This window comes from Gossypium hirsutum, chromosome A01 (assembly GCF_007990345.1).
Source record: "Gossypium hirsutum isolate 1008001.06 chromosome A01, Gossypium_hirsutum_v2.1, whole genome shotgun sequence".
In the NCBI taxonomy this organism is placed as follows: Eukaryota; Viridiplantae; Streptophyta; class Magnoliopsida; order Malvales; family Malvaceae; genus Gossypium; species Gossypium hirsutum.
In genome coordinates, this window is record NC_053424.1 from 6,664,587 (window position 1) to 6,808,765 (window position 144,179).

Genomic DNA, 144,179 nt, shown 5'->3' on the forward strand with positions numbered 1-144,179 from the left:
TAGGCAAAAAAACATGGGTAAACCCTATAACATGAAAAATTAAAATGGGGATTAAGGAGAAGAAGTCACATGATTTTTTCTTTTAAGCCAATATTGTGTTGATGGGATTGGCTGTCTCATTGGGTTGTTTTTTTTCTTTTTCAAAAGTTGAAACATTAAATAAATCTTGTCTTTGTGAGAACATTTGGTGGCTAATTGTTTTAGTAATGTCATGTGTCAATCTTTGCTAATCAACCAATGAAAATTGTGTTTTTTTGGGGGGTTGATTTTGAAGCAGACGAAGGGAGCAGAAGGATGCAAAAAAAGTAGGAATCTTTCACATGTCAATCAGTGGTTAAATTATTGTGAGGGTTTTAGGGATTGGATAAGCTTAAAAACCCACATGGCAAACACACTCCATTAATAATGAAAGAAAATGAAAGGAAAAAAAGAAAAGAAACATGTTCAAAGTTAGTGATGATGGGTCCATTTTTGTATAATTATATGTTTAAAGACTTGTGCATAAGTAACATCTTAAAATGTCCTTATAGATCACATCTCTTTCATATCCAGATGGATTTTTATTAAATTTATTTATTATTTATGTGTTATTTTATTTGTGATTTGATTTTCAGATGGGTATGTATCGACGGTATGATGTGGTGCGTTTAACTTACTTTTAGTCTTACATTACAGTATCGCTATAATATTTAATTTCACCGTTACCGTTATTTTTACACTAACTACAAATAAATATACTGCTTATCTAAACCCACCCTTAGTTTTATTAGGAACACTTCTTTATTTATAATTAGGGGAAGAAGAAAGAGGTAGAGAAAAAAAAAACCATGCAAGCCAATATCATCAAAATTAGATTCATTCAATTATTTTTTTATATGTAGACAAAGAATTATTAATTTATGATTTAAAGAAATTGTTGATTTTTAGAACAAGGGTCTAAATAGTATTTGATTAGATCATTAATGTATAAATAAATTTAAAATTTTAAATTAAAAGAGTGTTCTATAGTGAGAAAAAAGAGGCATCTTCTAAATACTTTGAACGTATATTGCTACATTTCATAAAATCGAAAACTTGAGTTGTGAATATCTACGTTTGAAATTTACAACTCATAATTATATACGTGGGTTTTCGAGTCTTATTATGTGTTGTTCTCATTAGGGGTGTTCAAACTATCCGTTCGGTTAATACTCGAACCGAATTACCCGAATGTAAAAAAAATTTAACCGTTAATTGAACCGAAGTTTTTTCCAAATACATTAACCGAAGAAATATTTTGGTTAATTCGACCAGTTAACCGAATTAATTGAAATTTATATGTTATTTTGTCTTTTGATTAAAATAAGTATAAAACATATAAAATATGTTAAATGGAGGCGAAAATAACAAATAATACATTAGAAACACTACATAAATCTTGAAAGTTAACAACCAAACAAAAAGTTAACAATTATATATAATATATATTATTTATTTTGGTTAATTACCCAATTTCGAATCAAATTAACCAATAACCGAAATTTTAAAAAATCATTAACTAACTTTAGACCGAACAAAATTCGGCTACCGATCGATTAATCGAATTAGATCGATTTAGTCAGTTAATTTGATTTTAACTGAACTATGAACACCCCTAATTCCCATGTGTGAAATTTTCAGTTAGTCAAATTTAACCTGAACTGTTCCAATTCTTAATCCGTGCTATAATTGTTTGATTTTACAATTTGTTCCAATTCTTACTTTATCTGTCCTATAATTGTTTGATTCTACTCTTTATGGTTGTTCGAACATGTACTTTTATTTGTGCTTTGACTGAGTTTGTAAAATTAGAAAAAAAAACTTTGTATTAGTGAATTATAATTAATTTATAAATTTCCCAGGGTTAAAATATATATTATTTTAAAATTTTTAGAGAAAGCAAACTACAATTTTATATTTCTGGGGACAAAATTATTTTCTTTGATTAATATCTATATTTATATAAGATTCAACATGAAAATTTGATATTTCTCTCTCACCTGGCTTTCAATCCATAATTCAAAAAATGTTGAATCTTGCCTGAAAATTTGCCCATAAAAGCCCAATGCTTAAATTAAAATCCAAACCACAGTCTTTTGGGTGGAAACCATTATAGGATAGCCCACTTCTAAACTAAGTTGGGTTTCTGGCCCAACATGTAATTTCAATATGATATTTATACACTACTTTATTTGATAGCTTATATTTGCATATTAATAATTAGTACATATACTTATATACTTTTTATTATGGAAAAAAATATGCAATTGATTTATTTTATAAATAAATAATGTCAGAAACATTAAGCTCAATTGAGGACTTCAATGAATTTTTATTATTATAGAAAAGTATAGCATAAAGCGAAAACAATAATCAATTAACATTTAATTTGATATTGATATTGACACAATACGATTAATTATCAATAAATTTGAACCACAATCTAAACATCTTTAAATATGTGTAGATTTAAACTTCTTGTTACAACGCATTTAACCATCTGATTAGAAACAAGTTATTGCATTTAGCTTTTGATACCCATTTTTTAAAACAAGATACCATCAATTCATTTATAGGTTACATTCATGTGTTGTATTTTGACAAGTTGAATATGCTTATTATTATTATTATTAAAGTTAGTATTTGATAAATTAATAATATATATTTTTTATTTCACAAGTAATTTTAAAAAATTGTCACTTGTTTTTTTAGAATATATTTTTTAAAGATTTTACTATAACACTATAGGATATTTGTCAACCCTTAACTTTACACATGGAGTCTAAAAACTCCACTAGCACTATACCAAATATATTATTCCTTTTATTTATATTTGCCCATTAAGGTTTTATCTTGATTGGGTCCCTAAGTGTATCAAGTAACCCATCCTCGTCAAGAATTTTCATCTCCATCCTTGCTCTACGACTCGCTACAGGTACAAAACCCAAAATCATCCCCAGCCGCACCACCCATGTGGGCCCCTAGATCCACCTAATCCTCACTATACCCGCCCCGTGACCCACTTTATATAATATATTTATAAGTATTAGTGAAATAAATATAAACTAATTTTTTTATGAAGAACGTATGAAATACTTATCTCTAGACTCCCACCACATATGTGACATTATTCTAACTGTCACCATTTAAAAAAAAAGTTGTCGCGACCCTTTAATTGGTAAATAAAATATAACTTCAACACGAGTTTACAAAGTTCAGAAAATAAAATCCTTACATAATATCTAAATACAAATAATTTCTCAAATACATCATAAATGTCTTCAAATGCAACACAAGTGTAAAAATTCCAAAAATCAATCAATATATGTCACTCCCATTGCTTCTGTATCACATTCATCTTTTAATTCTTCTATCAATTGTGAACATTATATCTCTTTAACTTCACTTGAACTTACATATGAGAAACTGTGTTGAGTACTCTCCTTTTTTTTTTCTAACAGAAAAATAGTGAATGCGAGCTAAGTACGGTTACCAAATTAAATTTTTATAAATATTTATTTTTTAAATAGGCTTATTATATTATGTAGAGCGGGTGGGGATGGGATAGGTACAAGGTAATACCCACGCCTGCCTCATCACTCACGGTAGGTTTAATTTTTGTCTCTATTCTTGCCCCACCACCCGTGAAAACTGCACCTGTCCCTGCCCAATTAGGTATGAAGTGAGGTGAGACCCTGCGAAACCCACCTCACTGATGTCCCTAATTTACCCTATCATCATTTTTTGAAAAGTTAAAATATATTAAAATCTTTATATTCTTTGTACATTTAAAATTTAATCTTTTTATATTTATTTTAAAGAATTTAGTCCATTTACTATTTAGACTTAAAAATACAACTTCAATTATTAATTTCGTAAATTTTTTTCAGTTAAATCTAAATTCATTACAATATCAATATTATTCTTACGTGGCTATGAAATAATAAAATTTATTTTATTTTAAAATATTACACTAGTCAACTGCATTAATAATTAAACATAAACTTTGGAATTTGGAAAATAAAAAACTATACTTCAATCATATTTTAATTTCTGTCAACTCGTAATGGTCGGTTTGACGTAGAATTACGTGTTTTGTGCGTCACAAATCATTTTATGATGCAAATGTGGAAACCAAACAGTTGGTATATGCAAATGCAGAGCCTAAAACAAATAATTATATCAATCGGTCAAAATGTTCGGCTTATTTAAGCTACATCATTTTTTAATTTTTCTTTTCTATTTTTAGGCAAATTTAACCACTATTATTTATATATTTTGTCAAAATTAATGATCATAATTATATTTTTGAGTCTTTTGTCAATTAATTTTTAGTTTTTTTTCTTAAACTTTTTTTCTAACAGACTTGATGAAAGTACTGTTAAAAAATTTTAATAGGGATGATTGTAGAATATTTTTAATGAGATCTAATTTATTACTTAGGTAATTCAATAAGATAATTACATGTAAAAATAATAAAATAAATAAATTATACATGGAATTAAAAAAATAACTCTTAATTTAAAGAAAATAAACGTAATTATCTAAAAAAATATTTTAAAATGAATGCATAGTTTGTTTACTGAGAGGTTTCAAAAAGATAATTAATAAATCAAACCGAAAATATTGAATGTTTGCGTTCATTTTGAAACATTTTTTATATAATTACGTTTAATTTCTTTAAATTAAGAGTTATTACTTCATGAATTATTTATTTATTTATTTTATTATTTTTCACATGTAATTATTTTATAGGGTTATCTAAGTAATAAATTACATCTCATTAGAAATATTCCACATATGAAATTCCACATCATCCCGTTAACTCTTTTAACGACACCTTCATCAAAACTGTTAAAAAAAGCAATTTGAGAAAAATATAAAGGTTAATGGCCGAAAAGGCTCAAAAATACAATCAAGGCCATTTTGACAAAACAAGTAAATGTTAGTGGCCAATTTGTCATTAAGCCTATTTTTTATTACTCGAGCTTTGCTCAGGTCAAGTCATAAAAAGCCTCCTGCAGACGCTATACGCCCAATCATTCCGGATAATGCGGCTGTTGGCATAGAGTTAACCGATGCTTATTCCCAAGATACCATCATTGCTTCTTCTCCGGGAAAAGAAGTTCACGACCCGTGGACTTTCTATCTCCACGCGGCATTGCTCCGTCAGGCGTTCGCCCATTGCGGAAAATTCCCAAGTGCTACCTCTTGTAGGATTTTGGGTCGTGTCTCAGTCCCATTGTGGCTAATCATCCTTTCGGACCAGCTACTGATCATCGCCTTGGTAAACTATTGCCTCACCAACTAGCTAATAAGACGTGAGCCCCTCCTCGAGCGGATTCTCTCTGTTTTCTAATTGAGATTGATCGAATTAATTGCCATTAGAGAGGCTCTCTCTTTACTGAAGAATTAAGGTCTCGATAATGTTGTTGTGGAATCAAATTATAGTGATATTATTATTGTGCTAAATTCTTCTCACTTTGATATTTCTGAATTTGGTATTGTTGTTTAATATTGTTTGCTATTGAAATATTCATTTCATCAACAACTGTTTTTTTAACAGTATTAGACCAACTATTAATAAGGCGGCTCGAGCTTGCTAGGGTCACTTTGTTACATGTTAATTATCAGGAGGGGGAAGTCCCTCCCACGTTCCTTTTATCTATTTTTGCCGCGGATATTTCTTCTTCTCTAAGTGCTAATATTAAGGGTTTAGGGATGAGGAAAGGGGATAAATTTGTTGGCTTACATACTACTTATCCCTTAATATTATTACTTGTTTGTCTTTCTTTTGGTTTAAAAAAAAACCTTTTTATTTTAAAATATTAATTCAATTCAATCTAATTTCATAAAAAAAACTATCAAATTAGAATCTAATTGAAAGAAAAAGTACATATTAATTTTTGAATAAAGTAAAAACATTTAAAAATTAAGGGTAATCTATAATAATAGTCATTTTTGTTTTCCTCAGGTTATATTTTAGTCACTTATGTTTGAAATGTTACGTTTTAGTCACTTATGTTACTATTTTGTTACGAAGTGATCACTCTACCGTTAAGTTCCGTTATCTCTCTAACGGTAATCCTACATGGCAGTCCAACTAGATTTTAGATGCCAACTTAGATTTCTAAATGGGATGGAAATAGATTTTTAATTAAAAAATTTAATTAATTAAGATTTTTAAACCTAAACCTTAACTAAAAAATCTGTTCATCTCCTCTTTTTAATTTTTCTTCAGTCTCTTCTTTTTTTCAATGATTTTTTTTCATTTGATTGAAAAAACTATTATTAAGATCAAAATAGTTGAAATCAAATTGACTGCTTCATAAAGATCGATTCAATGGAGGGTTTAGGTATGTCTTCTTTGCATTCCTCTATCTCTTTTATTCAATACTAAAAAACAAAAGATTGGATTTTTTATTGTTTAATAAAGCCCTAAATTAAAATTCTAGATATGAATATTAACAACTAAAAGAATTCCAGATCAGAAAAAAGGGATACCCACAAAGGGATTGCGAACAAACAAGCATATTCAAATTAGAAAAAATCGGATTGAGAAACTAATTATTCAAGAACGTGAAGAATTGGAAAATACAATGATTGTGAACAAAAACGATTACCATCTTCTTATTTGTCAACAACCACTTCATTTTAAGTTTTAGAACATAAATTTGTCGATGAAGAAGACATACCTGGACCCTCCATTGAATCCTCTTTTGTTTTTGTAGGTGAATAAATTTTTTTGATGATAATAGCTTTTTTAGTTAATTGAAAAAGAAAACTAAAAAAAAGGCGGGATGAATGGGTTTTTAACTAAGATTTAGGGTTTAAAATTTTTAATTAATTAAATTTATTTAATAAAAAAATCTATTCTCATCCCATTAGAAAACCCAAGCTGGCACTTAAAATCTAGTTGGACTGCCACGTAGGATTACTGTTAGGGAGATAACGGAACTTAACGAAAGAGTGATCACTTCGTAACAAAATAATAACATAAGTGACTAAAACGTAACATTTCAAACATAAGTGACTAAAATGTAACCTGAAACAAACAAAAGTGACTATTTTTGTAGTTCACCCAAAAATTAAATATTGAAAGCTATAATAACTTATTTGACCCTTCAACTTCATAAAAAAGAAGAAGTTATTTTAGTATTTTTCACTTTTTTAGTTCTTAATCTTGTGTTATTTGTCAAATCACCCAAACATAGATGAAAAAATTAATGTTTGTTAACTTTGCTAATGCGGCAAACATCAGCAAATAATTAATTTTTAAAAAGTTTAAAAATTATTTAGAAAAATAAAACACTATATTCATAGGGGCGAAGCTAGGAAAAAAATTTTAAGAGGCCGAAATTAAATTGTCTATATTTTTATAAATTTTAAAGGATTAAATCAAAATTTTATCATTTTTAGGGGGCTAAAGTATAATTTTACTTTTATTAATTTAAAAATTTTAAAAATTTAAAGGGCTAAAATAATAAAATTTCTATTTTAGGGGGGGGTTGGCCCTATCAGCCCTCCTAAATCCGCCTCTGTATTTCTATTCATTTTTAGATGATTTTACAAATAATGTAAGTTTAAGAGTTAAAAGAGACAGAAAAAATAAATTAAAGACTAAAATTAATTTTTTTTAAAGTTGGAGTGCTAAAAAATCATTATACCATATTAAAAATATAAGTAATTTCGATTGGTATGGTGTTGATTTCATTATATACTTTTTGAGTAAATTAGAAATAATTATATTATTTATTGCATGTTGATTACTTTTTAGAATTATATTATAATATGAAAGAATATATCGCCATGGTTGGCGCGAACAATAGGAGCCTCGACAAGGTAGGGTGCTGTGACCAGTGAGAGCATGCAGTGGTCAACAAAACCTACGACAAATATGTATATATTGTCGGTATTTATTGTACGACAAATTGGACTTTAGGCTGAAAGCCCATTTTTTTTATCATAGTTCTTTTATAGATGAAAATCATTTGTTGAAAAGAAAGGATAAATCTTAAATTTATAAAATTTAATTTAATGTGTAATTTGATATATGAATTTTAATTTGAGATTATTATACACATAAAACTTTGATTGTAGTTCAAATTATCTGTTGAAACTTTGAGATGGAGCACCACATCAACGTCGTTAACGGTTACATCAGTATTGTAACTATCAAAGATGGAAAATATTTGTCAAAGAGCTTAATTGATGCAATTTGAGATTTAAGTGCTTAATTGACATTTTTACGAAAGTTTAAGGGCTTATATACCCCTTTAGCCTAAATTTTTTAATTTTTAAGTGATAATGTGACACATATCCGAGTGTTACATCATCAAAGTTTTATATTTTTCAAGTTTAGGACTAAAATAGACTTAATTATCAAGTAAAGTGCCAAAATAGATAAAAAAAAGTATTGGTACCACAATAAACCTAATTGCCAAATTTAGGGACCAAAATTATATTATCTCAATTTTGAAAGAGTTTGGACGCGATTTGAAATTTTGAATCAAACTACGTCGCGTGTCCTATTTTAATATATCATAGGGAAACAAATGCGTCGAGTGAGCCTTTAAATTTTCATATGGTTCGCCGGTTCTACTGATTCCTATGTCTTCAAACCTTTTGAGGACTAAAACGAAAGCAAATAATTGCTTCTAAAAAGTAATATGAAGGCCTAACATTTCAAATGTCACATCAAACTTTGGTTAAAATTGAATTAATCGACCGAATTGATGTAATTTGATTAATCGATTAGTTAACTGATCTAGTCCAGTTGGAGATCGGTTAAAGGTTTTTTAGAATTTTGCTTAATGGTTAATTCAGTTCGAAATCGGGTAATTAATCGAACTTAATAAATAATATTTTACATTATATGTATTAATCTATTACTAATTTGGTTAATTCAGATAATTCGGTCAAATGAACATTATTAAATTATTATTATTTTTGATATGTTTTATACTTGTTTTAACAAAAGAAAAACAAAACAAAACAAAACAAAACATATAAATTTTGGTTCGGTTAACGGTTAAAGAATTAAAAAGTTTGATTAATTCGATTAATACTAGTTTGATTTGATTAACCATTTGAACACCCCTAATATCAATATGTTAAAATAAGTAATTTTTTCGGTTATTAGAATTGTATTATGACAAAATTTGAATTTAGTCCATATATTTTAAAATCTAAAAATTCAAGTCTCTTATAAGTTAAAAATCCTAATTCAATTATTATCATTGTAAATCGTTTTTGTCAAAATTTGTCAACTTAACATGTTTGTTTTTTGTTAATCATACACTACATCATATAAATACAGTCTAATAAAAACTCTAAATTGACAAAATTTGATAAAAAATACTTACGATTTTAATGATTGAATTGAGAATTTGAAATGGAAAAAGTATGAGGATTATATTTTTAACTTTTAAAGTACAAAGATTAAATCAAGTAATATTTCAAAATTTTTCTATTTTTTTTTGCCAGTTTTACTCAAAGTCTATATATGTCAAGCAATTTGCTGATCTAATTTACTATTCACAAAATAATAAAATAATATATTAATATATTCATGTAAATATAAAATTTAAAGATTTTTCGATTTTAAATTTAATGTGTTCAACTATTGAATATTAATCATATAAAATATTATGAATATATGCATAATTATCAGTTGTTATAGTTGGAGCCTAAACAAGTAAGGCATTAATGGGTAATATATCAGAATGTTGTCAAATTCATCACTTGAAGAATTATGATTTGATTGGTTTTCTAGAAATGAACCGATTTTAACTGCATCATATTACATAAAAGCACATAACAAAATATTTAAAAGTCAGGTTTCACTAGGTCTAAAATTGAAATAAAGTTGTATTTAAAGCTTTAAAGTTTTTTTTAATAATTTTATTATATTTTCTGATTATATATGTTTTTTTTATATAATGCTTAGAATTACTCACAGTCCCTTCTCAACTCGCTTTAGCAAATTCGAACCCACGCTATTCTGTTCTGACAACAATGTTGATGCCAATTAACTAAGACTCAATCGACAAAGTTTTAATATTTTTAAAAAGTGAAAATGAAAGCGAATTATACAAAACTTACTTTAATGCCTTAAATTGTTGAGGAGAAAAAGAAAGTTATTATAAGACGAGGTAATTCTAAGGTAACACCTTATTATAGTGAAATTTATGGGTCATTTTTAAATTAGCGACTGTAGTTAAAAGATAAAAAAATGAGAAAATTGTAACCATTTGATCAAACCACGTCAGAAATTAAAAAAGCAATCCTTGATTACACACCACTAGTAGGCATTTCTTGCTACTTGAACTCATAATGTAAATATAGGATGAACACCTTTAATTAATAAGCCAAACATTGGGTTGAATGAAAATACATATTGTGAATCATATATGTGGGGGGATTTTTAAGATTTTTGGATTTATAAGTAATCGGATGTTTAATAAAAATTTTAAACTATCGAAATGCATCCTTAAAATAATTATATTTGATATAATGTCCCATTAGAGGAAAAATACATTTAAGTATATGCTTGAATCCAAGGTTTTTTTTTTGGTTATAATAGCAATATCTTTTTTTTCCTTTTATAAGAGATTATAAGTGAAATCTCAAATAAAATATAATTAGAATCAATCAGTTTTCAAAATTGAAATATACACGTACTTAAATCAAAATAAATATGAGAGAAAACTCACACACAAATTGATCTTTTTTGTTAAAAATTTTATTAAATTGTACTGTAAAAAAAACTGGTATGATAGATAAAATAACTAGATAGTGACATGTGGCATACCACATGTACCTTATACTGATGTGTAAAGATCAAATTTTAATAGTAGAGATGAAAAGAATTTTTAACAAAAATGATCTGTTTGCTTATTAATTTAATGTACATAAACTAATTTACTAATTTTTTAAATAAATGGGACACAATACAATTTAACTCTTAATAGAATTCCTCATATTACTTTTACCTAGATGAAACTAGCCATGGCAAATTAATTAAATAATCTTTTAAATTTGTCGTCATATTAGAAAACCTCTGACACATTCTAAATTTCTAGCTCTGTGATGTTCATGCTTTCTCAACTTTCACAGCCATTTTTTGTCGCACGATGAAAATGACACTTCACAAAGATTTAGACTTGTATCTCGCGTTTGCATGCATGCTCCATTTCGAACCTTCTAAGCCTCTGATGTTCGATTATCTATTACCCATTTCCGATCAATCCATAAGCCTTTTCGCGATCATGTTGAAAATATGATGCTTATAAATAAGGTCATCAATCCATAATCCTTGCATTCAACAAAAGTGCTTTGTTCTAAATTCATTTCTAGCTATTCATAATCTTCTTTCAACTATGCCTTCTTTTGAGAAATACCTGACCGAGGTTGATGTTAAAAAGCAAGTAGCGATTCCGAGCGACTTCGTGCAGCATCTGCCCGATTACGAAGGGGGACGAACAATAACTTTTCCGGTGCACGATGTTTCCGGTAAGGTTTGGGAGAACTTTGGATATTATATTAGGAAAGGGGATGATTATCCAAAGCCAGTGTTTCAAAAAGATTGGCATAAATATGTTCGAGATAAACGTCTCAGGCCTGGTGATAAAATCATCTTTCGAGTTGAACGAAATGGTGATAATGGTGCACCCATATATACAATTGCAGCTCAAAAGAAGATTGAACTTCTTGGCTCCACCATTTGGTCCTCAGAGTTTTAGTCATTTTATATTTAAATTAATTTCGATTAAGTTCTTGTTGTTGTTGTGAATTATGATTATCTATTTTAATCCTTTAGTATTGTATTTTTTTTTTCAAATTTCATGCACTTCTATTGTAACTTTCATTTGAGTTTATGCATATTAATTATACTTTTTTTATATCTAGATATATGTATTCATCGTTTGTTTATCTCTCTGGTCAATCAATATTTCAATACAATTATCAAATATTTAATGCTTTTCATTTGTAGTAAAAAAAAATGTAAGGATAATTTTTTTTTCTTATCCACTCTCAGTAAATAATTTTCTTCACAAGTAAACCATTTAATTAGTTTTAATAATTAAAATATAATTTAAGGTGAGTCAAACTTCTAATCTTATTTTAACTCCACAACAGATAGGATAATAATCCTTAATAATTTTCCCAAAAAGTTGATGATAAAATAGCTCCAAAGCTATCCTTAATAATCATTAAAGTTCTATAGACATTTAAACAATATTGGGTCTGTTTTACTCACTTAATTACAAAGTTTTTTGATTTAGTATCTGTTAAATCATTGCTTATGGACCCGAACATGGGTAATCTATCCATGACTAGGATGAAGCTTAGGTGAAATTAAGTTGAGATCTGAACCGATTGATATTGAAGGATTAGTAGGTGAGTTGTGATTAAGGGTGAAACGCCATTCAAATTTAGAGCTAGCTGGTTCTTTCCAAAATGCGTTGAGGCGTAACAATTGATTGAACATCTAAGGGTAAAAGCACTGTTTCGGTGTGGGCCGCAAGAGTGGTACAAAAAAAGTATGATTACAAGTATAATAACAAATTTAGCTCTTTAATAATTACAAGTTATATGAATTATGATTATGTATTTTTAATCCTTGATGTTGTATTTGGTTTTGGTAAAATTTCATGTACTCTTGATGTAATTTTCATTAGTATTGTTAGAGTTTAATTTCGATAATTTATTTCCAGTTTGGATTTAAACTCTGTTTTCAAAAATTCATGATAAATTCCTAAGCTAATCATTGGTATTTGGTTTCTAACCCTAATTTAAAAGGAAATGTAGATTGTAAGAATTTAGACATAAAACTAGAGCTTTTAAGGATGTTAAACCAAATATCATTTTGTTGCATTTCCCCTGTTTCTATTTACTATAAGCGATCAGCTTTGGGACAATGCACAAGGCAGAAAAACATAGATACATACATTGCAAAAACACAAATTTAACCAAATAGAAAGATTTAGGGACCAATATGATGTCAAAGAGCAAGGGGGGGGGGGTAATTTCAAGATCACAATTTGTAGCAGAGTACATTTTACGGTAGGCAATGGAACCTTGTGAATTTGGTTTTGGTTTGAACCGCTAAAAAACAATGGTAATGTAAAAAAATATATTGGAAAACTTATTGTTGGTAAAAATGGGAAAACAAAATTGGGTTGGGGTGATTGAAGGAGGGAGGTTAAGATGTGTAGCATGGCAACAGAGATCAACTTAGCAGAGCAAGCAATTCTCTAAAACACCTTTGTCAATATTAGAAAAATCTGTGTGAATTTAGGCCAAGGAAAGCTATTTATCATCCGATGGGAACGTTGAACCATTTGAGCACATTTCTTGCCGATGAAGTTCCAATGTCCTTGTCTCCGGATTACATAGTCCTGTGAAACAGGAGTAACGTTAGAACACAATGTATCTATAGCTTTCAAAACCATTGGACTATTGCACAACCGTTTTCAGCTTCAAAGATTCAGATATCCATATCACCGGCAATCTTTTATATCGGCAGATCCCATGGTGTTCTCCACCATATGAATGATGGAAACGTATAAAGAAAACTCGTGGGGCAAATATACCATTTATATTAAGCAAATCCTCAGGTATCATTTGCCGAACCTAACAAGCTCTGAAGTACTTTGGCAAGCTTGAAATGACTATTTGTATGCTTTAGTTGAGCACTAACCTGAACATTTGGGGATATCCAAGACAGCGATGAATGTAGTCGTACACTTTCGCTCACACAGTCTTCGGTTGTTCTCAAAGTTGACATTCATTGCAAGCATCTATGCAACGATTGTAACATCTTCGTTACTAAACATCCGAAAACTGCAATTCATACTAAACAGAAACGTAACAAATCAGAGATTTGAAAAGTAAGGGATGTGTCATTAGTAACGTCACCTCAACTACTGTTACGAAATGAGAAAAGACGTGTTGCAAAATAAACATTCGATTAAGCTTTCCAAATATTAAACTTTTCATTTAAGATAATCTACAATTTCCACTACAAGCAGCCCTCAATCTCTTCAATCACAACAGTGGAGGAGGGAAAGACAAAAGACTTGATCAGCATGCATAGTTTATTAGTTATAGTAGATGTATTTAGTGAACAAATTGATGGCCATGGCCGAACAAAAAAGAAATCAATCGTTTGAGTAATAATTTAGAATAAGCATGCAGAGTTCAAAAGAAGGGTTAAAATCAGCCAATGTTTGCAGGAAAAGCCTACACTGTCAGCCAGTGAAAACCCTGATCCCAATATGAGGAGGAGGGAACAAGAAACATAAGAAAAGAGAGAAATTGTTTAACAGACAGTTATGGGATTAGCTCTGAAATAAATATGAACACCACCTGTTGACTTGCAACAACATCAGCTGAAAGAGCAAAAAAAGGACCATAGGCATGAAGGAAGAACTCCGAGCCTAGTAGATAGGATAGTGGCTCATACTTGTAAGAATTTAGTCAATTCCAATCATTCTACAACATATGAATATCTGCAATAAATAAATCCTACCTTTTTGGTGTGATATACTCTAACACTAAATCTTGTCTAAAATGATTCAAAACAGAAAACCATGATATTCTTATCTTTTTAAATATCTTAAATCACATCCTCATCATCCTAAGAGTACACGTACAAGTAAAACACGGTAGAAAAATATAAATGGGAAAGGCACATTGCAACGTTCCATGCTAATGGTCCATTTCCATCAAAGGAGGGCACATAGAACAACATACATATAAGCGGGAAATGTACATTTATATACAATGTAGCCTTGCATGTGTACATACATTTCAAGGTATAAGGCAACATAGATCTTTAAATATGAAATTCATCTTTTGTCAAGGTAATTCAAGATCAATGATATCTTAATAGGTCATCTGTAAATGAAAGTTTCTGTTGTGCGGAAACGTGTGAAAGAGAAAAAATATTGTACTGAAAAATTACACTAAGTTCAATTCCCAGGAAAGAGAGGTAGATCACGAAGATCACTTAAATACCAAGTTTTTCCTAGCTAGAATATCCCTCTATCGTAATTTAATAGTACAATAAATCACTACAATCACATTCACAAAATATGTAAAATAAATAATAAAGAACACCAGAATTTTAACGAGGTTCAGCAAATTTTGCCTACGTCCTCGGGCACTACCAAATATATTTCACTCCAAAAATTACAAGTGAAATTTACAAATAGAGAGAGAGAATAATGCCTTAAGTAGAGAATGACAATTATGGGATGAAGAAAGTGAGAAATGGTTAGGCCTATTTATAGTTGAGGTTCAAGGATCAACTTGCAATGTCCCTATATAATTAGGGACCAAAATTGCAATTATCCCATGCCAACTTTTAACCCAACTTGCCAACCAATATTACTTTCTACTTTCGGTGCCCACCCATTTTGACTTTTCAAACAAATGGGTGGGTTCCAATAATCTCCACCTTGAAGATTTGATTAGGATAATCTTATCTTCACACAATTCTTTCTGCCTTTGACAACAATACTTGATAGTGCCTTCTTCAACTGTTAAACTTGCAGGATATTAATCAAGTTCAAACAATGTTCGAACTTGGTTGCTGTTACCACCTTGGTCATCATATCTGCGGGATTATCTGCAGTCTTGATCTTCTGAAGACAAATTTTCCCCTCTTCAATAATTTCCCGCACAAAATGGAATCGTACGTCGATATGCTTTGTACGTGCATGATAGACTTGATTCTTTGCTAAATGAATAGCACTTTGACTATCATAATACACGTTAATATGCTCCTGAACCAACGCCAAGGTTTTAGCCATACCTTGTAACCAAATAGCCTCCTTTACAGCCTCTGTTACAGCCATGTACTCGGCTTCTGTGGTTGACAACGCAACTGTAGACTGTAGTGTAGACTTCCAACTTATTGGTCCTCCAGCAAGTGTAAACACATAACCGGTGGTTGATCTTCGCTTGTCCAAATCACCGGCATAGTCAGAATCAACGTACCCAATAACACCTTTACCAAGTGTATTATCCTGCTTGAACAGTAATCCAACATCCACGGTCTTCTGAATATACCGTAGAATCCATTTCACAGCTTGCCAATGTCCTTTTCCACGATTATGCATATACCTGCTCACTATACTAACTGCCTGTAAATGTCGGGTCTTGTACACACTATTGCATACATCAAGCTACCCACTGCATTAGAATACGGAACTTGCAACATGTATTCTCATTCCGTATTCGTCGAAGGAGATAGTTGTGCAGAAAGCTTGAAATGAGAAGCCAACGAGGTACTTACAGGTTTTGTCTGCTCGTTCATGCCAAACTGCTGTAGTACCTTTTTCAAATACTGCTTCTGAGATAAGCTAACTCTATCATGAGCTCTATCTCTCCATATTTCCATGCCGAGAATCTTTTTAGCTTCTCCTAGATCTTTCATCTCAAACTCGAGATTGAGTTGAGTCTTCAATCTTTCAATCTCAACTTTGCTCTTAGATGCTATTAGCATATCATCAACATATAAGAGCAAGTATATGAAAGTTCCTTCTTGTAGTTTCTGAAAATACACGCAATGATCAAATTTACTTCTTGTGTACCTTTGCCCTTTCATGAACTGATCAAATCGCTTGTACCACTGCCTCGGAGATTGCTTCAATCCATAAAGTGACTTTGTCAGTTTGCAAACCCAATTTTCTTTTCCAGCAACCTTGAATCCATCTGGCTGAGTCATATAGATTTCCTCTTCCAAATCACCTTGTAAAAACGCGGTCTTCACATCAAGTTGAACTAGTTCAAGATCATATTGCGTAACCAATGCTAGCAAAATCCGAATAAACGAATGCTTCACAACTGGAGAAAACACTTCATTGTAGTCTATTCCTTCTTTCTGAGCGTAACCCTTTGCTACCAATCTAGCCTTGTATCGAATTTCATTTTTACCAGGAAATCCTTCCTTCTTTGCATATACCCATTTACATCCAATTGCCTTCTTTCCCTTGGGCAGTGTCACCAACTCCTAGGTCCTATTTTTATGAAGAGACTGCATTTCTTCATTCATTGCTTGCTTCCACTTTACACCATCAGGGTTACTTATTGCTTCTGTGTAAGTAGAAGGAACATCATCATCTGCAATTGGAAGTGCATAGGCCACTATATCATCAAAGCGAGCAGGCTTACAAATCTCTCTTCTTGGCCTCCTATATGCAATTGAATCTTGTTGCTGTAGAGGTTCTTCGGTAGGAACCTCTTCATCATTTGTCCCTTCAATATTAGCTAGATCATCCTTAACCTTTTCAAGCTCCACCTGTTGCAAAGTACTACTGGTTTTGTCATCCCTTTGTGAATCATTGTACTTTAACATGGTTGATTCATCAAAAGTCACATCTCTACTGAAAACAATCTTCCTTGTATTAGGACACCAGAGACGGTATCCTTTTACTCCATCAGTTATACCCAAGAATAATACTTTCTTTGCTCTTGGGTCTAACTTAGATTCTTTTACATGATAATATGCAGTGGAACCAAATACATGCAAAGAATCATAATCAGTAGCAGATTTACCAGTCCACATCTCCATAGGAGTTTTTCCATTTATTGCAGCTGATGGCAAACGGTTAATTAGATAGCACGCATATGTAACTGCCTCAGCCCAAAATTCCTTGCCCAATCCAGCATTGGACAACATACATCGAACTTTCTCCAGTATAGTTCGATTCATGCGTTCTGCCACCCCATTCTGCTGTGGTGTATCCTGAACAGTGAAGTGTCGCACAATGCCCTCATCTTGGCATACTTGTAGAAATGGATCGTTTTTGTACTCAGTACCATTATCTGATCGAAGTCGTTTGACCTTTCGACCAGTCTGAGTCTCCACCATCTTCTTCCATTTTAGAAATGCATCCAAAACTTCACTTTTCTTTTCATTAGATACACCCATACTTTTCTTGAATAATCATCAACAAAAGTAACAAAATAGTGCATACCTCCCAAAGAAGCTACTTTGGTAGGTCCCCACACATCATTGTGAACGTAGTCCAAAATTCCTTTCGTATTGTGAATTGCTGTACCAAATTTTACCCTCTTCTGTTTGCCTAGAACACAATGTTCACAGAATTCCATTTTGCAAGAATTTACACCATTCAACAAGCCTTGCTTCGCCAATGTCTGCAAAGCTTTTTCACCAGCATGTCCCAATCGCATATGCCATAATTTGGTAGCCTCTGAATCTACATCTTTTGTAGAAACTGTTGATGTTGATCCAATAACTGTACTTCCATTTAAAAAGTACAAGTTATTTCTTCTTGTGCCTTTCATCACCGTTAGTTGCCCAGCTACTACTTTTAGTAATCCATCTCTCAAAGTTATTGTGAGCCCTTTAGATTCTAGGGCCCCTAATGAGATGAGATTTTTCTTCAGGCTAGGTACGTAGCGAACATCTGTCAAGACTTGGATTGAGTCGTCGTGATTATTCAATTGGACTGTACCCACTCCCATTGTCTTACAAGCACTATCATTGCCCATAAGAACAATTCCACCTTCTAGCTCTTTAAGACTAGAAAATCAGTCCTTATTAGGACACATATGGTAAGTACATCCTGAATCCAAAATCCACTCATCCGTTTGACATGCCATTGCCATGCCAACCAAGCTAAAGTCTGACTCCTCATCATGCTCCGCTACACATGCATTAGAAATAGCCTTGCCCTTTTGTAACTTAGGACAATTCTTTTTCCAATGCCCTTTTTCACGGCAAAAAGCACATTCATCTTTGGCGGGTCTCCCTTTGGACTTTTCCCTTCACCAGATTTGCTGCTGTGTGAACGACCTCTTACTGTTAAGACTTCTGCAGTTGTATCTCTGTGATCTCTTTTATCTTTCTTTCGAGTCTCAGATCTATACAACGCACTACAGACTGCATCAAATGTGATCGTGTCCTTCCCATGAAGCAATGTGGTGGTAAGATGATCATATTCATCAGGAAGGGAATTCAACAACAATAATGCATTGTCTTCATCTTCAAATTTCTCATCCAAATTTAGCAAGTCTGCTAAAATTTTATTGAATGAGTTCACATGGTCATTCATCGACATACCGGGCGCATATGCGAATCGATAAAGTTTCTTTTTCATATAAAGCCTATTTTCAAGACTTTTCGTTAGAAACTTTTCTTCCAGTGTATCCCATAACTTCTTCGCTGATGTCTCCCTCATGACAGAGTACTTCTGTTCTTTGGCCAAACATAGGCGGATTGTACCACACGCCTGTCTATTGATCTTGGCCCACTCCTTGTCATCCATCTTGTCAGGTTTTTCTTCAAGGGCTATATCTAGCTCTTGCTGACATAAGACATCCAGGATCTCACATTGCCACATACCAAAATTATTGGTACCGTCAAATTTCTCTACTTCAAATTTTGCATTTGTCACAGTAGTCCTTGCTGATGACGATGCTGCTGCCATTTTTCTCCTCAATCCCAACTACTGTATACGTGAACAGTACCGTATACGTGAATAGTGCTGTATACGTAAATAGTACTGTATACGTAAATAGTGTCGTATACGTGAATAGTACCGTAAATGGTCGTATTCCCCAAGTACGAATCTGGCTCTGGTACCAATTGTTGTGCGGAAGCGTGTGAAAGAGAAAAAATATTGTACTGAAAAATTACACTAAGTTCAATTCCCAGGAAAGAGAGGTAGATCACGAAGATCACTTAAATACCAAGTCTTTCCTAGCCAGAATATCCCTCTATCGTAATTTAATAGCACAATAAATCACTACAATCACATTCACAAAATATGCAAAATAAATAATAAAGAACACCAGAATTTTAACGAGGTTCAGCAAATTTTGCCTACGTCCTCGGGCACTACCAAATATATTTCACTCCAAAAATTACAAGTGAAATTTACAAATAGAGAGAGAGAATAATGCCTTAAGTAGAGAATGGCAATTATGGGATGAAGAAAGTGAGAAATGGTTAGGCCTATTTATAGTTGAGGTTCAAGGATCAACTTGCAATGTCCCTATACAATTAGGGACTAAAATTGCAATTATCCCATGCCAACTTTTAACCCAACTTGCCAACCAATATTACTTTCTACTTTCGGTGCCCACCCATTTTGACTTTTCAAACAAATGGGTGGGTTCCAATAGTTTCTTTGCCTCTCTTGTAGTAAGGATCTCTTGTGATTAAAACCAAATTCGTGGAAAGAAATGTAACTGATATAGCCTGAAATTTTAGAAGCTTATTGATAGTGAGAACAAATTTATAGCCCAATTAACTGTCGTGCTTTTCAATTTCTTTAGGATTTGTACAGTCGTTTCATACTATCATTGCCTTTACACACACAAAAAAAAAAATCTACCCAAGTTTGCTAAATCCCATCAACTAACGAGAAACACTTATCCCATAGGTTAAGAACACACACACACACACATATATATATATATGAATACTAACCATTTCAGCTTAGGATCAGTAAATACCGGACCCTTTTTCATGCAGCCAAGGTTTGCCTGAGAGTGAGAACGTTCTTTAGCTAATAGAAGTGATAGTCGATCTGAAAATCTACAATTGATTTTTTTTCTTCTCTAAATGAAAAATGTTGAAACATTAAGCTCAATTGAGCAGTCTATGAATCTCATTCCTCCTTTAATTTCTTATAGTAATCTTTCTAAAATTGAGGAATTGAGGACAATGAAAATTTTGATATCCCTTCTTTGAAACATGATATCGATTCATTTAAAGATTATTTTCATGTGTTCTATTTTGATAAGTTGAGTATGCTTTTTTTTTATTTTAACAATAAATGTTATTGCATATTATTTAGGATAGTATTTGGTACACTGATAGTATATATACTTTTTATTTCACAAATAATCTTAAAAAATTGTCACGGGTCTTTGTTTTTAATATTTTACTATAAGACACAAGTCAACCCGTGACTCTACTTGTAGAGTTTAAGAACTCTATTTATATTTGACCATTAAGGTTTTATCTTGATTGCGTCCCTAAGAGTATCAAGTATTTGCCCTATCTATCATTTTTTGAAAAGTTAAAATATTTTTTACATTTGAAATTTAGTCTTTTTATATTTATTTAGAATAATTTAGTCCATTTACTTTTTGGATTTAAAAATACAACTTTAATTGTTAATACGATGAAGTTTTTTTTTAAATTCAGATTTATTACAATATTAATATTTTTCTCACAGGATTATGAAGTGAGCCGTATTACTTTTATTTTAAAATGCTACACTAGTGGGATAAACAAAAAAATTTCAATCATGTTAACAATTAAACCAAAATTGAAAAATAGAAAAATAAAATTTAAAAGTAAAAATAGAAATATTAAATTATAAATATATAAAGAGTACATCTATTTGAACCATATTTTAATTTCTTTCAACTAAAAATGGCCGGTTTTGGAAACAAATGTGTAGGGTGAGCTTTTCGGTTTGACATAGAATTAAGTGATTTGTGTATTACAAAACATTTTATGTTGGATTATTGGGACTAAATTGAAACCAAAGATTCGGTTCTAAAAGAGGAGAAAACCAAACAATTAGTATATGCAAATGCAATGCCTAAAATGAACGTGCAATTCACCAACAAATACTTGTAGCAATTGGTCAAAATGGGCGGCTCGTTTAAGCTACATCGTAATTTTTTTCTTTTCTATTTTTTCTTACTCGAGCTTTGCGTAGGTCGAGTTATAGTTGAGCCAACCCGTATGTTCCTCTCTGATTTCCTGTCGAGATTGGCCGAATTAATTGCCATTAGGGAGGCTCTCTCTTGGTTGAAGAATCAAGGTATTGTAATCATATTATCATTGCGTTCAATTCTTCTCATTTTGTTATTCTGAATTTGGTATTGTTCTTCAAGATTATATGTTATAGAGATTTTCTTTTTAGTTGGATTAGACGAACTGCTAGCAAGGCGACTCACGAGCTTGCTAGGGTGGCTTTGTTACATGCTTATCATCAAGATTGGGAAGTCCCTTCCACGTTTCTTTTATCTGTTTTTGTTGCAGATATCACTTCTTCTCTTAATGTTAATACAGGGTTTAGAGATAGATGTACGAAGTAAATCTATTGGCTTGGGTACTAGTTATCACTTAATATTATTGCTTGTTTGTTTTTCTTTTATTAATGAAAAGCCATCTTTTGGTTAATTTTTTTTGTTATTAAATATTAATCAACTCAATCCAATTTCATAACAATCTTATCCCATGCTTCAAATCAAGTTGGAATCAAATCGAAAAAAAGTACATATTAAATTTTGAATAAATTAAAAATATTTATACATTAAATATTAAAAGAAAAGGATTTATTTGGCCCTTCAACTTTACAAAAAAGAAGAAGTAATTTTTCACATATTTAGCCCTTAAACTTGCGTTGTTTGTCAAATCACTTTAAAATGAATGGAAAAAATAATGTTTGTTAATTTTGCTGATGGAGAATTACCACGTGAATGTCACATCAACAATTAATCAACTTTTTAAAAATTAAAAATATACAAATTATTCAAAAAAATTAAAAACTATAAAAATATAATTTTTTAACTTTTTTAATTTTAAAAAAACTAATTAATTGCTAATATGGCATACACGTGAACTAGTGTCACGTGTTGTAGACTAAAGCCATGAATAATGCATACAGAGTATCCCATGAAATCAATTGATTAAATGGGGCTCATTTGACCAACTTGAACTAACTCGATTTGTGGAGCATATAGAGAAACCCATATACTTCAAGTCTTGGTGGTCCAATGGACCACTCTAGTAAAACTAAAGTTATCATGATGAATATTGTAAGTCATAAATGATGATATTGTATAGAGTTTAAATTTCTTAAGACTCTCATATTGTAGATAGGCTTTAATCTTGACTGTCGATGTAATTTAAACTATACTGTTGGTTTGGGGAGCTCAACTATAAATATCGGTCTTCTCTCTCAATTGTAATCATCCATTGTATCTCATTTAGAGTTATTAAATATACTTTGAGAGCATTTACTTAAATACCTGGTGTGTTGAGTTTTCTTATGGCTTTTCTTTCGTTTTTTGCTTCTTTGTTTGAGAGTTTGTTTCCGCTTTATTTCGGAGCCTTAGAGAATTTTCTTTGTGAATTTTCATTTTTAAGAGTTAGGTTGACTTAAGTGGATTTGAGAAAAGAAATTGCCTAAGGCCGCATAGTTTACAATATTAAAGTTTTAGCCTCGTGACATTAGCACATAGATGGCACATCAACAAAGTTAATAAATGTAAACTTTTCCATCCATTTTGGGGTATTTTTACAAGTAATGCAAGTTTAAGGTTTAAAAGAGGCAAAAATCTAAATGAAAGTATAACACTCCTAACTCGTATTCGTCGCCGAAATAGGGTTACAGAGCATTACCATAAAATCGTAACATAAAAACATACATTACCAAACATTGATATAAACATGCCATAATCCATTCATAAACATGCATATTGTCCCTCAATTGAGCCCTCGAGGCCTTAGAAACATTTTAGAAATGATTTGGGGCTAAATAAAAAACATTTAGAACATTGAGGAAAAAAGTTAGAAACTTTACACTGCAGGGGTTACACGGCCGTGTGCCTCACACGGCTGAGACACACACCCGTGTCTCAGGCCGTGTAACAATAAAAATAGGGACACACGGCCGTGTCCTAGCCCGTGTAACTCTCCGAGTTGGGTCACACGGCCAAGCCACATGCCCGTGTGCTAGGCCGTGTAACTGTCTAACTTGAAACCTTTCAAAACTACAGGGGACACACGGCCGTGTGGACATAAAATTGGCCAAAATCAAGCCATTTCCATCACCCATTTCAAACATGTACCTATAAGCAATATACACATATAATAAAGAGACCAAAACATACCAAAACATGCATAATAAGACCAATTTAATAGGCCATTAACTAATCCAACCAATATGCCATATAGGCACCTCAATCACAATTAATCAAATTTACCTAAACTTATGCATAATTGGCCATATCTCATCCGTACACATCTAGCTCAATTCCATATCAAAAATTGACCATATACCATGTCAATATAACTTAACATTTGAACTATTACACACATGCATCAAATTCACATAAGTAACACAAACCAACCATTTCCAAAATGGTACCAAGTAACCAACATATATATATACATACCAAAATCAACACTTAACATTCAACTCAAACTTTAAACATAAGTCCCCTATACATGCCATTATAACCTTGGTCAAAACATCAAAATCTACCAATATACTCACTGGATAGTGTGATAGGCCTCCGACGAGCTTCCAAACCAATCAAGCTTCTGATAATCTGAAAACCATAGGAAAGAAAACTAATTAAGCATATAATGCTTAGTAAGTTTGTAAATCATGAATATAGCTTACCATTTCAGTGCATAACCTTATAATCTAAACATGATTTAATCCAACATAAGTTTGGCACAAGCCTAAGCATTATCAACAACATATGTTAGTGCTTTAACACATAACTCAATAGATTCATCACATGGTAAGATAGATTACATGAACATAGTGCCATTGAATTTATACTTTCCATCAACATAGATACGCATACTTTTATCAGTATCATTTCATACCTTTCCATCAGTTCACAACATAGTCGATTGGAAAACTTATAGTTCCTTCCCTTTACGTGCCTATTGAACCACTTAAAATGATATCGGATATGCGTGAAAGCTTACACAAAGTGTGCTAAACATATGGTCGAAACCATTCCTTTTCTTTTTCATTTACATCGTTGCTCACTCGAGCCATAAAATAGGTCTGATCACACAAGCTGACGGTCAGAATGTAAGCTACATATGCCGCTTACACAAGCTGACGAGCATCCGCAACAAATGCAGGACCTCAACCATCTGTAGGACATTCAAGACCAGCACTCGAAACATGGTAACCCTAATGACATGTCAATTGTATCCTATATATTCATAAGGTACAAACGGGGCTCGATAATCATCGAAATTTCGTTGGATTTCCATCATTCATTTACGTGATAAATAGCACCACAACATATATATATCAAATTAACCTTAAAACGTTATTTCAACATACAAACTTACCTCAATTACAAAGACATAAGAACGAGATCAACTAATCCTAGGCTTTAGCTTTTCCTCGATCTAGATCCGTACATAGGGGTGTACAAATTTCGGGTAAAAATGAATTAATTCGGTTAACTGACCGAATTTGGTTAATCGGTCGGTTAACCGAATTAATTCGATTAGGGGTCGATTAATAATTTTTTGAAATTTTGGTTAAAGGTTAATTCGGTTCGAAATCGGTCGGTTAACAGAATTAATCGAACTTAATAAATAATATTATAATATATAAATATTTGGTTGGGGTCGGTCGATTCATTTAATTGTTTGGAAGTATAAATTAATCGGTCGGTTAATTCAGTTAATTTTTTATATGGTTTATATTTATTTTAACCAAAAATAAAAAAACATATAAATTTCGGTTAATTCGGTTAACCGACAGAATTAATCAAAAAAGTTTGGTTCGGTTAATTTTTTTTAAAAAAATTTCGGTTCGGTTAACAGTTAAAGATTTAAAAGGGTCAGTTAATTCGGTTAATGGTAGTTCGGGTCGGTTAACCGATTGAACACCCTATACGTATAGGGTTTATCTTGATTTAAATAAGAAAATTCAATCCATTTAATATTCATACTATTCAATTCAGCCCAAAATTCATACTTTTTCAAAATTACATTTTTTTGCCTCTAATATTTTAACTTTTTTACAATTTAGTCCTTAAGCTCGTAAATTGGTATTTATACATTTTCATCCACATTTCATGTTAGCCGAATTACCTAGGGACTTATATCAACCGAGAAAAACCATCATTTCAAAATTTTACCATGATATTTTACTACTTTTACAAATAAGTCCCTAAATGATAATTTCATCAAAAATCACTTTACAAAACTTTTTTATTTAACAACAATGACTCATAATATTTCATTAAACTTTAAGAATCATGCAAAAATGTTCATGGAAAAACCCTAATACTTTAACAATTTTACAAATTAGTCCCTGGGCTAGATGGATTAAACTACAACAACTTCGAGAACATAGAAATCATTAAAAACGGGATGAAATTTCACTTACATACAAGCTTAACAAGTGAACGAAGCTTTCAAACCCTAACCATTGCTTCTCCAATATCAATTTCGGTGGAAGATGGCTATTAGAAAGATGACAGTTTTGTTTTTATTATTTTAACTTTAACTTATTAATTGAATTACTTAATAAACCTTATCTTTTAACGTAAAAATCATCTATTTTATGTCCATAAATGTCCACTAATAATAATAATGGTCTAGTTACCATATAAATCCATAAAAAAATTTAATTTCATAGCTAATAGATACCTTTAACTAATAGAATTCTACTTTTTTACCTTTTACGATTTAGTCCTTTTCACTTAATTAAGCATGTAAACGTCAAAATTTCTTAACGAAATTGTTATACGAACTTACTAATATTCCATAGACACTAAAATAATAATAAAATAAATATTTAATAGCTAAATTTGTAGTTCCAAAACTACTATTCAGATTTCACTAAAAACGGGCAGTTATAGAAAGGCTAAAATAACTTTTTTTTTGTAAAGTTGAAGGGTCAAAAAAGTTATTATGCCATATTAAAAATATAAGTATATTCGATTGGTATGGTGTTGAATTATTTATATGCTTTTTGTGTAAATAAAAAATAATTATATTATTGAATATAATACACAATTTAGCACGATCAGTAGAGTTTAAACAAGGTAGAGTGTTGTGACTTGTGAAGCTTGCAATGGTGTTCTCCAAATAGATAAATGGATAGCTATGAAATATGCTCCATTTCCATGAGTGGAGATCAAACTCGCGACCACATGGTTAAAGGATGAGATAAATAACCACCATACCATACCTTATGGTATAATAAGCGAGCACCACTGCATGTTAATTTTCATGCTCCATTTCCAACCCATTTCAAGTCTTATGAAAGTTCAATCGTCACATATTGATTTCAAAATTGGGAGAGGGCCTACTTTGCATATCATTTGATGGCATGCATGTCGTTCGGGTCTGTTGTGGTGGCTTCTCATTGGATCTTGGGCTTTAGGCCTAAAGCCCATTTCTGTTATGTCTAGTTTTCTTATAAATGGAAATTATCTATTGAAAAGAAAGGACAAATCTCAAAATCATACACAAAATTTGATTCAATGTGCAATTCGATATATGAACTTTGATTTGTTGTAATGGTCGATGATGGAAACGTTGGTCAAAGGGCTTTATTGATGCAATTTAAGAGTTTGAGAACTTAATTGAGTGCATTTTTCACGGAGGGGGCTTAATTGATTTTTTTGTAAAAGTTTAGGGGCTTTTATACCCCTTTAGCCTTAAATTTTTAATTTTCTAGTGATGATGTGGCACATATCAGAGTTCTACATCATCAAAGTACAAAATTTTCAAGTTCAGGGACCAAAATGAACCTAGTTATTATGTTCAAATGTCAAGGTGGACAAAAAAAGTATTGGTACCAAAATAAATCCAGTTGCCAAATTTAGGGACTAAAAATTATATTATCCCATTTTTGAAAGAGTTTGGATCGATTTTGAATGGCACTATGACACGTGTCCTATTTTAATATATTATATTGAAACAAATGTGTAGAGTGTGCTTTTAATTTTTGTTAGGGTTGACCGTTTCTAATGATTCTTGAATCTTAAAACATTTTGATGTCTGAATTTTTGGACTGGAAACAAAACGAAAGTTGAAATTAATATATTCGACAGTAAATAGCTGCTTCTAAAAGTTGAAATTAATATATCGAAAGCATGAGGATTGAAATTGACAAAACTCTAAATTGATAAAATTTAAGAGTAAATATTTACGATTTTAATGATTGGATTGAGATTTTTAAATTAGAAAAAAATGAGAATTAAATTTTTAACAAATAAATTTTGAATTTTTTTAAAATACAAACATTAACAACATATTTTAATTTTTTTCTTACTTCTTTTACAATTTTACTCAAACTCAACATATGAATCTACTTTACTAATAAAATATAAAAAAATATATATGAATATAAATTAAAATTTAAATATTTCTCAATTTTAAATTTTATGTGTTAAAAATATTAATCATATAAAATATTATAGAAATATATATAGTTATATGTTGGCATAGTTGGAGTATACTGAAAAGTGGGAGGGTTTGGGTAAAAATATAGGCCTAAAAAATAGGCATGGGAAAAAAAATAAGGTCCAAAAAATGGTCCGGCCTCGAGTAAGGCTTTTTTGCCCAAACCAGACCTAACTCGAATATGCAAAAAAAACCTGATGTTTTTTCTTTACTGTTTTCTTGCTGTTTTCTATTTCACTATTTTGCTACCATGTTATTATTATGTTGTTACTATTTTGTTGTTATTATCTGGATACTATACAATTCTTATTTTATTGTTAATTTTATTAATATTTTAGAGGTATTTGCTTGTAAAGTTGTATATATCTTAGTGTTTTTTAAGTATATATATATTTAATTTATTTTTATTTTGTTGGAAAATATTTATTTTAATTTTTAATATTTTTAATGTATTACATATATAAAAATAATAATATAAAAAAATTAATACAAGTGAATCGGGTTAGATAAAATTTTAGACTTATATTTTTAATCGAACTAAAATTAAACCTAAAAAACGGGTCTAAAATTTAAATAAGGCAGATAATACTGTTGACGCAAGTAAGACATGAAAGAATAATTTGTTACATTAGAGTAACCTTTTCGTATAATAGTCATACTTAACTCTTAAATATTTTATAACTTAAAAAGTAAATAATTCAAAATGGGTCCAATTTTGAAAAAACGAAACAAAAGAACTTTTTAATAAAAAGAATTATTTACTTTTTGAATTTAATGTAAAAGCATTAATTTGGGGATACTCCACACGTTTCAAATCAGGCCACTTGAACGAGTCGGTACCGTGGTCTTCACGCTTCTAATAAATTAGGTTTATAAATAAGGGTCGTCATCCTTCCCTCCTATTCAAAAGTGCAGAGTTCTAAGTTCATTTCTAGCTGCTTATAATCTTCTTTGCTGGGTTTTGCTGAGTTCTAAGTCATAATCTTCTTTGCTGAGTTTTGCTGAGTTCTAAGTCATAATCTTCTTTGCTGAGGTTTGTTGAGTTCTGAGTTCATTTCTAGCTACTCATAAAATCTTCTTTACTGAGTTTTGCTGAGTTCTAAGCCATTATCTTCTTTGCTGAGTTCTGCTGAGTTCCAAGTTCATTTCTAGCTATTCATAATCTTCTTTGCTGAGTTCTAAGTTCATTTCTAGCTACTCATAATCTACTTTCAACTATGCCTTCTTTTGAGAAATACCTGACCGAGGTTGCTGTTAATAAGCACTTAGCGATTCCGAGCGAATTCCTGCAGCATCTGCCCGATTCCGAAGGGGGACGAACAATAACCTTTCCGGTGCACGATGTTTCCGGTAAGGTTTGGAAGAACTTTGGATATTATATTAGGAAAGGGGGTGGTTATCCTAAGCCAGTGTTTCAAAAAGATTGGCATAAATATGTTCGAGATAAACGTCTCAGGCCTGGTGATAAAATCATCTTTCGAGTTGAACGAAATGGTGATAATGGTGCACCCATATATACAATTGCAGCTCAAAAGAAGATTGAACTTCTTGGCTCCACCATTTGGTCCTCAGAGTTTTAGTCATTTTATATTTAAATTAATTTCGATTAAGTTCTTGTTGTTGTTGTGAATTATGATTATCTATTTTAATCCTTTAGTGTTGTATTTTTTTTCAAATTTCATACACTTCTATTGTAACTTTCATTTGGTATCGTTTGAGTTTATGCATAGTAATTATGTTTTTTTTTATATCTAAATATATGTATTTATTCATCGTTTGTTTATCTCTTCTATAAACTTTTCAATCAATATTTCAATACAATTATCAAATATTTAATGGTTTTCATTTGTAGTAAAAAAAATGTAAGGATAATTTTTTTTCTTACCCACTCTCAGTAAATAATTTTTCCTCACAAGTAAACCATTTAATTAGTTTTAATGATTAAAATATAATTTAAGGTGGGTCAAATTTCTAATCTTATTTTAACTCCACAACAGATAGGATAATAATCCTTAATAATTTTCCCAAAAATTTGATGATAAAATAACTCCAAAGCTAATAATTCGTATTGCGTTTTTAATCCTAATTTGAAAGTAAAAATAAATTGTATGGATTTAGATATATAACTCATTATTTCCCTCTGTTTCTAAGGCACCTTGTCAAGATTAGAAAAATATATTCACAAATTAAATGGAAAATTTGCAAATATATGCATAAAGAGTAAATAATTTTCAAGCTTTATAGAAATTTAAACAGTATTGGGTCTGTTTTACTCATCTAATTACAATTTTTTTTATTTAGTCATTAATGTCCTCTGTTAAACCACTGCTTATGGACTCGAAATTGGGTAATCTATCCATGACCAAGATGAAGCTTGGGTGAAACTAAGTTGAGGTCTGAACCGATTGACGTTGAAGAATCAACGAATGAGTTGTGGTTAGGGGTGAAATGCCATTCGAACCCAGAGCTAGCTAGTTCTCCCCAAAATGCGTTGAGGAGCACTAGTTGACTGAATATCTAAGGGTAAAGCACTGTTTCGGTGTGGGCCATGAGAGAGGTACCAAATCGAGGCAAACTCTAAATACTAGATATGTCGATCTTAAAATAATAGGGGTTAGGGTAAAATTATGATTACAAGTATAATAACAAATTTAGCTCTTTAATAATTACAAGTTCTATCGGTTATGATTTTTAATCCTAGATGTTGAATTTAGTTTTGGTAAAATTTCACGTACTCTTAATGTAATTTTCATTAGTATGTTGGAGTTTAATTTCGATAATTTATTGCCAGTTTGGATTTAAACTCTGTTTCCAAAAATTCATGATAAAAAATTCCTAAGCTAATCATTAGTATTTGGTTTCTAACCCTAATTTAAAAGGAAATGTAGATTGTAAGAATTTAGACATATAACTCGAGCTTTTAAGGATGTTAAACCAAATATCATTTTGCTGCATTTCCCCTGTTTCTATGTACTGTAAATTATCAGCTTTGGGACAATGCACAAGGCAGAAAAACATAGATACATACACTGCAAAAACACAAATTTAACCAAATAGAAAATTTTAGGGACCAATATTTGATGTCAAAGAGAAAGAAGGGGGGGTAATTTCAAGATCACAATTTGTAGCAGAGTACATTTTACAGTAGGCAATGGAACCTTGTGAATTTGGTTTTGGTTTGAACCGGTGAAAAAGAAAGGTAATGTAAAAAAAATATTGGAAACCTTACATTGTTGGTAAAAATGTTACCAAAGAACTTTGTGGAAAAAAAAATTGGGTTGGGGTGATCGAAGGAGGGAAGTTAAGATGTGTAGCATGGCAGCAGAGATCAACTTAGCAGAGCAAGCAAAATTCTTTAAAACACCTTTGTCAATATTAGAAAAATCTGTGTGAATTTAGGCCAAGGAAAGCGATTTATCATCCAATGGCAACGTCGAACCATTTGAGCACATTTCTTGCCGATGAAGTTCCAATATCCTTGTCTCCGGATTACATAGTCCTGTGAAACAGGAGTAACGTTAGAACACAATGTATCTATAGCTTTCAAAACCATTGGTCTATTGCACAACCATTTTCAGCTTCAAAGATTCAGATATCCATATCACCGGCAATCTTGTATATCCGCAGATCCCATGGTGTTCTCCACCATATGAATGATGGAAACGTACAAAGAAAACTCGTAGGGCATATATACCATTTATATTAAGCAAATCCTCAGGTATCATATGCCGAACCTAACAAGCTCTGAAGTACTTTAGTTGAACACTAACCTGAACATTTGGGGATGTCCAAGACAGCAATGAATGTAGGCGTACACTTTCGCTCACACAGTCTTCGGTTATTCTCAAAGTTGACATTCATTGCAAGCATCCATGCACCGATTGTAACATCTTCGTTACTAAACATCCGAAAACTGCAATTCATACAAAACAGAAACAATCGTAACAAATCAGAGATTTGAAAAGTAAGGGATGCATCATTAGTAACGTCACCTCAAGTAATGTTACAAAATGAGAAAAGACGTGTTGCAAAATATACATTCGATTAAGCTTTCCAAATATTAAACTTTCTTTTAAGCAAATCTACAATTTCCACTACAAGGAAACCTCAACCTCCTCAATCACAACAATGGAGAAGGGAAAGACAAAAGACTTGATCAGCATGCATAATTTTTTAGTTATAGTAGATGTATTTAGTGAACAAAGTTGACAAAAAAGAAATCAATCATTTGAGTAATAATTTAGACTAAGCATGCAGAGTTCGAAAGAAGGGTTAAAAACAACCAATATTTGCAGGAAAAGCCTACACTATCAGGTAGTGAAAACCCTGATCCCAATATGAGGAGGAGGGAACAAGAAACATAAGAACAGAGAGAAATTGTTTAACAGACAATTATGGGATTAGCTTTGAAATAAATATGAGCACCACCTGTTGTTTCTCAGAGCAACCAAACTTGCAACAACATCAGCTGAAAGAGCATATAAAGGACCGTAGGCATGAAGGAAGTACTCTGAGCCTAGTAGATAGGATAGTGGCTCATACCTGTATGAATTTAGTCAATTCTAATCATTCTACAATATATGAATATCTGCAATAAATAAATCCTACCTTTTTGGTGTCATATACTCTAACACTAAATCTTGTCTAAAATGATCTAAAACAGAAAACCATGATGTACTTATCTTTTTAAATATCTTAAATCACATCCTCATCATCCTAAAAGTACACGTACAAGTAAAACACAGTAGAGAAATATGAACGGGAAAGGCACATTGCAACATTCCATGCTACAGGTCCATTTCCATCAAAGCAGAGCACATAGACAGAACAAGATACATATAAACGGGAAATGTACATTTATATACAATGTAGCCTTGCATGTGTACATACATATCTAGGTATAGAGCAACATAGATCTTTAAATATGAAATTCATCTTTTGTCAAGATAATTCAAGATCAAGGAATAGGTCATCTGTAAATGAAAGTTTCTTTGCCTCCCTTGTAGTAAGGATCTCTTGTGATTAAAACCAAATTCGTGGAAAGAAATGTAATTGATGTAGCCTGAAATTGTAGAAGCTCATTGATAGTGAGAACAAATTTATAGCCCAATTAACACAGTTGAAATATGTAGATATCTAAACCAGAGGTCAAAGAATATATATATATAAATATGAATACTAACCATTTCAACTTAGGATCAGTAAATACCGGACCCTTTTTCATGCATCCGAGGTAAGTCTGAGAGTGAGAACGTTCTTTAGCTAATAGAAGTGATAGTCGATCTGAAAATCGATAATAAACCATTGTCAACTAACCACGTAAAGTCATTGTATGAAGGTAAAGAATACCACCCAACACTTGCATAAAAGAGTTAAACTAATCAAGTCACCTGGCCTCAAATATATATCATCATCAGCTTTGACATAAAAATCAGAATCATAGAGTGCATAGGCAGCTTTAAAGAATGCTAACCTGAAGTAGACATTCTAAAGTAAGGGACCTTCTTTCAATTCAATAACATGACTAATTCGATAACCCATATATTTGGAACTAAAGAAACTAACGTTTTGTAAGGGAGTTTACTGTATTCCTCCTCAAAATCTAACAAAAGGAAATCATCATATTTTGCTACTTCTCTCCCCAGCTGTGCCATCTTTGATCTATCATTTGTTCTACCAATTACAAACCTAAAAGCTAATCCTGTTGCTTCTTCTAACCTGAAAAAATAATTATTTGAATTTAAAATATTAGGTGAATTCAAACATGATTGTTTCTGTATTTGATTAAATATATACCATTTTCCAAGTAAAAGAAAAAAAAAGTGCCTAGAACAGAGCTTAATATATTAACAAATTTTAGGAAAAAATATATACCGTTGAAGGCCCTGATGATCGGAAGGCATCCAAGTCTTCCTCAAGGACCGTCTTCGACCGACTGAACGGAACCCGGTTTGGATCCCAACGAAGCCCATAACTTTATGCCTCTTGGTCCCATTGACATCAACATCTCCATCGGAAGTAGCAGTTATATTGACATTCCCTGGTTTGTCCAAAAGAACCCGAACGGATCTCAGGTCGGAGAGACATTGGTGACCGCAGTCAGTGGAGGAAAGGAAAACGTAGAGGGAGAAGAGGAAAGAGAGGGTGGAGAAGACGAAGAGGGCTGTTGATCTGGTGAGGCGCGTGGCCGGCGGTGGATGGCGGGAGTGGAAGAATTTGGGAGATGATGGCATAACTGTAAATTAGATTAGATTTGCCGTTTTTGTTCGTTATATTGGATCTCTTGTTTATGGGCTTTTCGGGTTTCAAGACAAAGACCGCTTTTTACTTACAAGGGAGTTATGCCAAATCCAGAAGAAATTGTTTATTTATAAAAAGAAAAAGGAAAAAAGAAACGGTTAATCACAAGATCTACATGGGAAATTTAGAATATGTTAAATAATTTTTTTTTAAAATGATTAATTTAAATTTCAATATCAGATTTTTTTAAAATTTATAAACAAAAATTAATATTATAAAAATAACTAAAATATGAAATGACATAAAAATCATCATACTAAAATATATGAATCTATATAAAATGAATTATCAATATCATGGGCACAGCCAGAACAATTTTTTAGGGAGCTGAATGAAATTTTAATTTTTTATAGTCTATATCTTTATAATTTTTAAAGAATTAATTGACTTTTTATAATTTTAAAGAGGGCTAAAGTGTAATTTTATCTTCATAAATTTAGGAAGGTCTAAATAATAATTTTCTATTTTAGGGGGACTGGAGCCCTGCCAGCCCCCTAGATTCGCCTATGATCAATATTCAAAATTTTATTATTATATTATGACAATGTCAAAAATATAATCTTAACATAACATAAATATATTGCGAAAATTATTAAAGCAAGTAAAAATTTATAGGGCTTGATCAAATTAGTCCTTATACTATTGAAAAGAATAAAATAAGGGCACGTTTGGTTCGCTGTATTGGATTAGAGGTGTATTGGATTAGAGGTGTAATGGATTAGAGGTGTATTGGAATAGAGGTGTAATAGCAAATCAACTGTTTGGTTGAATGTAATGGAATAGAGGCGTAATAGTAATCTTGTGTTTGGTTGAATGGAATAGAGGTGTAATAGCATAATGGAAAAAACTAAAATGACTAGAATACCCTTAGCATAAATTTGTTTTGGTAAATGATTATTGTTATTGTTATTTAAATTTTAATAAGATTATTAATATCAATAATAAATAATTTAATCATATTTAAACATAATTATTATTAAATATATTATAATTAAAATATATAATTTAATAAAATTCTTAATAATCAATATTCTTATATGAATTTACTAAAATCATAATATATAATACTATAAAATATAATTTAAAATAATTATTATTAAATATAATTTAACAAAAATATATAATTTAATAAAATTCTTAGTATTAAATATTCTTATGATTGTATCAACATAATGAATTAGGGTTTTTCTTCATATTCCCAATTATGTATTCCATTTCCGACTGTAAAGCACCTTTCAACTCATCTCATCAGTGATTTTCTGTCCATTGACAAATTAGGATTCTATTGTTCGTGCATCAACAATTTCGAATTCTAAAATTTAGAACGTAAATTTTATTTTCTCAATTTCATTTTTGTTTCTAGATTTGACTTGAAGCAATTTTGGTCTTCAATGTTGTTTTCTTCGTTCATTTTAACTTCTTTTTTTTGTTATATTTTCTGTAGAAAGATGGATTTTTTATGATTAAACTTTTAGACATGTTTATTTTCAATTTTTTCCACGAGCATTTAGATAAGAAAAATATTAAAACTATTCAAAAGTTACTTGTTTGCTTCAAAACGAATTATATAAGGACTAAATTGCTCATTTTTATATTAGAGGACCCAATTTGCTCTTGAATTTCTAATAGTTTAACCAACAAAAGTCTTACATGACCTAACAAAAAACCTCTCCAACTAAATTGCACCCATAACTTGTTTAGCAAGGTTCATTATATTGTGATACAAGAAAACTGATCTGAGGCAGTACATGAACTGTCCTCTTTCTCCTCCAGCGTTTGGCACAACTCATCTGCTTCTTCCCTGCATTAGTAAACTGATCACTTAATTTGCTTATATAAAATTCAACATGCAAATACTATACACATTCTCTTAGACATGCTAAAGAGTAAAGACTTCAAAACATGGGGCATATACCATATACACACTTCTAGACATGTTCATTAGTGGTTTAACACTACTTTCTTTGTTTTTGAACTTTTTGCAGTTCTTTATGGGACACATACTTTCTTTGTCAATGAGAAAGTTATTTAGAACGAACAGAATCGCGATCACAATAAACAAATTTAGATATAATTTTTAAGAATAAAGAACTGGAATCAGAAAACCGTAGAGACAGAGGACAAGGGGTTTGAATGCAAAGGGGTTTTGCCAATCACCACCAAGCCCTCAATGGCTTAGTACCTCAATGTGCCGAACGCTCGATGTTTCTGCAATGCTGGCCAACTGCATGGTGCTTGATTGCAAAATACGGTTAAAGATGTCGGGCACTTACATAAATATACGACATTTAGTAAAAATATCAGTGTTTACCGAACAAAAGAAGAAAGGGCCCTTAAATATAAATGAGTTGCTTATACTTTTTGTTTGCCATCTCTTGACTTTCTCTGTATTAATGAAGGGCTTTTCCCATCTGAAAACATAACATCTCCGAGGTCCTCCAAATACCCTCTAAGCTCGGATGTAGGAATTGTAGAGGAAGAGTTTTGCCTGAAACATATTAAATCTTGACCACCGATAGCCATGCCGACTATTATGTGTGTTCCATATGTCTATATGAACCTACCAAAACACAAATTATTAGATATATACTGCATATTATACTACAACTATTGACAACAACCATAGCAGTAGCAATTTTATAACTTTACGATGGACTAGAGTAACTTATCCTTGTCTCAAAATTTTCCAATTAGGCAATAGAAGCACAATTATGTAACAGTTTATATGCCGAAAGTTCAATCTAATGATAAATAAACAGAATCCTACTTCTTTGAGAAAAAATGTTTAGAAATTAGCTAAAATTGCATAAGAAAGTTGAAAACACATATTGCAGCTCCTTCATCATCCCACATATAATTAGTTACACTATATTTTTACAGCATATGGCCACATGATCGACCCAACCAGTTGAGAACCACTTTAATTCAGCATAACAATAATATATTTTCTTTAACATAGGCAAGCGTTTATAAAGTAGGGTCACCAGTACTATTTCTTCATTCATTCAAAAAGCATCCGCATAATCCATATGATTCTTAATGCCAAAAATGTGCAAACAATATGTGGAAAAGTTACCTAGACAAGGCTGCTGGATCCCAATGAGGTGGAACAGACTTCTTAACTCTGTCGTTTAGAACAAGTGGAAATGCTGTAAGGTGTAAATAGTATAACGAAATAAAGTAACCATCGAAAGCGAGACTTTTGGTGTCTGTAGCATCATGAAGCCAATTTCCACTCAAATCGAAGATACTGTTAAGATACCCTGAATGAACTTTTCCTTGTATAGAAGACTTCTGATTAAGTAACTCAGACATCTGTAAAAGAAATAAGATTTTGGAACAAATGTAAGGTACAACATCATTAAAACACCAAATTGAACAAACTGCATAATTCTATATACTTTTCTAGCCTTTTCTTTTTTCGGATTTCTTCATCGTTAAGGTTACAGAAGTTTTCAGCATGATAGACAGTAGCTATCTGATTAATATCAGCCATTATTAACAATTAGTTAACCTCAAGCTAGTTGTTATTTTTATTTGAGAATTCATGAACAAACATTCATGCTTGCAGGAAGGAAGGATAGGCGAAAATTTTACAGGCCAGTGGAGACCAAACATTCATGAACAAGCAAGATGCAAAATCAACTGCCTGGGAGTTCAACATCGTGGTTCATAATATCTTGTTACTTGTAAATAACTTTTGTGGATCATTTCCATCATTGATTACATTAGACATTGTAATATAGAGAGATAGCCAATTCAGAGAAAAATTGATGCTAATATGATATGTGGATGGTTAAATACTTGGAAGCATTGAACTATCTAAGTTAGCATTGCACTTAAGGTGATTACAAGATGGTCAAAGTTTTGGAAGATTTGCCTCACATGTGAGATTACTACACACAATCACAAACACATTTTGCTCAGATCCTACTTAATATACAGCAATTGTCTAAATTACTGCCATTTCCATAGGCTAGTGAGTGTAAACCACAGCAACCAAAATTTACATTTCACATTATGCTTCACCATCCAAGAATCGTCAATGGGTACCAAAAGGTGAAATAGGGAGAACACTCTATGCAAAGCATTAATGCAGTCAAGTTGAGCTTTCATGAAATAAAATAATATCAGTTTCTAGGTCGGGCTAACCATAAGGAGCTAAGTGCCCGGAGCCGAGAAGTGTAATCACTAAAAACTAGAAGGGCTCGGGCTGCTTGGCGTGTGGTCAAAATTCAATTTTTTTCAGAGAATAGAATGAAATGTAAAATGTTAGCAAATAAAAAACCTTTCTTGTATAAGGATGCCAGGCAATGGAGAAGCACCGACACAGATCTTCCCCTCTCGTACTGGTGTCAACGGAATACGAACTGTCAAGACACCGTTGTCCGAAAATGGACACGGATGACTGGCGATCGGCGAGCGGATGAAGAAGAAGAAGCAGTCTGCTGATGAGTGATGATGAAGAAGCAGTTGTGGTGGCCAAAAGGAAGGAAAAAGTTATGGAATCAGAAGAAATCAGAAGAAGCAGTTAGAAGGGTAAAACAGGGTAGAAGAAATCGGGAGAACTTAATACGCAGCAAAACTGAGCTTTCCTTCCGGAATAGAAATCGGTGGATTTTGAGGATTAGATCTGTAATGTATTAGACCCGTAATAGTAATACACTGAACCAAACAAAGGATTAAAGGGGGATTAAGTGGGGCCCACCGATTAGGGGTGTAATGGCTATACCAATACACCCAACCAAACATGCTGTAAGATCAAATTTCATTGGAGTTAGATATTTTTATTTAAAAAATATCATTTACTATTTACCCGAGTTATTATTTTTAAAGACTTTATGGTATTGTCAATGAAACTGAAAACAATAAATTTCAAGACAATTTTTATATAGCAAATGTTAGTTTTGTTGCTGTCGAAACCATTTTTTTGAAAACTAGAATTGACTTTGATTTTGAAAATGAAAACGAAAAATGAGAGTCGCCACCGATCTTTATCAGGTGTGATCAGACCACCTTTGTTTTAATAAAACGTTTTGATTTACTAAAACAGTGTTTTTGGTCTACGAAACTTGAGAGAACGAGTTTGGAGTCGGTTACGTGCGAGGAAGGATTAGCACCCTCGTCACGCCCAAAATTGGTACCGAATTGATTAGTTAGTATCTTAATGTCGAAAGTTGAAAATCGGGAACGGATTTAAAATACGATCCTTTTTTATTAACGTCAATTTTAAAAAATGCTTGAATTAGCCCAAAACGTACTAAAGATTTTCTCGTCTCGAGATATCGGAGTATCACATCCCGTAAGTTAGGACACAATACCATGAACTCCCGAGCGCAAGTTTGTATTTAATTTTAATTGAAATTTCATGTATTTTAAAACTCAAATGGATATTTGGCTATTTAGAATCAACGAGAGAACCAATACCCTGTAAGTTAGGGTACAATTCCTCGATGTTCCAAAACGTGAAACATTGCCTTATTTTGAAATTTTCATTTTTGAATAATAGTGAATACGATATTTAAACGACATGCGTTATTTGTTTAGAGTAAAAATAGAACGATCCATATTGGATAAAAAGTTGTAGCTTAATTCACAATGCGATTTGAATGAGATAACTAAAAAACGATGTGGAACATGAGGTAATAACATACAAATGCTATGAATGACAATAATATGAAATTACAAGTAAATGGGTCATAGTATATACAAGGACAACAATCATGCAACATTTATCATTTAAATAAGAACACTAATAAATAAAGGCCGATAAATCAAATAATATATATATCAATTTAAAACCTATAGAGCAACTTAAAATAAATGAAATGCAAAAACAAATTTAAAATGATAATAAATGAATTTAAAATAAATAATGTGAAAAAGGAATTTAATACATAAAACAATTTAAAAATAGATTACGTTTTTTTAAAATAGGCAATATAAGCGAAAGTTTGAAATAGATGATATATGAGAAGAAAGTTTAAAACAAATAATATGTAAAATAATTTTAAGATAAATAATATAAATGAGTTTAAAGTAAATATTATGTAAAAAGAAATTTAAAATAAGTAATATACAAAACATTTTTTAAAAAAATAAATGGTATATAAAAAATAGATAATACATATAAAAATTTGAAATTGATAATATATGAAAAAAATTTAAAGTTAATAATAAAACGATTTAAAATGAATAATACATAAAAACAAATTTAAAATAAATAATATACAAAACAATTTAAAGTGTATAGTATATGAAATAATTTAAAATAATATATCTAAAACAATTTAAAACAGTTTAATATATGAAATTTAAGATAAATAAAGTAGTTTAAAACAAATAATGAAAAAAGAGTCCAAATTTATATGAAAAAAGGGGTAGATTACAAATAAAATGAAAATTTAGGGTCCAAATTCGAAAAAAATTAATGCAAGTATTTAAAAAGGACTAAAACAAAATCTAAATAAAATTAAAGGGAGAATTCGGACAAAAATAAAGCAACGGACCGATTTAAAACGCGTTGAAACCTTGAGGGACTGATTGGGAAAATAATCCCAATCCCTCATGAACGGCGTTTCAAGGGTCTGCCTCTTTAAATGGCCCGAGGACTAAGTGGAAACAGAGGCAAAATTCTAGGGTAAAAATCTAAATAAAAAGGTAACGCAGGACCGCATTGAAACGCGATAAGAAAGCGGAGGGATCCAATGCGCAAATAGACCATTAGGTCAAAATGCCCGGATCCTCCGTGGGTACGGGTCGGGTTGCGCGGTTCCCCCTAAACGACGTCGTTTTGAGGCGTGAAGGGGGAAGTGCAAAACGATGACGTTTTGCTGGGCTATTAAGGCCAATTTTTTTTTTAAATTGCTTATTTCTTTCTTTCCCTTTTTTTTTAAAAGCAGAGAGCAGCCCCCTCCCTCTTCTCTTTTCCTCTTTTCGGCTAGGGTTATGAAACCCATCCTCGTCGCCGTCGCCTCCCCTAAAACCACTGTGGCCGGTGGCTGAGGTCACGCGAAAAGGGACTTTTAACCCTTATTTTTTGGACTTTGAGGAGCCAAACTCGCTCAACCTATCAGCCGAAGGACGAGGGCCTCGACTCCCTTTAGAACCGGCCTCGACGACGGAGAGAAACCTCCGGGAACGAGACCATGTGCCGATTCACGTAAGTCCTTCCCTCCTCTTTTATTTCACAATAGATTGGTATTAAAAAACAAATAAAATGAAATAAGAAAATGAAAGGAAACAAAAAAAAAACAACCTTTCGAAACTTCTGTTCTGTTCTTTTATTTTCAGTGTGCGTAAAAAAAATACAAAGTGATATGCCTCGGTTTTTATAACTGAGTTACATAGATCCATTTTGTTTTTTGCTTATCCTCTGCTACTATTTTTTTGTTTTTTTCCTCTTTGTTTCTTGCATGTTGCGTGTTAGCTTCGTCTTGCAGGTGTCAGACGCGTGGAGGCTAGCGGTGGCGTGCGGGGAAGGCTCTGCGCGAAATGGCCAGTGGTTGGCCTAGTGTGCGGCGGTTGGAGGCTTAGGGGCTAGGGTTTGCTGCTAAAAAATTTTAAGCAAGTGGGCTATTAGGGTTTAGGTTATTGGGTTTGTTTTGGGTTTTAAACTTTGGGATTGGGTAATTTAAGCCTGATATGTGATGGGTGTTATTTGATTTATGAATTGGGTAATGGGTAGGTTTATTCTACTTGGACTTGTAAATAGTTGGACTATTTTATTTGTTTATGGGCCCTGACAAAATTTAGACTTGCAGTTACAATTTAGACTTATTTAATCATAAAAATTAAATTGATCTGTTTAATAATAGAGGAACTAATTTGATTGGGCGACTTCCCAGGCGCTTTAACCAAAGTAAGTAGTCATTAAAAGCACGTGGCAAAATGAAAACCGCTGATCGAAACGATCTCATCCATTACCGCCATATTCGAAACGCTACTGAAATCCAGGCCCTTCCAGCAGAGCCAGGGAGCCGAGCCGATCCCTCTAGAAAAACCCCTAAAAGTAATGGCATTATTACACTTACGCCACTTTACTCATCAATCTCTTCTTTCAACTTCCAAACTCCATCATCATTTCCGTTTCTCTCCTCTTAAATCCCCTCGCTTCTCCTGCTCAGCCTCTGCTTCAACCACAATGGCTAAACAAGTAAATACGACACATAAACAATGGAAAGATTTTTTTTTCTTTTGTTAATTTTGTACTTTTGTGATTTTGATGTTTCGATTATTTAGGTTTTGGTGCCGATCGCCAACGGGACGGAGCCGATGGAAGCGGTGATTACGATCGACGTGATTAGGAGATCGGGAGCTGACGTTACGGTGGCTTCCGTCGAGAAAGAGCTTCGCGTTGACGCTTGCCACGGTGTTAAAATTGTTGCTGATGCTCTCGTCGCTGATTGTAAGAACACCGTTTTCGATCTTATCGCGCTTCCTGTAAGTAATTATTCCGGTTTTTTTTTCTGTAAACTTCTTTTCTTCAGGCTTTTGGTGTTGAAGTAAAATGCAGAGTGCAAATATATGAGTGATTACAGCAGTATTTGGTTTAAAATTGAGACTCAATTGGTATTGCTTTCTAACTTCTGGAAGCCAAAATGAAAAGATCTTTTTATTTTATGGAAGTAAACTAGTAATTTTCGGAAGCAAAAGAAAAAAAGGCTTTTTTATTATTTTATTTATAGAAGAAAATAATTTGCATGTGAGTGATGTTTTTAGATCAAAATGGCAAACGCTTATTTTTGTCATTGGTATATATGTTTTGCTTTTAGGGAGGCATGCCTGGTGCTAGCAACTTTAAAGATTGTGGAGTTCTTGAAAGTCTTGTGAAAAAGCAGGCTGCAGATGGGCGGCTTTATGCTGCCGTGTGTGCTTCACCTGCTGTTGCGCTTGGTTCATGGGGTCTATTGAAGGGACTGAAAGTGAGTACTAAATGATAAATATTTTAAGCTAATTTATTTCAGAGATCATGGTATGCGTTGTTTTGCTATTTGTAGCTTGTTTTTGTTTTAGATAATGTTGCATGATTGAAATCGTAATTCATGATTGTTTCTGGCAGGCTACCTGTTACCCATCATTTATGGAGCAACTGCAATCATGTGCAACAGCTGTTGAATCAAGAGTTCAGCAGGATGGCAAAGTTGTGACAAGTCGTGGACCTGGCACTACCATGGAGTTTGCTGTAACACTGGTTGAGCAATTGTATGGAAAAGAGAAAGCTGATGAAGTTTCTGGGCCATTGGTATGGGCACTTTTTACTACAGTAGTTACGTTCTTTTTAGGAAAAAGGAAAAGCAATCAGGCTAATTGGAAGCTCAGTAGATGATGTTTCTGATTAATGGCGCCACTATTTACTAAAATGGATCTGGTTATCTTCAGGTGATGCGTCCTAACCATGGTGATGAGTATACAATAACAGAGCTGAATCCTCTGGAATGGAAATGCAATAATGTTCCGCAGGTGAGATTTTAGTGTTGTTTTTTCTATCAAGTTTTGTATAATATTTGATGCATAAATCTTCATTCTTAAGTACATCTCAGTATTCTGAGTGGTTAATGGTGGATTTTCATTCTCCTCCAATACTCTGATTAGGGCTCAAAAAGAGTTCCAATTCTTGATTCTAAAGAGTTTCAAGGACACAACGAATTTCTAGTTAGAGGAGTTCAGAAAGAACAGTGTGAAGAGAGAGCTGACTTGCATCTGGCAATTTCTATAGTTCTATTTTCTTCTTTGATTCTGAAAGTAGCGATTAAAGTCCAAGATATGCAAGAACACTTGCTTGCTAAGTTTAGCTGCTTTTCATCACTGTTGATCTTATTTGTAATCTAGTGTCCCAACTGCCAAAGCATGCTGTACTCTCTAGATCCAGGTTTGCACTTCAAATTGTCCTTGATATTTCTGCTTTTGTTTTAACTTGATGTAAGGAACAATGGCAATTGTTTTGGTACCAGGACCACTGGACCAAGGTGGTTGTTTCTAAATCTAGCAGGCTTCTGTGAGGGTCGAGAATTTTGTTATAAATCAATAAATTGAAAATAGGCTGCCTGAATTTGATATGTCATTAGCTGCTAACTTGATCTTGTTACAGCCCTTCTTACTCCTATTTCTGCTTTCCCTCCCTTAGGTGAAATGAAAAAGCAAGTTATTATCATGTAATTACTAGATAATATGTAAGTTGATGTCTGCAAGAAGATAGTTATCTTTATTTCCAAATTTTCATTTCTTTCCTAAAATGATTCTATGCAGTCAGTTGGTAAGTTCACTCAGATACTGATTTTCAACTTACAAGTATTCTGGCATTTAAATTTGTCTTAGTACTATCACCCAAAATTTATGGTTCTTTTCTATGATAAAGTTTGTGTTTGATTAAATTTTCAGGTTCTTGTACCAATTGCTGATGGCTCAGAAGAAATGGAAGCAGTTATGATCATTGACATTCTGCGTCGAGCAAAGGCAAATGTTGTGGTGGCCTCTGTTGGAGACAATCTTGAAATTCTGGCTTCTAGGAAAGTTAAATTAGTGGCAGATATGCTTCTTGATGAAGCTGCTAAACTTACATATGACCTTATAGTCTTGCCAGTATGTTGGAATTCTGTCGTATTCCCTAGTCCTAATTCCTCCCAATTTTCCTTCTTTGTAATATATTTTAACTTGGTCTTTGATAACTACAGGGAGGACTTGGTGGTGCCCAAGCATTTGCTAAATCTGATAAGCTGGTGAACTTGTTAAAGAAGCAAGCGGAATCAAACAAACCCTATGGAGCTATATGTGCATCTCCAGCTTTGGTGCTGGAGCCTCATGGTTTACTCAAGGTATAATCTTGATCGAGTTTTAACATTTTCGTGTTTTCATTATAAAATTTGCATTGGTTTGTACTTGTTTATTTTGTTCATAAAATAAATGATCAACTTAATTAAAAGAACCATAATCTGCCTCTGGGAATTAGTCTCTTCGTCTCTGGAGGCTTTTGATTAAATAATTTCAACTTATAATTAGGCAATATGGTCACTACAAAATACAAACTGTTTAGGTTGTATCATTTGCTTTTGCCTTTAAACTTTGAACTTTCACTATTGTGCGTACACTTGCTTTTATTTTTTGATTACAAGTGACAAGTTTGTGTGTGTGGTTCCTGTAATTATATTTGTTTCAAAAATTTTGATCTCGAGTGAAAAAAACAATCAGCACTCAAAAGAAATTTTCTGTATTTGATATTCACGGATGGTTAACAGTCGTGTTGTGCTATGGTCCAGGGCAAAAAGGCCACAGCTTACCCTGCAATGTGCGACAAGCTATCAGATCAAAGTCATATTGACAACAGAGTAGTGGTGGATGGCAACCTCATTACAAGCAGGGGACCTGGAACTGCCATGGAGTTTGCACTAGGAATTGTGGAGAAGTTTTTCGGGCGCCCGAAAGCCTTAGAGCTAGCAAAAGGACTGCTTGTTGGACGCCAGTAGATGAACTAGTATGAGTGTTTGGTCCTGCCCATGTTACCCTATAGCCTGCTATGAGACGATATATGAGATATAAAAGGTGAGTAAGCATTCACTCTGCGGTTTTTTATGTACGATAAGTTTGTTCCTTGTTGATAAATAAATGAGTGTTGGAACAAGCTGAGCAACATGAACACCTTTGGTTCATCTGTGATGGCATCCTTTTTCAAATAATAGTGGTTTTAATTCTTCAAGCCTTCACGGGTAGAATATTTTGTTTTCAGCAATTTATTTCTGATTTCCAAGAACTTGCCATTTGAACCATTTTTTATTACGATCTCATTTTGCAATCATTCTCAACTAGAGTCGATAACATTTTTTATCTAATAATAATAATAATAATAATAATAATAATAATAATAATCGAAATGTTTAAAATTGATTTGGTTTATGGTTGTTTGAATCGGATTGATATTGATTGATTCGAGAATAGATACAGATTAAATTTGTATAAGTTTCATTATTAATTATTTTATGTGTTATTTAATTGAATTAGATAGATTAATATTAATTGAATTGGTGACCTGATTAATTTGAATATTGATTTGATTTTAAAAATGTTGATTTGGCTTTAAAGCAGGTTTCAAACACGGAATGGAGTCCGACAAAAATGAGAAATTATAAATAATGTTCATATAAGCATTTTGTTTCTTAGCACTTAAAAGTAAATGTGGTTACAAGTTACTAGAAGTTCAAAAACTAGAAATATCAATTGTTTTCATCTCTAATTTAGCTCTCTTTGCTTGGTTCGTTGCTTTTGACTCAACAACCTGGTCATGCATGGTTTCCGAATCTTCTCTCGATGTTTCAGCTTTACGTGCAGAGTGCTTCTGTGAAGAAGTATATCCATATTCACCCGAAAGTGAAGGACCTAATTCGTTACTTGGAAACCATCCATGTTTTTCTTTTACATCCATGGTAGCTGGATGGTTGCATATACTAGACCGACATCCTGCAATGTGCCTTTACTATCATCTTGTTTAGCAGACCGACATCGATTGCTAGAACAACTTGGAAGAATTCTAGCGAAAGATATAAATATGTATTGTGTGTGAAAAAATCAGTGTATATCCCGGAAGAATTCCATCACAAATTAAATGTTCTTGAACAACATCGCATTGATGCCAATTCATATCGACGCATTTCACACAAAGACATAAGATCTTATTGTCTTGGCATCTTTTACTAAAGCAAAATCCAAAAAAATTTCATACACCATTTTTATACTCTTTACATCTGACTCTTATAAATTTCAAACCTAAAAAAGTTTTAATTATAAAATAATATAATGCAAACCTATTATTAAATTTTAACATAATGTAAAACTAAACATTATTCAAATTAACTTAGATAATTCGGGACTTGGTTGTAAGTCATTTATCAGTGACTACTATGTGGGTTCATATTAATAGATCGAATACAGTAATTGATTATTTAGATTTTTCTCAATATAATAAATTTTAAAAACTGTTGTTAAAGCAAAAATCCATGGGATAATTACCAATCCTACTTATGGATTTGCTTTTTACTTAAAAACCTTGCAAATGGCTCGTTAAGGTTTCAATGGGCGGCCGCAATTTTTTTTCACTGCAGTCATTCCCTTTAAATTTTTATATTCCTAATAAAGCTACTGTCATTCCCCTTAAATTATTGAAGTTAAAACTACATTATCATAAATAATCTGGAACAAAGTAAATACCTCGAAATAAAAATCTTTACAGATTTTAGAGAATTAAACAGACATTCGAGTTCAGATATTTAGCGACGGTTGTCCTTACAGATGCCGCTAAATCAATGCCCAAACTCCCACACAAATATATAGCGGCATTTTACATTATAAAACGCCACTGTATTTTTTTCGTCGCTAAATCTCAAACTTTTATTAAACAAAAGTTAAATAATGATAATAAAAGATGGTATCAAGTATGAATACAATTTTAAAGGAACAATTGATTCATCCCATTCCCAAACTTGATTTTAAAAAACAAAACCACTCTTATAAGATCAGGATATATTAAGATTAGATGGGTTTAATGTTTTTCCACTCTTCTTTTTTAAAACATAATACAATTAATTACTAACAACATTTTAAAATCAAACATTGTTAATTAAATCACTAGATTAAAAATTCGATATATATTTTTTATCCATAAAATTTTTATGGTGAACATGTTCACAACACAGAATGGATACATTCATGTTCTATAAAACAAAATTTAGTCAAATATATAGAAACACACTTTTATATCTATAAATATATGTACAATCATAAGTACATGTCCGAACATACATATGGTCACTTGTAAACTGAAATTATTGTTGGGAAGAAACCGAACAACCGAAACAAAGCGAAAGCACAACCGGTGTTCTTTCTCTCCTTATAACTCCTGTCAAAAATTATGGCAAGCACAATAGCACAAGATATGTTCTCTAGCAACCTTAATCAACCACAAATCAACTAATGCAACCACAACAAAAATAAATAGACACCGGTATTTTTACGTGGAAAATCCCTCTAAATCAAGGGTAAAAACCACGGGACTTTAGAGTCCGATAAAGAGCTCTACTATCATCAAATGTTCGACTACAAGATCACAATATCAAGCCTACAACAAGCATTCAACTCCGACAAGGCTAACAATATGTAATCTTTAGCAAAAGAGAGAAAAATGAGAGAACATCACCAAAAACGTAACTGCTGAAAAATGGATATTTCCGACGCTACAAGACTCGGATGAAAAACCCGACCGTACAAAGTCAAGAACACCTTATCGCCTAGCTGCTGTCCAAAAATCAGCTCAATCGAACCACGGATGAACCTTCGATCGAAGAGTTGATCACTGCTGCACCAAACTTAAAAAACTGAAATTTTCTTCTCTCTTTTTCTCTGTTTTAATTTGAGATTTTTTTTGTTTTAGCACTGCAAAAATTTCTGCCCACATCACCTGTTAAAAGCCCCCCAAAAATGGCTTTTGACAAAACCAAAAAGAGACAATAAAATGTGGCAGAAATTATGGGTTTCCCACATAGTGGGACCCACACCTAACAAATCTCCCCCTCCAACTATGTGGGGAATGCCTCCATATTGGAAGTCAAACAACATGCTTCAAACTTTCCTCTTGGTAAGGCCTTCGTCAACATATCAGCACCATTATCATTAGTGTGTATCTTCTCAAGCTCTAACAGCTTAGCTTCAAGAACATCTCGTATCCAATGGTACCTCACATCAATATGCTTAGATCTAGCATGAAAAGTTGAGTTCTTACCAAGATGAATAGCACTCTGGCTATCACAGTACAGGACATACTTCTCCTGAGTAAAACCAAGCTCATGCACAAACTTCTTCATCCAAAGCATCTCCTTACACGCTTCGGTTGCTGCAATGAACTCTGATTCGGTGGTGGACAATGCAACACAGTTTTGCAGTCTCGATTGCCATGCCACAGCTCCCCCTGCATAAGTGATTAAGTAACCTGAAGTAGATCTCCTCGAGTCAATGTCTCCGGCCATGTCTGAATCTATATACCCAACAAGAACAGGTTTCTCATTGCCGAAACAAAGTTTCATGTTGGAAGTGCCACGAAGATATCTTATAATCCACTTCACTGCATTCCAATGCTCTCTGCCTAGATTAGAAAGAAACCGACTAACTGTACCAACGGCATAAGCCAAGTCTGGTCTCGTGCAAACCATTGCGTACATCAAACTACCCACGGCTGAAGAGTAAGGAATTTTCTGCATCTCTTCCTTCTCCTTTTCTGTGGAAGGACTATGCTTAACACTCAATCTAAAGTGCATAGCAAAGGGAGTATTCACCGCTTTAGCTTTGTCCATACTAAACCTTTGAAGTACTTTCTCAATGTACCTCTCTTGTGATAACCATAATTTCTTGGCCTTTCTATCACGTGTCAGTCTTATGCCAAGAATTTGCTTTGCTGGCCCCAAATCCTTCATTGCAAAGGATTTACTCAACTCTTGTTTCAACTTCTCAATTCTAGAAGCATTCTGACCAACAATAAGCATATCATCAACATAGAGCAAAAGAATAATAAAATCATCACCAGAGAATCTCTTAACAAACACACAATGATCAGAAGTAGTCTTCTTGTAGCCTTGCTTCCCCATAACAGACTCAAACTTCTTGTACCATTGCCTTGGAGCTTGCTTCAAACCATACAAGCTCTTCTTCAATCTGCACACATAGTCCTCTTTCCCTTGTGCAACAAAACCCTCTAGCTGCTCCATGTAAAGCTCTTCTTCCAAGTCACCATGAAGAAAAGCAGTTTTCACATCCATTTGTTCAACCTCTAGGTCATAACAAGCTACCAAACTCAGTATAGTTCTGATAGAGGACATCTTCACAACCGGTGAAAATATTTCTTCAAAATCAACCCCTTTTTTCTGAGTATAACCCTTGACGACCAATCTAGCTTTGTATCGTGGAGATGAAGACTTCTCTTCTTGCTTCAACCTGTAAACCCACCGATTATTCAAAGCTCTTTTGCCCTTAGGAAGTTTCACCAATTCAAAAGTATGGTTCTCATGCAAGGATTGAAGTTCGTCTTTCATCGCTTCAACCCACTGATCTTTGCATTCACTCTCCATAGCCTCTTCATAACATTCAAGTTCTCCCCCGTCAGTCAAAAGAACATATTCATCAGGAGAATACCTGACAGAAGATCGTCGATCTCTAGAAGACCTTCGAAGTGGAACTGCTGGTGGAGCTATAGGTGCTTGTTGTTGATCATTCACAACATCATCCATGGGAGTATCAAAGTCACCTATAGTCTGATGGTCACCACTAACATCACCATGCACATCATCCTGGATAGGATCTGGTGAAGAGTCTAGGGGAACCGGATTCACATCGATCAAGTCACCACTACCTTGTGAATTCACTTTCTCCGTCTTATCAATGTCATCAATGGTCTGATCCTCAATGAATACAACATCTCTGCTTCTCACGAGTTTCTTCTGAACTGGATCATAGAGTCTATAACCAAACTCACCGTCTAGACCATAACCAATAAAAATGCATTGTCGAGCCTTGGCATCCAACTTGGATCTTTCATCCTTTGGAACATGAACAAATGCTTTACAACTGAACACACGTAGGTGATCATATGACACGTCTTCACCAAACCAAACTCTATCTGGCACATCACCTTTCAAAGGAACACTAGGAGACAGATTTATCACATGTGTCACTGTATTCAAAGCTTTGGCCCAAAACGATCTTGGTAACTTTGCATCTGACAACAAACATCTAACTCTCTCAATCAATGTTCGGTTCATTCTTTCAGCTAACCCATTTAATTGTAGAGTCTTTGGTGGTGTTCTCTGATGTCTGATTCCCTGTCGCAGACAATACTCATGAAACGACCCTGTGTACTCGCCACCATTATCTGTACGAATGCACTTCAACTTCTTCCCAGTTTCCCTTTCAACTGATGCTTGAAACTGTTTAAACACCTCAAAGACTTGATTTTTAGACTTCAAAGTGTAAACCCATAGCTTTCTTGAACAATCATCAATGAAAGTCACAAAGTAAAGTGCACCACCATGTGATCTTACTTTTATCGGACCACAAACATCTGAATGGACCAACTCTAGCAACTCTGATTTCCTATGAGGAGGATGGCTTCTAAATGAAACTCTTCTCTGCTTTCCTGCTAGACAATGAGCACAATTCTTCAGTGTAGCATTCTTTAAACCCGAAAGTTGATTCTTCTTCGCTAAACAGCTAAGCCCCTTCTCACTCATAAGACTGAGTCGTTTATGCCACAACTCAGTTGAGCTGTCATTCAGTGTCACATTCACCATCTCTCGAGAAGTCAAAGCTTGCATCAAGTACAAATTTGAGCTCTTCTTTCCTCGAGCCACAACTAAGGAGCCTTTAGTCAGCTTCCACTGCCCTTCACTGAAGGTGTTACAAAATCCCTCATCATCAAGCTTTCCTGCAGAAATCAAATTCAAACGGACATCCGGTGCATGTCTGACATCCTTGAGAGTTAACTTTGTTCCATTGTTACTCACCAAGCTAACATCTCCCATACCAATAACCGAAACCAAACCATCATTACCCATCTTCAATACCCCAAAATCACCAGGAGTATAAGATGTGAAGAATTCCTTCCTCGACGTGACATGAAGTGATGCACCAGTATCAATCACCCAACTAGTCTCGTCGCATGCTAGGTTGACCAAATTATCATCACAAATAACTAACAGATTTTCACGAGTAACAGTAGCAACACGCTCGAATTTTTCATTGTCATTCCGATCGTGTTTATCACCACCACCTTTGTTCTCTTTCTTCCACTTGAAGCAATATTTCTTGATATGACCTTTCTTACCACAATGATGACACTCAAGATTCTTGTATCTCGATCTTGACTTGCTTCGGCTTTTATCTCTACCCTTTCCATCTTTGTCTCTGTTTCTCCCCCTATTCTCGATAACCAACACCTTGGACTGTGATGTAGAACCCTGAGATCTTCTTCTAACCTCTTCATTCAACACATAACTCTTAGCCAAATCCAAAGTAATAATACCCTGTGGGGAAGAATTAATGAGTGAGACTCGAAAGGTCTTCCAAGAGTCTGGTAGAGTAGCAAGCAACCAAAGTCCTAAAATCTCGTCATCAAATTTGACACCCATACCAAGCAACTGATTCATCACACTCTGAAATTCACTAACATGGTCAGCTATAGACATTCCTTCTTTATATTTCAGCGCCATCATTTTCTTCAGCAAAAACAACTTGTTATTGCCCGACCTCGAAGCATACAAGCTTTCAAGCTTCTCCCACAATGTTCGAGCATGTGTCTCCTGATCAATGTGGTTGTAAACATTTTCTTCAACAAATTGCCGAATAAAGCCACACACTTTTTGATGCTCAAATTCCCATTCTTCATCACTTTTCGAATCGGGTTTTTGAGTAGTAAAGACCGGAAGATGCAAAGTCTTCACAAACAACAAGTCCTTCATTTTATTCCGCCAAAGTTGATAATTTGTGCCATTCAACATAATCATCTTGCTCGTATTAATTTCCATAATTATCTGACACAATAACCAAGCTCTGATACCAGTTTGTTGGGAAGAAACCGAACAACCGAAACAAAGCGAAAGCACAACCGGTGTTCTTTCTCTCCTTATAACTCTTGTCAAAAATTATGGCAAGCACAATAGCACAAGATATGTTCTCTAGCAACCTTAATCAACCACAAATCAACTAATGCAACCACAACAAAAATAAATAGAGACACCGGTATTTTTACGTGGAAAACCCCTCTAAATCAAGGGTAAAAACCACGGGACTTTAGAGTCCGATAAAGAGCTCTACTATCATCAAATGTTCGACTACAAGATCACAATATCAAGCCTACAACAAGCATTCAACTCCGACAAGGCTAACAATATGTAATCTTTAGCAAAAGAGAGAAAAATGAGAGAACATCACCAAAAACGTAGCTGCTGAAAAATGGATATTTCCGACGCTACAAGACTCGGATGAAACATCCGACCGTACAAAGTCAAGAACACCTTATCGCCTAGCTGCTGTCCAAAAATCAGCTCAATCGAACCACGGATGAACCTTCGATCGAAGAGTTGATCACTGCTGCACCAAACTTGAAAAACTGAAATTTTCTTCTCTCTTTCTCTCTGTTTTAATTTGAGATTTTTTTTGTTTTAGCTCTGCAAAAATTTCTACCCACATCACCCATTAAAAGCCCCCCAAAAATGGCTTTTGACAAAACCAAAAAGAGACAATAAAATGTGGCAGAAATTATGGGTTTCCCACATAGTGGGACCCACACCTAACAATTATTACAAATATTTATTAATATATAATTTAGCTTAATGTTATGAATAAAATCAAAACATTGGCATTGAACTCACATATGTATAGCATTTTAATATATATATATATATATATATATTTAACAATGTTTTTCTGAAACATTAACGTAGAAATCATCTGGAAATCCCAGACTGGGTGCACGAACTATGTCCCTCCCTCGATTTTTGTGAACCTGTTCCATAAATTTTGCAAAACATTTTTGGTTTAGATTCTTTGGATTAAATTATTAAAAAATATATATGCAAAATAATGAAAAAATATACCTGAATTTGGTGACCCAGACATGTAAAAAGACAGCCATTAGAACCTTGCTGAACTCTGCACCAGCACACGGCCTATCCCCTCCTCCATATGGTATGAAGTTCTTTGCCATTCCATTGCTCCCAATGTTCTTTATTCATTTTATTATTTTTAAAAATACCATAATAATTGACAAATTATATTTAATTGCTCCCAAAGTTTTATTTAAGATTTAATCCATGGGAAAGAGTATAATTATACCTTCCATCTTGAAGGGTTGAAGGTAAGAGGATCTTCATATATATTAGGGTTCAGATGAAGAGCTGTGGGCATAACCAATAGGATCCAACCTTTTGGTATTGTATATCCTGCAATATTTATATTTTTAATATTATTATTTAAAGGATGAATCACACTTGTTTATAATATATTCAAATAAATTGGTAATAATATATATATGTATACATATTGTTATCTATCATCGACGTGAATGTCAGCTATAACTTTCCTCAGCATCCCTGGAAGAAGATTTTCTAACCTAAGTGTTTCATTAATCACCTGAAAATAGCCAAAAAAAGAAGAAGAAAAAAACATGAACAAACACGGCCTAAATTTATTTATTAAAAAAGTTGGCATAATTAATTAACTCACGTAACGAGTGAACGTCATGGATTTGTATTCCTCCCATACAAGTCCAGAATTGGCACCTTCTCTGTTCTTTAGAATTTCCTCATGCTCCTCCTGGTTCATTTCTTAAAAACTAAAATATTAATATCCAAATTTTTTCAAAGAAATTTTTCCTCATTTTATCCCAACATACAATCTCAATCAATTAGTACGTGACACATAGCATACGTGACATATATAATATGTTCTTACCAAATGTTGTACAAATAAATTAAGATGAAATTGAAGATACCATTTTTAAAAAAAAAAACTTTCTAAATAACTAAGTGAAGAAAACGATATTGATTGGGGTTAATTTTATAGTTAAGACCTACAAAAATTGCATATATTCATGTACACTCATATAAAATCCGAATATATAACATAACCCCAAAACTCAGATTATATTATTAAAAATTATATAAATAAACCCTCCAATTATCTAAAATATTCACCTAGCAAAAAGAAATATAAATGCTTAAGTATATATTAATTTAATTAAAAGCAATAATAATAAGTTAAAATCATGTAAAGGAAGGAACGAACTGTTAATTGTTGCAAAGCCGATGGGTTGTCCAGTAGATACATGGTGGCCAAAGTGGTAGTGGGTGAAATCGTCTCGACAGTAGCAAGGAGTAGCCCAAACAGAAGGAAAGGCACGAATTCCTTCGTCAAAAATGCTTCTTTCCCAATGTCTCCTACTATTTCATCCAAAAAATCTCCCTTTTTATTGCAACCTTCTGCTGAATTATCATAAGAGTACCCCTTCATCCTCTCTTCTAAAACCCAAGTCGTCAGCTTTATTGCTTTTCTTTTCTTCTGCAGTCAAATATATATATTTATTAGTGTTTACCCTAGAAGGATTCATGATGAAATTCATATTTAATGGTATGTTTCTACCTGTATACATTTGTAGAAAGCGGTCCCAGGGATATATAAAGGAAATGTCATAATTGATTGCAACATGTTGTTTAAATCTTCACCTAAATTTTTTTCTGGTTTATGACTCATCAGGATCTGTGAGGTTAAATCAAATAACATCTGCAAACACCAAAACCAACAATCTATATTTATCTTTACTACAATATTTCATTCTTGGATCATCTGGTTATGTATATGCCATAATTGCTTACGGGAACAGTTTGGCGTTTTACATCGACCTCTGGCAGATTGGTCCACTTATGTAATTCATGGTTTATTACATCCTCAAACTCAGACAACAGCTTACGTTTGAGTGGCTCATGTCCGAAATGACGGAGAATGGAGCGCCGTAGATACCTCTGGAAGTAGCCACCTAGATTTCTCAGGTTATCGTTGTGTACCGTCTGTGAAAAGGAATCCACGTAATAGAGTTCGATGAGTTTCCCCTTTAGTTGCAACACGAAGTAGTTGAATTCGGGATCTGATGACACCGCCACCGGTCGACCCGCTATGTTTGTCTTGAACAACGGACCGTATCTAAAATCATATTTGAAAAAATGAGATTGCACTGACCTACGCAGATGAAACGGAATTTAAAGGGTTATTTTATTACCTTTTCAATCTTTCATTAACGAAAGGATGCATGTCAATGGAGTTGGAAGTGACAAAGAAGCTAAGGGTCTCTCCTATAAGAGGGAATCCCATGGAACCAGGAGGGAGTTTGCCCTTTCATTTAGGGTTCCTCCACCTATAAATCCAGTTGCCTACACTTACACTCAAAAAAGATATTATGAAAACCCAAACATACCATATTTCCATTATCATTGCACCAACAATTAAGTGGATATGGAGTTTGAAAAGTAGAATTTGATTTCTTTTGTTAACGTTGCTCTCTTATATAGAAGCTTTATGATATAGTTATATTAATTTTAAGGTTTATTTGAATTTTATAATAGAATTTTTTTTCATTTACATCGTGAGTGTGCCATAATTTAGTATAAGATAATGTTATTAATTGAGTTTGTGTTACAAGTCAACTTGATATATTATATATGTGTTATTATTAATAGTTTCAAATTAAACGTTTCATTATTTAATAGATGTTATGTTTAAATGCACACGTATTCTAAATACATGATTTTCACACGAATACTCATATAATAGAATTACTAATATGTATATAAGAGTGTAAATTATATTAGCATGATTTTAAATAACTATTCTTTTAATAAAATATTATTTTTAAATATTTATTAAATAAAATATTTATATTCAATTCACTGTGAGATTCAACTTTATCATCAAACCAATGTCTCATGCACAAATCCTAACGAGGGTTAGAGGGCAATTATGTATGTAAGATGTTATTTATGACACTAAAAAAAAATTGTATAATATGATATGAATTGTAAATTAAATATAAAAATTTAATATACATTGTCGGTAACCTTTTGGCCTAGTGTAGGGGCGAAGCTAGAAAATTTTTTTTAGGGGCTCCAAATTAAGTTGTAATTTTTATGATAGTAAAAGTACAATTTCACCATTTTAATAGCCTCTATCTTTATAATTTTTAAAGGATTAAATCAAATTTTTATCATTTTAAGGGAGCCAAAGTGTAATTTTACCTTTACTAATTTAAAATTTTAAAAATTTCAAAGGGCCTAAATGGAAATTTTGACATTTTAGGGGGGTCGGCACCCTTGCCTGCCATCCCCCCTGGTTTCGCCCCTGGCCTAGTGGTAAGAGTATTGTGTTAGAGACATTAGAGTTTGGGTTCAATCCCAAGCAATTCCATTCCTCATCCCTAATTTTTGAAAAGATTAGGCATAATGAATTATTTGGCCCTTCAACTTCACAATATAAAGTCGTTTTATTTTTTCATTTATTTTTTCATCTTTTTTAGCTCTTGAATTTGCATGGTTTGTCAAATCACCCAAAAATGGGTGAAAAGGTTAATGTTTGTTAACTTTATTGATGTGACAATAAAAAAATTAAATGAATGACGACTATAGAAGGACCAAATAAATTATTATGCCAAAAAATTAATATATGTAATGTTTTAATTAATTTCCAAATGTTTAGTAGTTAATTGCTTTTTTTATCATACAATATTAGTGGAGAGGAATACTTTTTTACCTAAATAATATAAAATAAATAAATAAATACTAAATAGGATAGGAAAAATATTAATTACCGAAATAGACATTTATTATAGTAACCCGTTGGTGCTGCTTAACCAACCGGCGGAATCACTCCCACTTCTCGCCAATCATTGTGGCATGATTAGTTTTTTTTTAAAGAATTTTTTTTGGTGTAGCCACTGTGTCAAGCGGCACCAGTAAAATATTTTTTTAGTTGGTAGATTAATAATTTAGCTTTTTTTATTAGATGATTAAATGTTAGTGCTTGTATCCTTGAGTTCCGAGTTCGATTTTTTTTCTATTCACATTTGTATTTTTTATTTCATGTTGTTTAAAGCTTTTTATGTATTTATTTTTAATTAATATTTTTAACACATTAGCTTTTTTAGTTAGATAGTTAGATAATTATGATTTAATTCTCGAGTCTCATGTTTGATTTTTCTTATAAATATTTTAATATGTATTTTTTATTTCATGTTGTTTCGAGTAATTAAAAAAAAGCTTGAAACAACATGAAATAAAAATTCATATTAAAAATGTTTATAAGAAAAATCAAATTTAGAAGTCAAGAATGAAATCACAATTATTTAACCATTTAATAAAAAAGCTATTGCGTTAAAAATATTAACTAAAAATATAAAAAACTTGAAACACCAAATTGGGTATCCCTTCAACAAGCAACAACAAGAAATAAATGAATAGCTAAGTTTTGCATGCATGTAAATTTAGCCTGTTTTGGGTTATTGGACTTTAATTGACTTTATTTATTATAGTTTTTGCTGGGGTTTGGTGAATAAGATACTTAGTTTACAAGAAACCCAAAGTGAAAAGAAGAAGGAAATAGATGTCACAAATTAAATTAAGTGATTGGCTAATGTTGAAAGTTTTACTTATTTCAGGTGAGCTACCCAAACCCATACAGGTGATGTTGGTGGCCTTACCCTATCTTCCCTACTTTTGACAGCTAAAAATAAAAATAAGGTAGTTGGGAGAAAACTAAAACAATTGGCTATATAAACTAAGAAATTCCATTCTTGGGGGATATGTATTAATGAACGACACAATTAATCCCAAGTTGGGTCATCCAATTTAAACTTATAGAACCCTAATCTTGATTTTTTGAAGTACGAAATTAGGGCCAACTTTAATCTGGTTATGTTTACCAAACCAAGCTATCATTTTTTTTATGGATTCCTTTGATTTAACGAAATAGTTTCTTAAATGTTTTTGGTTTAAAGATTATGCTTAACAGATATGTTTGGGAAAGGTGGGCTTAATTTAATGGGTTGGGAAGAGATTATGAGTATTGGCATTGTGTCAAAAAAATTAGATACATAATTTATAATGAGATTGTTCAACAATTTCTTTTATTGAGTTTCTCTTTTTTTTTTAATTTCGTTTGGGTCAAATTCGTGGAAGCTAAATTTTTTATAGATTTGAATTTTTTTTCATTTGGATTTAAACATAAAACATCTGAGTTAGTGTCACAAATCAATTAAATCCTAATTTAATCAGAAAAATTACTTTAATGTCTTTTTGCTATTAAAATAAATATATTATTTGAGGGTACTTTAGTCTTTTATTTTAAAAAATATATTAAAAATATGAATACGATGAAATTTAAACTCATGCCCATTGAATTAGTAAAACTTTAAATTTATTACTCAACCAAAATTTTATTTTAATATTTTAATATATTTTAATTTTAGGTTTATTATTTAAAAAACTCTTTGAAAACAATTCAATAACCAATTAGGCCATCAATCAATTAAATTAAAGAAATAAGCTCTCGTCCTTTGACGAGGGTGCTGTGATACGTCAATGTAACAATTGATTTTGGTGTTTGGTCTACAATGGCGATGGTGAATTGAAACTTATTCGGTACACTGACAGTGACGGGGCTGGATCAGTGGATGACATATGAAGTACCTCCGGATATTTCTTTTGTCATTTTAGCCTTTTTTTTTATTGTTAACGCCTTGAGGATGTGGATTACGATGTAAATGGATAGAAGAATCTCTGCATATTGACTATGGTCATTGAAACAATTTTTTCTGTCTTTGTAATGCACGTAAGTAATGCTTGTTTTACAAGGGATTTTAGATCTGATCTATATTCATTCTAACATGTTATACTATTAGTTATAGCAAAAGCTCCATTTATCTATGTGATGATTGTTGCATTATTTAAGTGCTGGGATTTCCTTATTTGTAGTGATATTTTTTACAATTACTTGCTTGTTTTTATTTCCCCAGAACAAGGGATGTACTGTGTATCGCATATGCAGTGAGGACGAAGCAAGAATGAAGATATAATCAGTTTCAACCAGACATTACTATGCATTTGGTGCTTTGTTGTTTGAAGAGGTCTCATATAAGATCAAAGGTGCATGATCTCTTTTCTTATTTTTTTGCCACTCCAATGCTATTTGTTCCCTATGTCTCATAATTTTTTTATTTTTCCTCAGAACTCCCTGGAGTTCGGTGGGTTCTTCCAGATTCCTATCTAGATGTGAAGAACAAGGATTATGGAGGTAAATATTCATTTTTAATCTTGAATATTTCTTTATTTGGTGTCTCCTTGTTTTAAGCTATTAATACTAGAAAACGTACGTTATTGATTTTCAGGGGAACCTTTCATTAATGGGCAAGCTGTGCCTTATGACCCAAAAAACCATTGGTACGGGCACTTTTTACTACAGTAGTTACGTTCTTTTTAGGAAATAGGAAAAGCAATCAGGCTAATTGGAAGCTCAGTAGATGATGTTTCTGATTAGTGGCGCCACTATTTACTAAAATGGATCTGGTTATCTTCAGGTGATGTGTCCTAACCATGGTGATGACTATACAATAACAGAGCTGAATCCTATGGAATGGAAATGCAATAATGTTCTGCAGGTTAGATTTTAGTGTTGTTTATTGTTACATTCTATCAAGTTTTGTATAATAGTTGATGCATAAATCTTCATTCTTAAGTTCATCTCAGTATACTGAGTGGTTAATGGTGGATTTTCATTCTCCTCCAATACTCTGATTAGGACTCAAAAAGAGTTCCAATTCTTGATTCTAAAGAGTTTCAAGGACACAACGAATTTCTAGTAAGTGGAGTTCAGAAAGAACAGCGTAAAGATAGAGCCGACTTGCATCTGGCAATTTCTATAGTTCTATTTTCTTCTTTGATTCTGGAAAATAACGGTTAAAGTCCAAGATATGGAAGAACACTTGCTTGCTAAGTTTAGCTGCTTTTCAGCACTTGCTTGAAATTTTTTTGGTACCAGGACCACTGGACCGAGGTGGTTGTTTCATAATCTAGCAGGCTTCTGTGAGGGTAGAGAATTTTGTTATAAATCAATAGATTGAAAATAGGCTGCCTGAATTTGATATGTCATTAGCTGCTAACTTGATCTTGTTACAGCCCTCCTTACTCCTACTTCTGCTTTCCCTCCCTTAGGTGAAACAAAAAAGCAAGTTATTATCATGTAATTACTAGATAATATGTAAGCTCATTTCTGCAAGAAGATAGTTATCTTTATTTCTAAATTTTCATTTCTTTCCTAAAATGATTCTATGCAGTCAGTTGGTGAGTTCATTCAGATACTGATTTTCAACTTCCAAGTATTCTGACATTTAAATTTGTCTTAGTACTATCACCCAAAATTTATTGGTTCTTTTCTATGATAAATGTTTGATTAAATTTTCACGTTCTTGTACCAATTGCTGGTGGCTCAGAAGAAATGGAAGCAGTTATGATCATTGACATACTGCGTCGAACAAAGGCAAATGTTGTGGTGGCCTCTGATGGAGACAATCTTGAAATTCTAGCTTCTAGTAAAGTTAAATTAGTGACAGATATGCTTCTTGATGAAGCTGCTAAACTTACATATGACCTTGTAGTCTTGCCAGTATGTTGGAATTCTGTCATATTCCCTGGTCCTAATTCCTCCCAATTTTCTTTCTTTGTAATTTATTTTAACTTGGTCTTTCCTATCTATAGGGAGGACTTGGTGGTGCCCAAGCATTTGCTAAATCTGATAAGCTGGTGAACTTGTTAAAGAAGCAAGCGGAATCAAACCAACCCTATGGAGCTATATGTACATCTCCAGCTTTGGTGTTGGAGCCTCATGGTTTAATCAAGTTATAATCTTGATCGAGTTTAACATTTTCATGTTTTCATTATAAATCTGCATGGAATTGTACTTGTTTGTTTTGTTCGTAAAATAAATGATCAACTTAATTAAAAGAACCATAATCTGCCTCTGGGGAAGTAGTCTCTGCGTCTCTGGAGGCTTTTGATTAAATAATTTCAACTACTATATACATTAGAGCTTATAATTAGGCAATATGGTCACTACAAAATACAACTGTTTAGGTTGTATCATTTGCTTTTGCTTTTGCCTTTAACTTTGAACTTTCACTATTGTGCTTGCACTTGCTTTTATTTTTTAATTACAAGTCACAAGTTTGTGTGTGTGGTTCCTATAATTATATCTGTTTCAAACATTTCGATCTCGAGTGAAAAAAGAACAGCACTCGAAAGAAACTTTCTAGTATTTGATATTCCCGGATGGTTAACAGTCGTGTTGTGATATGGTCCAGGGCAAAAAGGCCACAGCTTACCCTGCAATGTGCGACAAGCTATCAGATCAAAGTCATATTGACAACAGAGTAGTGGTGGATGGCAACCTCATTACAAGCAGGGGCCCTGGAACTTCCATGGAGTTTGCATTAGGAATCGTGGAGAAGTTTTTCGGACGCCCGAAAGCCTTAGAGCTAGCAAAAGGATTGCTTGTTGTACGCAAGTAGATGAACTAGTATGAATGTTTGGTCCTGCCCATGTTGCCGTATAGAAGGTGAGTTTGCATTCACTCTGCGGTTTTATGTACGATAAGTTTGTTTCTTGTTGATAAATAAATGAGTGTTAGAACAAGCTGAGCAACATGAACACCTTTGGTTCATCTGTAATGGCATCCTTTGTCAAATAATAGTGGTTTTAATTCTTCAAGCCTTCATGGGTGGAATATTTTGTTTTCGGCAATTTATTTCTGATTTCCAAGAACTTGCCATTTGAACCATTTTATATTACAATCTCATTTTGCAATCATTCTCAACTAGAGTCGATAACATTTTTTTTTATCTAATTATACATGAATTATGGTTTAATGTATAATTTTATACATGAAATTTTAATTTGATCCAATTCTTGTATATTATTAATACAATTGTTAATATAATATCATCTTATGTTTATATATTGCACACATAAATAATTATATTTATTCAATATAAACAATTTATTTTTTTAAATGTTTATGATAAAATCAAAATTAAAATTTCAAGTATACATTTGAACCACAATTAGTGTTTCACGTGTACAATTGTATCAAATTAAAGTTTATATATACAATTGCAAGTTGCAACACATTAAATCAAAATTTATGTATAATTTTGAGATTTATCTCTAATAATAATAATAATAATAATAATAATAATAATAATAATAATAATAATCTTCTAACTACTTGAATTTGATGTAATTTGAAATGGTTTAAATTCAGTTTGGTTTTGAATTTAGTTTAGCTCATAATTGTTTGAATCGGACCGGATTGATATTGATTGATATGAGAATCGATACGAATTAAATGTAACACTCCAAATCTGACCTAAATATTATGGCCGAATCTAGAGTGATTACGTAAAATGGTTTGAAAATTTAGCTTTCCAGAAGGTTAAAAACAGCTCAATTTCTATTACTAAATAAATCTGTTTTCTAAAAATTAATTATTTTGCAGTGGAAAGCCTTAGAAAGAAGTATTTTTGAAAACATATTTTGTTAATTAGAAACTCATTGTCTTGCAAAAAAAATGAACTTTGTCGATAAAGCAGTATTTTTAGAAAAACAAAATTAAAGTTCAAAACTCGAAACCACTAAAAATGTCCAGGCAGTCTAAATTTTATAAAACTCTCAAACCCAAATTTAAACAAATTAAATATATGAAAATATGGTTATAACCGAGCTCCCGTCGCACCGACTAGCCTATGTCTAAGAATTACCTGAAAGTGACAGACAAAAAGAAAGTGAATTTTCATAATTCAGTGTGTAATTTAAAGAAACAAAATTTCAAATTTAATTTCAGATTTATTACATGGCAGAGCAGATACAAAGGTATATCTTATACAGACTCAGAATAATATGCAAATTTACAGTTCTACTCTCATCCGCTACACATCATCTCTAACCATCCCTACACACCATATAGAGTATTAAATACTCATCCTGCCCAACACACCACTTAGTGTCGATATGACACTTTTGAGATTATTTGCAGCTATGCTGCCAGTATAATGGGCGAGATATCACCTCTCACAAAAACACTTCCACCACATATTATATCCCACCCCAAAATCAGATACAATCATAGCAGAAACCATGCATAACATTTCAGATACAAATCATATACGTATATAAGATTACTCTCAGTTTAAATTATCATATCACAGCTCAAATACACTTAAAGATATCGAAAAATTATACTAACAGAAGACCAAATTTCATGTTTGTTCGTTGTTTTTCGAGTTTCTCGTTGCACCTGATTCAATTTCGATATAAAAACCCACATGAGGCTTACCCAACACAACAATTATTACACTTAAATCAGTAACGAAAACAAACCCATTCAGAGAACACCATCTTCGATTCATCCAAAAACTACTAAACAAACCTACAAACGAAGCTGCACAGCCCCAAAACAAAACTAAACGCCTACCCAAGCACGCAACAGCAACATACGCCCTTAAACCACTGAAGAAACGCTTCTTCCCTCTTGATCCTCTCCTAAAAACATAGCGGATTAATAAGATATTGCAAGGATACCAATTTTGCACTACACTATCACAATTCCATAATTCCCAATTGCCCACATCAATTCCACAAAAGATCATAGTTGCAGATGATGGAATCTTACCTCTAACTATTTAAGCCTAAAACCGAAACAAAGGAATCCAACCAGTATTGACAAGAATGCAAGAGAGCAATGATTGCAACCAAGAAAAATAAAAGAGAACCAAAGAGTAGAGAATGAAGAACAGACGTGAAAATAGAGGCAGGGAAAAAAAAAACCCACAAATTGAACGTGGGAAAGTTGAGGGAAAGAGAAAAATAAAGATAAAAGAATAAAATAACTAGTTTATTTTCAAAACATACAAATCATATCCCTAACTAACTAGATTTATTTTTTAGTGTCTAAATTTAATTTAAACTTCTTCACACAACAACATGTAAATCAAAACTTAAATTGTTGGAGCGTTACAACTCTGCCCTCTTAAAAAAAATTTTCAAACTCGAATTTTTTTTGAATCAAACATATGTGAATATTGTTATTGAATTGAGTACTCAAGTATTTAACAATGGTTGTACTTGCAAATGCCACTAAATCTATGCCCAAACTCTCACACAAATATATAGCGGCATTTTATTTTTTTATTTTTTGCTAAATCTCAAACTTTTATTCAAAAGTTAAATAATAATAATAAAAGATGGTATCAAGTATCAATACAATTTTAAAGGAAAAGCTGATTCATCCCATTCCCCAAACTTGATTTTTAAAAACAAAATCACTCTTATAAAGTCGAGATATATTAAGATTTGATAAATTTAAAGTTTTTCTCACTCTTCTTTTCAAAAACACGACACAATTATCAATAACATTTTAAAGTCAAATATTGTTAATTAAATATCACAAAATCACTAAATTAAAAAATTGATATATATTTTTTATCCATGAAAATTTTACTTTGGCACTTTCAAGGCCATCTTCAAATGAAGTTTAAGAGGAATATGTTGTTATATATTGAGTCATTGGTATTAATAAAAGATGATGGTGAACATGTTCACAACACAGAATGGATACATTCATGATCTATAAATATAGTACAATAATAAGAACATGTTGGAACATACATATGGGCACTTGTAAACTGAAACTATTACTAATATTTATTAATATATAATTTAGCATAATGTTATGAATAAAATCAAAACATTAGCATTGAACTCACATATATATATATATTTAACAATGTTTTTCTGAAACATTAACGTAGAAACCATCTGTAAATTCCAGAATGGGTGAACGAACCATGTTCCCACCCTTGATTTTTGTGAACCTGTTGAATAAAATTTGCAAAACATTTTTGGCTTAGATTCTTTGGGTTAAATTATTAAAATATATATACAAAATAATGAAAAAACATACCTGAATTTGGTGACCCAGACATGTAAAAAGACAGCCACTAGAACCTTGCTGAACTCTGCACCAGTACACGGCCTATTCCCTCCTCCAAACGGTATGAAGTGTTTGGAATATTTTCAAATATTTATAGTATCCCAATAACTATAAATGAATGGGTGTAATTAATCAAAAGATAAAACTTTTGGTCATTGGTCAAAAGTTATATCATTTGATTTTTAAAAAAGAATTATAACTATTCAAAAAATATGATTTGAATAGTTACAAAATTAAATGAATAATTATTATTATTTATTTATTCATAAAGACACCTATTGAAAGATGTCTCTATGAAGAGACATGAAAATTCCTATAAATAGGAATGGGATTTCATTTGGAAATCATATCAACAAATTCTAATATTATTTCTTCTCTTCCTTCATTTTCTAATATTATTAGATTATTCTATAAAGTATTGCTGCAGAAATCCTTTGTAGAAATTGAGTTTTTGTTATACATTACTCAGTGCATAGTGGACTATTCTCGTCAGTGCAAAACGCAAATAGTCATTGGCTTCATTGTATCCTCGAGGTTAATTTGCTTGGAACTCGTTTGCACACTGAAGATAAGTGGGGGCGAATATAACCTTAAAGATAGTGGCTTGATACACGCCTTGGAGCCTGTCCTATTTCTTCTTTTTCTTTTCGAGTTCCGATCGTGTGTTCGAGTTTTTTCCTTACCGGAGTTTTGTACTAACAATTTTAAGGTTATATTTCATGATGACTACCACAACACATGAAAGTGGAACACTAAGGGAGTTGGCTTCCAACTTTGTTAAACTTGATCGTTTTGATGGTGGCAATTTTCAACGATGGCAGAAAAATATGCACTTTTTGTTATCAACTTTGAAGATTGCTTATGTTTTGGATACTCCAAGACCTGAAGAGAATGAAAACGAATCTATTGCTGCAACCCGAGAAAGACAAAAATGGGACAATGCTGATTACATGTGCATGGGCCACATATTGAATGGTTTATCTGATGGTTTGTTCGACACCTACCAAAACGACGTCACCGCTAAAGAATTATGGGACAAATTGGAGGCAAGATACATGACCGAAGATGTTACAAGTAAGAAATTTCTTGTCAGTCGTTTCAATAATTATCAAATGGTTGATGGTCGTTCTGTTATGGAACAATTTCATGATATTGAAAAGATGCTGAATCAATTTAAGCAATATGATATGAAAATGGATGAAATGATTGTGGTATCCTCTATAATAGACAAACTTCCTCCATCTTGGAAAGACTTTAAAAGAAGTCTAAAACATAAGAAAGAGGAAATATCTCTTGAGGCTTTGGCAAATCATCTTCGTATTGAAGAAGAGTATCGAAAACAAGATCAGAACCTAAATTCTGAAAATGCCAAAGTACATGTTACGGAGGAAGTACAGACTACTAAACCATTCAAAAGAAAGTTCAATCTGGCTGATAGAGCACCTAAGTTCAAAAAGAAACAAAAGGGCTCATGCTATCATTGTGGAAAGCCGGGACATTTCAAGAATGAATGTCGATTTTTAAAGAAGAAATCATCTTCTAAGGCTGATAATAACGAAAAGTTCGTTGCAATGATATCTGAAATTAATATAGCACAAGATGATAATACATGGTGGATTGATACCGGAGCAACCAAACATGTGTGCAAAGACAAAAGCATGTTCACAAAGTTCACACAATGTGAAAATGACAATGTCTTGTACATAGGAAATTCTTCCACCGCAACAATTAAAGGCAAAGGGTCTGTTGAACTACAATTCACTTCTGGAAAGGTTTTAACCTTAAATGATGTATATTATGTACCAGAAGTTAGGAAAAATTTAGTGTCTGGAAGTCTGTTGAATAAGTTTGGTTTCAAACTTGTTTTTGAGGCAGATAAGTTTATTTTGTCTAAGGGAGGAATTTTTGTGGGAAAAAGGGTATATGTATGAAAGCATGTTCAAACTTAATATTATTAATAAGAATAAAAATACTATTTCTGCTTATATGGTTGAATCATTTTGTTTGTGGCATTATAGATTAGGTCATTTGAATTATAGAAAATTGAATGACATGTATAAATTAGATTTAATTCCTGTTTTTAATAATAATATTGAAAAATGCAATACCTGTATGTTGACTAAAATTACAAGAAATCCTTTCCCTAAGGTTAAAAGGAAAACAAAATTGCTTGATTTGATACATAGTGATTTATGTGACTTGCATAATACTCCTACATTAGGTGGAAAGAAATATTTTGTTACTTTTATTGATGATTGTTCTAGATATTGTTATGTATATTTATTGCATTCAAAAGATGAAGCGCTTGATAAATTTAAAGTTTATAAATCTGAAGTTGAACTTCAGTGTGAATCATTTATCAAGTGCTTAAGATCAGATAGAGGTGGAGAATACTATAATCCAAGTTATTTTGAACTCACTGGAATTGTCCATCAAGTTTCAGCCCCTTACACACCACAACAAAATGGTGTAGCTGAAAGGAAAAATAGAGTCTTGATTGAAATGGTAAATTCAATGTTATCATATTCAGGTCTTGGACAGGGTTTTTAGGGAGAAGCTGTTCTAACAGCTTGTCATATATTGAATAGAGTTCCTAATAAGGAAACTAAAATAACCCCCTATGAACAATGGAAGAAAAGGAAACCAAACCTTAATTATTTAAAGGTTTGGGGTTGTAGAGCTATTCTAAAAGTTCCAACACCTAAACGTAAAAGGTTAGGTGAAAGAGGAATTGAATGCATATTTATAGGTTATGCACATAATAGCAAGGCATATAGGTTCATAGTAATTGAACCAAATGATTCAATTTCAATTAATACGGTTATTGAATCAAGAGATGCTATTTTTGATGAAAATAGATTTAATTCTATATCAAGACAATTACAACCACAACAATTGATTCATTCTTCAAATGAGAATGAGATTCCATTGAAACAAATTGATAATAATGATGAATCTTGTCAAGAATTAAGAAGTAAGAGGATTAAAAAGGTCAAAGATTTTGGACCAGATTTCATTATGTTTCTTGTAGAAAGAAAAGGTGAAAGTATATGCAATAAGATACCTTATTGTTATAATACCGAATCTGATCCTATTACATTTGAAGAAGCAGTGAAATCTCAAGACTCTGCTTTTTGGAAAGAAGCAATAAATGATGAAATGGATTCAATAATGGGAAATCAAACTTGGATCTTAGTTGATCTTCCACCAGGTTCCAAACCAATAGGTTGTAAATGGATCTTCAAAAAGAAAATGAAGGTCGATGGAACCATTGATAAATTTAAAGCAAGGTTGGTAGCAAAAGGTTTTACACAAAGACAAGGTATTGATTACTTTGATACCTATGCTCCAGTAGCAAGAATTGCTACAATTAGACTATTAATATCACTTACCTCTATATATAATTTGGTTGTTCACCAAATGGATGTTAAAACTGCATTTTTAAATGGTGAATTGGAAGAGGAAGTGTACATGGAGCAACCGGAAGGATTTGTTGTTCCAGGACAAGAGCATAAGGTATGTAAGCTTGTTAAATCTTTATATGGGCTTAAACAAGCACCAAAACAATGGCACCAAAAGTTTGACAAGGTTGTTTTAGCTAATGGCTATAAAATAAATGAATCCGATAAGTGCATATATAGTAAATTTGATAATGGAAAGGGTGTTATAATTTTCTTATATGTAGATGACATGCTCATTTTTGGCACGGATTTGGAACAAATAGAAAACACAAAGAAATTCTTGTCAAACAACTTTGCTATGAAGGATATGGGTGTAGCAGATGTTATTCTTGGGATTAAAATAACCCGAGATGAAAGCACTATAGCTTTATCACAATCACATTACATTGAAAATGTGCTTCAAAAGTTTGATCTTTTCAACTGTATACCAGCATCTACACCCATGGATCCTCAATTAAAATTAGTATCTAATACTGGTAGGAAAATTGATCAATTGAAATATGCAAGTCTAATTGGTTGTCTTATGTACATAATGACTTGTACAAGACCAGATATTGCATATGCTATTGGAAAATTGAGTAGATACACAAGTAATCCAAGTAGTTTGCATTGGCAAGCTTTAAATAGAGTACTTAGGTACTTAAAGAAAACTATTAACTATGGATTGTGTTATAATGGATATCCTCCAGTTTTAGAAGGGTATTCGGATGCTAGTTGGATTACAAGTTTGGAAGATCATGCATCTACTAGTGGGTGGATCTTCATTCTTGGTGGAGGAGTCATTTCTTGGGGTTCCAAGAAACAAACATGTATTACTGATTCCACCATGGCAGCAGAATTTATTGCATTAGCCGCTGCATCTAAAGAAGCAGAATGGTTAAGAAATTTGCTTTATGATGTACCTTTATGGCTTAAGCCAATTTCACTTATTTCTGTCCGTTGTGATAGTGAGGCTACTCTAGCAAAGGCATATAGCCAAGTATATAATGGAAAGTCTAGACACATTGGATTAAGACATAGTTATGTCCGACAATTAATCTCTGATGGAGTGATCACTATTAATTATGTGAGGTCAAGTGAAAATTTGGCAGATCCTTTGACAAAAAGTCTTGCTAGAGATGCAGTAAAAAGGACCTCAAAAGGGATGGGACTCAAGCCTATTAATTAGAGTCACCCATGGTGGAAACTCGACTCAACACTTGGTATAACGTCAAGTCTTGAGTTCAATGAGACAAAGTACATCATTAGTATGTGACTGTTAGCACTATAAATAAATCCATCCTAAGATTAAAGTGCTAGGTACCCGTAATGATAAGGGAAGGATGAGTAATGTACTCTTAATGGACCCATAACATAAATATGTTAGAGTGTTATAATTACGGGAACACTTTTGATGGGATCTACCTATGTGAGTGGAAGTGTGGCCGCTTCTAGGAGCTTAAGAGCTTGGCTCTGACAGCACTCATGAAAAGAGGACATAGACACATGGCTATAATAGTGTCCCTAGATACTATGCATTGACTGATGTTGAAATCATTGTGTGAGATGTGTTCAGTTAATCAAATGGAATAGTTGGTTCAAAGCTTAGTCTACCATACAATTTCGATTAACTTTAACATGTTTTCACTAAGTGAAGGTTCAATCGTAAGACGCCTTTATTTATGCAAATTGATTTCCAAGAATATCAAAATCTAAATATTTTGAAAATGGGGGGAGATTGTTGGAATATTTTCAAATATTTATAGTATCCCAATAACTATAAATGAATGGGTGTAATTAATCAAAAGATAAAACTTTTGGTCATTGGTCAAAAGTTATATCATTTGATTTTTTAAAAAAGAATTATAACTATTCAAAAAATATGATTTGAATAGTTACAAAATTAAATGAATAATTATTATTATTTATTTATTCATAAAGACACCTATTGAAAGATGTCTCTATGAAGAGACATGAAAATTCCTATAAATAGGAATGGGATTTCATTTGGAAATCATATCAACAAATTCTAATATTATTTCTTCTCTTCCTTCATTTTCTAATATTATTAGATTATTCTATAAAGTATTGCTGCAGAAATCCTTTGTAGAAATTGAGTTTTTGTTATACATTACTCAGTGCATAGTGGACTATTCTCGTCAGTGCAAAACGCAAATAGTCATTGGCTTCATTGTATCCTCGAGGTTAATTTGCTTGGAACTCGTTTGCACACTGAAGATAAGTGGGGGCGAATATAACCTTAAAGATAGTGGCTTGATACACGCCTTGGAGCCTGTCCTATTTCTTCTTTTTCTTTTCGAGTTCCGATCGTGTGTTCGAGTTTTTTCCTTACCGGAGTTTTGTACTAACATGAAGTTCTTTGCCATTCCATTGCTCCCAATGTTCTTTATTCATTTTATTATTTTTAAAAATATCATAACAAATGAAAAATTATAATTAATGGCTCCCAAAGTTTAATTTAAGATCTAAGCCATGGGAAAGAATATAAATATACCTTCCATCTTGAAGGGTTGAAGGTAAGAGGATCTTCATATATATTAGGGTTTAGATGAAGAGCTGTGGGCATAACCAATAGGACCCAACCTTTTGGTATTGTATATCCTACAATATTTATATTTTTAGTTTTATCATTTAAAAGATGAATCACACTTGTTTATAATATATTCAAATAAATTGGTAATAATACATAGGGTAAACTACCAAAATAGTCACTTTTGTTTGTCACATGTTACATTTTAGTCACTTATGTTATTGTGTTGTAATATTTTAGTCATTGAGTGTTAATTGCCGTTAACGATGTAACGGTAAGCTAATGTGGCACATTAAATTATCATTTCAAACGAAAATTTTAGGTTAAATTATACAATTGGTCCCTTTTTTTTGTTTTGAGCAAATTTTTTTTTCTTTTATGATAAAGAGGTGGAGAAGGGAGAAGTAGAAGAGAATGGAAAATGAAGAGAAAAAAAAGAAAGTTGAAAGAACATAAAAAAAATTAAATTACTCAAAATGAAAAAATATGTAAACCAATTGTACAATTTAACCTAAATTTTCTATTTGAAATGATTATTTAACGTGTCATATCAACTTATCATTAAACTGTTAACGGAAATTAATGGCTTAATGGCTAAAATACAATATGAGATAAACAAAAGTAACTATTTTGATAGTTTATCTTAATATATATATATAGTTATCTACCATCGACGTGAATGTCAGCTATAACTTTCCTCAACATCCCTGGAAGAAGATTTTCTAACCTAAGTGTTTCATTAATCACCTGAAAATAGCAAAAAAAAAAAACATGAACAAACATGGCCTAAATTTATTTATTAAAAAAGTTAGCATAATCAATCAATTAACTCACGTAACGAGTGAACGTCATGGATTTGTATTCCTCCCATACAAGTCCAGAATTGGCATCTTCTCTGTTCTTTAGAATTTTCTCATGCTCCTCCTGGTTCATTTCTTAAAAACTACCATACTAATATCCAAATTTTTTCAAAGAAATTTTTTCTCATTTTATCCCAACATACAATCTCAATCAATTAGTACGTGACACACATAACATGTTCTTACCAAATGTTGTATAAATAAATTAAGATGAAATTGAACAGCATACGTGACACACATAACATGTTCTTACCAAATGTTGTACAAATAAATTAAGATGAAATTGAAGATACCATTTTTTTAAAAAAACAAAACTCTCTAAATAACTAAGTGAGGAAAACGATATTGATTGGGGCTAATTTTATAGTTAAGACCTACAAAAATTGCATATATTCATGTACACTCATATAAAATCCGAATATATAACATAACCCCAAAACTCAGATTATATTATTAAAAATTATATAAATAAACCCTCCAATTATCTAAAATATTCACCTGGCAAAAGGAAATATAAATGCTTAAGTATATATTAATTTAATTAAAAGCAATAATAGTAAGTTAAAATCATATAAAGGAAGGAACAAACTGTTAATTCTTGCAAAGCCGATGGGTTGTCCAGTAGATACATGGTGGCCAAAGTGATAGTGGGTGAAATCGTCTCGACAGTAGCAAGGAGTAGCCCAAACAGAAGGAAAGGCACGAATTCCATCGTCAAAAATGCTTCTTTCCCAATGTCTCCTACTATTTCATCCAAATAATCTCCCTTTTTATTGCAACCTTCTGCTGAATTATCACAAGAGTACCCCTTCATTCTCTCTTCTACAACCCTACTTGTCAGCTTTATTGCTTTTCTTTTCTTCTGCAGTCAAAGATATAGTCATTAGTGTTTACCCTAGAAGGATTCATGATGAAATTCATATCTAATGGCATGTTTTTACCTGTATACATTTGTAGAAAGTGGTCCCAGGGATATATAAAGGAAATGTCATAATTGATTGCAACATGTTGTTTAAATCTTCACCTAAATTTTCTTCTGGTTTATGGCTCATCAGGATCTGTGACGCTAAATCAAATAACATCTGCAAATACCCAAACGGCCAAACCAACAAGCTATATTTATCTTTATTACAATATTTCATTCTTGGATCATCTGGTTATGTATATGCTATAATTGCTTACGGGAACAGTTTGGCGTTTTACATCGACCTCTGGCAGATTGGTCCACTTATGTAATTCATGGTTTATTACATCCTCAAACTCAGACAACAGCTTACGTTTGAGTGGCTCATGTCCGAAATGACAGAGAATGGAGCGCCGTAGGTACCTGTGGAAGTAGCCACCCACGTTACTCATGTTATCGTGGTGTACCATCTGTGAAAAGGAATCCATGTAATAGAGTTCGAGGAGTTTCCCTTCTTGTTGCAGCAAGAAGTAGTTGAATTCGGGATCTGATGACACCGCCACCGGTCGACCCGCTATGTTTGTCTCGAACAACGGACCGTATCTGAAACCATATTTGAAAAAATGAGATATGCACTGACCTACGCAGATGAAACGGAATTTAAAGGGTTATTTTATTACCTTTTCAATCTTTCATTAATGAAAGGATGCATGTCAATGGAGTTGGAAGTGGCAAAAAAGCTAAGGGTCTCGCCTATAAGAGGGAATCCCATGGAACCAGGAGGGAGTTTGCCCTTGCATTTAGGGTTTCTCCACCTATAAATCCAGTTGCCTACACTTACACTCAAAAAAGATATTATGAAAACCCAAACATACCATATTTCCATTATTATTGGACCAACAATGAAATGGGGAAGGAGTTTAAAAGCAGAATTTGATTTCTTTCTTTAATGTTGCTTCCTTATATAGAAGCTTTAATAAATAGTCAACTGGATAATAAATATTAATTCGACTGTGTTTTTATCTTTTCAAATTTTTCAATTTTTTAATAAAATAATATGACGTTGACTTTTGAACTTTAAATATATTAATTTTAAGATTTAATTGGATTTTATAATAGAATTTTTTTTTCTCACATCGTGAATGTGTCATAATTTAGTATAAGATAATATTGTTATTTGAGTTATATGTCACAAATTAACTTGACATATTATATATGTGTTATTAATAGTTTCAAATTATACGAATTATTATTTAATGGTTTTCACACAAATACATGTGTAATAGAATTACTAATATGTATATAAGAGTTTAAATTATATTAACAAGGTTTTAAATAACTATTATTTTAACAAAATATCATTTTTAAATATTTATTAAATAACATATTTATATTCAATTTTCCGTGAGCTTTAACTTTATCACCAAACCAAAGTCTCATGTGCCAAACCTAACAAGGGTTAAAGGGTGGTTATGTATTTAAGATGTTATTTATGACACTAAAAATTTTGTATAATATGATATGAATTGTAAATTAAAGATAAGAATTTAATATAAGTCAATAGTAACCTTTTGGCCTAGTGACAAGTATATTGTGTTATAGGTATTAGAATTTGGGATCAATCCTAAGCAATTACACTCCTCATCTTTGATTCTAAAAAAGATTAAGCATAATGAATTATTTGGCCCTTCACCTTCATAATATAAAGTTGTTTATTTTTTTATTTATTTTTTCATCTTTTTAGCTCTTGAATTTGCATGATTTGTCAAATCACCAAAAAATAATGAAAAAATTAATATTTATTAATGTTTTAATTGATTTCCAACTGTTTAATACTTAAATGCCTTTTTTATCATATAATAAAAATAGAGAGGAAAGCTTTTTTTTACCTAAATAATATAAAACAAATAAATAATTACCAATGTAGGATAGGAGAAATTAATTACTAAAATAGGCATTTGCTATAGTAATCCGTTGGTGTCGCCTGACCAACTAGCGGCACCACTCCCGCTTTCCCCAATCATTGCGGCATGATTAATTTTTTTAAAATAAAAAGAATTTTTTTGTGCCGCTAATGTGTCAAGTGACACCAGTAAAATATTTTTTTAATTGATAAATTAATAATTTAGCTTTTTTACTTTTATCATTGAGTTCCAATGAGTTACTAATCATGCTGCAATAATTGGTGGATGTGGGTTGGTGCCACTAGTGAATTAGTGTAGCAAATGTCTATTTCGATAATTAATTTTTTGTGGTTAATGGTTTAAATTTGTATTATAGATTTTTACTTATATATAATGCCTTGTTTGTACCAGTTGAAATACACTAAATTAATAAATTTATTAATAATTATATATATGTATGTGAATAAAATTTTAGCCTAAAATTGAATACATATAGTTTCTGGTTACAACTACCTCATCAGACCATTTATGATTGACTGCTATAATAATGTCAAAAGTAATCTTCATTACGTTTGGTCCCTGACAACAGGATAGGATGAAGATAAACCTTCATATATTTATAATTTGATATTTGTAATGATTCAATTTTTGTTGGTAATGAAAAAAATTAAATTTTGTGGTCGAAATCTTAAATTAAGCTTTTCCAAGAGGAAAAATAAATTGAGAGATTTTCAAGATGAATATGAAAATAGAGAAAGAGAATCATAAAGTAAATTATCAGAGAAGTTAATAATTAATACATAATGACTAAATTATAAAGTAATTGGATTAGAAGGATTAGATAAGGGATTTAACTAAGGACATGTGAGTAATTAAATCAAAACCAAGTTAGAATAACATTAAAATTATAATTATAGATTAATTATAATTGATAATTAAGTGAATTAATAAAAGAGAGCCAGTGGAGATTGATGGGTAACATGTTAAGTAGATGATAATGGAGCATTGAGATGGGTTGATATAATCATATTTAGAATAACATTTTATTAGATAATTGCAAGTTAGGTGGTCAAGCAAATAAAAAGTGAATATGTTATGTGTGTGAATTAAGAAAAAGATGTTTATATGTGCATGTAAAAGTTCATGAAGAAAGATATTTAGATAATTGAATTTTTGCTATTGTGATTAATTGTTTGTATTAATGAATTATTCTATATGCTTATTGTAGTATTAATGTTATTTAGAATAATATTTTTGTTCATTTTGTATTAAATTGATAAAAAAAATGAATGGTAAGTAAATAAATTCAATTTGGTATTTAGTAAGTTATTCACATAGCTTAACGTATTTATTTTAAACACATAGGTAAAAGGTAAAAACATGAAAGATTTTAAGATTTCTACTTCAGTTTGAATCACATCACTCCTCAAGTTATAAGTTCAAACTTCTTGATATATAATTATGAACTTAGAAATGGAATGTACATAGGGTGATTATAGTCTTTATATGTATAGAAAAGTTGAGAACTATGAAAATTTTAGTTTCTTTTGTTGAGACAAGTTTTGATTTTATGATATTATATGTGATATTTAGAGATGTTTAATGATTTAAAATGATCTTCAAAATATTATGTAAAAATAAAACATCGGTAATGACAATATATCGCAAAGAAAAGAGAAATAAAAATAAAGAACACACAGATTTTTTACGTGGAAACCCTTTCGGGAAAAAAACTACGGGCAGAGGAGAAGGAAATTCACCATGTCAAATTCGAATGATTACAAGAGGAGTTTCGACTATATCTATTTATAAGTTGAAAAAACCTAATTCTAATCAAAGTCAAATATATTATGTTAATAAATGTTAAATATATTATATTCGTAAGTCATAAATACTAAATATTCTAGAAAGAAGATATATTTTGTAACACCCCAAACCCGACCCAGACATTATAGCCGAATCTAGCGATGTCACATGTTATGGAGTTTGAAATCAGAGTTGACGAGTTAAAACTGTTCTAGTTACTTAATCTTTGTTTTACCACGAAGTAGAAATACATGGTTTTTGTTGTGATTAAAACGTAACTCTTTTACGCGGAAGCTTTAGAATCATTCTATTTTACGAAAAATCGTTTTTTATTTAAGAAAACCTTAATTTTTAGGAAAACCGAGTTTTGATGAGTTGCAGTTTAAATAATCATAAAATCGTATAAAGTCCCGAGTTAAAACCAAACAGTCCAAGTCTAGAATTACATCAAAACCCTAAATAAATAATAAAAACTGGAAGTAAACATTAAGTCAATCTAAAATTTTATGTGTCACCACCGTCGAGCCCTCCGCTACATCGATCCGTCAAGACTGGGGATTACCTGTGCAGATTAAACAAAAAAGGGTGAGTTTTCGCAAACTCAGTATGTAAACCCCACAAAAATATACAAAATAATCATCATATGTCATAAATAAACAGTCTGGGGCCGAAGCCCATTACAGAATCAGTACGGGCCTTAGCCCATTCAGATGCAGAATCAGATATAAATTAGGGCTTTAGCCCAATCAGATACAGATACAGGATAGAATATCAGAATCCTACCCGCCAGCCTCTACACACCATCTCCGTCCAGCCCTACACACAATGTGGGGATAAAATCGAGCCACCCATCCCTACACATCACACTGTACCGTAATATAGTATATAATCAGATAATTGTAGCTGAGCTGTCAGATATCAGGCTTAAGAGCCTTTCAAAACACTTCTTCCAAATAACATCATCCTACCCCGATGCAATGCAACATACAAAGATGACATGCTAATATGCAATTTATCAGATTATCCAAACAGTTCAGATTTACATGCTGAGTATTACATACTTGAGTCACGAAATTAGGGCTCAAATAACTCTTACCGACCATACAGTAGGTCCCAGTCGACTTGGGCGACCCGAGCAACCTTTTCAAAGTATTTCAAAAAATTGGGCTGACACGCCCATGTGGCCCACACTGCCCAAATTGACCTTGGCCGTGTAGATCACAGGCTTGACCCAGAATTTCACACACCAGTGTTTCACCCATATGGGCCCACACGACCTAATAGGTTGAACCCATGTGTCACACATGGCCTCTTCGGTCATCACGCGACCGTGTCATACGCCTGTGTCTTGTGCGCACGGCCTGGCTCGTCGAACAGACGCCCGTGTACTGCCACACGGCCTACCACACGGGTAACCACATGCCCGTGTGGCGTCTACAGATTCATTTTTTGGCTTTCGTCGATTCTTGATTTTTGTGGTTTCGAGTACACACCTGGTTCTGATTCGATGCTAAGGCAATCACGAACACTCTAGAACCTAAAAATTATCAAATTAACACTTAGAAACTGTTTCCATACACAATTAAACACAAGTCTATAGAACCCACAACTAAAATAACACTTACTCTACAACCTCAACTATTCTGATTACGGTTCCGTGCGAAGAGAACCCCTTTCTTCCTAATTCACAGCTTCCAAAATAGTTTTTACAAGACTCCAATCAATACTTTAAAAATCGAATTAACAAAATGCTAAAATCACTTACTATTATCGGAGGAAAAACGTGCGGACTCCAGAAAAGTAACGAGATTAAAGGAGAAGGTGAATTGAGAGGAAAATAAGGCAGAAAAACTAAAATTCAGTGAAGGTTCGACAGCAAAAGAGAAAGAAAGATATTCGTAGGAAACGTAGATGAACAGAAAGGGAAAATGCCAAAAAATTTGAGAGTGTGGGAGGAGAGAGTCAAAATTTGCAACCTAGGGTCACTCAATAACTCCTCAAATCCCTTATTTTTCTCCCCATATCCCCACACACTCAACCACTCAGAATCCAGTTCCCTTCAAACTCTTAACTGACGCACATTGCAAAAAAAAACCAGTGCTTATGTAGAGACTCGAACACAAGACCTCTAACACAACCAACACACCCTTTAACCACTAAACCAGCAGACCCATTCTGATATATTTTCACAACAATAAAATATAAGCTTAATGGACCAAGTTCAAGCTTTATTCATAAAAATACCAACATTTTCCTAAGTCATGGCTTGAATATGGAACCTCTTACACACACCCAGAACACTTAACCATTGAAGCAGATACACATTTGTGTCACACATTTACAAAAACAAAATTTTAAAAATTTGGGGCATTACAACTCTACCCCCTAAAAGAAAATTTAGGCCTCGAAAATTACCTAATTAGAAAATGTGAGGATATTGCTGATGCATCGAATCCTCCGGCTCTCACGTGGCCTCCTAAGTGCTATGATTTCGCCATAGCACCTTCACTAAGGGAATAGACTTCTTTTACAGAATCTTAACGTCGCGATCCAGAATCTACTTTGGCTCCTCCTCAAACGTCAGATCTGGCCTAACTTCAATGTCTCAATCGAAACAATGTATGTGGGATAAGAGGAGTAGCGTCTCAATATAGAGACGTGGAACAGGTCATGAATCCGATCCAACTTCGGATGTAGCTCTAACTGATAGGCGACTGGCCCTACTCGTTTGAAAATTTGATACGGCTCAATAAATCGAGAGCTCAGCTTGCCCTTGCGACCGAACCTCAAAATCTTCTTCCATGGTGAAACCTTGAGAAAAACGAAGTCCCCTATAACATACTCTATCTTTTGACATTTCAGATCTGCATAAGACTTATGCCTATCAGAAGCTGCTTTCAGTCGATCCCGAATCAATCTAACTTTATCCTCAATTTCAGAAACCAATTTCAGACCCAAAACACGCCGCTCATCCAACTTAGTCTAACACAAGAGAGTGCGACACATAGACCATACAAAGCCTCACAAAGTGCCATCTGTATACTAGATTGATAGTTGTTATTGTAAGAAAACTCCGCTAAAGGCAAGTACTCCTCCCAACTACCTCGAATCGATAACACAGCTTCTCAACATATCTTCCGTACTTGATTCACTCTCTCCGACTGACCATCTGTTTGAGGATGGAAAGTAGTACTGAAGTCTAACCTTAAACCTAAAGCCTCATGAAGTTTCTTCTAGAATCGAGACGTGAAACGTGGATCCCTATTAGAAATGATCGAGACAGGTACCCCATGCAACCTCACTATTTCAAAAATGTAGAGTTTAGCCAATTTTTGTAGAGAGAAGTTTGTCCTAACTAGGATAAAGTGAGTAGACTTGGTCAATTGATCCACGATGACCCAGACAGAATCCTTTTTAGTGGGCGTTAGAGGCAACCCACTAACGAAGTCCATCATTACTCGCTCCCATTTTCACATTGGTATCTTAACCGACTGCAGAAAACTCGAAGGTAACTGATGTTCAGCCTTAACTTGCTGACAAGTCAAACAACGAGCAACGAAGTCAGTAAACTCAAGCTTCAACCCTAGTTACAAGTATAATTCTCGCAGATCTCGGTATATCTTGTTCCTTTCGGGGTACGTAGCATAAGGACTACTATGCTTTTCCCTCAGAATCAACTGTCTTATGTCCTCATCATTCAGTACACAAATTCGACCGTAGAAGCACAATACCTTATCGTTATTAATCCCAAAATCCGTAGAAACACCACTCTCAACTTAACGGAAATGCAACTTTAGAGACTTGTCCCCCAACTATTTATCTCTGATCTGATCAATCCATGTCGGTCTAACCTGAAGTTCTGCCAAAAGACTCCTATCGAGACTCAGTCGAGCGAACATCGCTCTCAGATCGGTCATAGCCCTACGGCTTAACGCATTGGGCACCATATTGGCCTTACCAGGATAGTACTCGATAGTGCAGTCGTAATCCTTAAGCAGTTCAACCCATCTACGTTGCCTAAAGTTTAAGTCCTTCTGAGTAAAGAGATATTTGAGGCTTTTGTGATCAGTGTAGATAACTTCTCACCGTACAGGTAATGCCTCTAGATTTTCAGAGCGAAAACAACTGCTGCCAACTCCAAATGGTGTGTAGGATAGTTAGCCTCATGAGTCTTGAGCTGTCGAGATGTGTAAGTAACTACCTTCTCGTCTTGCATTAGAACACAATCCAGACCCACATGTGGCACATTGCTATATACCACAAAGTCCTTACCAAGCTCAGTCTGTATCAGAACAGGAGCTTGAGTCAGAACAGTCTTAAGCTTATCAAAACTCTACTGCTGAACATCAATCCAAATGAAGGAAACTCCCTTACACAGTAGCTTAGTCATCGGAGCCACGATCAAAGAGAACACTTCTACAAAAAGTCAATAATATCCTGTCAGCCCCAGAAAACTATGGATCTTAGACACATGCTTCGGCCGCTTCCAATCCAACAATGCCTCAATCTTACGAGGATCAACTCGTATCCCCTCGGCAGAAACTACATGTCCCAGAAATGTCACTTCTCGAAGCCAGAACTCACACTTGTTGAATTTTACATACAACTATTTCTCACGAAAAATCTGTAAAACCACTCTAAAATACTCATCGTGCTAATCCTCTACCACCACAAATTGATCCAAATAAGGCTGGAACACACGGTTCGTCAAGTCCATAAATACTGCTGGTGCATTAGTCAAACCAAAAAGCATAATTAGGAACTCGTAATGTCCATATCAAGTCCTAAATGTCGTCTTAAGCATGTCAACCTCCTTAACTCTCAACTGATGGTAACCCGATCATATATCGATCTTAGAAAATACAGAAGCTCCTCTGAACTGGTCGAATAAATCATCTATTCTCGGAAATGGGTACTTATTCTTAATCGTTAGCTTGTTTGGCTGTTGATAATCGATGCACATCCTCATCATTCCATCTTTCTTCTTTACAAATAAAATAGGTGCTCCCCACGGAGACACACTAGGATAAATGAATCCACGGTCTAACAGTTCTTGAATCTGAACCTTCAGCTCTGTAAGCTCCTTCGATGCCATTTGGTAGGAAGCAATAAACACTGGAGCTGTACCCGGAATTAGTTTAATCCAAAATTCTACCTCTCAATTCAGAGGTAAACCCGGTAGTTCATCAGGAAAGACATCTGAAATTTTTTTTACCATTTTGATTTCCTTTACAGTAGAGTCTACAGAAGCGGAAACACTTACGTAGGCCAGATATGCCTTACAACCTTTTCGAACCAACTTTTCCACAATCAATGCAAAAATCACATTACTTATAAAATCCTGAATTCCCCAATCACAATTACCTCGTCATCCCCCTCGGTTCTCAAAACAACCCTCTTAGATGTACAATCCAGGCTCACTCGGTGCTTGACCAACCAATCCATCCACAGAATCAAGTCGAACTCCCCAAATGGAAGCTCCATCACATAAGTTATAAATATTGTCCCTTGAACCTCTAACGGTACTTCTCTATACAACCTACTAACCCAGATAAATTACCCTGAAGAACTCACAACAGTCACCTTACTAGGAGTATTCTCAACCGAAATCCCCAAAGTTTTCGACATAGTGCTAGCATGTAAGAGTGTGTAGAACCTATGCCTATCAGTGCAAGATAAGGTACATTATAAATTAAGAACGTACCCGCGATGATGTCCAGTGCATCTCGGTCCTCACGGCGGCGAGCAGTGTCATAACCATTTTTATATTTCAAAAAACAGGGATTGACTTTTAAAATAAAATGTGGAGTCACCACCAATGTTTTTGTTTAGGTGTGATTGGATCACCTACTAAAATATTTTGTTCCATTTAAATCAATTTTGGTCCACGTAAATTTAAAAATGGGTTCGGGAGCCGGTTACGTATGAGGAAGGGTTAGCACCATCACTATGCCCAAAAACTAGTACCAGATTGTTAGTCTAGGTTTTTTTTTTTAAAAATTTAAATATGGTTCCTTTTAAAACATTTGAGTGGTTCAAGTGGGTCGTCAAAACTCTTTTGTTTCAAAGGTATACAGCATCACATCCAGCACGATAGGACATGATCCTTTATACCTTTGAAAACATGATTGATTTTTGACTTCCAAAAGCTCTTAGTCAAAAATTACAAAAGGATGTTCAAATATTTAGTCCAACGAAAAATCGAAACACAGCACAGTAGGGCACGATTTTCTGAATTTCCAAATATTGAACATTGCCTTGTTTTTAAAAAAAATAAAATAAATGATTATAAACTAGATAAAAAATGCCTTAATCTTATTTGAAATAAAATGGAATAATTGATTTTAAAGAGTTGAAAATTATAAAGTGACATTTGTAAATCAAAAGAAAAATGATAAACATGAGATAATATGTACACATAAAATACAATACTTGATAAATGCAGATAATATAACCTTGTTTAACCAACTAGCAAAACAAACAATCAACTATAACTAATCCAAAATATAACCAAATTCATAGGCATGGGTGAACAACAATGAATTTAATAATGCATAGAAAAATGAATAAATATGGTGTAACTAATATATATGAAATAGCATAAAAACCATTAACACATGAGATGCCAAACAACATAAAACTAATATGACACAAAACAATTTCTGAAAAATATGGTACATTGATGAGCACGTAACACATGCTAGAACTTGAAATAATTTATAAAGGAAAACTAATAATAGACATATAAATTCTTTAAAGTAGATGTTGCACAAAGAAGACGTTTAAATCAGATAACATGCAAAGTGTTAAAAACATTTGTTGAAATACATACAAAAAGGAAAATTTAAATAATATATAAAACATGAAAGGATAGCAAAAATACATAATAAAATACAATCCTAAGAAATACACATAATAGGTTTACAAAACATATATCTACATAAATAGATTTAGAAGTAATTATTTGTAAAAAAATAGCATGAGATTAATAATATATATAAAATTAAATTAATTTTTCCATAAATTATATAGGTAACAGATTTTAAAAATATAATTATGTATACAAAGAAAAAACTATATGTATTAAATACATAAATTTAGTGATGTATATAGATCAAACATAAGTTCCAATATATATATGTATGTGTAAAAAGAATTTTGAAATAAATAATGTATAAAATAATTTTACATGAAACAAATTGATTTGGATTAATGATACATATAAATAATATATACATAAAGATAATAATATATGAAAGTGTATAAAATAAGTAAATTGTACAATTTAAAATAGGGTCATTAAAAGAAACACATTGTACACATAAATAAATTTAAAGGAAAATATATATACATACATAGAAAAATATTTACATAGAATAATATGAAATCAATAACGTGTACTATAGTAAAAATAATTTAATATAATTTATGTATATGCATAATAGTATGAGGTTAAATATCATATAAATCTTCAAACGTAAAAAATATATAAGAAAATTTTAAATTTATAAATTGTAGATAGAACAAATTAAAATATATACATATATGTATACAATAATGAAAGTGCTTGAACAATGCAAGATTAATGAAACAATCCATGATAATATGTTAAAACATGAGTAACAAATGAATTTTAAAAATAAAAAAATTACGAAGAATAAAAACATAAGCTGAAATACAAAAAAATATATACTCAGTTGAAGCAAAAATAAAACTAAAAGGACAATTTACAAATAAATAAAGCAATAAAACAGATTTAAGGATTAAAGCTTGACGCACACAAATGTCCGAGGATTAAAGAGGCAATTATTGCAAATTCGAAAGCGTAGCGTTTTAATATTGGTTAAATTAAAACTATGTACAAATCTTAGGAACAAATTTAAAAAACGAAAGAAAATAAAAAAGGATACAATCGAATAATAGTACGAATAGGAAGGACTTATCTTGAAAATATTCCCTCTCCGCATAAACACGCGGATCCCAGGGGTGATCGGGTCGGGTCGAATTGGGTCACTCTATGCGACGTCGTTCTGAGGCCACCGAAGAAGGCCCTAAACAGCGTCGTTTCTTTCATCTTATAAATATAACATTTAAAGAAAAAAATGAAACAATCAGCCCCCTTTTTCTTAAGAAACCCTAGCCCCCCATTCTGTTTCCCTCATCCGAACCCGAAATTCCCCTCCTAAGCGCTAATCTGCCACCATAAATGATGACCAGCAAACTTGAGCCTTGGAGTTACTCTTCTTTTAGCCTTAAGATCCCCTTATACTTCGATTTCAACGAAGGAGAAGGAAGCTTATGGCATCAAAAACGCAGATAAGTCATTTTTATTATTATGCAATAAAAAGAATCATGAAGAAAGTAAATGAAAACCAAATCGAAAGAAAAACTAAAAATCACCTTTTAGGATTTGTTTTTTCACTTTTTCGGATTTGCTTTTGAAATGCTTTTTTTTTATGTATTCAGTGTGCATAAGTCCAAATTACAAAGTACAAGCAAGGGCTTTTTATAGCCCAAATTTACAGAGTAAATAGCGAAAAATAAAATATTTTCCTGCTGTCATTTTGTGCATTATGTTAGTCTATTTCTTCTCGTGCATTCTTTTGCAGGAACAATCGTACAGAGGAACGAGGGGAGGCGCGCGTTAAGGAGGCCGTGCGGGGGGAAACCGCTCGTGGGAACCCGACCCTCTGGCGCTGTTCTGGCATATTCCAAAAGTTTCTGGTGTTCTCGTCTGCTGAGTTTCTTTGAGTCCTGTTGGGTCTCGAGTTTGGGCTATTGGAATCGGGTCTAGGGTTTGGGTTTATTCAATTGGGTCATGTTGGAACTCACGCCTCCTGGCATCAATGTAGCTGGCCCCTACATACTTACCCTGGAACTCCGTCTTAAAATAGTTCCAAACCAATCCGTCAGGCTGAGTTCCCTCCTTAACCGTCAGCCACCACTGAAATGCCTCATCGCGAAGTAGTGAAATAGCCCCCTTAAGCTTTTACTCAGCGGTACAATCTAGATCGTCCATAATTCTCTCCATGACTTCCATCCAATACTCGGCCACGTTAAGGGTGACTTCAGCGACACCTCTGAATAACTCAGCCCCATTGGACCGGAGACTTTTAGTAGCTGACCTTTTGCCTCCAGTTTCGGTATTGGCCTTAGTAACCCTCTCTAATAACCTGAGCATAGACTGGGACAGTGCGTCGTCCCTAGCCATGCGGTCCTTAGACCCAGTCTCAGCAGCAGGTGACACTGGCGTCTCACTCGTGTCCAAATTCGGTATATTATCCATGAAAGAGAACTCAACTCGAACCCCTCTATGACCTCTACCTCGGCCTCTAATACCACATCCGGGGATACCTCGTGCGCTCATTGTCTAATCGAATTTATTTGTATTACAAATTTTATAGATCAGTTACAGTTTCAGTATTTATTAATGAATGTTTTATGCAAAACATTATCAAAAGTTCAAAGTTTGTTTTCGTAAATCACAGTCTCACTACAGTTTTTAATACGGTTTACTACCTATAGTAGTTTCAGAATATACTATCTATAGTATTGTGAAATAAATAATACAAATTTCAGAAAACTTACAGAATCAGCGCTAGAGACTCTGAGAACCACAAACTTAACTAGAATATTTAGAAATAATTTATTCAAAAACAAATTTTAGAACCCAGAATTCACAACTGAGTTTTAAACCTTGCTTTGATACCACTAAATGTAACACCCCAAACCCGGCCCATACGTTATGGTCGAATCTGGCAATGTCACATGTTATGGAGTTTGAAATCGATTTTGATGAGTTAAAACCGTTACAGTTACTTAATCTTTGTTTCACCACAGAGTAGAAATACATGGTCTTTGTTGTGATTAAATTGTAACTCTTTTACGCCAAAGTTTTAGAATCATTCTATTTTAGGAAAAACCGTTTCTTATTTACAAAAACCTTAATTTTTAAGAAAATCAAGTTTTGATGAGTTGCAATTTAAATAATCATAAAATCGTATAAAGTCTCGAGTTAAAACCAAATAGTCCAAGTCCAGAATTATATCAAAACCCCAAATAAATATTACAAACTGGAAGTAAACAGAAAGTCAGCCTAAAATTTTAAGTGTGGCCACCGTCGAGCCCTCCGCTATATCGATCCATCAAGATTGGGGATTACCTGAGCAGATTAAACAGAAAAAGGTGAGTTTTCGCAAACTCAGTATATAAACCCCACAAAAACATACAAAATAATCATTAGAAGTCATAAATAAACAACCTGGGGCAGGAACTCATTACAGAATCAGTACGGGCCTTAGCCCATTCAGATACAGAATCAGACGTAAATTAGGGCTTTAGCCCAACCAGATACAGATGCAGAACAGAATATCAGAATCCTACCCACCAACCTCAACACACCATCTCCGTTCAGCCCTACACACCATATGGGGATAAAATCGACCCACCCATCCCTATACAATATGTTGTACCGTAATGCGGCACATAATCAGATAGTTGCAGCTGAGCTGCCAAATATCAGGCTTAAGAGCCTTTCAGAAAACTTCCTTCAAATAACATCATCCCACCCCGATGCAGTGCAACATACAAAGATGACATGCTAATATGCAATTTATCATATTATCCAAAGAGTTCAGATTTACATGCTGAGTATTACATGCTTAAATCAGACATCACATAATCAAATCATTAAATTAAGGGTCAAGAAACTCTTACTGACCCTATAGTAAGTCCCAGTCGACTTAGGCGACCCAAGCAACCTTTTTAGAGTATTTTAAAAAATGAGGCTCATACACCCATGTGGCCTGCTCGTGTGGGCTCACACGCCTATGTGGCCCATACGGCCTAATAGGTAAATTCCGTGTGTCGCACACGATCTCTTCGGCTATCACACTGCCGTGTCATGCGCCCATGTCTTGCGCATACGGCCTGGCTCGTCCATCACACGCCTATTTACTATCATATGGCCTACCACACGACAACCACATGCCCGTGTGGCATCGACGGATTCATGTTTCGGCTTTCATAGATTTTCGATTTCTATTTTTCGGGTACAGTTTTGATTCGATGCTAAGGCAATCACGAACACTCCAGAACCTAAAAATCGTCAAATTAACGCTTAGAAATTGTTCCTATACACAATTAAATACAAACTTACGGAACCCACAACTAAAATAGCACTTACTCTACAACCCCAACGACTTTGATTACAGTTTCGTGCGAAGAGAACCCCTTTATTCCAGATTCAAGGTTACTAAAACAATTTTCACAAGACTCCAATCAATACCTTAAAAATCAAATTAACAGAATGTTAAAATCACTTACTATTACCGAAGGAAAAACATGCGGACTCCGGAAAAGTATCTAGATTAAAGGAGAAAGTGAATTGAGAGGGAAACAAGGCACAAAAACTGAAATTCAGTTAAGGTTCGATAGCAAAAGAGAGAGAGAGATATTCGGCAGGAAATACAGATGAACAAGAGGGGAAAATGCCAGAAAAATTGAGAGAGTAGGAGGGGAGAGCCGAACGTGTGGCCCACACGGCCCAAATTGGCCTTAGCCGTATGGATCACACGACTTGGCCTAGAATTTTACAAGCCCATGTGGTTCACCCGTATGGGACCACAAGCCTGTGTGGCCCACACGGCCTAATAGGTCAAGCCCGTGTGTCGCACACTGCCATGACATGCACTTGTGTCTTGTGCGCACGGCCTGGCTCATCGATCACACACCCGTGTAGTGCCACACGGCCTACCACACGCCTGTGTGACGTCGACAGATTCATTTTTTGGTTTTCATTGATTCTCGATTTCTGTGGTTTTAGGTACACACCTAGTTTCGATTCGATGTTAAGGCAATCACGAACACTCCAGAACCTAAAAATCGTCAAATTAATACTTAAAAATTGTTTCTATATACAATTAAACACGAACCTACGAAACCCACAACTAAAATAGCACTTACTCTATAGCCCCACGATTCTGATTACAATTTCGTGCGAAGAGAACCCATTTCTTCCTATTTTATGGCTGCCAAAACAGTTTTCACAAGACTCCAATTGATACCTTAAAAATTGAATTAACAAAATGCTAAAATCACTTACTATTATTGGAGGAAAAACGTGCGGACTCCGAAAAAGTAACGAGATTAAAGGAGATTGTGAATTGAGAGGAAAACAAGGTAGAAAAACTAAAATTCAACGAAGGTTCAGTAGCAAAAGGGAAAGATAGAGATATTCGGCAGGAAACACAGATGCATGGAATGGGAAAATGCTAGAAAAATTGGAAGAGTGGGAGGGGAGAGCCAAAATTTGTAACCTAGGGTCACTCAACAACTCCCCAAATCCTTTATTTTTCTTCCCATATCCCCAATACACTCAACCACTCAGAATCCTGTTCACTTCATACTCCTAACCGACGCACATCGCAAAAAGAAACCCTTGCTTATGCGGAGACTCGAACACAAGACCTCTAACACAACCAACACACCCCTTAACTACAAGACCAATATACCTATTCTGATATATTTTCACAACAATAAAATATAAGCCTAATAGACCAAGTTCAAGCTTTATTCATAAAAATGCCAATATTTTCCCAAGTCATGGCTTAAACTTGGAACCTCACACACACATCTAGAACACTTAACTATTGAAGTAAATACACATTTGTGTCACACATTCACAAAAACAAGATTTTGAAAATTTAGGATGTTACATATTTTGTTTAACTTGACTTGCAAGCAATCTCTTAGAATTTGGGTCACACAACTCTAAGAATCTCCACTTTGACACAAATTCTCAACGAACAAGTTTTTCACCTCTTTCATAAAACCCCTTAAGAGTTTAACTTCAACAATGAACACCAACCAATTCTAAGCAATGCTCAAACTTGGTTATAGGAAGTGACTTAGTCATCATATCTGTAGGATTTTTATGAGTACTAATTTTGCTCACAATAATATCACCACGAGCAATAATATCGTGAACAAAATGATACTAAACATTAATGTGTTTTGTTGTCTCATGAAACATTTGATCTTTTGTAAGGAATATGGCACTCTGATTGTCACAAAATACTGTACTAATTTAAAGGTCTTTATTGAGTTCACTAAAGAGTTCCTTTAACCAAATAACTTCTTTACAAACCTTAGTAATTGCCATGTACTCAGCTTCAGTGGTAGACAAAGTGACTGTAGTTTACAAAGTGGCTTTCCAACTGATTGCATAACCTTCGATTGTAAAGATATAACCTATGAGAGATATTATTCTATCAAGGTCTATAGTAAAATCAACATCAACATACCCAATGACTCCATCTCTAGTTCTTCCAAATTGTAAGGAAACATCAATAGTACCTCATAAGTATCTTAAAATCCACTGAACTGCTTTCCAATGTTCTGTACCAAGATTCACCATGTATCTGCTAACTGCACTGACTACATATGATAAATCTGGACGTGAACAAACCATAGCATACATAAGAGATCCCACTGCACTAGATGATGGAACATGTGACATGTACTCAATCTCATCATCTGATTGTGGAGACAAAGCCGATGAAAGTCTGAAATGGGCTGCTAAATGAGCACTAACTAGCTTAGCACTCTGCATATTAAACATGCAAATAACTTTCTCAATGTACCCTTTTTGACTTAGATAAATGTACTTGTTTTTCTATCTCTAAGGATCTCCATACCAAGTATCTTCTTTGTTGGCCCCAAATCTTTCATCTCAAATTCTTCACTTAGTTGGGCTTTGACCTTTCTTATCTCTCATTTATCTTTTGCTGCTATCAACATGTTAACAACATAAAGGAGTTGATACATAAAAGAACCATAATTATTTTTCTTACAGTAAACACAATTGCCAAAACTACTTTTTTTTAAAATCATGAGCAATCATAAAGGAATCAAACCTCTTGTACCACTGTCTTGGTGACTGTTTCAAACTGTAAAGGGACTTTTTCAGCAAGCAAACATAGTCCTCTTTTTATGAGACTGTAAAATCCTCTGGTTGTTGCATGTAAATATCTTTCTCAAGTTCTCCATACAAAAATACAATTTTTACATCTAACTGCTCAAGCTCCAAAAATGTATGGCCCCAATACCAAGCAAAGCTCAAATCAAACTATGCTTCACAACTGGGGAGAACATATCTGTGAAGTACACTCCTGGAATTTGACTATAACCCTTTATAACAAGCCTTGTTATATATCTGAGTTCTTCAACTCCTAGAGTCCCTTCATTCTTTTTAAACACTCATTTACAACAAACAACCTTATTACGTTTAGGAAGTTTCACAAAATCTCATGTTCTGTTTTTGTCGAGTGATTCCATCTCCTCTTAGATAGCAAACATCCACTTTTCTAAGTCTTCACAACTAACCACCTCAGAATAATTAGATGGCTCTTGGTTTGCATCTATATCTTTAGCCAAATTTAAAGCATAAGCAACTAGATCAACCTCGGCATACTTCTTTGGAGGTTTAATTTCTCTTCTAGTTCTTTTTTTGACTATAGAGTATTGCGGTAAAAAAACAACTCTATTCTGAATTTTTGTACTGGCTTGAGAAGTCAACTTTATTGTAGATTCTAGATTAATCTGATGCTCCACCTACTTTTGATTTTCTTTATTGGAAGAGTCTTTAAGAGATAAGTTAGGTAGCATAGCAATTTTCATCAAAAACATCTCTGCTAATCACAACTTTTCTATTTTCAGGACACCATAACTTATACTCTTTTACACTAGCTTTATAACCAAGAAAAACACATTTAATAGATCTCGATTCCAATTTTTCATTATCAACATGAGCATACGCAGGACACTTAAAGGTCTTTAAATCAGAATAGTCAGCAGGATTACCAGACCATACCTCTTGTGGAGTCTTTTTCTCAATGTCAATGGATGGAGATCGGTTGATAAAAAAAATGCAGTAGAGGCTGCTTCGGCCCAAAACGACTTTAGTAGATTGACATTTGACAACATATATCAAACCTTCTTCATGATCGTTATGTTCATTTGTTCTGAACGCCATTTTATTTTGGAGTATGATGAACTGTCAAGTGTCTCACGTTCTCTTTTGACTTGTATAGTTTATTAAACTCATCAGAACATAACTCTAAGCCATTGTCTGTGCGAAGGTATTTTATTTATTGTCCTGTCTGTTTTTCAATCATAGTTTTCCAAGACTTAAATGTAGAAAACACATCATTTTTCTACTTCAAGAAGAACGCCCAAACATTTTTGGAAAAATCATCAATAAAAGTTTAGCACATAATTAGCTCTACCTCTCGAAGGCACTCTGATTGGCCCCCACGGATCAGAATAAATATACTCCAACATTCCCTTCGTGTTATGGATTCCTCTAGTGAATCGAACTCTCTTTTGCTTCTCAAAAACGCAGTGCTCACATAATTTTAGTTTGCAAATTTCTTGCCCATCAAAAAGTCCTCTTTTATTCAATTCTGCCATGCCATTCTCACTCATATACCCTAGGCGCATATGCCAAAGTTTAGAAATATCATCATATGACAAGGAAGAGGAAGCGACAGTTGCATCACCAGTAACAGTAGAACCCTGTAAAACATATAACTTGGCATTCTTTCTCTGCCCTTTCATCACAATAAGGGAACCTTTGAAAATCTTCAAAACCCCACTTTCAACTGTGTATCTGTACCCTTTTGAATCAAGAGAACTCAACGAAATTAAATTTCTTTTCAATTCTAGAACATGTCGCATGTTACTAAGTGTTCTGGTAACTTTGTTAAACATCTTAACTTTAACCATTCCAACACCTGAAATTTTATATGAAGCATTATTTCCCATCAAAATAACACCTTCAGACATTGTCTCGTAAGTTGTAAACCAATCCCGATTGGGACTCATCTGGAAAGTGCAACCTAAGTCAATGATCCACTCATTGCTCACTTTAGAATTGTTGACAGTAGCAACTAGAAGTTCACTATCGCTGTAATCTTCTACAATATCAGCTTCAGCAGAATTTTCTGGTTATTTTCCCTTTTGATTTGCAACCTCCCTTTTGATTTTGTTCTGTAGCTTATAGCACTTAGATTTGGTGTACCCTTTCTTCTTGCAGAAGTTACAAGTTTCAATTACCTCTATTTGAAGACTTTGATCTACCCTTAAATTTACCACGAGGATTTCGTTCTTGTGTCATTCCACGGTCATCATCAGCATTCCGTTCTTGTCTTCCACGAATAATGAGACTTTCTCTCTTAGAGTCGAGTTTAACTACAAGATGTTTCATCTTATCATACGAGGTTAAAGAATCATAAATCTCATCAATTGTGAGAGGCTCATGGTTATATAAAATCGTGTCTCTAAAGGTTGAATAAGACGGGGGCAACTGATGTTCACTAAACTAACTAAAATTGCGACAAAGGCAAGCGCACCTATTGAATAATAGTATAGCTATAGTGAGTCAGGGATATCGTATCCACGAAAACTAAAAGTACTAGTACTGACTATTTTTCTATTATCTAGCCGATAAATTGAATGAATTATTTTTAATCTAAAATTAACTAAACTAATTACTAAGAACGCAACAGAGAATTAATTAGGAAAAATAATCGAATAAAACCAATGAGATAGGCAATACCCAGGAAAGAATTCACTTAGACTTCCCTTATTATTTTGAATCTGAATTAAATAATTTATTCACTTGTGCCTTGATTAGTAGAAATCCCTAAATTATGTTAATAACTCTTTCGAGAGTAAAAACAACTGACTCTAGGTTGATTAATTGAAATCTCTTTTTAATTAAAACCCCTATTGTCGCATTAACTCAATCTATGGATTCCCGTATTAGATTTGACTCTAGTCCGATAGATTTATGTCGTCCTATTTCTAGGATTGCATGCAACTCCACTCAATTATGCTAGATCTACTCTTAAACAGGGACTTTTGCTCCACTAAAATAAGCACATTAAGCATGAATTAATATCCTGAAAATATTAAAACATGAAATAAGCATACATAATTGAGAACAATAATCAAGTATAAATTATGTAATTCAGAAATCAAATACTAAGATTCATATAGGTTTCATCTTCCCTAGGTATCTAGGGAATTTAGTTCATAATATAGAATAACATCATCTCAAAGTTAGGAAAACAACAAGATATAAAGAAACCCAATAAAACTTCTAAAGAAATTGAATGAAGATTTTCAATCCTGAAGGAGATCTACTTATGAAATGAATCCAATGGCGTTCTTCGAGTCTTTTCTTCATTCTTCTCTGCATGACCCCTTAGGTCATCTTCCACTATGTATTTATAAACTTTAGAATGCTCAGAATCCCTAAAAATTGGCTTTTTCTGCGTAAAAGAGAAATAGAGTGTAAAATCGACACAGGCTAGCACATGGGCGTGTGGCTAGCCTGTGTGGAAAAGCTCAGGTCGTATGGATCCTGAAAACAAATCTTTTTATCCGATTTTGGCCCTTTTTTCACTCATTTCACTTCCCTATGCTCACCTAAGTATAGAAACATGAATTTCAAGGATTAAAAGCATCAAATTCACTAAAGGCACTGCTTCATATGTGTAATAGCCCAAATTTTAGCGATGTAGGAAATAGTGGTTCGAGACCACCAAATCTGGAAAATGAACTCGTAAATTATATTAGTTAATATTTATGAGCCAAATGTAGCTTTTAAAAGATTTTTGAAATAGTAAACTGTATTTTATAAAGATTTATTTGGTTAAGAAATTGAGAAAAAGAGGTATTGAGATCTTGGTGTTATAAACTGAGCCATAAACATTTTTATAATATTTACAGACTGTCAATAAGGTAATATTAAAATTTCATCAGAAAATTTTAACGTTTCGGTAGTCAATTAGATAAAAAAGGACTAAATTAAAAAGGTGTAAAACTTGTTAAAGTGATTAAATAGCTTAACCATTAAATAAGCAAGGACCAAAAGGGAAAATGGACCATTTTAAGATGGCTGAGACGGCATAGCGTGAAAAAAATCAAAGATTCTTATGTGAAAAGGACAAAATTGGAATTTTAATAAAAGTTACATGGCCAAAGTTGATTTTAATGATTTCTAGGCCATTTCTTCTTCAATTTTCTATTAAAAACAGCCATCGAGGGTTTTTAGCTTGTATTTCATATTTTAGCTTCAAGTAAGTTCAATTCTTACTTTTTCCTTGAAATTTTTATATTTTTGGACTTTTACAATTAGGTCCAACTTAGTATTCTATTAGTTTTTGATTTTGTTGAAAATTTTGGAAGTTACCATTGATAAGTTCATATTATTTTTGTTATTTGATGATAAAATTGAGATGTTAATGGATGTTTAAAGGTGTTTTATTAAAAAATTTTGGATGAAAAACATATTTTAAGGGTTAAATTGAAAAGTGTTGAATTTATGGAAAATTCTAAAATTCCATGGAATTCATGGGCTGTGATTGGTATGTATGAGAACAATTAGGCTTGGAATAAGGATTAAATTGCAAGAATTTTATTTTCCGAGCCTAGGGACGAAATCATCATGTATTAAAAGTTTAAAGGAAAAAATGGTAATTAATATTTTGCACTAAAACAGTTTTGGACAGCAGCAGTAGTCTAACTTTGAAAAATCACCAAAATTGCGGGAATCAATTTATAGGATAAATAAACTATGAAATTAAAGCTTATTGAGTCTAGTTTCTAATAGAACAAACGGTGTAAGAAATGGAATTGTAAATCATGAGATATAATAAATTTTGTGAGACAAGGTCAAAATGATTTCGGGTTCCCCTTTTCTGAATTTGAAAAATCATCAAAAATTGGAGAAAAATAATTAGGGGCTTAAATTTATATGTTTAAATTCTTAATGAGTCTATTTTCAAAAAAAACAAAGGGGAATATCATCCAAATTCTATGTTAAGCGATAACTAATTTTTAGTAAGCAAAAGTCAAAGCTGTCAAACAGCAGAACATGGATAAATTTGAAGATTTTACTGTATTAATTGGCTAAACTATAAATTCTAAATTTTTTTATGGTAGAAGGATATATGAATCTAGTTTCAAAAACATCAAGCGGATCTTAATTTGGAGTTCTGTAGCTCAAGATAAAAATAATTTAGTGACTATGACACAAATGGACAGCTTTGAATATTCATATAAGTAAATAGTGAAATTATAGATAATGTTACTTATAAGCGTGATATATACATTAAGGATGTGGGATGGAGAGGAGGAGGAAAATATATGAATGACTTGTGTATAAATTGATCACATGCCCGATTATAATCAATAAATGTTGAATTAGAAATGATATAATGTTTTATTTCAAATATTTATTATGAAATTAATATTATCGCTACGGTATAAAAATCGAATTGTAAGTTTGTGTAACTTGAATTGTATTCTTAAATGTTTGAAATGTATGTTTATGTGATGAAAATTTGATTTGAATGCTCAATGTATGATTATTGATGAAATGTTGATAATATTCAATAAAAAGGGAAATAAATCCCGGTTGAATGGAATGGAATTCGATGGATCACTGAAAAGAATTTGACGATAAAAAGGATCTAGCCCGGACGGGTGATCCTGATATAAGCCTTCCTGAATAATATGTATGAAAAGGATCTAGCCCAGAAGGGTGATCCTGATATAAGCCCTCCCGAAGAATATGTATGAAATGGATTTAGCCCGGAAGGGTAATCCAAAGTAAATGTGAGTCTAGATTTAGCCTGGACTGATAATCCAGACAAAGCTCTATAGAGTATTTGTCATTGCAGAGGATTTAGCCTGGACTGGTAATCCCGCTGTAAGAAATGAGGTTTGCGAGAGGGTGCTCTCTTACAAGGGATTTAGCCTGGACTGGTAATCCTGCTGTAAGAAATGAGGTTCGCGAGAGTGTGCTATCTGAAAAGGACTTATGTATATATATGTACGAATTGATAGTTAATGAGATTGTACACCATGAGTATACTACAGGAAACCCATCGAAATTCTGAAAAATTCAACGAGTTAAATATAGAAAACGGTAAATACATGGAATTATGAAATTGATGAGCTTATTCACAAGAATTTGTCATTTGAAATTGTGATTGACAGGAAGAAATAGCGAATTGCATACTTATGTATGGTTACAAGTATTTATTTGAAATACAAGAAAATGATGGTTATTGATAGATGGAGACATGAGGCTATGATATATGAACATGGAATATGTTTGATAAATATGTTCATTCATAATTATGGAATTATGTACCTCATGTGTACTATTTGCATAAAGATGATATTTCAAATACTTTGATGAGTAAAGCTCAAATATAAGATAGTATGAAATCAAGACAAGTTGTTATGAAAATGTATTTAAAATATAGAGATATGGTTGCTATATGTTATATGATTACATAATGTGAAATTGTCTACATATATGAGAAATTTAATGAGAATTGAGCCCATACATGTTTCTTGGTATTTATATAAAGTGTACGACTAATAAGGGTGATGAGGTTATGTGTTAGGGCTCATGATCAAGATGATTGAATATGTCTTGTATGTTTATATTAAATTTAAATGAGTGAATTTTCGGAAACTCATTGGTTAGGAAGCTCGACGGAGATCACTCACACTATCCATCGGCCTATTTTGGTATGTATGGTAAATGAACTATAGTTATAATGGCATGTATAGGTTAATTAGTCAACGTTCGCTTATAAATGATCTAACTGTAACTAGCCATTGGTATGGTTTGTATTTAGTAAGTTTTGAGTTACATATAATTATGATTTTATCATATTTGATATGGGTTTAAAATGAACAAATGATGAGATGGAATAAGTATAGGGATGAAGATGATGGTTAAGAATGCTATAAAAATTTATGAATACGTCTATATATATATATGAATAGTTGATTGATAAATTTAGATATTTAACCATATAAATTGAATCTTGAACATATTTAAATGCTGGTGTAAGTAAAAGACCAATTGGGTGAGAAATGAGGCTTGGATATAGCTTTGTTTTTCTCCACATGGGTAGACACACGGGCATGTGATACGACCGTGTGAATCTTGCACCTAATTTGAAAATAAAAATTAACCACAAGGCCTAGTAACACGGGCGTGTGCCTTGGTCATGTGAGATCAATTTGTTCATGAGTTGCAAGTCAGAGAGTTACACGACCTAGAGACACGGGCGGGTCTCTATAGCACATAGGCGTGTGACCTCTGTAATAGAGAAAAAAAATTTGGGATTATGCAAAAAATTCCCTATGATCTTGATTTAGTCCCGAATCGTTTCTAATGTATGTTTTGGGCTTCAAGAGCCCAATAGAGGGACATTATAATTACGTTCGGAATATGAACAGTAAAATGACTCAATTTAATGAAAATGGTTCTATAAACTCCAGTAATGCCTCGTACCTTATTCTGGCAGCGGATACAGGTAAGGGGTGTTACAATATGCAACTTGCTGGTTAGAGTTTTTTGATAGAAGTCAAGATTCAATTGATGCGGCGTATAACACGGAATTGTTCATGACTTTAGTATAAGAAATTAAAGAGCTAAGTATTAAACATAGCCTGAGCAAAAGTTCTTCAGCAATGATTATGAGATAGTGGAGTTTATGTGAAAACCGAACCACTCTTCTGGTAAGATTTTCGGGGACGAAAATCCCTGAAGGGGGAGAGAGTTGTAACATCCCGAATTATGGCCTAGTCAGAACAGTGGTTTCAGGACCACAAATCCGACACAGTAAATTTTTTTATTATATTTTTATGGTCTAAAATTTCATGGGATGATTTCGTGAAAATTTCGTTCGAAAATTTTGACGTTTGGGCACTCAATTTGGTCAAAGGGACTGAATTGTAAAAGTGCAAAAGTTGAGTTCTACATGTTAAAGGTGTCTAATTGTTATGAAATTTTAAATTGGAGGCCATTAAAGGGTAATTAGACTGTTGGATAATTTTTTGGACAAAAATGGACATGAAATGGGTGAAATAGAATATTTTTAAGTTAGGGGCATTTTGGTAATCTAGTAATTAAATGAATTAAAAACAAAATTAAAAACCAATTTTTGTCCATCTTCTACCCATGGCTGAAACTTGCATGGAGAAGACATAGTTAGGGTTTTTCAAGCTTCCAAGCTTGATTTTAAGTCCGTTTTAGCCCCGTTTTAATGATTTTTACGTTTTTGAAATCCTCGTAACAAGATCTACTCATTTCTACTCATATTTTGAGCTAGGGTTTGTGTTTAAAAATTTACCCATGGATGAAATGCATGTGTTTTGATGTCTAATGGTAGAAAATGAATGCTTAGTGTGTAATAAACGACTTTTACTAAGTGATTTTCAGTGAAATTGTCAAAAAGGATCGTTTTGCATTACAAAATTTGTCATAAAAGTGTGATTTAGTGGAAATTAGGGGCTGCTATAGTTATGAAAATGATTCGTCTAGACTTAAAATGCAAGGAAATTGGATAAAAGTCATCTTACGAGCCTTGGGGAAAAAGTGAAAATATGTGAAAGTTTAGGGGTCAAAATGAAAATTTGTAAAAATATGATTTTTAGACCCATATGAATAATGTGACTAATTAGTAAGCTAAATATGATATTATAGATCAAAGACAATGCGATTCGGGCATATATTGGAAATGAATGAGATTATGGACTAAATCGGAATATATAGTCGTGCTCGCATTCGATGTAAGTTCGTGTGTCAATAATATTGCAATGCTATGTTTGAATTGAAAATTATATATTATTATTGCACGAATGGCATGATTTAATATATTGAAAAGTGATGAAAGAATGGTATATAAAAATTGTAAGAACAATGATATATAACTAGTAGCACATAAAATGTTGGATGGTTCAATTATTGATGGCTTGCTATATGATAGCTGAATATATTGAGAATTTGATATAGTATGATGTTTTATTAAGTTGGATAACTTGTGAAAGAGTGAAAAGGAAGGTAAGTTTGTATGTAAATATTATATCGTTTTTATTTATGTTATAATATTTTGCATTATATGAGATGTGGTTGCATATTGAGTGATCACTTGATCTAAATTATGAATTGAAATTGATTATGGATGAATTAACAAAAGGTTGAAAAGTGAGGAATTTCCCAGTTGGACCTTCGGAATAGAAAAGATACGAATAATCCGTTGTGAGAACACATGTGTAGTACTATGTGCAGGCTACTATGCTTCTAAAATGGTTTTAGGTCACGTGTGTAGTACTAAGTGCAGGCTACAACGTGTACCAAATTGTTAGGTCACATGTGTAGTACTAGGTGTAGGCTACTATGCGTACCCGATAGCTTCGATCACGTGTGTAGTATTAAGTGTAGGCTACTACGTGTATTCGATGGTTAGGTCACGTGTGTAGTACTAAGTACAGGCTACTACGTATACCAGATTGTTAGGTCACATGTGTAGTACTAAGTGCAGGCTACTATGCATACCAGAGAGCTTCGGTTACAAGGGTGGTAATCTGTACAGGCCATCGGGTATCTGCTATTATTTCGATGAGTTCAACGGGAAATTTACTAAGTGAAAATACATATGAACATGACTATGTGATGAATAAGTGAAGGTATGTGTCTGTAAACTTATAAGCAATGTGTTCGATATGTAATCGAACTTTGGTAAGATTGATATGAAGTAAGTGTTACAATGAAAGTTACTACAAAGAAAACATGAAAGAGTGAAATTTAGTAATAAAACAATTTTGGATAGCAGTAGTTGTGTGACTTTGAAAAATTACAAAAAATGATGGAAATCAAATTAGAAGTTGAATAAAATATTAAATAAAATCTTGTTGAGTCTATTTTCATATAAATGAAACAGTGTAAGCAAAAGAATTTCATATTATGAGATATTTGAATTCTTGTGAGACAGAGTCAGAATGAGTTTAGAATCCCCTGTTCTGAATTGTGAAAATCACTAGAAATTGTAAAAAATTAATCATGGGTTATAAATTATATGCTTAAAATCATTAATGGGTCTATTTTCAAAGGAAATAGACGGAAGCATCATCCGAGTCTCGCATTATGAGATAATTAATTCGTAGTGAAGAGAGATGGGAACTATCAGACAGCAAAATAGGGGTGACTTTAAAGAATAAATTGTACTTATTGGATAGACCAAAAATTCTAAAAATTTTATGGTAAGAAGATATGTGAGTCTAGTTTCTGGAAAAATTAGCGGTTCTCAATTTGGAGTCCCGTAGCTCCAGATATAAATAATTTAGTGACTATGACTCGAGAAAATAACTTAACTAGACTTTGAATAAATAGAGAGGAATTGAAAAATTACATGTTAATACATTGCTTATTATTTTTCATGTGAGCTTACTAAGAGTAAAGCTTACTCCCTCTTTTCCATTTCTTTTAGTGTTGTCAGGTCAGCTCAGTGTTGGAGATCGTCAAAGGCAGCATCACACTATCAAGCCAATACCTTTGGAGTATTGATACATATGTTAGAAATATCAAGTGAGTGGCATGTATAGGGACCTAGTTCTATGACATGTATTATTATGATTTGGCTAAATGTATTGGCCTATATCGAGCTATTGTATATGGCCATAAGAGGTGGCTCATTTTGATTATGGTTTGTAAGTTTAGCTAATCATGTTACGTTTTAATGCATATGATGTGATGATATGAATATGTTTGTTTGCCATGCATGGTTGGTAATATGTCATGTGTGTTGAATGCATGTTTTATGACCAATTGAGGTGGTCATGACCATGAATTAAATGTGTAATATGGTAATAAGATGATAGTGCCTTGAACATGGATGTTTGATGTATAAGTTAGTAACCATAGTTTAATGGTATAAGTGATTAATGAGATGACAGGGTCAAATGAATGTGTAATAATGTGGCTAGACTAGTTTATCATAAATAGGTGGAACATATGTATAATGACGAGTTAATGTTGAATGTGTCTTATAAAGGGTGTTTAATCACTAAAATGATTTCATGAGTTGTTAGTTTGATGTGTATAAGGTTGTAAGGGTTTATGGGAAACATGAAGGCTTGGAAAATAGCCTAAGTGTTAGCCACACGAGCAGAAACACAACCATGTGTCTCAGCCGTGTGGAGGACACGACCTAGCACACGGGCGTGTGGCCTGGCCGTGTGGTTCAAATTGTTTTGCTTATGTCACAAACAGGGAGTTACACGGGCTGAGGACACGGGCGTGTCCCAAGTCACACGGGCGTGTGTGACCACACAGTTCAATACACACGGTTGTGTGACTCTCCAAAGCAAGAAATTTGCTAAGTTGTCCAAAATTTATTGAAAGTTCTCGGTTTAGTCCCAAACCACCCCAACGTATGTTTTAGGCCTCGAAGGCCCGTATAAGGGACGATATACATGTGTTTGAAAAGTTTTAATTTGGATGAAAATTTTATAGCCCGGTTTTGCATGTTTGTGAATGTTTAAGTCCGGTAACACCTCGAATCCTGTCCCGACTTCGGATATGGTAAGGGGTGTTACATTTAGTGTCATATTTGTTCCGGCCTCTTCCAAAATACAGTGGCGGTCTTCTCCTTCATCTCATCCTGTAAAATTTCGTTAGACAAATGCAGATGTAATTATGTTAACGCCATTTGATCCTTACGCTTCTTCTCTTCATCCGTTAATGTCGAAGGCATCTTATCTATCCCTAGCAGAGCATCTTCCAGATCCATCTATGCAAGAACTGATTGCATCTTAATCTGCCACAACGCAAATCTGGTATTGCGATCTAACAACGGAATTTCATACTTCAAAGACGCCATTACGGTAATCGAGGTGAACAACCCGGAAGCTCAGATACCAATTTGCAAAAATAAAACGTTGGTAATGACAATATATCACAAAGAAAAGAGAAATAAAAATAAAGAACACACAGATTTTTACGTAGAAACCCTTTCAGGAAAAAAAAATCGCGGGCAGAGGAGAAGAAAATTCACTATGTCAAATTCGAATGATTACAATAGGAGTTTCGACTACATCTATTTATAGGTTGAAAAAACTTAATTCTAATCAAAGTCAAATATATTATGTTAATAAATGCTAAATATATTATAACCATAAATATTAAATCTTCTAGAAAAAAGATATATTTTGTTTAACTTGATTTGCAAGCAATCTCTTAAAATTTGAGTTACACAACTCTAACATATTAAAATAAAATGTCGGATGTGAATTGATCCTTGAAATAACTTAGTGGTCAAATGTAATACTCATTACTCAAGTGATCGGTTTAACCCAAGTAAGAGGTGTTACACATTTATAAATATTTTATCATAAATTTTTGAAAGTGAAAGATTATTATTTTGTCAATATTTTAATCAACCATAAATATATAAATATAAATATAAGTATAAAATTGTTGATACGAAAAATTAACAAAGAAGAAAAAATAAACGATTAACTTTTATAGGGAAGAGAGTCATAAAAAATAGACATATATAAGTTTTTAATAGAATTCACATTATAATCAAATTGTATATATAAAAAAAACTATTATTTTATTATTATTAAATAATAGAATAAATTATTTCAACTATTTAGATTTAGACCCGAGATTAAAATAATTTTAAAATTAAATTAAGATGTGACAAAGGGTAACCATACATTATATTAGTGAGACATGCCATTATATAGGACAAAGTCATACATGGATGAAGTCGAATAAATCCTATTAAATCATTGAAAATGATTAAGCAATTTTGTCAGTGGTTTAATCGATAATAACTAATATACTTAAAGATTTGTTTGAATGAACACGAGGGCCCCCTGGATTCGCTCTAGGTGCATGTTGGGCGTGTCCCTGTCCCCTCACTTGATTTTTCTGTCACGTGCTTATGTAGAGAAATTCTTTTTTTTTTAATATTTAAATTATCATTTTTATTTTGAAATTTCTTTGCATTTGATAAAAATTTACCACGTGGAAATAAATTATTATTTTCATCTCTTTGGAAACTTTTATTATTTGAAATATATTAAGACAAAAATAATAATTTAAAATTTTAAAATAAAACAAAAAAATTTAAAAACCATAATGATAAAACTAAGTATAATTGGTCATATTCTAACCTTTAATATCTCCAACTGTAACTGACAAGGAAGTCGAAGAATTTAAGTAACTGAAATGTACGCAAGAGTCAATCAACTTGTTTTTAATTTTGGATATTTATGGTGTGCCATAGAGTTCAGTTGAAAAGTCTTTTATGGTGTGCCATCGAGTTCTGTTATTATATTTTAGTTATTTAATTTTTAAAATTATAAAATAGTTATTAATTTTTTTAATGTTTTCATTTAAGTAACTGAATAGTTATGTTTTTTTCTTTTAAAGTCTGGTTAGTGAGTTTTGAGTAATGATCAGTACAGTGAAAAAATATTTGTTGAGTGTTTTTGTATGTTTGTCCTTTAAAGGGAGTTAAATTCTTTATTTATATGATGCGTCCCTGTTTTTAGATGTGACATCCTAAATAAGTTTTCATGCATGTCAATACGTACCTTTTAAGATTAACATGTCTTCTCTAGGTGAAAGTTTGCCTGTATGGTGGTGCGAACCCACCCCATGTGAGTTCATGAGAGGATGCAAACTTATCGTGTGCAAACCCAAGTGTGCAAACTATTTAGGCTATATATGGATCAATCCCAGTCAGGTAACCGAGTAGCAGGTTAGCAATGGTGAATACCAGTACAATACTCATTGATGAGTAAGACATATCTTAGATCCAAGCTAATTTGATAGTTAGTGTTGAAGATCGAAGAAAAAAATTATTTAGACTTTGGCTCACGTATTGATAATATTTATAGTTGTTTTATAAAAAACAAAAAAACTAAACTATGAAAGTGAAAGAAAAGTTTACCCTTTTAATTAGTGTCGTAGGTGAGAATAAAAAAAACCATACATGAACGATTTTATTAAATCAGTAACTATAATGAAAAAATTGCCATAATATATCTTGAATTCCAACTCAATTATTTACTTAGTCCAATTAAGTTTCAATTTTTTTTTCTAAATAACTTATGAAATACAAATATTTCATTTATGTGGAATATAGGTTATAATTAAATGTGTGGGAATCCCTTTATAGTATATCATGTAGCATTTATCTAAAAGTTTGGAAATAAATTTTAATTATCCAAAAATATATATTTATTCTGCAATTAAATTTAAAAAATAAGTTTAATATAACATTTTATCTTTAAATTTTCTTTTTCTTTTTCTAATTTGATATTTAGATTTTTTTTGGTCCAATTTGGTACTCGACCCTTTTTTTAAATTTTGTAATTGGGTTTGATATTTTTTTTAATTTGATATTTAATTTTTTTATTTCAATTTGATATTTAAATTTAGCTTTTTTTCTTAATTTAATACCTAATCTTTTTTTAGCAAAAATAATCGATGTATAGTAGACATGTGACATGTGACATGTGAAAAATAACATAATATTTCTTTTTTATATATTAAATGTTTAATTATTTTTTGGTTTAATTTATTTATTTCATTTTATCAATTTAAAATAATGAATTTATTTTATTTTGGGTTTTTAGAACTCTTTTTTTTTAGTATAGCTCAATGCATAATTTTTTAATATTAATTTTCTTTAATACTGATGATATTTTTGTAGCATAACACGAATTTTTAACACCATTAATATTTTGAAGTAATTCGCATATTATTTAATAAGTTTAAGTATCAAATTGAACATAAAAAAATTAGCTATCAAATTAAAAAAAATAAAATTCAGATATCAAGTAAAAATCAAATTAAGAAAAAGTGTTTAGTTAAAATATTTTAAAAATATAAATATTATCGGTTCGTAACTTTAGAAATAATTTTTTTTTTTTGCATCACATCACATAATTGAGTATATATGTCAATGTCAGGCAAGTTGAGAGGCAACCAGCGAGGGACCCCACCGCCCGCTGTTTTTAAAGGGCGACAGCGACAAATTGAGATTTCATCACCAATGCCGCAATTTTAGTTGGTTGGACTATTATTGACACAGAAAATTTAAAGAAAATTAATATTTTTTTACCTAGAATAAAATCGTAAAATGGATATAATAAAAATAAAAAGTGTGTTAAAAAATATTATTGAATATTAATTTAAATAAATTTAATGTTTTTAAAAGTCTTTATTAAAATTTTTTTTGGGTAAATTATAACTTTAAATACTTAAATATAAATTATGTTTTGATTACTAAATTTTGAAAATGAAATTACAATATCGTCACTATTAATTTATCATTTTCTTGTCACTTAGTTGTTGCCCTCCGCTAATGGTGCGATGGAAATCTCATGTGCCAATAAAATTGTCATTTAATACATATATGGAATTTACTTAAACTGCTAAGTAGATTATTTCTAAATACAAATTAGTAATTTGAGAAAAGCCCCCTAGACTGATCCAAATTTAGGGAATAATGGTAGGAGGAGACTCAAAAAATTGTAACTCAATATTATCATAAGCAATCGCTTTCGCTAAACAATCAGCTACTTTATTTTGCTCTCTTGAAATGAATCGCAGAACCCATGAATTCTCCTAGGTCAAAATATTCTAGATTCGTCGAATCAACGCAGAGTTTGATGTTCCTATGGTACTTCCTTGTAAGGCCCGAACAGCGTCCAGGCAATTCGAGAGAATTATTATAGTATCATATCCTCTTTGTTGAGCAATCTTGAGTCCTTCAAAAATAGCCCAAAGTTTAGCGTCAAATATCGAGCATTTCCCAAGATAACGATTAAAACCAAATAGCCATTGCCCATGTTCATCTCTCGCAACCCCCCAGCTGAAGCATATCCTGTATCCAAACAAACTGCTCCATCAGTATTGAGCAGAATCTTAGACTCCGAAACTTGCGCTGTCAAAGGAGATCTCATGTCTTCATCTGTAGTCACTCTGGGTGGTGAAAGACACAAGTTAGCGCAGCAAAGGGAGTTATTGATGATTTCTCTCGCAGTCCAAGTTCTGCCTTGAAAAATAAAGAGATTACGGTTCTTCCAGAGGCGCCAAATAAGAATTCCAAAAAGGCAAGCCCAGCTCGTTACATTCTCCGAAACCACAGAGACATCCTGCACATTACAAAGAATCCAATCTTGTAAGTTAAGAGAAAAAAAAATTGTTAAGCGTTTACCTGTTAAAACCTGGTCCCACACATCCTTGGCAGCAGTACATAAATGATTTTTTTTTGACAAGCGAGATTTCTATCACACTATTAACGGGTAAGAATTTAATAATCAAAATATAACAAATGATAATATTAGTGGTCATATTGTAACTTTTAAAATTCAATAATTCAAATGCAATTTAAATCGTACGTAAATAATTAAATTTATAATTTATCTTTTTTTTCTAAAGTTATAACTACGTCAACAACTCCAATCAAAATCAACTTTTAAAAACATTAAGTTACATAACTAACTAAACAAACAAACTAAACTAAAATCATTTAATTAAAATAAATCTAAAGAAAAATCAATACATTTAAATAAGATGGACTCAAGTATAATATCTTAAGGTTTTCATAATTTTGAACCTTGTGTGTTGGCCTGATGGTTAATGTATTCACCACCCTGAGTTCAAATCGCACTAATCACATTGTTGTTAGAGCTTTACTCTTCTTATATAATCAAAAAAAAAAATCATAACCTTTAACGAATTCAAGTCCTCATTAGTAGTATGCATTAAAGTTAGTTTAAACATGTAATGTCTACTTAAAATGAACATGATATATTGAAAATATATATTAATCTAAAAATTATTAAATATTTATATTTTAAAAATTCTAAAATTCAAAAAATATTAAAATAATAATAGTTCTGGCCATTAATTCCAACATAAAACTCTCTAATTTTATTATTCACTTATTATATAAAAATAACTCTCATAAAATAATTCAATAATTAATTAAATTCTCAATTGAAAATGACACTCAATTGAGCCTTTAATTAAATATTAACAATCAATTAATTCTTCAAAAAGTCAATTCACCATGTAAGCCCCAGACATCCATTAACTTCGTCAAGTAGCACTTTAGGGTTATGCCGCATGGTGAAATATGATAATTTCCCTTAATTTTGTTTAAAAAATAATTAAAAATTATAAAAATTCAAAAAATATAAAAATATAAGGAATTTCAAAAAAAATTATAATTATAATTACCACTTTTTTCAATTATTAATTTTATTTTAAAATTAAAACAATTTTTTATATCAAAAGTTTTAATCATTAATTTTAATTGGAGCAATTTTTTAAAATTATATTTATCATAAAAAAGAGTTTTATTAAAGTAATAATTGTATTTTTAAATTAGCAGAACTTTTTTAACTAATAATTAAAAATTAATTATAATTTTTTAATGTGTAATTATTACAACTTCTATTAACTTATAATTAGTTTTAAATATATAATTATTGTAACATCTATTTACTTTAATTTTTAACTAATAATTATAAATTAAATATTATAATAATATGATAGACAATAAAAATTTATCGATTCAAAAGATTTTTCAAACTTATACTTTAAATATATTTTTTTATTATTTAACATTACAATAACACTAAAAAATCGATTAGGTTTAATAAATTTAATTGAGAGATATTAAGAAAAACATACTATTAATAATTTAAAGTCAGTAGGTAGAATATGAAATAAAATAAGCGAACGTAAAGAAATTGTGTGGAATGGGAGAGTGGTAGATGAGATTATAATTTAAGACAAGGACAGAACCCAGGAGTGGACTGTCGGATATTTTTAATGTGTTCTTCTTTTATCATATTAATTATCATTTATTTTATATTGAAACGGACGTCTTCCAAAGTCAGATATGAACATAGAAGACCTCAACTTCTTTACTGTGAGGAGTCGGAGGTCATCACAATTTGATTCCGACATGTCATGATCTGATCAGCTCACGTACGATTTGTGCCGTGAGAGTATAAGTCTAAATTGGATCTTATAAGTTTCCAAGTTTTGGTTACATTATAACATAAATGGGTGCGTTTTAGACTACAAATGATCGGCCTACGCTATGCATGTGTTGTGATCATGTCATGACCTAATACGATGAATGTTATTTCTTTTTATTCTATGAATGATGATTGGATTGAATTCAAATGCCGTGTGAGATATTACTTTTTGATCATGAAGACATTATAGTATGTAAAATTCGTTGTTTAAAAAATATGACATCTCATAAGTTTGTTAAAAGTTTAGTTTAATTTGGAATTTTTTTTCAAATTATCATTGGATAGATTTTTTTATCATTATAATATTGGAGGAGGGGAAAATGATAAAATTTGAATATGTGTCGTCAAGACTCTAGAAAAATAAAATAAAATAGGTTTTTTTTAGAAATCTAACCCTATAAATTTAAAAAATTATAAAAATAATCCAATTTCAATATTAATTGTGACAATGACCTGATTTCTATAGTAGAGTTGGGTGCCGCCACTTTTTTAGGTGACACAACCCTAAAAATCTCTTCAATCATGCTTTAATCATTATAAAAAAATAGTTTGGCAGGGAAAAAATGGACCTAATGAAAAAAATATCCAATCATGTTTTGAAACGTGCAAGAGAAAAATATTTAAGGATTTGATGAAGTAATTACCTTTTTCAAATTGGATGAAAAAAAGTATCGCATGAGAATATGGAGGCCCCAAATTAAAACATTTGATCTATTTGGATGTTAGATTTGTTCCTTTTTAAAATTAAATTTAAATAATCCTTAGAAGATATAAGAATAATAAAAATAAACCCTTCTCATTTTTTTTAAAACAATAAAATTTAAAAATTATATAAAATTATTATTTAAATTACCCAATATGTCCTTAAAAAATTTCCTCAAATTTCTCTAAATTCAAATATGCTAGCGAATGAATTGTAAATGTTTAAATTTAGATAAACTTGAGGAAATTTTTTAAGGGATATATTTGGGTAATTTAAATAAGATATATATATTAACTTTGTTGTTTTTTTAAATATAAAAAAGGAGAAAGGTTTATTTTTGTTATTCTTATATCTTTTAAGGGCTATTTAAATTTAATTTTAAAAGACAATAGACCTAACATGCAAATAGACTAAAAATTTAATTTGGTACAGTTATTCTTTTTCGCGAATCTAAAAAGGGTAATTAATTCATTAAGTTCCTGAAAATTTTACCTCTGCATGCTTTAGTTCAGTGCCGCCAATTTGTTAGGCGGCATAATTTTTTTAAATTTTTTATAATAATTAAAGCATAATTGTAAAGATTTTTAAGGTGATTCTGCCTTGAAAAATGACAGCACCTAACTTTACTATAAAAATAAAACTATTTTCATAATTAATTTATTTTTATAATTTTTTAAATTTATAGGATGAAATTCCTAAAAATCCAACAGCAATGAGATAATGCATTAAATTGGGAAGCAAATTAATTATAATAATATAAAACATGTTAGTAGTGTCCTTCGCCATTCATTTCACCCTGAATGATATAATATAATATAATATTAATATATAATATCACCAACTCTTACCGGCTAGAATGTTGAAAGTTTTACCAAATTTAATTTGGTTAGTGGTTGAATCTTTCAGCTGAAAAGTCTTTCCCATTTTTAAGTTGATTTCTTGTTGTCATAATAGGAATAAGGGTGGAATCGAGTAAAGTTGACTTTTAAGTTTGAATTTTAATTTTAATAATTTTAATTAATTTAAATTTTTTAAATGCTCGAGTCCTACTTAAGTAGAAAGATGGAATTGTTTAAGCTCATTCGATTAGGCTGGTTAAGTTTAACATTGTTTTTAAAAATTATCATAAAAAATTATTTTTTTAAAATTTAGTTTGAAATTTAAGTTTTTAGTATTGTTGTCAATAAAAATATTTTGAAAAAAATAAAATATTAATATTAATTATAATATTATAAAGTAAAACATTAATAGTATGATATTTTAATAAAAATATTAAAAAATTGTAAACTATTTATAATATTTTGATATGTGAAATATAAATTTTAAATATTTTTAAACAATTACTATTAATTATTTTTAAAATTTAATTTGAATATATATAAAATACATTTTAAATATTAAAATATAAACGTTACAAATTTAAATTTATATTTTTATATATTTGAAATAAAATTTAATAGTGAAATAAACATATACTCAATATAAATATTATTACACTAAATTATAAATAAGGTTAAAAAACGTATTTAACTCCAAAATTCAAAAATAAAAGTTAGAAAGTATAGCTTCTACTTTTCGGTTCAAAAACATTTTTGAGTAGAAAAATTATTTTTGACTCCAAAAATAATTTTTTTAAAAGCAATTAACAAGCAAAACATTAGGCACTTTCAAGACAATTGTTACTCCAAACTCACTAGAATTAGGTGTTTTTATAAGGGATAAAAGCAATATTTAATCTTTGAAATTGGTAATTTTTTTAAACTTAATTTTTAAATTTTTTTAGACCACATTAGTCTTATGAATTGGTAATTTTTTTCAATTCGGTCTATGAATTTGAATTTTATTAAAGTGTAATGATGTGACATTTTGAAATTATATCATGTCATCACCTAAAATATAAAAATATATATATAATCCAAAAATACAAAAAAAGTAAATTAAAATTAAAAAAAATTTAAGTAATGATGTGACCCGATCTCAAAAGACCATGTTATCATACCTTAATAGAATTGGAAGAAGCTACCAAATTTCAGGATTAATGTGGATAAAATAAATTTAGGGATTAAAGTGAAAAAAAATTACCAAATCTAGGGACTAAATGTTACTTATATCTCTTTACATAACAACACAATGTTGAGTTTTTTCAACTGAACACTTATTTTTCAACCGAAGGTAAAAGAGTCCTGCAGATTCACTAGACACTCTATTCAACAATATTAATTTGGTTTATTTACCTTAATTTTTTTTTCCTTTTTATCCTTCATCCTTAGTGGTTTGTTTCTATTCTCATTTCATCCCACAATTGTGCTTAAATCTAAACATATATCTTATTATTGATTTTAATAATATTATTACAATATTATTCTTATCACTAAATAATACATTTTACCGTCGCTATTACTTTTAATCATATCGAAACTAATTCATTTAATAAATAAATAAATAAAAAGAGCTCTACTCTCATGTTAAATTTCAAGCTAAACTTCAATACTAATTAAAGAGGAAGACAAGAGTAAGGCATTGGAGATTTTGAGGCCTTAAGTTTGGTTCTTGATATAAAGATGTAATGATCATCATTGTAGTTTTTATATAGTTGTAATTTAAAAAAAAAATTGAAATATAGATATTAAAATGGAAATTATCTCATGCATCGTTTATGAAATTTTTTAAATTTTACAAGCGAGTTTAGTGTTTGACAAGTGTGTTATAGGGTGTAGTAAAAAAAATAAATAAATATATAAATAAATGTGACACTCATCACACCCTTCGTCTACTTGTGGAGTACCTTACTAAAAAACTTGATTAAGCCCATGAAGTATTTGAATTAAGAATTAGAATATTTGAATTTTACTTGTTCAATAGTTAGAGTTTGAATAAACAATGACAAAATTGAATTTGAGTTTAATTTTGTTTAAACTAAACTTGAATAGCTTATATCTACAAGATATATACCAACAAATAGTTTTTTTTTTTTTTTTGAAACAAATATACCAACAAATAGTTGAAAGAAGTGGAAGTGGACTTTTTTTATGAGTATTTGAACCAAGTTTGAATCTTGGAGTCAACATTATTAAGAGAGTTTTACTTGAATATTACCCTTAATCCGATCGATAGGACCATATACCAAAAAAAAAAAACTATCACATATATAATTCATTTCTGTACAATGCACAAGTTTATCGTACAATGGCAATTTCTTTTACTAAATTAGTGATCCTAACTTGACTTGAATGGATTGTGGAAGATGAAACTTCCTTTTAAAATTGTGAGTTTTCTTTAGAAAATGACTATAATATATAGGACGCTTCCTACTAGAGTAGTGCTAAATAAACATGGGATATCGGTGAAATCTATTTGCCCATTATGCTAAAATGAGGAGGAGCATGTGGATCATTTGTTTCTTAATTAAATGCTCATTTGCCCGAGCTGTTTGGTTTGAAACACCATTAAGAATCAAAATGGAGAAAAAAAACTTTATCAATGTTAAGAGTTAGATGTTGAGTTGGAGACAGTAGAAGGAGACAGATAATCCAAATTTGATGTGTATTAGAAAATGAGAAATGAAGTGATAATTAAAAATGCAAAGCTAGATCCATATAAAAAGAGGTGATAAGGATGGTAAGGGCACAACGATAGGATCGACAGCCAATTTGTTTGGGACTAAAGAAAACCGAATTAAAGCAGATTTTCCCTAACTTGGCAAGAAAATAAGTTGAAATGCAAGAACAAGCCAAATAAGAAATAGGACAATTCGATAGTAAGCGAAAACTAATGAAATTATTGAAAAATATCCTAAATTTTGGAATAAATAAATATAAAACCTCGTAAATACAATATTGAGTTCATATATAATCAAAATTATGCTTTAAAGTCGAATTTAATATGATTTAAACTTGAATTAAAGCCTGAAATTCGTAATTTTCGTAATAATCTTGTTTAGAAATTCTATTTGCGTAATCTTCACCAAAATAGTCATAACTTGAGCTCTCAAACTCAAAATTAATTGGATGATTCAAAGTATATTTTTAAGCAAAGAGATAACTCTTCGATCAATATGAAAACATTTAAACCCAGAATTTTTTTTATCCCATCTAAAAACTTGTCATAAATTGATTGATCTTTTGAGCTTGAACAACAACTTCAGTAAATTTAAATTAATAAAATTTACCCCATCGACACATGAATCACAGCTCTAAACTATGAATGTTCTAAGGAGGGACTTCCAAAACTATTACGAAAGTGAATTACAGTTGAATCTCATGAAATAATAGCTATTATCGTATCTAGGGATATTTTTTTCATTTCAAATTATGTGAAATTTAGAAAAATGCATTTGATGGGATTTACAGTGTAATTTTTAATTTCTTTATTCAACTAAGCATTTATTTAATTTTTAAATCAATTTTTTATAAATATATTTATTTTTTACTTACATTATGGGTGTGTCATAATTTAGTTTATTTATTTTAAGTATTTTGCGAGTTGGTATTCTAGATTAATCGAACACCAATTTAATTATGAAATGATGTAAGAGTAATTTAATTTTTTTCTACGATTTTTATTTTTATTTTCTTATTTCTATAAATATTAAATAGTTAATCATTAATTAACTCCCCTCACAAAGTAAATGGGTATCCAAGTTTTTGGTTTGGTGTTTGGGGAGCATTTAGCTAACAAATAGGTTTTTTTCCCTTTTCAATATTAAACAGTTAATCATCTTAAGCTTCTTTGTCCCTTATATGCCAATCATAAGTGTGGGCACCCAAATTTACCCGGCCCATTAATACTCAACTAACCCCAAAAACCAATTAGATCCAAAACCCAAACTAACCAAAATAAACCCAACAGAAACCCAAATCCCCTAGCCCAATAACATAGCCCAAATTAGAAAACACAAAAAAAAAAGAAGAAAAAACCCAACCCTAGCCTCAACTTTCTGCGCCACTTTCTGACACCAGTCACCAGCACCATCCCCTGGCGCCGCCTGCTCCACCAGTCACTTCCACCGGCCACCAACTGACCTGCAAGATCGAACAAACACGCAATGAACAGTAGAATAGATTAAAAAACATTGTAAAATGGCTATAAAAGCCATCACATTTCGAATGTAAAAAGGGATTTTTTTTGGGGGAATAAGAAAAAGAGATTTTGGATTGGAGAAAATACATACATTATTTTAAAAACAAAAAAACAGTAGATCAATACCCTAGATCGTTTGAATACCAAAACCAAGACCGAAAGTAAAAAAAGATGATTAAATTTTATTTTTTCTTCTTTGTTTATCGAATCTATTTCTTTTTTTCCTTTTTTCTTTTCTATTCAAACACATATCCATATCCATATATATATATCATATATTTTAACTAAAAAAAAGGGTTTTTACCTTTTCCGGCCACTGTCCACGGTGGCCGGCGACGGCGGCGCACGGCGGTCCGGTGATCGGACGGCGACCGGCATTGTGGCCGAAAATCGCCTCCCCTTCTTCCCTCCCTCTTTTTTTTTTGCTCTGCAGAAAAATGAATTTTTTTGAAGATTTTGACTTTTTTATAGCTTCCCAAAACGACGTCGTTTTGGGGTCTGCCCTTTAACCCCAAAACGACGTCGTTTTGCCCTGGAACGGGTCGACCCGACCCTACCCACTCAGGATCCGCGTGTTTTTGCTCTTAGGGGCTAATTGCGCGTGCGGTCCTTTCTCTTTTTCTATAATTTTCAATCAGGTTTTTTAAGTATTTTAAGTTGGCCTTATAATTTGTTACACTTTTCAATTTGGTCCTCAATGCTGCTGCTCGTTTTGGGTGGAGGGGTTTATTTCGTTTTTGGTCCCTCCACTATTTGTGCACGTTGAAATAGGTCCCCTTCTCTTCTTTTTATTTCAATTTCGCCCCAAGCCTTTTATTCTTAATTCGATTCGATCCCTTTTTTTTAATTACTTTATTATTAAAATTAATTATTCTAGTATTATTATTATTAGTACTATTCATGTACATGTATATTATCATTATTGTTACTATTACTATTATTAATCTTCGTATTATTACTATTATTTCTTTTTTTTATATATTATATTATTAGTTTTTACTATTGTTAGTATTAGTTTTAGCTTTAATTAATATTTTTAACATGCATATATATATACTTTTATGTAATATTATTAATAATTATTTTTTAAACATTATTATTATTTTTAATACGTGCATATATATTATGTGTATATAGTTGTTTTTAATATTTTGGTTATTTCTAATATGTATGTATTATGTATTTACCTCTAATACTATATATTGTATATTTCTAATACTATTATGCTATTACCATTACTATTATTACTATTATTATTATTATTATTATTATTATTATTATATTTTAATCTATATTTATTTTATCTAGTTCTACTTATTTATTTATGTTTATGTTATTATTATATTTCATGTATTACCTATATTTATATTTACGTATGAATGCTACTATTTTACTATTGCTTTTCTTATATTATTTTCATTGACATTTTTCTTTTCATCATTTTGTATTTTTATTAACATTATTATTATTATTATTATTATCACCGTTAGTATTATCTTTTAGCTATGTTACTATTATTTTTATATTTATTCTTACTATTATCATTATTACCACCACTATTATTTTTATTATCATATTATTGTTATTTTTTTACCATATTATTATTTCCTATCCTTTATATATTATTATTGTTATTAACATACATTATTATTATCAATTTACTATTAATTTCACTTTTATTATTATTACTATATTGTCATTGTTATTATTATTTTCCAGTGTTATTAATACTAATATTAATTTTTTATTATTACTATTATTAGTATCATAGGTATTATATTATTATTATTATTATTATTATTATTGTCTTTTATATTATCCTTTTACCACTATTTTTATTATCAATATTATTAATATTATCATTATCATTATCATTGCCATTTTTATTTTGTCATTGTTTTATATTTATTTATTCATTTATTTATGTATGTATTTGCTTATTCCATTTTCCCTAACGCGTTTGTTTTATATTTTACTAACCTTGTTTTTATTTCATCTTTTTTGCTCATACTATTGTATTTGACACTATCGCACCTATCATTATGTTATTATACGTGTTAATATCATAATTTACTTTTATATTTTACTATAAATTGCATTATATTTTTTGCTCGATACCTCAAAATAATCCTTTCATAAAAGTAATATTCCGTATTTGGTAATTCGAGACAATCATGCCCTAATTTACTGGGTTTCGATTTTTCTCATTTAACCTAAATAACAGAATACTCTTTTAAATCACAATACGAGTTTTGAAAAATGCTTATCCTTGGAGGTACGAGGTGTTGTGCCCTAACTTACCGAGTATGACATTTTGTTACCTCGAAATAAGATTTTTGCAAGTAAAGGCAATATTCGGTATTTGGAAGTTCGAGAGATCGTGCCCTAACTTACTGGGTTTCGATTTTCCTCTTTTACCCTAAATAGTCAAATATCCTTTTAAAAGGAGTTAAAATACACAAATTTTACATAAAAGGCAAACTCACTCTCAAAAGCTCGAGATGTCGTGTCCTAACTTACTGGATGCGACATTTTATCACTTCGAGATGAGAAGGTCTTTAATATTCGAGTTTTTTTAGGATCATATTTCAAAGTATTTTAAGTTTGCAATTTTCGACACTAAGACACTAATTAATCAACTAGGTACCAATTTTTGGGCGTATCGAGAGTGCTAATCCTTCCTCGTGCGTAACCGACTCCCGAACTCATTTTCTGATTTTCGTAGACCAAAAATTATTGTTTTAGTAAATCTTAACTTTTATTAAAATGATTAATTTGAGGTGACCCGATCACACCTCATCAAAAAGGATTGGTGGCTACTCCTCTATTCATTTTCATTTTCAAAATCTAAGTCGATTCCCTTTTTTCAAAAAAAATGGTTACGGCAATAAGTACAAACAAAAAAAATGAACCATGAACCCACTAATTTTGTTGAATAAGTGGTGAAAATTTTGGTGTTTTTAAATTAAGATTGCGAGTTGGGATCTTATTTATAGAAAAACGTTGGTAAATTTTTCTTTTATTAGGAATTTGATTTTGAGGTTTTTATATTAGTAGTTAAATTGTATTTTATTTTTTTATTTAAAAAATAAATAGATTAGTCTTTATATATTAGAATAAAGAGTAAATTGGTCATTCGGTTAAAAATTTCATCCATTTATACTATTAAAAATTGGTCTTTGTATGTCAATATAAGGAACTAATGGCACGTCACTATCTAGTTATTCCATCAACCGCCCAGTTTTTATCAGTACAAATATATATAGTTTTTAACAAAAAAAATCAATTTGCTCTTTAATATAATGTACATGGATTACTTTACTTTTTTTTTAATAGAGAAGACAAAATACAATCCGACTCCTAATATAAAGCTACATACTTTTATCGATTCTACTGTTACTCTGTAATTTAATTGGAATCTAGTGAAATATAAAAAAGATTTCAAAAGAAAACCCACAAACGAGAGCATTATGATATTGTGAAAAGGAGTTTAATGATGAAGGTTGGGATAAGGTTTCCCTAATGCAAATATTTAAAATTCTTAATTGGGTTAGAAGGTGAAGACCATAATGGGAAGTTGGAAACCAATCCATAATTAAATAAACCAATTCCTTTAATTAGTTGGTAAATTTCTGATAGAAAAGAGTCCATAATATGAACTAAACCCCAAAAGGAAGACCAGAGAGCCTAATAAGAATAATAATAACAACAACAACTATCTGCTAAATCCCTTTCCTCAATGAATTTAAAGCAAATCCATGTATGCATACAGATTTTGCATTAAGTATATAGGTAGATGGGTGAGTAAAAAAAATTGATAAATAACAATAATAATGAAAAAAATTAAAAAGAAAAGAAAAGATTATTTAGTTTCTAGCTTTGTAACATCTAAACCACAAAATAACTAAACCAAGCACTCTGTACCCAACTATGAAGCCCAACATGACACCTACATTGGTCCATTTCTGTGAATCTTTCAGGTCTTGCTGTCTTAAGAACGAACTCCCATACAACCTACATTCACCATTCTCAATTTCGATGCACTTCCTTTCCCCTTGTTCCCCTCCATACTCATTTATCATAAAGCATTCAAATGGGTACTTAAACAAGCTCAAATAATGCATGAAAACCCAGTAACTTGGTATCTTATCTTTAGCTATAAAATAGCCTGAAAACAGGAAGAAAGACCCCATTAGACCTGCAATCACTGAGTTCCCCATTATGAAGTTTGGAACAAGTGCACTGAAACATGCCACGAATGAATTGGCCATCAAAAGTACCATCCATACCACCAAGGAGAAGTAAAGGAACCCATCAATGGTGTCTTTTCTCAATCCAACAAGCCAGTAAACTGGTGAAGTGAAGAGGATGCCTATCATTAAAAGAAATGGGAGGAAAACAATGGTATTGGACAAGACATAGGAGGAGACTCTGTATGCTCCTCTTGATGTTTCTCTCATTAGGATCCTTCTTTCTTGTAAGAAAATTGGTAGTCCTTCAGTGGTTGAAGATAGTAAGAATGTGAGGGTGAAAGCGAAGAACCCTGTTTGGGTTTGTAAAGCTATCTTTCCTTTGTCATTTCCTACGTTGAAATATATGGTTCCAAGTATAAAACCTGCTACCAAGGCTTGTATGACCCTTGTGGCAAAGAGTTGTTTGGTTCTGAATATGTTGCTGCAGAATCTTTGTCCTAATATCAGGACCTCGTCGAACCGGGAATTTGGGTAGACGAGCAGCTTTCTTTCGAAGCGGATTGGGGTTGTAATTTTACGGTCTTCCCGGTTTATGTTACTTAGAGTGCCTGGATTTGGGACGGGTAAAGTTTCTATAACATCGATTGCGAATTCAAGAACATTGACATGTCGAGGGATTCGATGATCAGCAAACTTTAGTCTTTCTTCGAGAAGGTTTAGCCCTCCGTTATGGACGACAAATCCGTTTGAAAGCAAAACGATGCGATCAAACAGTTCGAGGATCCGAAAACCAGGTTGGTGGATGGTTAAAACAATAGTCTTACCTTGATTAACTGCCATTGATTTCAGTAGTGTCACTGCATGAAGAGCTGAAGCAGAATCCAACCCTGAAGTTGGTTCATCAATCAAGATAACAGCAGGGTCATGAACCAAATCGACACCGATCGATACTCTACGCCTTTCTCCACCCGAAATGCCGTTGTTCGATCCCTCACGGATCCTGGAACCCGCCACATGTTCCAATCCTAGCTCCTTCATTAGCTCTTTCACTCTAGAACCAGCTTCCTTCCTCCCTCCTGGTAGCCTCAAAAGTGCACTATACATCAACGTTTCTTCGACTGTCAGCAACGGAAATAGCGTGTCGTCTTGCGTAACATACCCCGAAACTCTCCGAAAAACTTTAACATCAATAGGCTTGCCATTGACAAGAACTTCCCCTGATGACACTTCACAAGGTGGTATCTTCCCAGCAAGAATATCTAGCAATGTAGTTTTGCCTGCACCACTTGGTCCAGCTATTGCAGTAACCTGTCCAGGCCTAGCTTCACAGTTCACACCCTTCAAAATGAACTTAGCAGCAGCTCTACCTTCATTTCCACCACAAAAATCACACCTGAAATAGTCTTCAAATTTGGTGCTCAACTTGTAAGACAGATCCCTAGTTTCCAATCTGTACGGATATTTCCGGCCACCAGAATCCGGGGACTTAACAGGCAATTCCATGAGAGAAAGAAAATGTGAGAAAGTTTGAGAGGAAAAACTGGGGATACCTGAAGTTAAGTGAAGAAAAGAATATAAAAGGAGATGAACCAACACAACAAACTGGGTATCCCTTCAACAAGCAACAACAAGAAATAAATGAATAGCTAAGTTTTGCATGCATGTAAATTTAGCCTGTTTTGGATTATTGGACTTTAATTGACTTTATTTATTATAGTTTTTGGTGGGGTTTGGGTGAATAAGATATTTAGTTTACAAGAAACCCAAAGTGCAAAGAAGAAAGAAATAAATGTCACAAATTAAATTTAAGTGATTGGCTAATGTTGAAAGTTCTACTTATTTCAGGTGAGCTACCCAAACCCATAAGAGGTATGTTGTTGGCCTTACCCTATCTTCCCTACTCTTGACAGCTAAAAAAAAATTAAGGTAGTTGGGAGAAAACTAAAACAATTGGCTATATAAACTAAGAAATTCCATTTTGGGGGGCTATGTATTAATGGAACAACACAATTAATCCCAAGTTGGGTCATCCAATTTAAACTTATAGAACCCTAATCTTGATTTTTTGAAGTATGAAATTAGGGCCAACTTTAATCTGGTTATGTTTATCAAACCAAGCTATCATTTTTTTTATGGTTTCCTTTGATTTAGCGAAATAGTTTCTTAAATGTTTTTGGTTTGAAGATTATGCTTAACAGATATCTTTGGGAAAGGTGTGCTTAATGTAATGTGCCACGCAAAACCTTACCTTACTTATTTTTTAATCAAGTGTTTTTTCGGGAAAAAAAATACTGTTAATTGATGGATTTTTAACAAATTTGGTATTATCTTTAATTAAGATTTTATCTTTCACCCTAAAAATTAAGTGCTTAATATAAATATGTTGTTTAATAATATTAAATGCTGAATATTAAAATATTTTATATTTTTAATTTTATTCTCATCCTATTGTTTCGAATAAAATCATTTTTTATGGATTCATCATCTTCAACATTGAAATATAAATTGTTAAAATTCTAAAATATAAGTCATCCAATCATAAAAAAAAAAGAAGTCAATTGAAACTTAATTCGATTGACATAAGTATTATTGTTAATGTAGGAGGATATGGGTTTGAGTGTGCTGAAACGCATTATTCTTCTATTTATGGGTTTGAGTGTGCTAAAACGCATTATCCTTCTATTTTTTTCCAATTTTTTTTATGTTTTATTATTCCTTTAAGACAAATTGGTGGAAGCTAAATTATTTATAGATTTGAATTTGTTTTTTTTTCTTTTGGATTTAAACATAAAACATCTTTATTGAGTTTGTGTTCCAATTTAATTAAAATTTATTTTAATGCCCTTTTATTATTAAAATAAATATATTATTTGAGGGTATTTTAGTCTTTTATTAAAAAAAGATAATTAAAAATATGCATACGATGAAATTTAAACTTATGCCGACTAAGTTCGCAAAATTTTAAATTTATCATTCAATCAAAGTTTTATTTTAATACTTTTATACATTTTAATTTTAGGTTTATTATAAAAAACCTCCTTGAATACAATTTAATAACCAATTGAGCCATCAATTAAAAATAGCACTCAATTGAGCCCTCTATCGATTTAAGCACTCAATTGAACCTTCAATTAAATTTAAGCAATCAATTAAGCTCTTGTCCTTTGAAGAGGGTGCTCAGATACATCAAAGGAACAACTAATTTTGGTGTTTGGTTCGCAATGGCAACTCCTTGAAACTTATTGGGTACATTGACAATGACTAGATTTGATCAATGGATGACATGTGAAGTACCTTTGAATATTTCTTTTCGCTTGGATTTGGGGTATTCTCATGGAGTTTGAAGAAGCAATCAACAATTACTCAATCCACAGCTGAGGTTGAGTATGCAACTGCAATAACAACAGTCAACCAAGTGATTTGGTTGAGAAGAATTTTATTTAATTTGAACCGTGAGCAGATTGAAGCAACTCAATTTTTTTGTGACAACCAATCAGCCATAGCAATTGCGAAGAATCCAATCTTTCATGGAAAGATAAAACATTTTAAAATCAAGTACTACTTTGTGATAAAAGTAAAGAAGTGACTGTAGTCCGTTGTAGTCCAAAAGATCAACTTATAGACATATTGACCAAATTACTCAATAAGTTAAGGTTTAAAGAGTAAATGAATAAAATTAATTTTCGCAGCACGAAGGTCAAGGAAAAGAATAGGAAAGTGATCATCCATGCGAGCTCACTAAAATATGTGAGCTCACCAAGATTACAAGCTCATCAAATGTGCAAATTCATCAAGATTAGCGAATCCTCTGAGTATGGCGAGCTATTCCAAATAAACACATGCTATCACAAAGTGACGAGCTCCTTAATTTGAAAGTGTGAAACAATCGGAATTTAAGAGCTTATGTGGAAGTTTTGTTTATATTCTTATTAGTATTTATTAGTATAATATATTTAATATTTAATAGCAAAAAATCTTAGTCGGCGTGAAAAGAGTGAATTCAATAAAAGCTTTTGACAGAGGAGTTTGTGCCTCTTCTCCGCAGGTTTCCTTTCTTGTCGTTGTAATCTCAACAAACCCCTTCCAAATCCCTCGTAACATTTTCGTGAACCGTCTAATCACTTCGCTGCCTCCACTAATGGCGACCCAAGCCCTCTCTCGCGCTCTCCTCTCGAAACCCAAAGCCGTATCTTCCTTCCTCTTCCCCTCCTCCCGCTCTTTCTCTTCCTTTTCCTCCTCCTCCTCCGCCGCTTCCTCCACCAAAACTCTTATCACCCCATCGCCAACCCCTTCTCTCTCCTTACTCCGTCGCCTTCGTGCCCCGCCTTGCTACTCACTCCTTCGTGACTCACTTTCCCCAGCTGTTAAATCGTTCTCCACTCGAGCAGCCAGGTCCTCCCTCAATGACCCCAATCCTAACTACTCGAACCGGCCCCCAAAAGAGACCATCTTGCTCGACGGATGTGATTTTGAGCATTGGCTTGTTGTGGTGGAGCCGCCTAAAGAGGATGCTACTAGGGATGATATTATTGATAGTTATATCAAAACCCTAGCTCAAGTAGTGGGCAGGTATTCTTTTTCGGCTATTTTTTTTTTGCTTATTTACAATGGGTTTCTTTTTGGTTTTTTTTTTTAAATATTAAGCTATTTGCAGTTAAATTTTTTTGGAATCAGTAACAATGAAAGGACTGATTTTTTTTTGTTTTGTTTTGTTTATATGGCATTGAAGTTGTAATTTTATTACATTCATTTACAATCAACTCTGGCTTTTTCTACTTTATTTTACATGGTAGCAACTTTTGAGGAAACTAAGCCTTATTTTTCATTTTTTTTTCTTGTTTGCTAATGGATGTTGAGGAAAGTGGCGACTATATATAGTTTGATTGTTATGTTTCACGATTTTTTCTTTTTCATGTTTGTATTCGGATGTTATTTTAATTTTCACACGAGCAGATACTTGTGTCATTCCTACACTTTTTTAATTGTTAGCACAAGATGAGTATGGTAACTCAGATAGGAGAGTATCTGCATATTAACTCCAGTCTTTGAAATAAATTTATTCATCTTTGAGATGGAACTATGTGATGCATAATTCTTTTGTCATTGTAGCTTTTTTATTGTTAACGCATCGAGTATGTGGATTAAGATGTAACTGGATAGAAGAATCTCTGCACATTGACTATGGTCATTGAAACAACTTTTTTCTGTCTTTGTATTGCAAGTATGCAATGCTTGTTCTACAAGGGATTTTAGATCTGATCTATATTCATTCAACATGTTATACTATTAGTTGTGGCAAAAGATCCATTTATCTATGTGATGATTGTTGTATTATTTAAGTGCTGGGATTTCCTTGTTTGTAGTGATGTTTTTTACAATTACTTGCTTGTTTTTATTCCTTCAGAACAAGTGATGTATTGTGATTATTGTTTATTTCCGTGTATTGTATATGCAGTGAGGACGAAGCAAGAATGAAGATATACTCAGTTTCAACCAGACATTACTATGCATTTGGTGCTTTGGTGTCTGAAGAGGTCTCATATAAGCTCAAAGGTGCATGACCTCTTTTCTTATTGTTTTGCCACTTCAATGCTATTTGTTACCTATGTCTCATAATTTTTTATTTTTTCTTCAGAACTTCCTGGAGTTCGGTGGGTTCTTCCAGATTCCTATCTAGATGTCAAGAACAAGGATTATGGAGGTAAATATTCATTTTTAATCTTGAATATTTATTTATTTGGTGTCTCTTTGTTTTAAGCTATTAATTCTAGAAAGCGTACTTTATTGATTTTCAGGGGAACCTTTCATTAATGGGCAAGCTGTGCCTTATGACCCAAAATACCATGAGGAATGGGTGAGAAATAATGCTAGAGCAAATGAGAGAAATAGGCGCAATGACAGGCCACGCAATTATGATAGATCAAGGAACTATGAGCGGAGAAGGGAGAACATGAATACTAGAGATAATCAGACGCCTCCTCCAAATCAGGGCATGCAGAATGTCGCTCCAAATACTGCTGGAATGCCTCCCAACAACAGGGGAGGGATGCCTCCCCACAACATGGGAGGGATGCCTCCCCACAACATGGGAGGGATGCCACCCAACAACATGGGAAGGATGCCACCCAATAATATGGGAGGAATGACACCGAATCAAGGATGGTCCGGTAAGATGCCTGGAAATGCTCCAAACTTCCAAACTGGCCCCAACTATGGAAACGCTCCTGGAAATGCGCAGAACTTCCAACCTGGTCCTGGTCCTAACTATGGAAACACACCTTACCAAGGTGCTACACCCAATGCTCAATATCACCAGAATAACTATCCTCCAAATGTTGGTGGAGGAAACATGCCTGGTGGGAACTACCAATCTTAAATCTTTGTTCTAAGATGAATTCAGAGACTATTGTAGCTTTTAGGCATTGTTGTAGATAAAGAGAATATGCATAGACTTATGGTTACTGGCTACTAAAGAATTGCTATTGAATATGTTGGGCAACTTATAACAGATTCTTTTGTTTGCATCATGTAGCACAATAAATTTTGTTGGATGTTTAGCAGGTTGATAAAATTGATGGTGCTGGGTAAATTTCTATGAGTGTCATGAACTGATTGATCTCTTTGAATGATATTTCTTTTGTTCATAGTCGCTCTTAGACCTTGCAATTCCATGTATCATATCTTTGATAGTGATTAGTGACATGTCCAATGGTCTGGTTTACTCAATAAGCGTGGCCTGTATGGTTGGATTAAGTATAAAGCTTTTCTAAGTTCAGGTTGGCTTGGCTTGGCCAAAATTATTATTGAACTTTGGACATAGTTTTGCATTGAAAAGATTTGTTAAAATTGGTCACTGAATGCGAATGATTCAATAGATTGGTCTAATTCTCATTGTATTAGTCTTTTTAATTTGTTCTCCATGGAGAATACAAGGGTCCTATCTAATCCAATGGTCCTTTAAAACTCCATTTGTATTTTCCAGTATTAATAACCCCTTGTGCCACTGCCCATAGAACAAAGTGAAAAACCTTGAAGAAAAACATTAAAAATCATGGAATAATTACCCAGAAAAACCTTGTACAATTCGTGTTTTCATTGCCTACTTGCGTAATCTAAGCAACAATTGACTTTTCCTTAAGACTTTGCCCTTTATATATGCTTATGTTTGTCCATTGCTTTGCCCATTGAAAATTTTAAAGCAAACTAAGCAATGGCCAGTAACACCGAGACAAGCGAGACCACTGCTGAGTACATAGCTGTTTCCCCCACCTTCGAGCCCCCTCTTGAGGCTGCCCTAGTTGTGCAGTCAAAGAACAAGAACAAGAACAAGAACAAGAACAAGAAGAACAGAAGATGTATGTTCTTGTGTTTCTCTAACATGCAGTTCGAGAACGAGGAAGAAAAGGCGAAGGCCTTGCCGTTTTTGAACAGTGGGGAAACCAAAGTTGGGATGGTGATGTGTTGTTCCAATTTCCAAATCGGTTCTGAGCATGAAGACGCCCCTCCCAAAATTCCCAAGTGATGTCACCATTCATGAACTGCCATTTGGTAGCATAAATTACAAATAAAAGAACTTCCAATGTTTGTAAAATAAATAAATATTGTATCATGGTGTGTAGAATCGTGTTGTTCTATCGATAGTATAGTTTTATTGTAATAAAAATTTTTTCTGTTCTTTTAGTTCTAGCTATGGTATTGTAATAAACGAATTGTGAACTGTAATTTTGTTTGATTTCAATGGAGTGATTTTGTGGTATTTTATTGTTTTGGGTAAAGTACAATAATGGTAACTGAATTACTGACTTCATTCTAGTTCGGTCATTGAACTATTAATTTTTTTTATTTAATCACTGAATCAAATTTTTTGCTCACTCTCCCGATAGCTATTAGATGAGTGATGGGAAACTGATATATGGTTTTCTTTATTGGTCTAATAACAGATTTAGCTCTCTAATATTTAGACATTCTATCAATTTAATCCTAAATATAAAATATTTAACAAATTTAGCCTTCAATATTTATACAAATTTGTCATACACCTATAACCAAATCTAGTTGCAATAATCAATCTTTTCTTCTTCTTTTTAACTGTCAAAATAATCCAATCAATAAACCCAAATCCTGCTAACAAACACAACTCATTCACGGCTGCTAGATTTTCATTGTTTCTATACCCATTATCAAAGGGTGAGCTAAAAGGACTAAAAATGATTTCTTTCTTAATATTGTTTTGTGAAATTTTTAGAGTTAGAACTAAATTGCATAAATCTTGTAAATTTTGAGGGCTAAATTTTGTTGAATTTATTAGAATTTGAATTAAAAAGGACAAATTTTGTAAAAATTGAGGGCTAAATTTGTTGAATATTTTATATTTAGGATTAAAGCGATAGAATATCTAAATATTGAAGGGTTAAATTTGTTACTAGAATAGAAAAGCCCCACTTCAGCTTTCCGTCACTTATCTAACGACAACTAACGGGAGAGTAATCAAAATATTTGATTTCGAAAAGTTAAGTAACTAAATAGAAAAATTTAATAATTCAGTGACCAAAATAGAATGAAAACAATAATTTAGAGACCATTTATGTAGTTTACCTATTATTTTTTATCCTTCGATGCTAAGTTATGGTATAAGTATTTAAAAGTAAGGCCTTGAAAGCAATCTTGAAATTGTAAAGATTATGTAAATGTATGAATAATTCTGCAATTGTGATTGGACCATAAAGAAACTTATACATCAACTTCTGTCTATGTCACTAGATGGTCCATGCAATAATTTTCTATTAAGCAAGTTCTACAATTTTCAGTAAGCAATGATGTAAATGCATTTGATAATAGCTTCAACTAAATAGGAAAATTAGATTATTATTATTATTTTTTAAAATCTACTCCTATTTTGAGATTCCATTTGAAGAGTTGAAATAAAAAATAATATGGAGACCCTAAATATATATTTAAGCTCTTATCCATTCTGCCAATTGGTAACAAACCTGAAACAATTTTGATGGTAAGTGATGATCATGCGATACAATGAAAATACAAACGTCAAAGACAGTGTCACCGTGCCCCCTAAGGAACTCGAAGCTGTTCCGGAAGTTCCGGCCCTTGATCTCACCGTTGACCACGGCTCGATGTCTGAAAAGAATGATAATAAGAACAGGAAGAGAAGTTGTTTCCTGTTATGTTTCTCAAATGTTGAGCTTGGAAATGAAGATGGCAAAAGGAAAGCCTTTTCTTTCCTTGAGAATCGTAACAGGTGCTGCGTGGCCGTATGTTTTTCCAATTTCGAAGTTGGACCGAAGATGAAAGGATGATTGCAGGGCTTATCGTGTATCCTGTTCGTAGTTCGTGTATCCATATCGTGTTTGTGTTATTATGTTGTAAGAAAATTGAATTTCCGAGTTTGGATAGTTCGTATGGATGTTTTAAATTATGCACAGGACTGAAACATACCCCAGCTAACAAGCTTGCCATTAAAATTGTCCGCAACATCAATGTAAACCTTGGACTGTTTATATGCCTTTGCAAGCTCTTGTTTCCTAAAGTTCAGATCATCCTCTAACCTGGAGATCCTCATAGCTAGATCCTTCAGCTTCTGACGTTCGATTTGACCGATGTAAGCGTAAGCGATTTTCTTCAAATGTTCCATGGCGAAATCCACCTTGAAACTGATACGTAAAGCGTCCTTGATCGCGTCCCTCCACTTCAATATCCTATCCTCGGTGATTTCCTCGAGTCGTAGATCGTTCATCTCTTTGACACTAGCGCAGAACATTATGTATACCATCTCGGTGATGCTCGGGTTCATCTTACTTGTTGCGGAAATATCGCCATAAGCACCAATGATTGTCTCGAGGGTAGGGACCAGAGAGTGTGGGAAACTATATTTCCCATGCTTTATGCGATCCCCATCTAAGCCATTGAAGTCTGAAAACTTCCCCTTGCTCTCTTCATCGGCTTCGATTTTCGTAAGTAGGTCACTAACGGGCATTTCATCGTTACAGCATGTTGCTGCTTCGGGTTTTGTCGGGTTGAGATCCGCATTAACCAGGATCATCTGTAGCAGGTTTTGAAACTCATTCATGTCCACATCCATGAGCTGAAAACATTACCAAACATTGAATTGTAAACCAAACACAGAGGAAATTGTACATGAGATTTGGATTGAATAAATACTTACGTCTTTAAGAGGAAATGCCTCAATGGCGGGGTTCGTTCTTGGATTGATTGCGGCAAGCTCCAATGACAAGAACTGCAACTGCAACATAAGTAGGTATATATAAATGTAAAATATATACAGTTATGTTATTATAAATGTTGAGGGACTCGAGTTTCTTTCCGGAGAAATCTTCACATATTGTCTATTTAGAGCTGATCGGCCCTTAATGGGCTGGTATTGTACTCAAGTTGAGTCGGAGTATGTGGAGTGAGAATGCCTTGTTGGATTGGTCGTACGTAATGTACGGGCCACCTAATAAGAGGATGTAAGCACCTCGTGCTAGATAGAGTTTGAACCCCTAATTTGTACCATCTTTTCCCTCAAATGATCTATATCCTATATAGGTCAAGAATTGAAACCTTACCGAGCACAAGACACTCACATCCCTTCAGTAGGTGGCCCGTGCATTAGGCACGGCCCGATCTAATGTGGCACTCCTACTTTGCATACCCCGCCTCAAGCTCGAGCTCTCAACAGAGTTGGAAGACAAAATCCCAGTTTGACCCGGAGACAATACTGACCTATCAAAGGCTCCAACTCAGGACAGATAATACTTAAAAGACTTCTCCTGTCCGAACTCCCCTCAACAAATAAACAAACAGAAGGATCCACACCTCGATCTCACGTTGCAGTGATTGAATGTAACTAAAAATCTCATCAAGCAAAAGCGCCCCCTGAACCTGAATCCAGAAGTGGCTTATATTATGCCATAAGTACTGAAAATATTCGTATCCATTAGCATACCTTATTGCAAGCAGGGATCAGATCCTTAAGAATTTTGGTACTTTCACTTATTTGTTCTCTCATAGCCTGCCAATAACAAGGTTCAGATCAGTGGAAACATATTCAAAGCCTGCAACTAGGTCACAAGTTTGCAAAAACTCCATGAATTATATATCAAATTACCCTGTGACCATCAGTGGCTTGAGCTCTTCTTGCTCCTAAATTGCTGTAATCTTGTTTAGCCTTTTGCTCCATTGGCTTGCCTGAACCTGAACTAGGTTCTGCTTCAGCTTTAGAATCACCATAGGAGAGCAGCAATTCCAGTTTTGATTTTAACAGTCTATTCTCAGCAATCAACCCTTCATTTTCCTCTGTCAAATGCTTGTTCTCCGCTGACAGTTCATCTGCTGTTATCTGCACTAAGACATGTTGACATCAAAGAAGACGCATCTCCAGCAGACCATGGCAATCCTTAAAGTTCTTTTAGTGTTACATAAAATTTGACAAACTTTGTTATGTTTTATATATATGTTTACCTTGCGCTTTTGCCTATACCTGTAATCACTTAGTCTTTTGTTTTCTCTTTTCTGAGCTAAACTAAGTTTAGGTCTTCCCCCTTCAGATTTCGTTCGGTATGAACCTTCGGATGTTCCTACTTGATTCAACTGGTCTTGATCTGTTAAAGACTGAGTGAGTCCACCATTTACAGCAGAGATCTCAGTTTTGTCCTCCACGAAACCAACCAGCTCCATCCATTGACCATCAACTGGTTTCTTTAAAGTGAAAAATGAACTGGACCCATCTGATGAATAACCCTCCATGCTCACCAGATAAAACTCTTTAATTTTGATTTTGTAGCCAACAAAACACAAAGACCAATGATGTTTAAGCTAAGCCCATCCCATTCATATATGAAACAATGTTCGGAAACAACAAGGTTTGTATTTCCTTTGTTTTCTTACATCTTTCCTTCAAGATTGTCGTCAGAATAACTTGTCACCTATTTCAATCATTCTTATAAGAATCTACTTAGAAATTGATTTGAACACTATTATTGTTTGACGGAGAATGCTAAATGTCTGTGTTATATTGAGTAAAAATATTTAATTTGAATACAAGGATAGATAATTCAGGATTTAACAAATGTGAAATGCTACAACTTCAATGGTTTTTGTTTGAGCAGGTTTGTAAGACTTATAGAACCTTTTCTTTTGATATACAATTCTGAGACATGCTTATGAATTTCAAAACAATCATTTGAGGTAACAATCAGTATATGAATCTAATAAAATATCATCAAAAAATCCCTGTCTACGGTACCCGAATTAAGAAAAAAGTAGGATACAAGCATACATCCGGTATGAGTATCTATGTAGACCAGATGTGTCACATAAGGATAATTTGAAGAAAACAAAGATTCCAAGTAAGTTTCTATAAGCTGCAAAATGTGACAGTAGTACAGAGACTACGTAGATTGGTGTGATATAAACACAAACTATATGGTAGATCTCTCAATCCTTTTTAGGACTTTTTCCCATCATCCTTGTATCCTGTTCCCAGTCTCAATTCTAAAGCCAGTCCAATTGTTTTCAGCTTTCTTCACTGCTTGGGCATTTGATTTTGCTCAATGTGCCTCAAACCAAATTAACAAACCATAAGGGAACAAGGCCCCAATATTTGAGCCACCACCAACGATGTTTAGGTGGGTAGTTTGAGCATCAATAGCTGATAAAGAAAGCCTTTTGGTGAAGCTCATTGGAGTTTGGAGTTGCATTTCATCAAACAGATAAAAATAGAAGTGGCGGTTTCGATGCTGATACAGGATATGCTTGGGGGAAAATCCAAGTGTTCTCATTTGGGTCAGTCCAAAAATTTAAGGGGTAAAGTCGATAACAATGGCGAGTATTACTTGAACAAATAAGAATACCATACAGAAAGATTGTGTCAACCTTTTGGAGGAGCAAGATATCAGGTAAAATGGTATACCAGTTTCATATGATGGGATTTTTCTGCAGTATAAGTGTCAAGAATGGTATCTCATTTTCAGCCATGCATAATTCTATTGGAAGAAGACCAAGGAAATAAACCTGTGCTGACAGGAACTCCAATGAAGTTCTCAACAGCATCGATACTCATCTTGAACTCCTCATATATCTCAGCACGTTTCTTCTTCCAGTCATTCACCTCAGCCTCTAATGTTGAGATCTTTGAATCAATTTCATGGAGCAATTTGCACCCTGGTTGACCAAAGTAAGCACAGACAACTTTCTTCAAATGCTCCATGGCAAATGCCACATTGAAACCAAGGCGTAAAGCATCCTTGATCACATCTCTCCACTTCAGCAATATGTCCTCAGTAACTTCCTCAAGCCGTAGATGTTCCATCTCTCTGATCACAGCACAAAATAAAACATAGACTGTGGCAGAAACACTGGGACTTACTAGACTTGTTGCAGAAATATCACCATAGACACTGTTTATTCTCTCAACAGTTGGAATCAGAGACAATGGGAAACTGAATCTCCCAAATCTTCTCTGCTCCCCCTCTAAGCCTGTGAAATCTGAGAGGTCTACATTGCTCGCAACTTCTGTATGAAGTTCCATAAGGAACTTAGGCAACTTGATCTTAGCCACTTCAGCAGAACATGAACCACTCTGAGCACTCTCTTGATGTTCAGTAGCAGGCTCATTGACAGCAGCTCTTGCATTTGGAGTCCTCTCTTTATTATTTGTAAGATTCTGACTGATAGCCACACCTCCATCATTTGAACTAATCTTCTGCTGATCTTGGATGCGTTGATGCTTTTGGATACTACTGGACTGAAACAATATGTTGGGAGGTAAAAAAAACTCATGATAACAGAAAAAGAAGCTTACACAAAAGTCGATTTGGTTTGAGACAATTAAGATGACTTTATTGAACATTCTATTTTCTTCCCAGTAATTGAGGAGTGTAAAAATTTAGACATGCAAGGTTACTCATGCTCAAACCAAATAAATGAATAGCATATGCTAATACAGTCAGAAAGATTTTAAAGAACTGTCGTAAATGGTCTAACAGGGAAAAAAAGATAGAGAGATAAAAGAGTTTGTTGGGAGAGAAGAGAGATATAAGAGTTTGTTGGGATAGAAAAGGCTGGGGAGGGGGGATTCTTTTTGTCAAAAGATTGAGTGCAGGTATACTGCCAAGCCAATGTTCAAGCCCATAAACACCACTATTACCGCAACATGTTAAATCTATGGAATATCATTTTTACCGTTTACATAAATTCTTATTTGATTGAGACGATAGAACATACAATGACATAAGCATTCCAAATTTGACCAATCAAAGTGCAAAAGGATATTGAAAGAGTAAGACAAAATTTAAAGGAATCTTGCTATGCATGGCATTTATTCTGTCAAAGATGAGACTATGCAAAATAACACTTAAGTTTTTGACATCGTTCTAAGATAATAAAACTGAGAAGAGATTATTGTGACTCCGTATGCTAAAACTCATCAGAAGCAAACGGTTGTTACCTTTGAGACCTCTTCTGTTTGATCATCATGCCACTGGCTGGTTGCTTGAGAAAAACAACATTCTACCTTATCTAGATCTAGGGCTAGAAGACTCTGATTGGTACGCAGCTGTGAAAGCTCCTCTTCGTACCGTCTTATCTCATCCTTCAGCCTCTCCATTTCCATCTGCAAAATAAAAAGCAACATCAACGAATAATGTATTTGACAGCCAAGCTTCTTTTAATCTTGTGCAAAGTTAAAATTTTAACCTCATGATCACTAGTCATTAATATCTTTGTTTCAATCGCAACACCTCCATATTCTCAGCAATATACCATAAAGATGAGCTATAGATAAGCGTTTTCAATACTACTTACAGAAGACACTAAGAAGAAAGGTGTGACATGCACAGGCATAGATATTAGTTACTATGAACAGACAGTTTTCTTCTCATAACTTCATAGTATGTACCTTTTGCAAATGAAATTTTTTTCTATTCAAGCAGCATGAACAAAAGAGATGAACTTTATACAATTGAATTTTTAATAGATACCTCAATTGTCAGTTCAAAAATTTCAAGTTTTATAAAATTGTCTTTTAAACTTGAAGGAGGTAATCCTAACTTTCTCCCATAAACAATGGGAAGAATGATAAAAGGAAGACACGCAAATTCTTTACCTTCTTCCTCTCTATGTACCGCCGATCCGCAAGCACTTTTCTTTCCATAACACTAAATCTACGTTTGAGAAATCTTCTGTTGTTATCGGCTAAACATTTAGATGTTCCTGATTCAACCAATTGGGGTTCAACACTTGTAATGAGCTCAGTCTTCAAATACTTCGACTGATCAGCTTCATTATTCTTAAATGGACTGGTAACCTCAGACGGAGAAAGGTCCATGTTTCCGTGAAACAGTATCTGCCTGATTAAATTGCAAATAATTCTGAGGAAAATGAAAACAGTAACCAAATTAAAAGATCAAAACAATCAGAAGAAAAGATTCTTTCTTTAGCCGGTAAACAATCATTAATTCCGAATTTAACCTACCAGTCATAGACAGATCTATATGACCAAAAGTCAACTCTTCCAATCAAACAAAGAGATGAATTAATGAGAAAATCCGCTTCAGTATTGACAGGATCCGCCCTTCTTTCTTTTCCTTGAAACCTGAAAATTTCAGCATAACATAGTTATAATTACTTATAAAACTCGGCGAGGTTGTGAGCGAAACTGAACGGAGTCGATGATGGAACTTCGATTTGGTTGCAAAGTGATGAAAGTTAAGCGTAAAATAGAAGAATTTCCAGATTTCTATGACCTAGGATTAAAGGAAGGGATGGAATTGTTACAAAGCTGATCCCACCTACTCATAACATTTTGGCTTTTTTTCTTTTGGGCAAACTACACCCAAGATCACTGTATTATTTATAAGTTTTTATTTTGTCACTTAATCTCAAAAAATTTCAAAGTAGTTAATGTATTATTCAAAAGTTTTTATTAAAATCCCTGAACTATCGAATCGGTTTGAAAACAATGAAATAGTACCCACCACGAGACCATTTATACCTATATTTTGTACGAGGTGGACTAAATGAACTAGAAACTAAAAGATAATTTTTGTCAAAAGATAATACCAAATTAATTAATTAAGAGAGGAGATTAATATCTCATGTCTACAATATAATACTTTTGTCATTGGTCACAAGATTAACGGGATTATTATTATTATCACATAATAATACTAATAAATTATTATTTTAATATCAAATTAATAATATAATTAATAATGAATGGTATTTTCAAAACATTTTTTTTAAAGTAGTGCTTTTATATAGTATAGATGAATTCTAAAACTATAAGAGAAGCAAGAAAAATGTATAATTTGGACCTATAATTTTATAAAAAAATTATTTTAGCTCTTCATTTAACTTTTTATTTTTTTAACTTTTAAACTTGTGTTTCTTGTTAAATTATCCCAAATGAAAGGTAAAGTTAACTTTTTTTTTAACTTTGTTGACGTGACGTACATTTGAATTGTCATGTGGATGACACGTCAACATTTAGTTAATTTTTTAAAATTCTAAAAATTTAAAAAAAGTTATAAAATTTATAATTTTTTATAATACTTTAAAAATTATTTAACTATTGACATATCATCCACGTGATGCCAAGTAAACAAAGTTAACAAATGTTAATTTTTCTATCCATTTTAGAATTTGACACAAAAAAAATAAATTTAAAGACTAAAGAAAATAAAAAATAAAATAAAAGGCTAAAATGATTTTTTTTATGTTAAAGGGCAAAAAAATAATTATGTCCAAAGAAAAAGGACATTTGAACAGGGTTCGCCTGATTCAAAAGGAAAAAGTTCAAGCTAGACCCATTTTCGAGCCAACCCAACTTACCAAAAAGTTCATTTTACCATTTAAAAATAAGTAAAATATTAAAAATTTAATTATATTTTATATTTTTATAATTAAATCTAAATATAAAATTAACGGTAATTATTATCTTTAGAATTTTATGATTTAAAAAGTATGATTATAATTTTAAAATAAATTATGAGTTTTAATATTTTATTTATAATTTTCTAATGTTTATAATTTCTTTTAATTTTATTAAAATTATTGGTAAAAAAAATTCTAACAGTATCATAAAGATATTTTAATTATAGTTTATGTGTCAAATTAGTTATTGAATTAACTTATTATGTCATCATTTAGGGGAAATGGAAATTAAAAGACTAATAAAGAAAATGTAATAACTTAATAACATTAATGACTATTATATAACATTCAAAAATTAGATGATTAAAATATAACTTTAAACAAAATTTAAGTACTATTATTATATTTTAACCTACGATAAATATGAATTAAAATGATTGAATTTGTAAAATCCTTTCTCAGTGCATAATAATTAATTAAAAATTAGAGTAAATTACACCAACAGTCACTTAACTTTGAGATAGCTAACAAAACAGTCAACTAGGTTTCATTTCAGTCACTCAACTTTTGAAAAATAACAAAACAGTCACTAACGTTATAAAAAAGTTACAAAACAGTCATTGATTAACAGTTTTCGTTAGTGTTTTAACAGAACTGCTGATGTGGCAAGTTAACTAATTGATGTGGCCAGTTAACTTGCCACGTAGGATGTCCACATCAGAAATTAAAAAAAAAAACCTAAAAAACCCTTAACAGAGAAGAAGAAGAAACAACAGCAGAAGAAGACTATAAAAAAAAGTCTTATTTGCCTATTTTGTCAGGGTCTGGTTCTTTGCCATTGAAACACCATGTCTTTGTTCTTTTTCTTCTTCTTCTTGGCTCTCTACCTCTGTGACTCTGTAACCTTCTGCCATTTTTGGCGAAGTCTTATGATTTTTCCAGATTGGGATGTGGTTTACTGTTCGAATCCCATGTGACCAGAAGGCGGCTACAAAAGTACTTTGGGGCGCCTTTTCTTCAAGACCAATGACATGGTTCAGGCTGTTGAAACTCCTGACTCTGTACGAAACAAAGTCTCCTTATCTGTTTTTGGGTTTCTTGATAGAGAGGTCTCCTTGAAAGGTAAGGTCACTCCCACCCTACGTTAACCTCACTAGTCATCACTTGATATAAGGTCGGCATGTTTATCTTTAACTGGTAGTACCATGTTGCCACATTGTAATTTTATGACTAATAACCAAAATTGACTTATGGGTTGGTTCATGCATTAGCACCTAGAATCCAATTTATTCATCTTTTCTGTGAAACTCAATTAATGTGATGTGAGATTGTGGATGTCATCTCCACTGATACATGTTCCTTCATGCATTGTGTAGGAAAGCTGAAGGTCTTGGATCATCAATGGATTCAAGTTATTTTTGAGCCATCTGAATTCTTTATACTGAACTCTTTCATGCATAATTTGTTGTCCATTGTATCTATTTCAGTACAATCATTGGTTTATTTTATGGAAGGAAGGCTCATGTTTCTTTTCTCTGAATTTTCATGTTCGAATCTCAAATATAAGGTACAATTATCAAGTGGCGAACGTTACCCTGTACCAGACAAATCAACTCCAGTTTACATCACTGTCGGAGATGGTGGAAATCAAGAAGGTCTAGCTGGAAGGTTAGTTTGATGGCATATTGCAACAAATACAAGAATGATATTTAGCTACGTGTTTACAGTTAATCTGTTACAAACTAAATACCTGGCTAAATTAAGCAAATGGTTTTTTGATTCTACTGATTTTTAGATCCCCAACCAGAGTATTTTGCATTCCGAGAAGCTAGTTATGGTCATTTGACACTGGAAATCCAAAATAGGACCCATGCATTCTACCATTGGAACAACAATAATGATGGGAAAAAAGTGGCAACTAACTCATTTGTATTTCACAATCAGTACTGGTGAGTACAATCAACCTTAATCTGCATAAGATTGTATGTTAAATGAGGAAGCATCAAAGTCTACAGTGAAACAACTAATGATATGTGACAGCCCTAATTTGGCCCTAGTCGGAAAGTGGTTTCGGGATCACAAAACCGAGTCACAAAAATAATTAGATGTTATATTTTGTGTTTGTTTCATGTGAAAGTGCATGTGTGAAAATTTCATGCTTTGATTTTGTCAATTGTGAGTGAAATTATGAAATAGGACTTATGTGAAAATTTCTGAAAATGCTATAGGCTAATTTGTAGTGGTCAAATAATTTGTAGAGCAAAATAGGAGGATTTGCATGTCAAACCTCCCATTTTATGTGTAGTGGCCGACCATCATGTTGGTGATAGACAACATGTGCACTTGATAATAATAAATTAAGACATGAAGTTATGGTACTAATTGATATGTGTCATTTTATGTTATAAATAAAGAGTAATAAAATAACAAAAGGAAGTGAAGGACAAAGTTTTGTTCATCTTTGTTCATCATAGCCGAAAATAGGAGAGCAAGAGAGGAGAAAGCTCTTGACAAATTCGGTCACTAGAGGGAAGAAGGTGCAAGGTAAGTTCATGGTAGTTTGCTTCTATCTTGATGTTCATGAGTTCTTCTTGATTCTACCTTAACTCATGAAGCATATTTTGATTTTTTTGTTGTGTTGTGAGCATTCGGTCATGAATTAAAATGAGGGAAATGGTTGTTGTTTCATGTTCTTTTGATGAAAAATGGAAGATAGGTGAAGTTGAGCCAAGCAAATGAGCATGCATGTGCCTTAGATGCTAATGGGGAAAATCGGCATAACATGTTGTGTGTAATGTGAACTTGGATAATATTGAGTAATGTTTGTTCTTTAAAATGATGAAATAGAGTTTATGCTTAAGTGAAATCATAGGTATGTGATGATTGATTTGTGATATGCATGTTTAAATAACATGCATGCAAGGTATGTGTGAAAGAGTGATTTGGTAACAAATCTGCTTGGGACAGCAACAGTAATGTGATTTTGGAAAATCACCATAAATTGTGGGAGATGAGTTAGAAGCATAATAAATTATGTAATTAAATCTTAATGAGTCTAGTTTCTTATAAAAGAAACCGTGTAAGCAAAAGAATTTCCGATAATGAGATATTTGAAGTGATGTGGGACAGGGTCAAAATGACTTCTAGATCCTCTGTTCTGTTTTTATAAAATCATTATAAATTGTAAAAAAATTGTTATAAGATAAAGTTTATATGCTTAGACTCCTTAATGAGTCTAGTTTCAAATGAAATAAACGAGAACATATTTTGAATTCTGTACAATGAGAAATTCAATTCGTAGTGAAGAGTAGTCAGATTAGTCAAATAGTGAAACAAGGGAAACTTTAAGAAAAATCTGGTATTGATTGGCCAAACCAAAAATTCTGAAATTTTTATGGATGAAAGATATATGAGTATATTTTCAGGGAAAATTAACGGAAATTGATTTGGGGTTCCGTAACTCCAGTTATAAATGATTTAGTGACTGTTGCTCAGGAAGACAGCTTACAGTGAAATTTTGATTATGTGGTAAACATTGACAAAAATTTGTTAATGAGTTGCTTATTGATTTCTTATAAGCTTACTATGATCTGTAGGTGTGGAAGTCGAATATATATATAATATATTTTGAAAGTGATGCTTGAATAGTCAAATAATGACTAAGTTTAAAATTGTTGAATTTAAGCTCAAGAGCATAGAGGGACAAATTCGGATAAGGGAAAAGAGAAAGTAATCGAATAGCCGTTGTAATTGTTCGGCAACATTCGAGGTAAGTTCTTAAGTGTTTAAGCTTGATTCCTTTTTATATGCCTAAGAGTTAAATTAATATGGCAAAGAGAATGTAAATTTTATTTAGTTAATGTGCCGAATATGTAATGATTTAAGGCTATAAGCCGATTATGGCTATTATGCTTAAGTTGAATTGGATTTGGAAATTTGATGCACTAAATGAGTATTACAATGAATAAACTATGCCGTATATGTGCTGGTAGAGATATTACGATATGTGGATTCGTTCCGTAAAGTAAATTATTCAGGTATGAACAACCTAATTAAGTACATGTGAATTAAATGAATTTGATGATTGATGTGAATCGAACATATAAGAAATGGTTTCATGTTTATGTTCAACTATGAGACCTTGTGTTAAATCGACAATCGATTTCGTTCAATACATTAAGTTGGTCAGGTATACGATATGTACTTATGCATGTTAAATCGATTGGAATTGAATTATGAATGTGAATTGAGAAGCATAGGTGAAAATGCCTATGTCATATAGGTGAGTAAGGGTAAAACCATCGTAAATTATCGATAAGGATGGGCTATGTGTGGAACCATCTTATAATTGCTAATTTGAATGGTTGCGTGCGAATCAGTGAGCAAGATGTATTGTATTGAGATGATGCTTCAGTGAAAATATACATATGTTCTTTGTGTTGAATGAACATTAAATTTAAGTTATGAGCCGTATGTGACTAGCATATCTAGTCGAATTTGATACTATTAACTGATGTACTAAGATATGTGTTCCAATGTGAAATTAAACCCTAAGTGGTTGAAATGATGAAAATCTTTGTTCATAGATATGTGTTTCAGTTATACATGATTAAAGTATAAGTTATGAAAGTGGGAAAAAACAGGTGAATTGTTTATTGAAATACGATATCCGGGTTAAATCCCGCAGGCTTCGTGCTGGTAATATATCCGGGTTAAATCCCGCAGGCTTCGTGCTGGTATTATATCTGGGTTAAATCCCGCAAGCCTAGTGCTGGTATTATATTCGGGCCTTTGAGCCTAACAGACTATTATGACAGTGAGACATTATTCGGGCCTTTCGAGCCTAGCAAGCTATAATGTCGGTGAAATGATATCGGGCCTCGAGCCTAGCAAGCGAAATGCCGTTGAATGAATAAAAGTCTAAGGTTAAGGCACCTCGTATTAGTTTGACAAATGAATACATTCAATACGTTAAGTGGGCTAGGTATGCACTATGTACTCATATGTGAGTTCGATTTGAATGGAATCACGAGTGTATAATGTAATACATATGTGAATAAATGTTATAACTATATCTATGACCATGATACATTCGATCAAGGTGTGAAAGTATTTGATTTATTTATGTTATATGAATTCAGATTAAATGTTATAAGAATGCTGAATGTGCATTATGTGCTTGTGTATATTCGGCCAAATGGTAATATACCTAGAAAATGGCCTTTTGAGAAATAGAATAATCGAAGTATAATTGCATTTAATTGTTTGCACAGCTTAAAACTTACTAAGCTTATGAAAGCTTACTCCGTTTGTTATATTCTCTGTTTTATAGATTGTTGGCTCCAGTTACTTGCTCGGGTTGGAGTTCGCCGGAAATATTATCACACTGTCGAGCTCACGCTATTGGTGTAAGTAAATCTTAGTATTTCGAGTCTATGGCATGTATAAGGTTTTAATGTTGAGTATATGATATTATAATTTAGCCAAAGGTGGTGGCTTGTATTGATAAAGTGTTTTGGCCATGTAAATAGGCCTATGTTGGCTAGTAATGTTTTGGGCCTCGTAAGCCCATATATGGACAGATTACATGTGAAAAGAAAAGTTTTAAATTGATTGAAATTTTTCGACACGGTTTTTGTGTGATTGACTGAGTTTAAGTTGGGTAACACCTCGAACCCTGTTCCGGCGAGGGATACGGGCGAGGGGTGTTACATGATAATTTCCAATAATTTTGCTGAAATTACCCCAATGCACGAAGCATTTTTAGAGTGTTTGAATGATATTATTAGCAAACTTTTTAGAACAAAATATGCAGTGAGTGGTATATGTTGTAGGAGAATGTGATATCCCGAATTAGGGCCTAAATGGAATAGTGATTTTGAAACCACAATTCTGAAGTAGAAAAATTTATTCCGATTAATTTTTGTAATTTATTGAGTGATTAGATGCATGTGTTAGAATATTGATAGAAAATTTCATGAATTGCATGTCTAATTTGCCTATTAGGACTTAATTGCAAAAGTTGATAAATATGAGTTTTAGATGTTAAAGGATTTAATTGAAGAGCATAATTGAAGTAGAGGTCCTTAAATGGTAATTATACCGTTAGGTTTTCATGGACAAAAATGGACATACATGGTAGAAATAACCAAAGTTTTTAATGAATGGTATTTTAGTCATTTGGTAATTAAAAGATTAAAAAAAGGAAAAAGATGGCAAAATATGTCCATCTTCTTCATTAGGACGAAATTTCAAGGGTTCTCCATAGCTAGGGTTTATTTCAAGCTTCCAAGCTCCATAGTAAGTGATTCTCAGCCCCGTTTTTAATGTTCTTTACGTTTTTTGAGTCCCGGTAACTTGATTTAGCTTATTCTAGCAATAATTTAACCTAGGGTTTATATTTGGAAAAATACCCATAGGTGAAATATGTTTATTTTGATGTTTTATGGTAGAATATGAAGCTTGAAATTGTGTTAAACAACTTTTGCTAAACGATTTTACGTGAAAACGAGTAAAATGACATAATCGGTAAAAATACCTAATGTTTATAACTACATGTTAGAGTGAGAATTTGATGTTTCCATAGAAGGGAAAAATGATCATAATTTCATAAAACATAAGAATTTTGGAAAAAAATTTTAATTTTCGAGCTTTGGGGCAAAAGTGTAAATATGCAAAAATTTAGGGGTAAAATCATAATTTTACAAAATTTAGAGTTAAGGACTATTTTGATAAATGTGAGTATTAAATCAGCTAAATATGTTATTTTAGACCAAGAAAGACGTGGAATAGACCTTGATCGGGAAACGGAAAAAGTTCAGGATTAATAGATTTTTGTACACGAACAAGTATCAAGGTAAGTTCATGTAACTTGAATTATATTCTTAAATGCTTGAAATGTATGTTATTGATGTGAATATGATTTGAATGTTCATTGTATGAAAATTGATGAAACATTGATATATTTGATAAAAAGGGGAAGAAATCTCGGTTGAATGAAAGGAAATTTCGATGGATCTCTGAAAAGGAATTGACGGTAAAAAGGATCTAGCCCGGACGAGTGATCCTATCCTGATATAGCCCTCCCGAAGAATATGTGTAAAATGGATTTAGCCCGGACGGGTAATCCGAATTAGGGTCTGAATTTAGCCTGGACTGGTAATTCAGATCCAAGCTCATTAGAGTAATTGTCATTACAGGGGATTTAGCCTGGACTGGTAATCCCGACAATACTCTATGAGTTTATATTACAGGGGATTTAGCCTGGACTGGTAATCCCGCTGTAAGGATGAGGTTCACGGGAGTGTGCTCTCTGAAATGGAAATGTGTGCACATGTATATGAATTGACGGACTCGGAAATTGTACACTAAAAGTGTACCTCTGAAAATCCATCGAAAATTCCAAGTAATTCAACGGGATAAATATGGAAAAATAATAAGGGAATGGAAATCATGGTATTGATGAATTTATCAATCATGGTATATATTATTGGTACATGGAAATTGTTGTACTAACTTGAATGTTGAGTTTGTGCATGTTAGGGTAATAATGCATTGAATGGATATAGGAATGTTTATTGTATTGTATTGAAAATATTAGGTAAGTATAATTCTTGTTATATGAGCTTACTAAGCACAAAGTGCTTACCCTGTTTCATTTTCCCCTGTTTTGTAGTGTTAAGAGCTCGGAGGTCGGATTTGGTCGGAGACACATCACACTATCAACCTCAGGATTTCGGTATATAAAGAAACTTTATTTTGGAAATAAATGGCGTGTATAA

At 32.5% G+C, this 144,179-nt stretch overlaps 9 protein-coding genes, 2 long non-coding RNA genes and 1 pseudogene across 18 annotated transcripts; 3 read left to right on the forward strand and 9 right to left on the reverse strand.

Annotated features, from left to right (window-relative positions):
- Positions 1 to 12,954: 12,954 nt before the first annotated feature.
- On the reverse strand, positions 12,955 to 21,807 carry LOC107917221 (probable beta-1,3-galactosyltransferase 14; annotated as a pseudogene).
- A 9,681-nt stretch (positions 21,808 to 31,488) lies between these two features.
- Positions 31,489 to 34,547, reverse strand: LOC107916903 (probable beta-1,3-galactosyltransferase 14). Its single transcript, XM_016846274.2, has 7 exons — positions 34,079 to 34,547; positions 33,770 to 33,922; positions 33,595 to 33,677; positions 33,388 to 33,487; positions 32,633 to 32,746; positions 31,975 to 32,117; positions 31,489 to 31,703 (listed from the first exon to the last, which is right to left on the reverse strand). The coding sequence occupies exons 1-7, from the start codon at positions 34,435 to 34,437 to the stop codon at positions 31,600 to 31,602; spliced, it is 1,056 nt and encodes a 351-aa protein (XP_016701763.1). The 5' UTR covers positions 34,438 to 34,547; the 3' UTR covers positions 31,489 to 31,599.
- Positions 34,548 to 36,072: 1,525 nt separating this feature from the next.
- LOC121204712 (uncharacterized) lies at positions 36,073 to 37,045 on the reverse strand. Its single transcript, XR_005899905.1, has 2 exons — positions 36,687 to 37,045; positions 36,073 to 36,305 (listed from the first exon to the last, which is right to left on the reverse strand). It is a non-coding gene; the product is annotated as an uncharacterized lncRNA (long non-coding RNA).
- Positions 37,046 to 38,305: 1,260 nt separating this feature from the next.
- LOC107917123 (uncharacterized) lies at positions 38,306 to 38,744 on the reverse strand. Its single transcript, XR_001689709.2, has 2 exons — positions 38,657 to 38,744; positions 38,306 to 38,582 (listed from the first exon to the last, which is right to left on the reverse strand). It is a non-coding gene; the product is annotated as an uncharacterized lncRNA (long non-coding RNA).
- A 2,571-nt stretch (positions 38,745 to 41,315) lies between these two features.
- On the forward strand, positions 41,316 to 47,110 carry LOC107917733 (protein DJ-1 homolog B). Of its 6 annotated transcripts, XR_005899899.1 has the most exons (10): positions 41,378 to 41,666; positions 41,934 to 42,659; positions 42,746 to 42,946; positions 43,279 to 43,428; positions 43,566 to 43,748; positions 43,886 to 43,966; positions 44,885 to 45,085; positions 45,178 to 45,318; positions 45,760 to 46,042; positions 46,814 to 47,110. XR_005899899.1 is itself a non-coding variant. In XM_016847021.2 (9 exons), exons 2-9 carry the CDS (start codon positions 42,519 to 42,521, stop codon positions 45,964 to 45,966), a joined length of 1,305 nt encoding a protein of 434 aa, XP_016702510.1. In that variant the 5' UTR covers positions 41,378 to 41,666; positions 41,934 to 42,518; the 3' UTR covers positions 45,967 to 46,196. The 6 variants fall into 6 exon arrangements, 3 of the variants coding, with proteins under 3 accessions (XP_016702510.1, XP_040931004.1, XP_040931007.1); XR_005899902.1 differs by having other exon boundaries at positions 41,316 to 42,659; positions 46,580 to 47,110; XR_005899901.1 differs by having other exon boundaries at positions 41,316 to 42,659; positions 46,583 to 47,110.
- Positions 47,111 to 53,909: 6,799 nt separating this feature from the next.
- Positions 53,910 to 56,561, reverse strand: LOC107917734 (cytochrome P450 87A3). Its single transcript, XM_041075084.1, has 9 exons — positions 56,307 to 56,561; positions 55,906 to 56,230; positions 55,673 to 55,813; positions 55,319 to 55,591; positions 54,758 to 54,847; positions 54,586 to 54,664; positions 54,368 to 54,474; positions 54,130 to 54,257; positions 53,910 to 54,038 (listed from the first exon to the last, which is right to left on the reverse strand). Exons 1-9 carry the CDS (start codon positions 56,396 to 56,398, stop codon positions 54,011 to 54,013), a joined length of 1,263 nt encoding a protein of 420 aa, XP_040931018.1. The 5' UTR covers positions 56,399 to 56,561; the 3' UTR covers positions 53,910 to 54,010.
- A 3,046-nt stretch (positions 56,562 to 59,607) lies between these two features.
- On the forward strand, positions 59,608 to 62,590 carry LOC107917735 (protein DJ-1 homolog B). 2 transcript variants are annotated; one of them, XR_001689816.2, is made up of 8 exons: positions 59,608 to 59,905; positions 60,090 to 60,219; positions 60,302 to 60,367; positions 60,462 to 60,513; positions 60,651 to 60,731; positions 61,563 to 61,735; positions 61,828 to 61,967; positions 62,430 to 62,590. XR_001689816.2 is itself a non-coding variant. In XM_016847024.2 (3 exons), the coding sequence occupies exons 1-3, from the start codon at positions 61,568 to 61,570 to the stop codon at positions 62,500 to 62,502; spliced, it is 381 nt and encodes a 126-aa protein (XP_016702513.1). In that variant the 5' UTR covers positions 60,734 to 61,567; the 3' UTR covers positions 62,503 to 62,590. The 2 variants fall into 2 exon arrangements, 1 of the variants encoding a protein (XP_016702513.1); XM_016847024.2 differs by lacking the exons at positions 59,608 to 59,905; positions 60,090 to 60,219; positions 60,302 to 60,367; positions 60,462 to 60,513; positions 60,651 to 60,731 and having other exon boundaries at positions 60,734 to 61,735.
- Positions 62,591 to 70,467: 7,877 nt separating this feature from the next.
- LOC121203238 (cytochrome P450 87A3) lies at positions 70,468 to 74,815 on the reverse strand. Its single transcript, XM_041078037.1, has 9 exons — positions 74,551 to 74,815; positions 74,149 to 74,473; positions 73,908 to 74,048; positions 73,511 to 73,828; positions 72,941 to 73,042; positions 72,775 to 72,853; positions 72,071 to 72,177; positions 71,818 to 71,960; positions 70,468 to 70,534 (listed from the first exon to the last, which is right to left on the reverse strand). The coding sequence occupies exons 1-9, from the start codon at positions 74,754 to 74,756 to the stop codon at positions 70,468 to 70,470; spliced, it is 1,488 nt and encodes a 495-aa protein (XP_040933971.1). The 5' UTR covers positions 74,757 to 74,815.
- A 44,216-nt stretch (positions 74,816 to 119,031) lies between these two features.
- On the reverse strand, positions 119,032 to 121,117 carry LOC107916851 (ABC transporter G family member 10). The gene has a single exon (XM_016846216.2). The coding sequence runs from the start codon at positions 121,009 to 121,011 to the stop codon at positions 119,182 to 119,184; it is 1,830 nt and encodes a 609-aa protein (XP_016701705.2). The 5' UTR covers positions 121,012 to 121,117; the 3' UTR covers positions 119,032 to 119,181.
- Positions 121,118 to 123,379: 2,262 nt separating this feature from the next.
- On the forward strand, positions 123,380 to 126,032 carry LOC107917851 (multiple organellar RNA editing factor 8, chloroplastic/mitochondrial). Its single transcript, XM_016847212.2, has 4 exons — positions 123,380 to 124,077; positions 124,964 to 125,061; positions 125,144 to 125,209; positions 125,304 to 126,032. Exons 1-4 carry the CDS (start codon positions 123,647 to 123,649, stop codon positions 125,882 to 125,884), a joined length of 1,176 nt encoding a protein of 391 aa, XP_016702701.2. The 5' UTR covers positions 123,380 to 123,646; the 3' UTR covers positions 125,885 to 126,032.
- Positions 126,033 to 128,411: 2,379 nt separating this feature from the next.
- LOC107917853 (uncharacterized) lies at positions 128,412 to 131,574 on the reverse strand. Its single transcript, XM_016847215.2, has 5 exons — positions 130,634 to 131,574; positions 130,472 to 130,537; positions 130,342 to 130,407; positions 129,689 to 129,766; positions 128,412 to 129,607 (listed from the first exon to the last, which is right to left on the reverse strand). Exons 1-5 carry the CDS (start codon positions 130,703 to 130,705, stop codon positions 128,939 to 128,941), a joined length of 951 nt encoding a protein of 316 aa, XP_016702704.2. The 5' UTR covers positions 130,706 to 131,574; the 3' UTR covers positions 128,412 to 128,938.
- Positions 131,575 to 131,706: 132 nt separating this feature from the next.
- LOC107917852 (uncharacterized) lies at positions 131,707 to 135,483 on the reverse strand. 2 transcript variants are annotated; one of them, XM_016847213.2, is made up of 4 exons: positions 134,999 to 135,483; positions 134,630 to 134,894; positions 133,973 to 134,137; positions 131,707 to 133,270 (listed from the first exon to the last, which is right to left on the reverse strand). In XM_016847213.2, exons 2-4 carry the CDS (start codon positions 134,849 to 134,851, stop codon positions 132,494 to 132,496), a joined length of 1,164 nt encoding a protein of 387 aa, XP_016702702.1. In that variant the 5' UTR covers positions 134,852 to 134,894; positions 134,999 to 135,483; the 3' UTR covers positions 131,707 to 132,493. The 2 variants fall into 2 exon arrangements, with proteins under 2 accessions (XP_016702702.1, XP_016702703.1); XM_016847214.2 differs by having other exon boundaries at positions 134,630 to 134,873; positions 134,999 to 135,482.
- Between the last annotated feature and the right edge of the window lie 8,696 nt (positions 135,484 to 144,179).

Excerpts from the sequence above, each read along its gene's own strand:
- LOC107916851 (XM_016846216.2), bottom strand. The coding sequence starts at position 121,011 with ATGGAATTGCCTGTTAAGTCCCCGGATTCTGGTGGCCGGAAATATCCG.
- LOC107917853 (XM_016847215.2), bottom strand. The coding sequence starts at position 130,705 with ATGGAGCAAAAGGCTAAACAAGATTACAGCAATTTAGGAGCAAGAAGA. Across the intron at positions 130,408-130,471 it reads TGATCCCTGCTTGCAATAAG|GTTCAGGGGGCGCTTTTGCT; the intron begins GTATGCTAATGG and ends TTCTGGATTCAG. Across the intron at positions 129,767-130,341 it reads CACTGCAACGTGAGATCGAG|TTGCAGTTCTTGTCATTGGA; the intron begins GTGTGGATCCTT and ends CTTATGTTGCAG.
- LOC107917734 (XM_041075084.1), bottom strand. The coding sequence starts at position 56,398 with ATGGGATTCCCTCTTATAGGAGAGACCCTTAGCTTCTTTGTCACTTCC. Across the intron at positions 56,231-56,306 it reads GTTAATGAAAGATTGAAAAG|ATACGGTCCGTTGTTCAAGA; the intron begins GTAATAAAATAA and ends ATATGATTTTAG. Across the intron at positions 55,592-55,672 it reads CTTTCTACAAATGTATACAG|AAGAAAAGAAAAGCAATAAA; the intron begins GTAGAAACATAC and ends ATTTGACTGCAG.
- LOC121203238 (XM_041078037.1), bottom strand. The coding sequence starts at position 74,756 with ATGGAAATATGGTATGTTTGGGTTTTCATAATATCTTTTTTGAGTGTA. Across the intron at positions 73,829-73,907 it reads CTTTCTACAAATGTATACAG|AAGAAAAGAAAAGCAATAAA; the intron begins GTAAAAACATGC and ends CTTTGACTGCAG. Across the intron at positions 71,961-72,070 it reads TCAACCCTTCAAGATGGAAG|AACATTGGGAGCAATGGAAT; the intron begins GTATATTTATAT and ends AAATGAATAAAG.
- LOC107917735 (XM_016847024.2), top strand. The coding sequence starts at position 61,568 with ATGGAAGCAGTTATGATCATTGACATACTGCGTCGAACAAAGGCAAAT. Across the intron at positions 61,736-61,827 it reads ATGACCTTGTAGTCTTGCCA|GGAGGACTTGGTGGTGCCCA; the intron begins GTATGTTGGAAT and ends TCCTATCTATAG. Across the intron at positions 61,968-62,429 it reads GAGCCTCATGGTTTAATCAA|GGCAAAAAGGCCACAGCTTA; the intron begins GTTATAATCTTG and ends GATATGGTCCAG.
- LOC107916903 (XM_016846274.2), bottom strand. The coding sequence starts at position 34,437 with ATGCCATCATCTCCCAAATTCTTCCACTCCCGCCATCCACCGCCGGCC. Across the intron at positions 33,678-33,769 it reads AGTAAACTCCCTTACAAAAC|GTTAGCATTCTTTAAAGCTG; the intron begins GTTAGTTTCTTT and ends TGTCTACTTCAG. Across the intron at positions 32,747-33,387 it reads ACTGATCCTAAGTTGAAATG|GTATGAGCCACTATCCTATC; the intron begins GTTAGTATTCAT and ends AAATTCATACAG.
- LOC107917852 (XM_016847213.2), bottom strand. The coding sequence starts at position 134,851 with ATGGACCTTTCTCCGTCTGAGGTTACCAGTCCATTTAAGAATAATGAA. Across the intron at positions 134,138-134,629 it reads GGTACATAGAGAGGAAGAAG|ATGGAAATGGAGAGGCTGAA; the intron begins GTAAAGAATTTG and ends TTTATTTTGCAG. Across the intron at positions 133,271-133,972 it reads AAACAGAAGAGGTCTCAAAG|TCCAGTAGTATCCAAAAGCA; the intron begins GTAACAACCGTT and ends ATATTGTTTCAG.
- LOC107917733 (XM_016847021.2), top strand. The coding sequence starts at position 42,519 with ATGGCATTATTACACTTACGCCACTTTACTCATCAATCTCTTCTTTCA. Across the intron at positions 42,660-42,745 it reads CAACCACAATGGCTAAACAA|GTTTTGGTGCCGATCGCCAA; the intron begins GTAAATACGACA and ends TCGATTATTTAG. Across the intron at positions 43,429-43,565 it reads GTCTATTGAAGGGACTGAAA|GCTACCTGTTACCCATCATT; the intron begins GTGAGTACTAAA and ends TGTTTCTGGCAG.
- LOC107917851 (XM_016847212.2), top strand. The coding sequence starts at position 123,647 with ATGGCGACCCAAGCCCTCTCTCGCGCTCTCCTCTCGAAACCCAAAGCC. Across the intron at positions 124,078-124,963 it reads CTAGCTCAAGTAGTGGGCAG|TGAGGACGAAGCAAGAATGA; the intron begins GTATTCTTTTTC and ends TTGTATATGCAG. Across the intron at positions 125,062-125,143 it reads GGTCTCATATAAGCTCAAAG|AACTTCCTGGAGTTCGGTGG; the intron begins GTGCATGACCTC and ends TTTTTTCTTCAG.